At 37.9% G+C, this 144,179-nt stretch overlaps 2 protein-coding genes across 7 annotated transcripts; both read right to left on the bottom strand.

Moving 5' to 3' along the window:
* Positions 1 to 28,043: 28,043 nt before the first annotated feature.
* Positions 28,044 to 90,385, bottom strand: HSD17B4 (hydroxysteroid 17-beta dehydrogenase 4). 2 transcript variants are annotated; one of them, XM_038123811.1, is made up of 24 exons: positions 90,212 to 90,385; positions 87,338 to 87,391; positions 83,087 to 83,194; positions 82,513 to 82,572; positions 81,398 to 81,419; positions 81,255 to 81,301; positions 80,387 to 80,471; positions 78,284 to 78,471; positions 75,814 to 75,905; positions 75,190 to 75,214; positions 73,427 to 73,555; positions 67,603 to 67,709; positions 66,696 to 66,929; positions 66,207 to 66,258; positions 64,808 to 64,879; positions 63,218 to 63,321; positions 60,487 to 60,552; positions 49,894 to 49,963; positions 45,895 to 46,001; positions 45,490 to 45,576; positions 43,018 to 43,107; positions 40,721 to 40,859; positions 30,440 to 30,567; positions 28,044 to 28,466 (listed from the first exon to the last, which is right to left on the bottom strand). In XM_038123811.1, exons 1-24 carry the CDS (start codon positions 90,270 to 90,272, stop codon positions 28,377 to 28,379), a joined length of 2,217 nt encoding a protein of 738 aa, XP_037979739.1. In that variant the 5' UTR covers positions 90,273 to 90,385; the 3' UTR covers positions 28,044 to 28,376. The 2 variants fall into 2 exon arrangements, with proteins under 2 accessions (XP_037979739.1, XP_037979740.1); XM_038123812.1 differs by lacking the exon at positions 90,212 to 90,385 and adding an exon at positions 87,656 to 87,769.
* Positions 90,386 to 102,139: 11,754 nt separating this feature from the next.
* On the bottom strand, positions 102,140 to 135,388 carry TNFAIP8 (TNF alpha induced protein 8). Of its 5 annotated transcripts, XM_038125233.1 has the most exons (3): positions 121,979 to 125,504; positions 106,434 to 109,612; positions 102,140 to 104,042 (listed from the first exon to the last, which is right to left on the bottom strand). In XM_038125233.1, coding segments are annotated over exons 2-3 (567 nt in total). In that variant the 5' UTR covers positions 106,435 to 109,612; positions 121,979 to 125,504; the 3' UTR covers positions 102,140 to 103,476. The 5 variants fall into 5 exon arrangements, with proteins under 5 accessions (XP_037981161.1, XP_037981162.1, XP_037981163.1 ...); XM_038125234.1 differs by lacking the exons at positions 106,434 to 109,612; positions 121,979 to 125,504 and adding an exon at positions 134,688 to 135,388; XM_038125235.1 differs by lacking the exons at positions 106,434 to 109,612; positions 121,979 to 125,504 and adding an exon at positions 132,764 to 132,863.
* Between the last annotated feature and the right edge of the window lie 8,791 nt (positions 135,389 to 144,179).

Raw genomic sequence — 144,179 nt, 5'->3', positions numbered from 1 at the left:
CAGTGAAATGTTTTTTGACTAGAGGGGCTGAAAAAATAAAAGTCATCAGACAAACCAGAAGTCATACTGGAAGTTCTTAAGGAATTTTAATTATATGGGCTGATGTTATATGCCAAAATAGGAGGACTGACTTGTTTCAGTTTTCACATTTGTGCATGTGTAGAGAAACTTCATGAGAAAAGAAAAGAATAAGGCACAGGACATGTCAGCATAGACAGGTGGAGTAACTGAGGAAAGCAAGGAAAGGGTTCTGGTGCTGAATAATGGCTGACTTGAGACATGACAATAACTGAACTATTAATTGTTTCCTTGTGTTTGATTCCTACTTGTTTAAAGGCTCTCGACTATATTTATTTTTCTTTAAATGAATGGGGTTTCTTTTAAAACCTGAGTACATCAACAATTCCTCTTAGCCAAAATATTTGATCACATCTTCTGTGCTATGTGTGAGAGATTTTTAAGTTTTCTCTCCTCATCACCTTTAAGACCCTCTCTGGAACAAAGTGAAGGTCAAGTCACAGAAAACTGCATCTGACAAGCACTTTCCTAGCTTTCTGATGTCCGTAAACCAGAAGTAATGGTGTGAAGAATACAGAATAAAGTGCCAGTGCAGAAAGGACTATCTCTTCAGAGAGCAAAGCACCAGTCTGCAAGAGATTTCCAGAACTAACAAACCAGAAATAACACAGTGTAAGATTCCACATTTTCACATTTTCACAAATACAAAGTCTGAAATTACCCCATTACAGAAAAGAGTGCAATGTAACCCAAAGTAAAAAGGAAAAAATCTATTTTGGATATCACAGGTATTGACTCTATAACTCTGATGCAGAATATTTTAGGAATTTTACATACCATTTGGAAAATATATTGCAAATTTTCAACTGTTTACAGCAATTCAATATTTAAGTCAGATTTTCCTTAGATAGGCACAATGCACTACAAAATATTACACCAATGGATTGCATTTCATGACTACAAATTTCCAAGATTTCTGTGAAGTGCATTCTGTCATGACACAAAGAATTACTGCCAAGTAATTAAAGGCATCCAACCTACTTGATCTCCATTTTTTCACTCCCACAAAATTCAATAGATCTTACTCCTCAACAGAAGAGTTGGTTTGTGTACTGTGTCCTTCCTCACCGTGACCTTCTGTGCCCAGCATTTCTTGCAGGGAAAAGGGCTTGGACATTAACAGGCTGCGTAGCTTGGTCTGAGCTCCATAAACTGCAGCCAGTTTACCCTGTGGCACATGGTCTTTGTGGTCTATTTCCAGTCTTTCCTGCCAGTCTCCTTGCTCAAATCCCCTCCAACTTCTCAACACAGTTTGGGGTTTTTTTGTTAGCCTGCCTTTTCAACATGCAGTCATCACCCCAGTAAGCCCCAAAATGACTCCTTTACCTTTTTCTCCCTTTTCCTGCATCTTTCCCTCACTAGGAACTCCTACACCCTGCTGCTTATTTCCAACCATCTTTCTCCCACAAAACAGCATATACTTTTGCAGAAAATAACAGTGATGTGATACAAATAGCTTCCTCCTGGTCAGTATTTCCTTTTTAATAAAACCTGTTGGGTAGTCTTGCTAAAAAGCCCGAAGAAGCCTAAGTCAATAGTTCTTCACTATGTGAAAAAAAAATAGTCATTGAAATGTCAGTTTGATTTTCTGCAAGCTATAACCATGTCTAAGATTAAAAGCAGATGAGCCCTTGCAATCATGTTCACATGTTTTAACAAGACTGTTATTGCACAAAAAAAAATAAGACACTGACCTAAGCAACCCAAATTAAGCACTAAATCAGCATGATCTCAGTTTATCCAAACTTGTTCAGAACATTTTGAAAGATTTTTTGACAAAACGATTGCTTGACAAGTGCATTCTTCCAGCACATGTTGCCTGTTCTCCCACAAGCATCATGGTGTTACTTGCATTTTTGCATAACTTACAGGAGGACTGGTGTGGGTTTATGACTGATATAATCCTAATAGTGAAATCAGGTGATCTACTAATGTACAGACATTACATGAATAAACATGGAATAGCAGCCTGTGCCTCCCTCACACCAAAATGTGATGACCAAGTTTTGCCCACTATTGCACATTTTAATACAGCCAAACACAAACTAAATTAGTGGCAGGAACTGCTTGTGCCATTAAGCTAAACTCAGAACAGTTTTACAAGAATATAAGTCAATGTTGTTATTTTTCTAATTTACAGCTGTTTCTAGGCCAAAGTTGAAGCACCAGAAAGAAGAAACCCACAAGCATTTCTTGGAACTGTATGTAGGTTTTATTAGTACTTTGTATAGAACACGTATTTCTAATGTTTTCCCATGTCATCATATAACAAACATCTTACAATAAACATCAAGCAATAGTAAAAAGTCCACCAGAAACAAGTTCCAACTAAGGTGAGAGAAAAGCACAACCTCTAAAGATGAGATTCTATTTTGATTTTGTGCACTAAACATTTCTTGAAAGAAGACTGGTCGGAAAATGGGCTAATAGTAAAAGCCTTATCTAGGAAATGGAAATGGATTCAAGAGTGGAAGCAGGAAATGATCAAAGGAATTCACAATATACTGCTAAGAGGGAGCCAGAGGAAAAATTGTTCTTTTAAACAAATGCAAATAGTATCCCATTAATGGCTAGCCCTATTGTAATACTACAGCTCTATGCCATTGATGCAAATTGATCGTAGTGGTTTGAGCATCCTTCACAGGGCTCAGACAAAATAGCGTGGAAAATGAAGGGCAGTAAAAATGATAGAGTGATAATTCAAACCATCTGTGACTGAAGATGCATAAACAACACTAAAATGGCTTAAGAAACATCAGCTGCCAAGTAACTCTGAAGAAAAGAAAGAGGAGGAAAAACTTTAAAAATATGACATTGTCTTTCCTTGCTTCTCATTGTAGGGACTCAAATGCTCTGGATACAGCTGTACTTCTACAAGTCTGAGAACACACTGTGCTCTAAGGACCTGAGAAATGTCACTGAAGTCAAAACAGCAGATTCACTAACCTAGGTATTATTTAATCAGGAGGAAAAAAGAAAACCTGTAAGTCTGACACATGGTTGTTTTAAACCAATTCTCTCCAAATGCAAACACATCTTACCTTGTAATAACACACATACAAACTCATAGAATCATAGAATGGGTTGGGTTGAAAGAGGCACTAAAGATTATCAAGTTGCAGCCCTCAGGAATACCTGTCAACAGACCCGAGTGCTCAGAGCCCAGCCAGCCCAGCCTTCAACACTTCCAGGGATCGGGCTGACAAACTTCTCTGGGAAACCTGTTCCAGTTTCTCTCCAACCTCAGCGTAAATAATTTCTTCCCAAGAACTAATCTAAATGTGCTCTCTTTTAGTTTGAATCCATTCCCCCTCACGCTGTCACTACATGTCCATGTAAATTGTTCCTGTCTTGTAGGTTCCTTTCAGGTACTAAAACACCACAATTGGGTCACTCCGAAGCTTTCTCTTTTCCTTGCTGAATTAAAAAAAAAATTCTCTCAACCTTTCTTCATAAGAGAGGTGCTCCATCCTCCTAATGATCTTGGCATTCCTCCTCCCTATTCCTATCTCAGCCCATGAGTTTTTTGTCATATTTTTCTGCCCTTTGCTCTTGATGAGGGGGTAGGGACAAAATGGCTTGGTGGGAATCAGCAGCCAGTAAGGTCAATCCACCACAAAATATTCAATCCACTATTAGTCAGACCTTTATAAAACATTTAACATAACACCACAAAAAAATCCAAATTATAAACTAGAAGGCTACAAAACACAATAACAGAAGTTAAATGGATAAAAAAAAATAATTACAGCTCATAATCTCTCAGAGAAAAAAAACATCCTGTAGGAATGCCTCACCTTGGATTGCACGAAATCAGAGATTGTTTTTCTGCTGCTACAGAGAGCACAGCTACAGTCTGTATTTTACATTAGCCCAAACTGGAGCAATATTAAAGTGAAGTAAATATTTACAAAATGGGAAATCATATTGGGCAGTTGCAAATCCAAAGAGGACATAAGAATCACAGCTAGCAAAAAGCTGAACAGCAGCTCCCAGGTCAAGAGGATAGAGTGTAGGTCCTCTACCTGATTGCATAAACAGAGAAATTCTGAGGACTTCAATCACCCAGTATAAGCACTCTACAACTACATTCCAAGCCGGTGTCAATACTTTAGGATGAAGATGAAAGTTGGTAAATCAAAGGAAAATTGGAAAAATCCACCAAAAATAATAAATTTGTCATGCATTCTTTATGAGAAACTGCAGCATTTCAGTCTCCTTTATTCCTCAAACAGAAGGGTAAAATATTGTAAGTACCTAACACGACTTTAAAAATCTCCACATATCATAAGTAATGTAAACATAACATCATCAAGTGGATGGAAGCTGGAGCTGTTTAAAGTCAGTACAAAACTGCATTATAGGTCATAACAGATTTTTCCTGACCAGCCATTTGACATAAGGTCTTTTCCCCTAAAAACTGAATTCAAGTTCACAAAATAACTTTAGTCTACTACCGTTCAGACTAGATGATCACATTTTGCAAGGTCTCAGAGGCTGTAAATTTACAAAATTAACCATGTGTCAGTGTGGGTAGCTTTGACTTTTCAATATGCTAACATTTAAGATCCCCCAAAAAGTAGAATAATGTAGAATGAAGTGCTAAGAAAACAGCTATTTATTACAAGACTTTTCATACAACCTTTTCTCAAGGATGTTACATGCAGGCTTGACAAAATACATCTTCCAGTTTGGTTTTCTTACAGACAAATTTAACACAGACTTTCTCATCCTAAACGTGCTCCATTTTGTTTACTGTTCTTTCTCATTTTAAAGCATAAAAAACTCCAAAGCATAAAAAAACTTTGTCTCTAGAAAGAGGTTTATTAAAATTCCAGTGCAGAATATTGTACTTATTTTCTAGAATATTGTACTTATTTTCTTTTCTTTTTTTTTTCTCCCCTTCTGCAGTTATTGCCCCCTGAAAATAAGAACAGTTAGAGTGAGCACTTGAAGGTGAAAGTTTCTGGACCAGCAATATGCAGTGAGCAAAGACCTTGAAATGAGGGGGAAATGTGCCAGTTTCAGGCTGCTCTGAAAAAGGGGAGGGATGACCAAAACTCCTGAGGCTGCTAAGCTGCTGCTTGGCACCTCCTTGCTGCTCTGGCTGAACAGAATCTGGCACCAGCAAACTAACCAAAACACTGAAGCAGATAAAACACATGGAGTCATATGAAAAGAATGGCAATTTAACCAAATGCATCTTCAGATTCTGCCAAAGTATGAATAAGTCTTGTCTGACCAGCAAATACCTTCATTGATTCTTAAAGTAAGCTTGACAGAATAATAGTTTCTTTTATATGCTTTTAAATGTGTTTAAATTTACATCATGAGTATGTTTAATTTACATCATATTGGAGTGCAAGAAAATTATTACAGGAATCTAGTGATGGTCAAGCAGCCAAGTGAAAAACTAACTAACAACAACTCTCCCACAGTGAAAGGTAGTGTACAAAGCAAATCAGACTCTGCTTGGTCTCAGGAGCTGAAAAGAGAAACCTGATGGAAAAAAAAAGTAGCTGTAGGTCAGATTTTTCTGCTCAATTTAAACCATCTCCTAGAGTCTTCCTTGCAGTTTCTTAGATGGATGATCTTCAAAGCTCTGCAATGGCTTTAGAAGACAATATTTTCATGGGCAGCACAGCTTAAACAGATTTTTTTCCTGACTTCTTAGCTGATGGGGATATCATCAGGGTGTGATAATTATAATACCATTAAAACTAATAGTTTAACTTTGGTGAAGATATTTAAATGAGTGATAATATTCAGAAGCACTACTTACAAGATGAGACAGAGAATCAACACATAAAAGGCTGCTCAAGTTGGGCAAGGATACTGTTTTTAAAGGTAAGCCAGACTACAGATAGAGAAGGGGAACAAAAGGTGAAAACTTCAATCCTTTACAAGAAAGTGATTGCAGTAAATTTTTAAGACCCCCCCAAAGAACAAGAGCCCCACAAAAATATCTGGAAAGAGACCAAGTTTCATTTACAAGTCAATGAAGCCAAATTTTAAAAGGCAAAACAACAGGAAGCCCTACATGCTTAAAATACTTTCCATGGTTCAAGGTGGTTCTTCCCAAAGCAGTTGTCTCTGCCATCGATTTAAAGCTATACACACATCTGCTATTAAGCCCAATGAGTAACAGGCCACTGGGTTACAGTTGATTGATATTCTGCACTCTCTCCTGCAAAAACCCGATCTCCTCAGAAAAGATATCATTGACATTTAAAGTATTCACATACCATGGTATTTGCCAAGGTTTTAAACAGTAGTGAGTCTCAAATTCTGAGGAGTTGGCTTTTTTCTCATTGCCTGATTAGCATAGAGAGGAAAAGCCATATTCTGAGAATTTTTGATCACACTTAACATATTTCAGGCCTCACGTATTTTGCAAAGGAAACCTGATTGCTGTAGCATTGAAGTTCAGAGCTGCATCTTTCCCCTTCTGCACAGCAGTCTAAAGGGCAGATGTTGAGAAGCATTTCTCACCCTGGTATTTGGCTATCACATCTAAGACCTGGAATGGAGTCAGAGGTAAAGTTGGAAGACATTTTTCCTTCATGTGGCTTTGGACAGCTCTCCTGACAGAGGCAGGCAGTAGAAAGGTCAGATTTTTTTTTTTTTTCAACAGCATTGGCATTCAAAAAAGTATAGTCAGACATGGCTTTATTTTTCTTCAGTGGCTGTAAAGCTATTTCATGTAGCTTAGAAAGTATTTTCAAACTCTTTAAAAAGAGTTTTCAACACAGAGATCTCTTAAACTCCACAAAGAGTTATGCAGTATCGTAAAATGAAGCCTCATGAGAACTAAAGTCTTTAAATTGCAAATCTGTAATGTCCAGGACCAGAATAATCATCAATGGAAAACAGGCAGGGATGCAAAGCTGGCTTCCCTAGGTAGAGATGATGGGAGTTCCCAAACCATCTACTTTCTCCCAATTATATTTCTCCAAGCACAGTCCCACAGTGAGCGTTGATTACAGTCACAGCTGACAGTGAAGCAGCATGTCATGACAACACAGGTTTGATAGGGAAGGGAAAAGAGAGAGAAAACAGATGTGTTCTGTGTCCATGAATTTCTAGACTTTGCTATCAGAGGGGGATAGATTTCATGTTATGATATAACTAAAGCAATCATTATTTTTCTACAAACTACTCCTCAGAGCTTGATCATGCAATTCACCAGTTTTCCATTTTTTTCCCCATTGGGTTTTTCTATTTTTTAAACACTCATTTGATTCTAAACATCTTCAATCTTGCTTCTTGTTTACTTATTCTAATTACTTTATTTTGATTTATTCAAACAAAAGACTGTCATTACAGCCTAGACCTAGAAACAGCACTTTAAAATGCAGACTAAAATCAAACCAATTTACAACCTTCTAAATCTAAGGAGAGATTACATTTAATGTTCCCAGATAGTTATATAAGAATTTCAGAGAGTAACACTCTGAACATATAAACCTCCTGCTAATTTATAGTTCAGAACTGATCAAGAGAAAATTAAAACGTAAAGATTGTTTCTAGTTTACAATATTTTTTAAGTTCCACTGGATTTCCTCTCTTTCAGGTGTGACTTAACAGTATAGCATGTTCGTTTATAGGGAGTACAAGGACAGAGACATCTTGTGGCAACAAGACATTTGCAAACAAATGCACTTTTGTATACTGAAAATTCTCTTTCGATACATGAAATAAGCTGAATATACTACAACTTTTCAAAGTAATTTCAAAACAAAAACTTTAAAATTAAAATACCAAAATGCTTCTCTGATAAAAATGTTTCCTATTTTAAGGAACTGTTTGGAGGTTTAACTGACCAAAGCAACATTAAATTGCATTACTGTTGAAAGAAAAACTGTCAAAAAATACTCAGTTCTAATTTCAGTAAACACAAGCAGCTGCTATGAGTATAAACAACCTAGAAAAGAAATTTAACCAAACAAATACAAGCAAAATCATTGTCCCCTTACAGAGGAATACTGAAAAAACCTTCCAGTTATGGGGAAAATTAAATGGTGCATCCAAATTGCAAAAAGGAAAAGTCAGGACAGATGTCTCTTCCTGTGGTGGTGCCTAAAAAAGACATAAGATGTAATGGCTGGAAGTGACACAGGTATGTCAAGACTTCTCTCCTGTGGTCAGTCTCCATGCTGGACTTCTTTGATTCAGTTTCTTCACCTTAAAAAGAAAGATATTTCTTATCACTTCCATGAAACATTTGGAGTTTCTGTTGGAAGTCTTATCCTCTACTTTCAATACAAATGGGATCCAGAGCAATATGGAAAATACCTTGTCACTGTTGAGAGGCTTCAGAGCAAAAATGGCCACATTAAGAAAAGTATTATTGTTACTGATCCATGTCAATATTAAATGCACTAGAAATGGGAATGATTACAGCATATGTACATTTTCAGGAATCTAGATAAGTCTATCCTGTCCTTAAATAAATGCCATTGATCAATACTCTTTTAAAAAAGGAAAAAAAAAAAGTTAATTTTGAGGATTACAGAAAAATTTTTAAGCCCTACATAATATTGCCTAATGCTGCATGACTGAGGGGTCATGAGGTTCAGGGAGATTAAACACTTCAGCTATGACAACAGATCAAGGTCAGACACCAGCTTTGGAAGAACGCCTCACACCCCAAGCTGCAGCTTTAAACAGCAGCTGACACAGTCTTATATAGGCATATTATCCTTCAGTTTACCGGCATAAAAGCAGCCATGCATGAGATGCTAATCATTACAAACTACCATAAAAAAAGAGAGAACTCTCTCCAAAAATATTTGAAACAGATGTTGAGTGGAACATTAGATGTAGGTCTGTGTTGCTCTCTGGAATGTGAGAAAAACAAGTATGCTAGTATTTTCAAGTAGAGAACTAAATTCCTGCAAGTGGATTTACTTCACTGCTTCAGAACGAGATCTCTTGCATCATACCCAGTTAAAGAAGAACAGTTTTGGGTCTGAAATACTAAATGAGTTTGCAGTGACAATTGAGATTGCTACTAACTGACCTGGAAGACATCACAGGCTGTTTTGCCAGACGTCTAGAAAGTCAGACATTTATGGAAGAGAGAGCATTCAGTCCAGGAAGTGTGTTGCTCCTATTGCAATTATTTTTTGTTAGTATTATATCCTGTCTTCTGAAGACCAAAAATGTTGTCTTAATGCAGACTTCCAAAGATTTTAGAGGAGTGAGAGGGCAGATACAGACAAGATTACTCAGTTTTGTTTTCACAAATTTGTACAGCTATTTATAATGTTTAAAATACCGTTAAAAAATATTTGGTTCACCTTTAACCAGAATACAGGCACTTTTCATGTAAACAACTAGATAAATTAATCATTTTTACCAAATTACTAATCATAAGTACAGCTTCAAGTCAGAATACACAGAGTTTTTAAAATCAAATTTAATTTCCATCTTTTAAAAAGATGAAACTTTCTAAAGAGAAGGCAAGCATCCTGTCACCAACTTCAGGCTGTAAACTATGATAACAAGGAATAATGAAACATGAAAAAAAGTTCTGAGATCCCTTATTGAAGAGATAATTAGTAAGGAAGCAAAGCCAAATTAAATACTGCATTTGGCAACACAAGCAGCATTTTTGAAGTCATGCTTTCCTCTCTCACAATTGTTTTCAGCTAAACTACAGCCTTCACATTATTCGTAAACCAAAACAATCGTGCCTAGGAAAAATAATGAGTATGGAATAAGGAGGAAAATAAACTATTAATTAAGGGATTAGGGATGTCAAAAGTTCCTGAGGGCCACTGACTGCCATTGTTGTCCACAACAACCAAGGAAGCTAGAAAAATTCAAAATTTTTTCCAGGCAGCACTGCAGAGATAGCCAGTGACAATTGGCTCACCTGGCTTGTATCCAAGTAAACACAGTTTCACCTAAATGGGGTAAGAATAATGATGCTGCTGTTAGGGACAGAGACATTACAGACCTGTGAGTCTGAAAGTTCAGAATAAAGAATACAGTTCTTCAAGGGAGATAAAACAGTGACTAGTAACTCAGACATGTTGAGATGCTGTAAAAAATGATGGAATTGGGGTGTTCTGGCTTTGTACTTTCCTCATGCAGAGATAATTAAGGAGAGGAAACAAGCTCACCACTTTTTCAAGGCAACAGAATTATTTATTTGTGTAATAGAACACACAGTGTGCATGCTGGAACACAGTATAACTCAGATGAGATCCAGATGTGCACACCTGGACACAGGGGTACATGCATAGCCACTCAACCTTCATCATGGGGCGGTTGTGACCTGTAAGTGATTCCCTGAGGGCGTCTAGAGTGTGAAACAGTCTCTCACTCATCAAAATAATCAATTTCTTTCCCTTTAGGAAACAAAGCGGCTTCTTCAGGATGGTGGAAAGTGACCCAAAGAATAGAGATCCATTTACTTCTTTTTCAACCAGTGTCTTTGCACTCAAATTGTCCCGTGTCACCCAAGCATTTTGCCCCTCCACCTCTTAGAACTGTTGAATCTCTCTTTATATGTGAATCACATTCTAAATGACTGCGTCTCAGGTTAGCAGTCTCCTTCCTACACTTTCACCAGGAGAAATCCAGAGGGACTTAGCTCTTGCTTCTGCAAGAAGATTTAAGACTAGATGATCTGTGCTCTTTTACTACTCTCTTCACTCCAAAAGAAATAATATTCACAGTAACAGGCCAGCATATTTTTCAGTTCAGCAGGGAGAATAGCATTATGCTGTGAGAACCAGACTTACAGGATTCAGAAGAAAGTCAACTTAAAAGGCTGTTCAATCAGAATTGATTACATTTACATTTTACTGTAGATAAGAAAAACCTCCTTTTATGTAATGTCTCAGAAATAACTAAAACATAAGGGGAAAAAAAAACTGAAAGAGCATAATATGGTCATCCATACGCTTCTGCAATGTTAACCCAAAGTTAACCTTGGAAAGAGTATACAGGTCTGGAGCTGGACCTACACTGAAAGCAAGCTTTCCATTCTGCTACTTTTTGCTGTCAGAGATATACTAGTGAAAACAGAATATTTTAATTGAAAGTGCTACCATTATTCTGTGTCCTCGTCTTTCTTAAGCACACCTAATAAAATAATTGCAGGGATTTCTTGCAGGGGAAGGAAAAGAAATCTAAAATATTATTATGGACCTCAAAAGTGTACTAATTAGGTAAGTATTAATAGTGCTAATTCCCTCAAAACTGGAGATCAGTTCAGAAAAAATAAACCTCTAGCATTTCAACAAATGCATACATAGAACATCAGAGCACTGTCAAGACTGGTGCAAGTAAGGGAAAATGGAGGGGAAACAAGTTCAGGCAAGAGAGAAAAGCAGAACATTTGAAGAATAATAATAAGGTGGTTAAAATAAACAATGCTGACATGAAAAAAAATACTTTTCCCCAAATGTGCTCATTGCTATTGACCTTCAGGCAGTGCATTGATATTAAAAGTAATCTACCAATACCTCTTTCTCTTCAAGGCAGTATTTTATGATTTATGCACCTGCTGCAAATATTGTTTAATATATAATCACTTTGCTAAGCTTTTCATTAAAATACTATCCATTCAGGGTGGAATGACGTGATTCCTGTCACTAGGCATCATCTATCACATCGTCTGCAAATCTTTGACTACTGAAGTGCTACTCATTTAAAAATACAGCAAAAACTACAACTGTAAAAATTACCTGTCCCATTCTAAAAAGCATATTTTTTAAGAAATTGAAAGGATTTTTAAGACATTTAAAGCTCTTTTTTTTTCCCCAAGCATTTAAGTTGTTGGGCCATTCCCATTATCTAGCAACATTTAAGTACTAGTTTATATCACTCCAAATTCCTTTTTAAAGTGTTTTGTAATCTTCAACTGCTTAGCATGTCCTTCTGCTTTGTAAACAATTACCACAGTGGAGGTAATTCTTAAATATTTCTGACAGACAGAGCAGCAAAATGCCCACAAAATACACATCAAATTACAATCCCTCAATACATTGATTTAATTTTAAGTCGGGTAAATAAAGGGGATAAATGACTTAACTTTTCTCTATTCTTCTCTCAGAAACTGTTCACATTGTTATACATATACCACTGCCATAACTGCTACATGTTATACTTAATTTAATTTATATTTAATTTTCATAAACTATTGCACAGGACTACTAAAATAAATGCAGCTAATTCACAAGGCTTGAAATTCCATGAGTTATTCTAAATAATTTTTATGTTAATTTAACTTCAAGAGCAAAGGCCTGTGCCCTCAAGTATCCACACCTCCTGCTCCCAAATAAACAAAATAGAGACATTTTTGGACAGAACTAGTTTTAAGGATAGAAAGAGAAAGCAAATGACCATATCAAAAATTCCAACATGAAACAGGGGATGCCTTTATATCACTCTTTTTGATTACATTGGGTTTCACACAATCACACAATCCCCAGGTATGCACAGATGCTGCTGTAGTCATGGAAGTTCAGGTGTCTCTGCATCACAAGCCTGAGATCAAAAGCAACAGGACACACATGGAAAAGAACAAATGCTATAACAACACCTCGTATTTAGTCACAAGGTTTAGCTAGAGTAAGTCAAAAGCAGCAAGGTGGGATCACACAGACATGGAAAGCAAACAGACACAGAAAAAGCAAGCGGAGAGGAGATGGCAGGCCTGAGGAGAACATGTGTGTTGTCAACCACAGCTGCCAGCACCCTGCTGTGCTTCTCTGGGATGGAAAGGGCCAGTGTTTTTGAGCAGTGTTTATTCTCAGGGCAGGAGTCTGATCATAAATTTAGAGGCTTCTTAGACAGTCTATTTGCTCTCTGACTGTCTGAGCAAGTACAGTGCAGCTCACTTTGCTGATAGTGCATATCAATTAAAAACTGAATAATTTGCTATATAGTATTGCTAGTGCTGCATGAAATATTTCTAATTGATTCTAAATCAAAATATGTTGTCCGGGTTTACAAAAAAGCAACACTAGTACATTCAGCTTATTATTAAGCCACTCTGACCTGGAATTACTTTGAACTCACTGTGCTATCTTTAATTTAGAGAACAAAAATTGCCAACATTTTTGTCACCAAACTGCATTAAACTGAGCAATATTCAAAGAGCAATGTTCACAACATGACTAATGCTGATCTAGTCATATCTGTTGGGTTTACCTCAAATGTGTTGACAATTATATCAGCTCCCAGAGTCATTGTTAACCACTCTAGACATTGTTCAAGGTTTGTACAAATTACCTCAGGAGCAGTGTTGCTGGAATGTTTCACACCTGCTGCTCCCAAAGAAGCAATATTTCCCTCTCCATTGTTTAAAGATCAGAAGACTAAAAGAGACCTTTCATTCATCAGGTCAGCAGAAGGAAGCCCGGGACTTTTCCCCAAGAGAGTGATTCTACCAAAGGCTTCCTCCTTAATGGTCAACATCGAGGAAAACATTCAGAACAAACTTGAATAATTAAAATGTTATGACAAATAACACAAACAGTATAATGAAAACCAATCCCTTTTTCCCATTTTCAGACCTCCTAGCAAAACATGTTAGAACTGCCAGATGCCTAGTTGACTTTTCTGTCCTCCAAGCAGCAAATAGCAAGCATAGTCCAGTTATCAGGTGAAAGCCTTGTGTTAGTTTACAGATACATGAGTAGTATCTCAGATTCACATGCATTATAGCTGAATGGATTAAACTGCAGTTTTCACGTCAAGCAGGAGAGCAGACCAAACCACTCAGCTAATGCACATAAATCTCGTTGTCTCCACAGTCTTTAGAACAAGCCTTCATCAAAGCCAGGATAGCAACCACAGACTGGCAAAAACACACCAGGTTATCTTTGCCTGAGCTGTTGCAGGGGCCAGCAGGACTACAGAGGTCAGCACAGCCTGCATGGCCCACTGCTGTGCTGTGTCCTTCTGCTCCTAGCTGGAGGAGCAGGATCAACAGTGGCTAGCTCCGACACAGCCAGCACTGGGGGGGGCACTCTCCAGAGACGCTGCGGTATCCAGAGGGCGCCTAGCTGGAAAGGCTAGAGGCAGTGGCGGCAAGGAAAGGAAGAGAGAGACTCTGTCTGGGGGCACAGTCCAGGTTTTATTAACTCCAAGGGAGTCAACCCAGCAAAACCTCAAAGGATTGCAGGGGTTTATAAAGGGAGAGGAGAACTGGGGCGGAGCTAACCTAGAAGCCAATAGGAAAGCAGGGGGGTGTGGAAAGAGGAGTGACTGATGTGGGAACAAGCCAATGTATTTAACTGGAAGGAGGGACCCTGGCCTCCAAACCAATCACTCGATGGCAAAGACAGAAGGTTCCAGAAGAAAAAGAGAGGCCGCCGAGTGAGGGATAGGGAGTCAGGGAGGGATCAAGGGAGTGACTCAGCAATAATAGATGCTAACAGGGCAGGAGACAGGGAATTGGCACATCTCTGGGTAGGAAGGGAGAACCGAGACAGAACCAAAACAATGGGGGGAACACAGACCATACCACCAAGAACATTAATAATACACAGAACCAAACAATGCACCACAACAGCCCACTCTAAGTTCTGCTTCCCAGCAGCTCCCACACACCGCTCTGAAGTCCCTGGACATCCCTCTGCCAAGCAGGCCTGCAGATGTGGGAATGCCTGCAAAGCTAAAGCGGAAATATCGTCTTTCCACATGCCTAGTAGCCAAAAAGAAAAATGCAAAATAAAAGCTTGCTCTGAATGAAAGGTATTAAGAAATATAAGGAAGTCTGGCACAGCTAACACCATTTTTACTAACGTTCCCTCTGAGTATCAAATAGCCTTAAAATTTCATAGATATTTTCTACAAATTCCCAAACCTCAGTTTCACGGTTTCCCCCTCTCTAGCAAATGGACCAATCTGATTTCTTTTTATGACAAGGCTATACACTTAGAGGTGAGGGAAAGGTAATGGATGTGTATACCTAGAACTAGTAAAGACTTTTACACCATTTCCCACAGCATTCTCTGGAAGAAACTGGCTTCCCTTGGTGGGGGCAGGTTAAAAACTACCGAATGGATGGCCTGGCCCAGAGGGTAGTGGAGCTACATCCAGTTGGCAGATGGCCACTAGTGGTGTTCCCCAAGGCTCAGTGCTGGTACCAAGTCTCTTTAATGATCTTTATTGATGGCCTGGACATGTAGATTGAGTGTACCCTCAGCAAGTTCATAGATGATAACAAGTTGGGTGGGGGTGTTGATCTGCTGGAAATGAGTAAAGCCCTGCAAAAGGATCTGGACAGGCTGGAATGATCAACTGAAGCCAGCTGGATGAGATTGAACCCAAGCTGAAATGCGGAGTCCTGCACTGGGACTTGACAACATCATTTGGGGCTACAGGCTAGGGCAAGAGTGGCTGGAAAACTGCCCAGGGGAAAAGGATCTGAGAATTTTAGTTGCCAATCAGCAGGACATCAGTTAGCATATGCACAGGTGGCTAAGAAAGCCAATGGCATCTCTGTTTGTATCAGCAATAGTGTGGCCAGCAGGGCCAGGACAGTGACATTCTTCCTGCACTTGGCACTGGTGAGGTCACACCTTGAACTCTGTGTTGAGTTTCAAGTGCCACACAACAAGGAAAATATCAAGGTGCTGAAGCACCTGTCCAGAGAAGGGCGGTGGAGCTGGGGAAGGGTCTGGAGCACAAACCTCTCCACACTCTCTATACAAATATCTCAAACAAGGTTATAATGAGGTGAGGATCAGGGTCTTCCAAGCAGAAAGCAACAGTACAGAAGAAATGGCCTCAAGTTGCACTTGGGGAGGTTTAGACTGGATGGAAAATTTCTTCATCAAAATGCTTGTCAAGCTCTGGAACAGGCTGCCCAGAGAGGTGGCTGAGTCCTCATCCCTGGAGGTATTTAAAATTTGTGTTGGTGTGTCACTTAGAGGAATGTTTTAGTGGTGCAATGTTAGGTGTACAGGTGGACTTGATGATCTGTAAGGTGTTCTTCAAACTAAATGATTCTATGATTTTTTTCTTAGAAAAAATCCAAAAGCATTAATAAATGCTAAAAAAGAGTCACTAAAAATTGATTCATAATCCAGATCAATACGTTAAAAAACATTTCTAGTGGCTTCCAGATTTTTCACCAAATGAATGCAGAGACATTGGAAACACCTCACTGCATTTGAAAAGGATTAATTAATAAATTTAATTATTTTATATGGCCTAAGATTTGTTAAAAATTCTGCATTGAAAATCTATTATAGAAAATGTTTGAAATGACAGAGTAGAAAAGCATGCATAATACTGCAATAAAAATATGCCTGTCATATAAGGACTTCAAGGGCTTCTCATGGCTGCTTGGATTTTCACAGCAGTGAATCGTTTACTTTCTCCAAAACCAAAAGCAGAAGATTTTCCCTTTGCAGCTAACAGCTCTGACAGGTATAATTTAATCACACCGCCCAGCCGTGACACACAACAGAACAAATCTAACTATGTCCAGTGCAGAAATGTTCATCATGACCAGCCAGTGTTCAGGCTGAATAATACTTCAGATGAAAAATACAATTCCCTAATGGAACTATTTCAAATATGAAGAAGAAAGGCATTGTAAGAGAGCGTATAAATTTCTTGTCTTCTTACTCCTTCTGATAAGCACATTTTCTTTCAAGCAATGATGATGTCAAGCAATGTTAAAGTAATTTAACAGTTAACATAAAAGTAATGTTCTTTGAATCAAAGTTATGGCAAATATAACTGTTTCTTCATTCTCTGATATGGTCAGCAACGGGAACAGTAGTGCCTTTAGGAAATCTGAGTATAGCAAAACAGAGGATGATAATAGCACAGATATTGCTACCATAAAGCCACACAACAGTCTCAACTTGATGGTTTCCATTTGCTCAATACATAAGTCAATTAAATTGATTTTACTGGAGTCAGAGAATATTAACAATTGTCATGTTGGAAGAGTAGCACTGTGCAGATAGCACCAATAAGATGTGGCTGCACCTAGCAACTAAATCATCTCACAACAGCAAAAAACATCTCACAACAGCTTGCATTATTATATCCTCTTCTAGTTTGTTCTTAGGGTTTCATAATTTAATCAGATTTTTTATTTTTCTCTCCTTCTTAAAGCAAAATACTGTGTCAATACAGTTCTCTCTAAACAAAAACTTTCAATGACTTCAAAGTCATCAGTTTGTTTCTTAATCTCTAGCTTTTATCATGATGGGAGAAATCTATGATCAAAATACATCAGTGAGAAAAGCAATTATTCAAAAAATTACTTGCAGCTTCATAAGTCTGAGAATCACCAACCAGGATTTTACTCTGGAGATATCTCAAGAGGACAAAAAAAGTGCATAATTTTCCCTGTTACCAGAAAAAAATATCATTACAAGAGGGCAGAGTTAAATGTTGGCAACTACCTTCAGGACTTACTGGGATAGCTTCCTTGGGACAGGTGAAGCCCCAGATCACATGATTTGCAGTGTTCACCCTTGGAATAAAAGGAGCATACCTCAAGTTTTCCCAGTCAGGAGATAAAAGGGAAGCAAAAACCCGCTCCCTTGTGAAGGTCTAGACACTGTGGTATTTGGTACAGCAGGCCCTTACTAAGACATTCAAAATTTTGTAGCAGAAAGGATTGCTGCTATTAACAAAGCGTATTTCAAAAAGTGTAAGGTTACATGTTTGTTTGTTTTCAGAGTAAGATTACTCATTCCCTAGAGCAGCTTCTACTGTGGCCAGTTTAGTGCAATAAAATTACAGACTGGTTATCAGCAGATTTCTCTCATACATGCACTGAATCTTAGACAGAAGAAACCACATGTTTAAGAACACAAGTCAGAAATGCCATGGGCTTTGTAAAAGACATTTTATCTGTGAAAATGTTCCCTCTGATCACAAAACATATAAGTTGTGGTTACTGAAATTTTACCTAGAGCTAACAGGGATTTTTTTCTAAACCCAGCAAGGTACCAGCTCCAGTTTGATCAGATTATCTGAATTTTATTATCTTCTTGGGAATGCATATGGTCTTAGTGCACTGCTACTGTTCTCTGAAGTTCAATGAACAGTGACACAGGTTGTATTTCCTGCTGATACAGAAAAGAACTTCCTAAAATGCCAGTAAAATTTTCATAAAGTGAGCATGAGCAGTTTTTTTAACAATTTAACAATTTTTAACAATTGAAAAATTGAAGAAGAAAAAAATAATTAGTAGCTTCTTTGGTGAGAAACCGTCAAAATTGTTATTACCACCCAGACATGGCAACTGTGATACCAGAGAATCCAAGATTATATATGCATCAGAAAGAAATCTTGCAGCACTTCAGCATCAAGAAAAAATAGTCATCCTGACTAATACATGTAGATCCTTTCATGTCAATCTATCATTGAAATTACTCCTGAATTGTTAACAAATCAATCTTACCAACAATGTAGGTATCATCTTTGCTAAATAAACACTACATTTATATCTAACATGGGAATTTTCATTCTACCTCTTGCAGGAGATTTAATGCATTCACGTTATTAATGATTCATAAACTTTCCCTCCGATTTCACTCCTTCTGCTGCTGAAGATTCTCTTTTAAATTAGTTCTTCTGTGACAGATATCTATGCACCACTTTAAAGAGACATTTTTGCAGGGCACTGTCAGCACATTGAGAAAATATTTTAAATATTTAAGAGATTATTACTAATGCAACAAAGAACATCAGAGTAATAAATGAAGAAATACAGCATTGGATCCAAAGCCTATTTTTGCATTATTAGAAGCTCCAGTCCATGCATTCCCGATACTTTCAGATGGTCTAGACCCAGTTTTATTGAACTTACTGCATACCTTTAGTTTTAAAAAGACTGGAATTCTTACACACTTCTGGTCTCAGCACCTTTAGACCACAGGTCTCCTGAGGAAATGGGAAACGGAAAGATAAAGCAAACTCCCAGTTCTTTGCACAGTAGAGCAGAACTTCAGAAATTTAGTTTAAGAACCTGCTCCACTCATCTGTTACATGGCCATGAGCAAGTCAAGCAGCTTCCATGTACCAAACCTCGCTCTGATGAGTTTAAAAGTTGAGAAAATGGTGACTATGGCAACAATCCCAGCAGGAAGATAAATACGGGGCAAACACTGCCCAAGGAAAGTATTAGTACCAAATCAACACCTGAATCTCCATGGAAGAGCTTTATAAAAAGCTCTAATTAAAAAAAAAAAAAAAAAAAAAAAAAACACAAAAAAAAAAAACAACCTAGACATCACTCTTTTTTAAAGATCTCTGGAAACTAGATAATCAGAAAATGAAGGATACAAAATAACCATTTTAACCAGTAGTAGCTCCAACCTAGAAGAATAATACTGTAATTACTTCAAGTTAGGACGTATACACCTGGAACCTTTTTAATCTTAAACTTTTATCTCGCTGTATACGAACAAAACCGAAATTTCGCATTATCACAGAGAAATGTACTGGAGGAGAGCATTAATATTTGAGCCCCCCAAGGAAAGCTTTCTATCTGACTGTATTGTCAGAACGGAGTTAATGTTCACCTACAAATCTGTACATAGCATTCTATAGCAGTGCTCATGAGTTCTTTCTGTCTGGCTGGATTTTTAATTAAACAAAAATTTCCAAGGATCTTCTTATCAGAGCCTGCTCTTCTGGTTCTGTGCAATGATTGATTAGCATCCCTCCACTGTTACTTTGTAACAGTACTAGCAATCAATGAAGGCAATTATGCTTATAATAGAGTACACAGAGAAACACAAGATTTGATGACCCTTTAAAACTTCAATTATCCCAGTAGCTAAATAATATTGCTAAAACACTCCATCTATATTAATGATTTATACTGCTGGCCATTCCTACTGTGCTTAACCACTTGCTGCACTAATTAGACAAAGTTACCTAGAGTTTCTGGCTTTTCACACATTTTTGGCTAACAGAACATTGCCCTCACAGGTTTTTGGTGGGTAACAATTGTAGCATTGTGCCTGTCACTGTGTTTTCATCAGAACATTATTTCTTTTTTTAGCCATAAAGAATACCATGAAAGCAATATTGATATTCCAATTGCACAAGACACAAACACCATTTCTGGACTAGAAACACATTTTCCATCATCATTTTATTGTTAAGAAGTGGTTACACAGAAGGCAGCACTGAAATGTGTGTTCAGATGAAAGACCTGTGTCTACATTTGTGGTGGATTTTATGACATGGATCCCAAAAGTTTAGGCAATGTGTTTGATGCTTTCCATAAATCATGAAGCTGTGAGAACAACATACCAGAGGCACTTAATTTCATGCAGACAATACATCTGTGCCTGAAATAACTAAAACTTTGGCTTCATTTGCCTACCCTCCTTCTCTCCAGCTCCCTCCCCATGCCTTACATGCCCAGACGAGCTCCCAGATTGCCAAACAGATGAATCAGAATGGGTTTTAACTGGTAGCCTCAAGACTGCCATCTGAGATTATCAGGACAGTTTACATATATTTAAATACCACTCCAAGCATCAAACAAGGACTTGGCAGTTTCAACATGCAGGGTACACACAAAATTAGTGTATTAATTAATTCCAATCTACATAGCAATACCTGTTAATCAAATCAGAATTTCAAACTGTACACATTTGCATATTCCTTCATGACCACCAAAAAAGACATAAAAGTAGATTGTTTAAAGGTGCATTGCTGCTTGGAGTTAAAGAGTGATAATACACTGTTTTTGATGAGCAAACTAAGCCTTATATACAGCACTGAGTTTACTAATTACTGATAACACCCATGCCCATCTTTTTATCAGCCGAGTTTCACTAAATGCTAATTGCAGAACTGTCACCTGAGAAATTTAGAACTGATATTTCTCAAAGTGGTTTGTAGTGCCATGATGACTTCAGTTACTTGATACAACATTTGCCCTGGTTGAAAATAACCCTTAAAATGCATTTAAATGCAGGTAAGAAGTATTAGAAGAAAATGTGAGAAGTACTGTCTGCCCAAGGTCTTCTCTGGTAACAGAACCAAGGGGCCAGGAATCCCAAAAGTGGTTTGAGGACAGAATTTTCTTTAGTCCATTATCAGCCCTGTGCAAATTCACTAGAACTTACAATATTTTTTTGTATGCTTCTAGTTGCCCTTCATACAACAACTCTAAGTCAATCAAATCAGTGACTACACCATCAAAGTGCAGACTGCCTCTTTCAGGAATTTCTTAAAAATAAGTGAAAATAACATAATGTAGTATGCCTTTTGGTTGCCTCTGTCAATCACTTAGCAAGAGAGTGACAGAGTGCTCCATAAAATAGGCATGTTAAACCTCTTGGAGTAGAGAGCATAGAAAAGATGTTTAGAGACAAACTCTTTTCATGATGGCTAAATTTGTATGTAAAGCAAGCTTTGCACCTACCACCTAGAAGTGTTTCAAAATCCAAGACCCCACTGTGGATTTCATTTTTGGTGTCTTCTGAAAGAGCGAACTGTGTGGGAGTACTGTTAGCTTGATATGGGTTAAATGTCTGCATTTTCATCTACTTAAAATAGTATTCTATCAGCCCCCAAAAACAATGTTTTATGTAATTTTTATACTAGCTACAAAATCTCAGAAACCATGAAAGCTTCTGACAGACTTATGAAATTCTGAGAAGGTACTTAACAAAAATTACTGTCTAACTGGGTGTAGCAGTACATTTACTATTGCTTAGGAGCTTAGAGCTGAAATACACATAAATTGCATTACAATTGTGTGAGTCCAAAGCTGTTATAGCAGAACTGTTACATGAAGAGCTATGAAGATACATTACAGCCTCTGGTGTCTAAACCACTGTGAAAAATAATTTCCTTAGGTCTCCTAGACCTTTACTAGAAAGAGTCCCTGTGTGCTGCAGACTCTCTGTCTATCTTAGTAAGACTGTCTACTATGGTTACAGAAACTACCATAAATAAATGAAAATTCCTTCACTAATCATAGTCCTGCTAGGAAATAGCAAGAGGCCCTCATATGATCTCACACCATCAAGCATGAATTTGATTAACTGAGCACTTGTCCTCTGCTGAGTGGTTTCAGCAGCTCTTTTTGGAATACTGGAAAATTAAATAAAAGCATGCCATTCTGACTGTAAATTGGTATCTCCTTACAAAATAAGGTATTTTGATAATAAACAACACTGGCCTCAGATTCTCACAATGAAAACTACTGAAATTGCAAGCTCATTAAGTGGCCTGGAATTAATCAACACACTTGAAGTTGTAAAAGGCAGGCAGATACACATATCTTTTTTGAAAACAGAATAAAAAACCCCAAAATCTCACACTAACTTTGAATGACCACAAATGTTTTATTTTCCTCCAGATATGAGTAAGATCAGCTATCAGAATAATTTTCTAAAGCAAAACTGGACCTTAGTCAGTGTTGACCACTGGCAGCCTCAGAGATGGATGATTTCTGGGCATTCATTTAAGCCATCTCAATCAGTGTTGTGCATTGCAGACCACACAGGCAACATATCTCAACATTTTAAAGCCTTCTTTTTTTAATTCAGAAAAAGGAAAATGACAACTGGTTTTGTTCCTTTTTCCTCCTTCTTTTCTACATTTACAGTTTTGCTTGTTGCCCTTGGTCACATATGTAAAAATAAGACTGAAAAAATAATCAGAAATTCATTTCAAGCATCTTTTGAGCTAGGAGAGTTGTATTTTTCCTGATACAGTCCTCAGGTGGACTCATTTTGTCTTCATGAAAAAAGAAAACACCTAAAAACCCACGTGTTATTACATCCAGTCAGAAACTCTGCTACCTTTTATCATCATTTTCTAACAGGATTACAAGGCTCTCAGCACCAGAGCTATTATGAGCTCAGATAAGGTTACAGCAGATAACCACTGCATTCCCCATTGTTCATGAAAATCAGGCTGACATTCACGCAGCAGAAGGCTGAACTGTGCAGAGCACAGACCAGCTCTGGGCAGAAGAAAAGCAGACGATGGGGAGCTGGGAACAGAAAGGTCAGGCAGCTCCAAAAGCAGTCAGGCAGCTTCACAAGCCTCATGGTCTTCATCTCAGTGGAGAGACGGTGGATGAAGAACAGCACACAAAGAGCACAGTAAGAGGAAAAATACTTGCATACTGCTTAGAAATCTAACCTAGGCACATTGATTGAAAGAGACAGCAACTCAGTTTCTATTTTCTATGTGTACTTGCTGTCCTAATAATTTTGGAAACACTAACCAGATTGTAGACTTTTCAACTCTAGTATGAGCATAGTTCCTTTCTTATTCTTTGTAGATGTGTAGGAACAGGAAACCATTTGGTTAGAGAATGCAATGAAACCTCAACAACTCACTAAAATTGTTTTTTTAGCATTTACAGTAACACACTCTTTTTTGTGTGGGCTGCAGTTAGAAACAAAAACTGAGATAGGAACACAAATTTATGTCTACTTATTCTCTTTTGTTTACTTAGTTCACGGTAGTGCTGAAATCATAACTGTAAGACTTTTATGGCAGCTTCACTTGTAATGACATTGAGTGAGATCCAGATGAAATCTAGGTTACCACAATGGGCTCTTCTTTCCTGTTCCAAATCCAAATCCTCACAAACTACTGACTGCTACATTAACCTATGTTCATACTTCTGACATGCCTTCACAAGACAATTGGCAAAATGCCAGAAGAGCGCAGGCAGGAATATGGAAAGAGGAAGAACTGGTTAAAAAGAAATGACAAATTCTGTGCACCAACTTGCTGATATTTTTTAAAAACTATTTGATGACTGTATGATATTATATGCTTCTACAATTAGAAATTCGGAAACATTTAATCTTAACCTAGATGACATATTTATTCAAATGTGGATATTCTCAATTGTTCTTTCAGCTTATGTGATGCACATTTTTGATTCCAGTGGAAAAAAGGCACTTGACATCATCAGGGCAAATGTAGCATAGGGAAATATAAGGAAATTATTATTCTAAAATGGCTCTTAGAAAGATGCACATACCATTACACCATAAAATTCAGACAATTTCACATATTATTATAACTTGCTTGATTCTGTCTTTGAGACACAGTGACCTTTCAATATGTGATTTAAGTTAGCAGACAATGGGAAATTTGATAGTATTTACTGAGAGACACAAACAGAGCACCTCTCAGAGCTCAGCTTGCCTACTCACCTAAGATCTTATCATGCCAGTTTAGTGAACTGATTTTTAGACAGATTAAACATTTGAATTGTATCATGAGGGTAGTATTGAAGCCACATAAATGAAACCACATTCATAGTCTACTTTATTTTTCCTAATTGACTTCATATCTGCTGATGTCTGGTGCTGAAGAAACAGCCAACTGCCGGCCTGAAGGACAAAATTTCTTACTGCAGATGAATTGTGGAGAACTCATTCTCACGCTAGTAAGAAGATATTTGCACCAACTGAAGTAGAATTAAAAAAAAAATAGCAGGAATGTGGAGATATTAATATTTCCTTTTCTCCTGGCTTAAGCAAGTTCTTTGTTCATGCTAAGCAGCTGTGTTATGTGAAAACGAAGTCATCACCTTCTGAATGCTACTCTGCCCCCAGGTGTTGTGGAAGGAAACTGAAGACATAACTTCAGCATCATTAACCTCTGTTGCAGTATATTGCATTATATTAGAGAGTCTTTTCTTTTAAAACAAATATACTTAACTGTTTTAAAATGCCTGTTTATCCAACTTAGAATACTTTATTTATTATACCACTGAATCCTTCCGTTTCATAAAGCTTTTTATTAACAAAGTAACTCCTGAATGATAAAGAACCTTTTACAGGGAATGCTGTCCAATGAACCAGAATACAAACAATCATTAGGAGTGAGCTCTTCAAAGTGGGGGGTGGGAATAAGCCTTAGAGGAGACAACATCCAAGCTCCTCTGCCTGAAGTTGCTCAAGTATACCACTCTCACACATCTGTTCCTCCCCACTTTCACTCATTTTAATATTCTCTGAATATGAATGCACTTGTCAACTTTTAAAGAGCTGTTAACTGTAACTATTGATGGTAGCTGGAAGGTGTATTGAACTCAGCTGAAACAAATAATAAAGAACAATTCCTTCAACTAGGAAGCATAAAGTTTCCCCATCCGTTATTACTGCTCTCCTCCTTTAATTAGAAAACCCAAAAATGACTGAAGAGGACATATGTCAGTGGAATCACAATTTACTTTTTGGAGGATTGCAAGCCAGCAGGAACACGGTAATGAGTGTAAGGAGAAGGGAAAAGAGAAATAAAATGATACTATTCCATGTGTAGCAGTTACTCACTTATTCCAGAAAGATGAACAACTGAATTCTTATGTCAGTATCATGAAATCGGATGTCCAGACTTTACGTTCACATCCAGGCATCTCCTTTTTCACACTATTAATCAAAACAATGTAAGGGACATTCTTGGCAATTCAGGACAGACAATCTTCTGCTCTACATTAAAGAGATAATATGCACTGCTAAGAATCTTACTGCTACAATGCTTGCAAAAGCCTCCTTATTTTCTACTAAATTTTGTAGTCTCATTGAAGAGTTATCTGAGCTGTTTGGTAAACAAGTGTGGCTTTGAAATCCAAGGCACTCATTTCTGGCAAAAAAAGAATATTCAAAGAAGCAGCTACCCTGAAAGAAAAGGACGTTTCACTGTTGCATGTCTTTAGGACCTGCCACTGTGGAGGTATTTTTACAGGGTTATCACAAAAAAGGTCTCCAAACCCACTCCAGACAAAAGAGACATTGACAGGTTTGAATACACAATACCCTGGAACAGGAAGACTGTTTTAGATGAAAGTAGCTGACAATCATCCATGCTCGAACAACCACCTTCCAAACTGGCCAACATTTCTGTCCACGAATTCTCATAAAAATACTGAGTTTACTACTTGTTCTTGAGAATACTACTCCTAAAAGCCAGTAACCATAAACAGAAGGTTTCCAAGCACTAGGAAGAAAACAAAAGCCAAAACTTCCAAACCACATCACGTGTATTTTCTAAGTTATTAATTAGCATCAGCTAACTAGAACATTCTTAGGGTAAATACATTGGACTGGAAATAAAATCAACATGCCAAAATAATCAATAATGGCTACTGAGGCCATAAAACAGATGAAATAATTAAACACCTGAGTTACACTCCTAAAAAAAAGAGTCTATCACAATACTGAGAGGTGTGGTCAGGCCGCCTGGTATGGGAAGCAAAAGGAAGAACAGGACTTTCTGTTCCACTCAAGGTTAACATCTATGACCAATTCACTGTGTGGGAGAAAGCTGAAGTCAGAGTACTGCCCAGCTGAATCTATGCAGGGTAGAAATTGCAAGAGTAGCTATACATCTTTCATCCTCAACCAACACATACCAAGACATTTAGTAAAATTATGTTCTTTAGTAATCTCCAACCTGTTAAATTGCAACAGATTTCAGTATTACCAATTTCCCCCATCTGAATATTTTTGCTTCTCACTTAAATAGAGGAAAGGAAAAAACTGCTTAGTAACACTCTGTTCCTTCATTGTGAAGCAGTACTTTCAGATTTCAGACTATTTATGGGGTTGAGAAAAAAAAAAAAAAAAAACACCTGTTGAGAATTATCAAGACCATGTAACTTACAACAAATACCATATTCTTATATGGATGTATTGGTAATTGCTTTCCTCATCTCACAGTTAGTTACCCACAGTTCCTTTTTCCTTAATACACATAATTTTATGGCAATATATACAGATTTATGGGCAGGAAATATGTATATAAAAAATGGGAGTTTTGGTGTACCAGGTTCATGCATAAAACTACAAAGCTGAAATCAATCTTTTTTTCTCCTACAATTTCTTCAGAGAAACTACCAGAAGATACCTTTATCTATTTGACACAAACTTGCTTGATAAATAGAAGCTGGGAGTACAGGCAATTATTAAGCCGTATTATATACGAAAATGAGTGTTATGAAAAAAAGTAAATGGTAAGTGGTAAAAGGACATTTCTTCCATAATTTCTAATTGATGGCCTCTTTAAGATGGCAAACTTCTTATTTGTTCTGTTTCCCATCTATTCATGATGTTAGTTACATGAGATACTTGTTGACATACTTCATGTTTCTCCACCTGAACCAAAGCACATCTGATAGTACAGCTGTGAAGAAATTAATTTCTTGAGAATATGACTTAGTATTAGAACATGTACAATTTATTCTCAAACTGTCAAACTCATCTGCAGCCCCACAAGGTTCTTTAATGGCTACAGTCTGCTCACAAAGTCAGGGAATGGAAGTATCTTCCAGTTTGGGACAAAAAACAACCCAAAGAATTAAAAATTTCATCTTCTAAAAGATCCTCTGATCAAGAAGAAAAGCCTCAGATGGCCTGAATTCTTCCATCTCCAAAAAGTAACAGAACACGTCTGAAGGTGAAAAAAAGATAACTGAACATGCAAAATGTCGGTCACTTTGATGAAATCAAATTTCCCGGTGTTCATGTGACAATAAGTGATTAAGAGCATATGTTCTTTAGAAATACATATGGCTAAAAGTGCTAACTCAGTTCTGGCCATCGGTTCAAAATGAGGAATTCACTTCCATCCTTCCCTGCTGCCATGATGCCAGCCCTCATGAGAATGAATTTACATGAAGAACAGTTTGGCTCTAGTGATGGACTTTGGTGCAGTGTTGATGCCTCTCACATGAAAAAGCTTCTCCTAGACAATAAATGTTAACCACTTTGTGATTTACAAGAATAACATATGAAAATGGCTAATCAATATGGGTTTCAAAGTTCCAAGAGGTTTTTTCTGGTGCAGAAAAAAACCCCACATAATGACACCATGTAAATAAATGGAATTTACTTCCATCTTCCACTTATTTTGATACAATCATGACAGCTTGAGACAAAAACCATTAGTTTAAATAATAAACCAGATATACTCATAGAAGCTAAGTCTATCTAATGCAACATGAATGAAGACTGATAGACACATAAAAGGAGATATTAATGAAGTCTATTGGTTTAATTTTCTTCAGAATTAACATAGAAATATATGCTTCTTTATTAGAACTAAATACATTTTATTTAGATAAAGATGTACAATCAGAAAAGTATGATTCTCTACCATTGCTGAGAAACTAAAAAGGGACAATAATAACAGTTATTTTTATTTTGCAACTTCTCTCTACTGCAATTAAATCAGCTTATGTATTAGCAGTATAATGAATCAGTACATTGATGTTAAATAGCCTGCAAATCACTGGTTCTGAACTAATTGAGTTTCAATCTTCTGCAGTTCTTCACTGCTGTGGTAGATGATCAAGCAGTTCAGAGTTTGGCATAGTCTTTCAGGATCATTTCCAGTTTCTGGCTCAGCATGATGTTCCCCTTCACTTTTAGTTTACCAGAAAAGAATGCCTAAAAAAAAACCAGAAGGGAAAAACATGTATTCAACTGTCAACTGTTTACTCACAAACCAAAGAGTTGCTAGAACAAAAAAAGAAGCCAAAGAATAGTTGTTTAGCACTCAGGAGAAAGCCTTCAGTACACAATGCTTAATGGTTATCAGTTATTAAAAAAACCTGTTCAATTCTAATACCATCCAGAAGCAGATTTTTTTATCTATAGCGCAGACAAGGCCAACTCTGTCACCCATGGGAAAAAATTAAATAAAATAAATACAAAGCAACTTCAGTGGCCTCTGTTTCTTTTCCACACATAGCACAGAGCATACCTCCAACTGTAAGACAAATGCCTTCACAGAATCTGATGGCAAAATTTAAGCAGGGCACAAAAAATAAAGCTCCCAGCATCATCCCCTCACACTACAAATATCTATATATCACTATAAGAAATGAAAAAATGGAATGAAAAGGCTATATAATGAAAATTAAAGACCTAATGAAAATGTAAGCTACATACTCAAATTCATAACAAATACAAACATAAACTTGCACAATATATTACACACATATGCCAAAGAAATGCAATGGCTTTATACACAGCATGTTACAACAAACAGGAAATAAGCAAGATTTTGTTGCATTTGCGAAGTCATAAATCAATCAGTATTTTCACTTCAATGCTGGTATATTACATTTTTATTCTCCCTACTTCAAAGAGCTGTATACTTTGTTTCAATCTAGTTCATATTTTTTTAAAACTAGTTTTGCTTTGCAATGGCTTTGCAGTTTGAAAGCCCTTTGAAAGTTCCTTAAATGTTCTTTTGCATAGTTCCATTAGCTTGAAATACATTCAAATAAAGACTAGAGAGAGCCAGCACAAAAGAATTTAAATAGATACTTTGAGCTTCTTTAGATGGAAAACTTCACAGAAACTCAAAGGAAACACTAATGCCTAAACATAGGTGATGTTCCTGAATTGCAGTCACTATTCTTTAGCATTCTGATGATTACATATCAACATCTTGCTTGTTTATGCTTTATGCCTGCTGTATACAGAGGGTCACACAGGATTTTACTCATGTAGTATGTAAGACTTGTAAAAAGCATTCACCGTGATCATTAGTCTCCAATTTACAATCAAAGTCTCCAACAACTTCTGCGCGAGATCAAAGAAAAGGAGCTGTTTGATACATGATGAGCTTAATTAAAGTTTTCATTTGCTCAAGCTTTAATCGGTAAGCTGACATATTACATTTGTGACAGTTTAATTTACTTTTACACAAGGCATTTTTATTAAGAAAATTAGTCATTTTAAGCAGCTGATAACTGCAAGAAGCTAAAAGTGCAGACCCAGATTATAGACCTTCCTTAAATCTGTATTTCCCTGAAAAGTATCCTGGTTTTGGTAAATTTTGACCATCTATGTGCATTCATTGTCTTGACATTTCTCTGTGCTGCCCTACTAGCAATAAATCAGACCACTGCAACAAACATGAACTTCCTGCAACATGACAATCAAAACAGCCTGAATAATCAAACTGACAAACCTAAACTGGCAAATTGTATACTGTGAAGTACCAGGAAGTAAACAAACTCCTAACTTTGCACTGCCAGGCCTTATGTCACAGAATCACAGTACACTCTAAGTTGGAAGGGACCCGGAAAGATAATCTAGTCCAACTCCAAAGTGAATGGCCCTTACAGGTATTGAATCTACAACCTTGGTGTTATCAGGGCCCTGCTCTAGCCCTTTGTGGTTACCTTTGTCTTAAGATAATAAAAATGGCATAAATGCCCCCTCACGCTTTCTGGCTAATTCAGTATAAGGTACTGATGTGCTTATACCTCATCTGACCCTGGTCTCCACTGTCAAAACATCCCAGGGTTTAGGATTTCAGAATGCAAACAGTCATGAACTACAGCTTGATGTAAGGCAAATAATACATCTACATACAAGAGAGTATGTCTATGACACACAGGCTTTACCTTTTGGGGGTTGATCTTTTGTTGTACCACATCCATGAAATCCTCATCCGAGAGAGTGAAGGTAGTATCAGCGGAATTTCTGGCAGGTCCTTGATACACTGCTCCAGAGCCATTCTTTAAGTCAATTGCTAAGAAGCAAGAGCAATGACAGTTTAATTTCAAAATAAAGATAAAATTTTCAGGCTTAAGAGCAGTACTTTCCTAACCTATTATTATAAAGCATCCAATCTAAACTATCAGCTACTTGGAAAATAAATGGGGTATAATTCTTCTTCATCAATGAAAGAAAACAAAAAATTATTCCTGTACTGAAGAGGAGGGTGTTTACAGCAAGGACTTCAAAATTCTTACAGCGATGGTAAAATCTATTTTCAAATGACACTGAAGATGCACAAGGTATTAATTAGTGCACTTACAGCAAAAATGTTCAAGTTAGTAATAAAGCTCTAAAGTTCAAAACCAGCATCCTGTAGTCAGACAAGGCAAATGTAGTGGTGTTCAAACACACTGCCGCGTTTTCCCTGGTCTGTCCCCCAGGCAACAAAACACAGCCTATTCTGCTCCATGCAAGGAGTATTTAAAGCCTTGCCAATTATCTGTCTTTCTGTCCTGGAAAGACAAAAATTCCTCCAAGTGTCTGTAGCTTCAGAGTGTTCTTTTCCCACGCCAAATGACCTGCCAAAATAATCTACTACAAAGCTAACACCATCAGGTATTGTGTCATTTGTTTAGAAGAGTATTTTGACAGGATGTGCTCTGCTGAGTCATTCTCAGATTTTGCAAATTCCTGTCTTTCCTTTACACCTTTGCCTCTTGATCCATCACGCCCCCATCCCACACATCATTCATGTGGATATTCCCATAACAACATGGCACCTCTAATCACAGAATCATGGATGACAGTTGGTTGCTCTTCATGGACAAATTTTAAGGCCCATGCCTTAAAATGGAGCTTTATTTCTGCATAAGCTATCTTATCTGCCACTTTTTTCCAAATAATTTTTTGACAGGATAAGGGGAACTATAGAGACTGGGAGTAGCTTTAGTGTATTTAAATCTTTCATTTTCTGAAATCTGCTTTAAGCAATATTTATCCAGTTACAACAGAACTAGAAGGGGACTTAAGTATACAGCATTGCTCAGTGAGAAGTGACATACTGGATTATTATTTTCCAGTTGATTTTAAGGTAAATTATAAATCCTGATAGAGATTTAATGCATACCACTAACTTCAAACAATATGGGAAGAAATTAAAAAAGCACCAGAGCATAATAATTCAGATGAATCATCTGTACATTTGTGTTAGTGGGTAGGGGCTGCGTAACAACATCCCTGTGGCCCAAAACAGCTACTGTATGATTTAACATACCTGAGCCTTTAACATTGCTCCTGTAGGTTATGCAGGCACAGAGTATTATTAGGAAAACAAAAATCAAAAAATATCATTTACTGAATCATGAAATGCAAGCCACACACACCAACTAAAGTCTGAGAGTGGATACCAGCTTTCAGATTAAGTTAACCAGGCCTAATTGTCGAAGTGCTTTTAAAACACACCTCTACCCAAATGCTGCTAATGTTAAGCACCATACTAGTGTAGCCAAACTGCTCCCTTTGAGACAAACAGCAAGGTCAGCAAGTACTACAGATTAATTCACAAAACACAGACATGGTGTCTAGGATGCTTGCAGTTCCTAACAAACTGTTTTGAATTACTTCTGGACTTCAGGAATCCCTTTTCGTACTTCATTCTGCTGGCATTAATTTCTTTTCCTGTCCCTACCATTCCTACACTGCTCCAGAAGGAACCCAGATACTGAAAGCCTGACATATCATCTCCCAAGACACAACTTCTCCTTCTCCACTAAGTACTGGCTGATAAGAAATTTTAAAATACTTTATTGATAATACTGATCCATCTGTTTCACCAGTGTCAGGTTTAGATGACAAAAACAATTAAATAGGTGTAATGACTCAGAAAAGTTCTCACAATCAACCCTTAAGTTTTATTTTGAATATAGTACATAATTAACAGTTGTTACATTGTTGTACATTAAGATATTACTTAACATTATTATACTCCTTGTTCTCCTTCTCCATTTCCTAGCCAAATCCCAAGACCATCATTTACCATCAATACCTATAATAAACACTAACCTCTCAAAGTACAACCACACCTTTAACATTGCATAATCACGGCACCTATAATCAAGGTAAATCTTTAATGTTTACAGAATCACAGAATGATTAAGGCTGGAAAAGACCTACTACCTGAACAACTCGTACAGCAGTTTCTTGAACACTCCCAGGGATGGTGACTCCACCCTCCCTGTGAAGAAATTTCTCCTGATGTTCAACACGAACTTTGCATGCTGCAGTTAGCAGATATTTCTTCTTGTCGCTGGTTGTCCTGTCCCAGAAGCAGCAGGCAAAGCCAACCCCCACCTGGCTACAGCCTCCTTTCAGGCAGTCGTACAGAGCAGCAAGGTCTCCCCTGAGCCTCCTTTTCTCCAGGCTAAGCACCCCCAGCTCCCTGGGTACTGCTTCTCACAGGACTTGCACTCCAGACCCTTCCTCAGCTCCACTGCCCTTCTCTGGACTCACTTCCCCACCTCAAAGTCTTTCTTGTGAGGGGCCCAAAACTGGACACAGGACTCGACGTGCGCCAAGTAGGGGGACAGTCACTGCCCTGGTCCTGCTGGCCACACTATTGCTGATACAGGCCAGGATACCACTGGCCTTCTTGGCCACTTGTGCATACACTGGCTCATGTTCAGCCAGCTGACATCTAAAACCTCAGATATTTTCCACTGAGCAGCTTGCAGCTTTCCAGCCACTCTGCCCAGCCTGTGGCACTGCCTAGGATTGCTGACAACCTGCAGGTTGTCACCTGCATTGGTGACCCAATAGCAGGACTTGGCACTTGACCTTTGACCTTGCTGAACCTCATCCAACGGGCCTTGGATCCCTCATCCAATGGGCAGGGATCCCTGCCCAGATCCCTCTGCAGAGCTTTCCTACCTTCCAGCAGATCAACGCTTGCACCCAAACTGGTGTCATCTGTGAAGGGACTGGGGGGACACTCAACTTCCTCATCCAGATCAACAAGAGTGATATTAAAGATATTAAACAGGACTGGCCCCAATACTGAGCCTTGGGGAGCACCACTTGTGACTGGCTCCACCACTCACCAGGCCCAGCCACCCAGCCAGATTTTGACCCAGTAAAGATTATGACTGTCCAAGCTGTGGACTGCCAGCTTTCCCAGGAGAATCCTGTGGGACACAGTGATAAAGACTTTGCTGAGGTGAGTCACCTGGTCATAAAAAGAGACCAGGTTAGTCAAGCAGAACCTGCCTTTTCTACACCCATTACGGCTTTGATCCTGGCCCCTTGGTTCCCAGATGTGCTGAGTGATCGTAATCAAGATGGTCTGCTCCATAACCTTGCTGGGTACCAACTCCAGCTGATCACCTAAAATCCTTAATCCCACCTCAAGTTACTCATCACTAGTTACTAGAAATTCTAAGTCAAAAAATACAAGAAAAAAAAAAGAAAAAAAAATTTAAAAAATTTTTAAAAGAAGAAAAAGACTGATCTAGTGATACATTATTTTTCTAACAATGTCAAAAAAAGTTATTTCCCCTTCCTCTAGATTCTTTTTAAATAACATTAAGGTTTTTGATAAGGAAGAAAAAAAGGAAAAAAACCTAAGCAGCCACAAAAGCATAGCATTCTGACAGCAAAACTGTCTTTTCCACAAAAACAAGGAGAACAAACAATAGAATTATTGTTACTTGATCCATCCCTTTTCATAGGCTTCATCATAAATGAGTTGACCTCTCTAATGCAAGTAGTTAAATAAAAGAAGGTACCACTGTGGAGAAAGAGTGATCCAAAATATATCAGATATTAGTATTTAGAGGAGGAAAGTAACTCCCCACCTTATAAAGAATGAAAAACTACCACAAAAACTTGCAAATTCAATTTTTTTGCAGGGCAAAAAAATCAAACAGAAGGATTAGAAACATACACAATCCGCTTTCTTCCCTCCTGACCTACACCTAGGCTAGAATACTGAAAAGACAATTCAGACTAAACTAGAGCACTAACTTGTGAATAAATAAACTAGCAATGAAACAAATAAGGTGAATGCCAGACCAGGCTCCAAGCATCAGAGCAGAAAAATCCTAGCTTTCCAATGACCAGAGAGCGTGCCTTCGTGTCTGCCCTCTGGAATACATTCTGTTACACATCTGGCAGAAAAGTAGAATCAAGAAGTTCAAGTGAATAAAATGCTAGTTTTCCTTCAAATTTTTGCTTTTACTTTGATACATAAGTGTTATATTACAATAATTAAAAATCTACTAATTATTATCAGGTAAAAGAGGCTGTTGTCAGAGATAAAATAAAAATAGCAGAAAATTCACATATATAGGAGTCAAAACACTAGATAAAACAGTAGACAGTGACACTTTGTAGCAGGTTGTCAAAAACCTAAAAACCTAGTATTTGGGGTAAGAATTTTGTTAGACTTTGAAGAGTGCCTTACCCTTTCTAGGAGAAAAATATTAACAGTCAGACTTTTTTTTAGTTTGGTTTGGGTTTTATTCTGCTTTACAATGGGTAAGTAAGGGCAATACAAGACTCAATCACTAACCAAATAGAAACAAGTATTACCCAGTCTTCATTGCCTGAAGTCATATTGCATCATAAATTATTGAGCAATTTCACCTTAATTTATCAGCTGTTCACAACCAACTACATGTAACAATTTCTCCCCAGTTCTCGTAACAAAGTTTTATTCTTCTGAGATCTGGAAAGGAACAGAAATATTTCCTGCCTTCAGCACTAACTTCAGAAACATGAAGAAAAGCAAGAGATGGGCAAACTCTTCTGAGTACTGTTCTGGAATGCCATTAACTATCAGCCAACAGATCTCAACAGCATTACCTTTTCTCTATGGAAAGCAAAGTTAAAATGAAACCTTAACTCTAAAAATTTTTTAAAAATTAATATTTTATAATGCCTGAAAAAAAAGGGCTGTTGTTGTATAGCAATACATATGCAGGAGAGAGCAAAGCATGCTTTAGGTAGTGAAGCAAATTAGAAAAAGCTGGGGTGGGTTATTAATTAATGTTTTTGTTAAAAAGTGAAGGTGGTTTCAGTACCACTACACTTATTTCTGAGGTATTGATACTTGCTTTATCTCTTTTAAAAGGATTTTCAGCATCCTCTTGAATTAGAACAGTTTGTTTTTATACAGAAATACCACTAATTAAGGCCAGTTGTCAGGGATTACAGTTCAACATTGTTTACACAGCAGTTGAGCTGTCCAAAATTTCACATCCTGAGTCAATTGCTCTACACCTCTTCATGGCTTCACACAGAGAACTACATAGAAGGAAAGGCCACTGCTGGTTAAACAGACTAGTGTTATAATACTAGTGCCTCCATAAACATGTCTTTCTGTACCAACAAAAGCCACATTGATTTCACAAATTTCATTGACTTCTAAAAATCCTGGTTTACTGCAGAAAGTAGAGATCAGAATGCCACAGTTGCAGTTAAAACACTAGAAATAAATGTAAATATAGTAAAATAAAAGAACTTTTTGTTTCCTTAAAGTTTGGAAAATATCAGATTGATTGCATATACGGGAACAAATTTCACAGAATCAGAGAATCATTAAGGTTGGAAAAGATCTCTAAGATCACTGAGTCCAAGTTTTAACTGATTAATACCTTGACAACTAGACCATGGCACTGAGTGCCACACTCAGTTATTTCTTGACCACCTCAGGGATAGTGGCCCCAGCACCACCCTGGACAGCCCATTCTTTCCTCAAACAAATGTCCAACATCAGCATCCTATGACTGAGGTCCAATTTTGCTGGTCCTGTGATTTCTTACCTGGGAGAAGAGACTGACCCTCACTTGGCTACAACCTCTTTGCAGGGAGTTGTGGAGAGTGATAAGGTCCCCAGTGAGCTGCCTTTTCTCCAGGCTAAGCACCCCCAGCTCCCTCAGCTGCTCCTCACAGAACTTGTGCTCCAGACCCTTCCCCAGCTCCACTGCCCCTCTCTGAACACAATCCAGCACCTCAAAGTCTTTCCTGAACTGAGGGGCCCAGAAATGGACACAGCACTCGTGCTGCGGCTGCTGCCTTCCCTTATCTGCTTATTTCCCAGATCTGAAGAGGCTGAAGGACATTAGCAGAAGATGCTGGAGCTACAGTCATTGCGTAAGGAAGCAATGGGCTGTAGGGCTCAGATTGTTTCCAGCACTGTCAACAGCTGCACTCTTCACAAAAGCATAAAGCTGTGTAAAAGTGACAAGTCAAAAAATTAAAACACAAGACAGAACAAATACATATCAACGTAAATAAGAGAAAGAGGCCTATCAGGTAGCCCGAAAGAACCAGAAACACTGTTTGTAAAGGCCTAGGAGGCCCTTACAAAGAGAGGCCTAAAAAAAGATAGATTGTTAATTAATTAACATCAAGTTACAGCTTAAAACAAAAAACTCAGCCAAAATAATATTCCTCCTCATACACAAGCTGTTCCAGTGATAGCTTGTCAAGAATTTTGACCATACACTGAAATAGTATGCAATATTTAGCTATGTGAACCAAATTGTGAATCAATTGTAATGCCATATTTTCCTTTTTGTTTTCTTATATCTATGCACATTATGGGATTGACCCTCCAAAATGGCAATTTTACTTAGAAAAGACAGAAAGATAATTCAGAATTTATCTAATCTAGCAGCATAACATTTACATAAATGATTTAAAATTCTTGTACACAGAAAATCAACTAATAACCACCAGGCTGAATTTAAATGTACAGTAAAGAAGTGCAATTCTACTAATTGAGTTGAGTAACATTAAAAACTGAAGCACTTTTGAAAACCAGTCAAAATAGTGACACAGAAATAAATTCAAGCTATAGCAAAGGTAGCATTGTACTGTCATCTTCAGTTTTTAAAGCAAAAAATCAATTTGACAAAGACTAAAATTTCTAATTGTGTACGGAAGCTTACTTTACATTAACAACTTAAAAAGTCAAGCATTCAAGTGAGAAAATGGCATTGTCAGTGTTATATATTCTGAACTGACTATCATTGCTCATCTGCATTATAAAGGTCTTGCCGACGACCACACACAGACCTTGTGAAGATCACATAAAGTCAGAAATCTTTTAGATTATTGAGAATATTCTAACTGCAAGAAAGCTGTCTTCTTTGGCATGTAAACTCACAAACTACCATCTTCTTCTGCAGTTACCATGGAAAATGATCTGGTAAAGTATCTGGTAAAAGAGACACTTGAATACTGCTTATAAATCTCAAGTACTTGCCTCTGGGAGGTCTTTAACTTTATGGTTTTTTGGCTATATGTTTTTTAATGGCAGGAGAGTGTTTTCAAATATTCCCTAAATAAGAATTTCATCATGCAGATACATATATAGCTTGCCATTAAAAATAAGCCATTGGAGTTAAACAGACATCAACAATAGTAGGCTCTTTTTCCATGTAGGGACAAACAGTGAACAGTTGATACTACAGTTGTCATAACTCTTAAAATTCTGCTAGTGAGATTTTGTAACTATTTTCATATTGACAATGTGAAATTTTAATATTTAGATTATTTGTAGCAGTCTATTTAAGTACTAACCAACTCCTATTTTCTTCATCCAAAAAGTACTTGAAACCTTAAGGCACACAAAAATATTCATAAAACACAAACAAATACAGAAATAGGATGACACAAAGTTCTTTCAAAAAAAGTGATATACAAAGGAAGTACTAGCATACCAATACTCCCAAAAGGAAAAGTAAACAACATTTTCTACAGACACCGTGCTGGGTCACCTAGATATTTACCTTCAGCCTTATGTATTTACTACACTACAGAGACCACAGTAATTCATAAGCAACTGACCAAACAGTAAAAATTTTCACAGTAACTTTTCCAAACTTCTGGAAAAGTTTCATTTCAGCTCTTAATAGCAGTAAGCAGCAGGAAATGTTTAATATATTAGATTATCTCCTCCAGCCTCCATCCCACAGAGATCTTTAAGTTTTTTTTCCAAATGCAGATAATAGTACAGAAAATTTTCACTGCAACAGAAGCAGAGGGAACAAGACAAACAAAAGCAATGTCTATTTAATCCCTTTTAGCTAGAGACATATGAACAGGAAGAAAGCAGTACCTTCTTCCTACTGCTTCAGTAGGAGAAGCAGAACAGGACAAAAGGCTGACTATTGATTTATTCAAAGCAGGAGCACTCTCTTGATCTGAATGCAATAGCAAAAACATTCACCTGTTTCCTCTCTAATAAAATGTGATCTCATGAGGCAAGTAAGGGCACCGCTCAGGCCTAAATCTCCAAGCATGCTTGTTCTGCATTCAGCAATTTGCAGTTTCAGAACTTCCTGAGTGAGAAATTTTATTCCTATCTTGAAACACCCCTCAGCAGATTTTTCCTCCATTGACTTGTCTCTCTATGCTCTGGACATACATAATATTGAACTTAGGTGATCAATAAAGCAATTCCAAAGTTAAAGCCAATGATCAATCAACCTGAAATAGTTTTCTAGTTGTCATTATAAACATGACCATCACTCGTATCAAATTTAGTTACACATGAAACAATAAACAGGACTGATGTGGAGTACAGAGTGATTGCACAACAAACACAAGCTTCCACTTCAAGTATTCAGGAGTTTAACCAATGCACTTCTAATTATCACCTAAAAACATAAGCAAGAACACAAGTAGAACTTTGTAAGCCTTCTCTCAAAGTTCTAACCATGTCCATAATTTAAATTACTTCATGCAAAAATGGAAAATTGCAGACAATAGAAATGATTAAAAGCAGTAATGAATTTTAAGACAGAACATCTGAGTTGGATTATTCAGTATTTCCCTTGTCTCATTTTGATGTATACGCAATCAGCTTGCATAATCTCCACAGGTATTTTAATAACATTTATTAACTTCTATCCAAATGGAAATCACTCTTTATCCCTCAAAAACTGTTTAAAAAGTAAGGCAAGTAGAACACAACTATCCTGATCGATCTCTGCATAATATTTTTCCTGAAACTTAATAGCAGTCTTGCTGCTCAGAATCTCTACTGGTCAGCATTAGGAAAGGATTAAGTGAAATTATAGGCTTCTAAATTGCCCAACAATAGTTTTTAAAAAGTCACAGTGTACAGAACAAAACATAATACAGACCTGATCTGACCTACTGTGAGTCTCCCCGCTCAGCCTTTCAAAGAGCAGCCCCTTCACCTGCATCGTCCCCAAAACTCATTTGACTACATCCAACCACCGAGACCAAACAAAAAGAAGTCTAAGCAACAAGCTTGACCCATACTTTCATTTCCCCACAAAAAGGCCTGGAAGTTACAACCTCAGTAAGCTTTTTCCCCTTTGGAAAATCTTCACACTCCACCAATAAATCAGTAGACATGTCAACTAAAAAACCAAAAAAAAATTCCAAAGATAAAAATAATCTATCCAATTAATAAAAGAAGATTTGAGGTTGTTTTCAAAAATACATTATCTTTATAAAGAGAACAAAGGAGAATTTAAGAAGAAAAGGTTTTTGAGGAAGTAGCTTTCCCCCATCAGACCAATTCACATAATTCTATTATTCATTTAATAATAATTATTAAATTATTAAAAAGTTCTGCTGTGAGCCATTGCTATTACAGGTTTTAGTTTCTCATCATCAATCAGTCCCATGCTTAAATGATGGGAAATCATGATTATGCCTCCATTAAACCTTGATCTCAAAAAGTTTAAATGGAAACAAATTGGGCTACGTTTTCACTGAAGCGACAAGAACAATGCAGTAGAAATAATTACTTATTTGTTTTAGATCAGTTAGCATGTACATCACCAGCAGACTAATTACTGTAACACTCCTACTAGGCTAATTTAGCATGCTTTCCTAAGTGCAGTGGCAATCCAAGCTGGAAAACGTAAATAGAAATGTTGTGAAGTTCTAAAGGATGATGTAACCTTTGCCAATATCTAAACAGGCAAGTTACAGAAGTATGTTCCTTGAAAGATTAGTACTGCAAAGTTTATCTGACCTCCTTGTCATTTGTGCACCCAGAATGCATTCAGACCTGTAGGTCCCACTGCACATTCATCTACTACGCTATACTCAGTTCCAAGCTATCAGTTTAATTAGAATGATTACAATTAATCCCACTTCATAACAAAAATGCATTGGCGTATCACATAAACACTACAACTTACTCCACTGCATTGCTGTTTTTCCATCTTTAGTGATGTCCCACTGGAAGACAGCGTTTACTTTCTTTACCAATTCACTTCCCATCTCTTTTACACGACGACCAATTTCTTCAAACACAAGGTTACTCTGCAGCCCTTCAGCCTTAAAAAAAAAAAAAAAAAGTATGAAGAATTTAAAATTGAAACTTTGTTAAAAGGTACTGAATATATCACTTTCCAGCATGCAATGCTTCAACTATTTACATCAGAATTATATGCAATTGAGATTTTCTTCTACCGCAAAATAATCACCTCTAGCACCATCAGCCGTAAAGAGTACATTCAAGCAGAAAGCCTAATTTCAAATTTTCATTTAAAATTTTTTCAAATCTTGCTTTTATAGTTTTTGTCATTTATCATTACAATTTGAGACATGTTTTTTAATTAGTGCTCTAAGAGCTTCTAAATTGCCCTTTTTTTCCTTTGGAGGATAACCACTGCCACTTTTTCTGCAGTGAATGTTATGTTCATTTTCAGAACAAAAAAAAAATGTTTTTACCAGTACATTACTTTGATATGAAGGATGTTCAAAACAGACTGCACTATGAATACAGTTAAAACTCTGGTGCAGACAAAATTTAAAAATGGGATGAGCTACATTTACATTTCCAACTTTTCCAAGCACATTATTTTGCAAGCCTTTTACTGTCTTTCCTCTAACAAATATTTTTACTGGATAAAAAGGCTTCACTTTAGGGAAGCTATTTCAGTGACATTTTTTGTCAAACTGGAACTGGAGCAAAGAAAGTCTCAGAGCTTTAGTTGTTCGCTGTACCGACCTGTACAGCAAAACACAAGACCTGTACAGCAAAACACAAATCTCCTCGGGCTGCTATTTTGTCACCTCTTTGGTTAAGCCTAACATTTTCCATTATATTAAAGGGTTCCAAATGGCCTTCACTCAGTCAGGCTGGTTTACTCTGGTGGGTGTCTGACCCTGTCAGCAAATTTCTGCCAAAGCACCTTAATTTCTCAGAGTAAACTTAAAGAAGAACACCAGAACACCTGTTCTGCAAATTAAAAAAAAAAAAAAAAAAAAGAAAATCTGAGCAATTAAAAAAAGTTCTAATTGAGTTGAAGTTGAACTTCATTCAACAATTCAGAATGTCTCAGAAGATTAAACACAAGCAGCAAAAAGAAATAGGTTCCTGGATAAATCATAGAATCATAGGATGGCCTGAATTGGAATGAATCCTAAAGATAATCTAGTTCTAAACCCCTGGTGGCAGGGGCAGGGACATTTTTCACTAGACCAAGGTTCCTTCAAGCCCCATCCAGCTTGGCCTTCAACACTACCAGGGACAAAGCAGCCACAGCCTGCTGGCTTCCCTGGGAAACCTGTTCCAGTGCCTCACCAACCTCACAGTAAAGAATTTCTTGTAAAGATCTAATCTAAACCTATCCCCTTTTAGCTTGAATCCATTCCTCCTTATCCTGTCACTACACACTCTTGTGAAAAGCTCCCCTTTGTCTCCCTTTGGGTAATAAAAGGCCACAGCTAGGTCATCCTGAAGCTTTCTCTTTTCCAGGCTGAACAAACCAAATTTTCTTAGCCTTTTCTCATGGGAAGGGTAGTCAATTCCTCTAATTTTCTTGATATCCTACCTCTGGACTCACTCCAACAGGTCAACACCCTTCCTATGCTGGGGACCCCAGAGCTGGATGCAGTGTTCCATGTGGGGTCTCACCAGAGCAGAGCAGAGGGGCAGAATCCCCTCCCTCAACCTGATGGCCATGCTGCTTTGGATGCAGCCCAAGTATCACCCAATATTCTTCATTCTGTGATCAAAAGCTTTATATGAATGTCACTATCTCAGTATTTCATAAACTTCAAAGCATTAAAACGTCATTGTTTGCATGCAAGAATCAATGGGGGAAAAGGATAACAGTTTAGTTACACATCCAAATTATGTTAAATAATTTCTATTTTGAGCTATGCAAGTACTTAAAATGTGGCCTTCACTGGTACATGCCCTTCCTTGTTTTGTAACATACAGCACAATGCTTATCCTGAGAGACAATTAGCATCAAGCACATCAAACATCAGCATCCAGTGTAAACAACTGGAATTTTCCTCTCAAACAGACCAGTTAACAACTGTATCTTAAACAACGTACATGTTAACATCTCTGAACTCGTAATTCCTCTGAATACTGCAAATAAGATTGGTAAGAGATCTAAGTATTTTTCCTGAGTTTTTCACCAAAATAAAGCCTAACTATGCTTCTCTGAAAGTTAAGACTTCCATTGCTTCCACCTACCATCAGAGGCCCTCGAGCAGAAGACTTTTCCAAGGCTGGTACTATATCCACATATCCCCCTGCAATGGCAACTTCTCCAGTCTCCTTGATCTGTAGTGGAGGGAAAACACATTAAAGAGGTGATTTATTTGCAGAAAGTCACAAAAGACGGGCATCTAAGGAGTATCCCTGATATTTTAAAATCAGAGATGTAAAGAGAAAACATAAAAGTTACAGAGTGAAAAAAACCACCTCATAAACATGCCGAGTCTTGAGGCAAATTGTTATAATATGTTTTCCAAACAGCTCTTCAAGCAAAATTATTATTTTCCTCTGGAGAAATTGTACCAAAATACATTGCTGGTGTTCTGCTCACAAAACAGTTGAAAAACCTTATTTACCTTCAGTGTTACAAGTTGCTGTCAATATTTCTTCATAAATAGTTCTTAGAAAGACATTGTTCTAAAATGTTTTTCTTTGAGGTACATATTCAGTTGTCAAGAGTCCATTTAGACAATTTCACTATCTCCACATGCCTCATACTTCAACTTGCACTAGAAACAGCTTTTTAAGGATTGCAAACTAGCAGGATTACAAAAAGAATAATGAAAAATACTTGAATTCCTCCCAGTTTAATTTTTTGAAATAGTTACTTCAGACAAGAAAATGGGTTTCAATTTGGCATTTTCTCTTTGAGGGATGTGACAAACCCTACTGACTTATGGCAGCTAACAGAAGATAGGAAATTGATTCACTGATAATGCATATAGAGAGGTGTATGACAAATACCCAAAGTGGAGAAACATCAAGTATCACAGCCTAGTTTATTGCACTACATTAACTATTACTCAAATCATGCCTAACAGCTTGTCACCTGCTGCCACTGCACTTCAGACAATGCTGAAAATGGATTCAAACCACCCTCTCAAAGTTTTAAGTCCATCTGTAGTTTGATTTAATGAGAGTTCATTTCAGCACAAAGATGGATTTAGTTCATACAAATCCAACATGCAATAAGAAACAAAATTCTGCACACCTCATAACTGTTTAAGACAGTTTACTATAATCCTGTTAACCTTGTAATTTCTATCCAAAATCAGTTACCCAAAAGTTGTGGAAGAAAAACCCTTAGGAAATTTCACCAAAACTCCACATATTAGCAATTACTAAACCAAGCATAATTACAAATTTTGCCGTTAAACACAACAGAACAGCTAACCCGGCTTACAAATTTGGAAGGGCTAGGAAGCATATTATAAACTCTATTAAATAACATGGTATATGGAAACCATCAAAAGTAAACATATGAATTCTAGATTCTGTCAGGACTGGGTGATCGTACTTTTTAAATATAGCTACAGTAATTTTCAAAGCTCACTTGAGGCGCCAAACTACCTCATTGCTACCGGTAATTAGAAATGGAGATTTTGTACACATAGTCTCTACATTGTTACCATTCTGAAATTCTGTAGCTGATAACACCCATCCGGTCTGCAAACAAAATTTGCCTCCTTCAGTCAATATATATCCCAGAAAGCTGTATGAATACAGCATTCCTATGATGACTCTCCTTGTTTGATTTTGCCTGCCCAATCCCCCCTGCAGCTGCAACTACATGTGCTGCCCTACTCACTAACCAAGAGCTGGCCACATTTTTATGGAGATGAGGCTGCAAAACTTTGGCCAGCAAAGCAATGTAACTCTCACTGCATAAGCCAAAGCAAATATTGACAAATGACAGTATCAAATCATAGGTAAAGAAAGTGAAAATGTCATATGATGCTACATAAGTGACGACATTCACTTTTACTTTTTGCCCTTTACCTGGAGTTTTACGCTTCGTTCCCATTGAAGTTCCCTATGACGTGGAGACAACCATTACAGGATAGCTGCATAAAATGCTACTAGCAGGACCAAAGAAAATAGAATGCAAACCCAAATCTCATAAAAGTGTAAACTCTGTTTTACTGTAGTTACTATGTTCAACTGCTATGAAATTTCCATTTTTAGGAAGTTGCTCTGCATAGCTGAAGCTTAAATTTAACATAATCTAAACTAAATCTGCAGCACACTTACATGCATAAACTGTTAAGAGCCGATTAAGACAAATAAATGTTAAAAAAAAAGATGAACACACAAAGTTATGAGTAAATCCAGAAAACAAGTATACACTATGATGATCTGAGGATGACTGGTTTTTTATTAACTTTCATTTTCCCCAGTGGAAACACACAAAAAATGCACACACAATGAAAAGAGACCTCATTTAATACAAGGGTATTAAGTCCTGTCATTATAATGGTACTTCTATTAGAATCCTAGTGAAACCGTAAAGTAAGCCTATTTCATTCTATTTACTCAATTTCTTTACAAAGCCTTTGCCAATGGTGCGCTACTTAAGGAGTCATCTTTTCTTGCTCCCCCTCATATCCCCAGTCTTTTAACCAATACATCTTTCTCTGAAGCCCACAGTGAAAAGACCATTGTTCTGACCTTGGTCTGAAAATGGATTCTATTTCCTTCCTTCCACATTTCTGTTTGCAAAGTTTCCCCTGGATAGACTGGCTTCGCAAAGCGAACCTAAAAGCAAAAAAAGAAAAAAAAAGTGGGGTTGCAAAAAAGATTTTTCTGCTCTATGTAAATGCAAAGCTTAAACACATTGGCTCTACTGAAATGAAAAAAAGAGTAAAATTAAGTCAATTGTCAAAGTAGAAAGCCTAAATATTGAAGCAAACATACAAGACAGAGTATGCATGCAGCATAAAATGCATGCAGCTGATAGTAAAAGCAATTCTGGCAATTAAGATATCATGAAAGACTTCCCCCACTCTTAAGATTTCTTTTGGCACTAAAACAGAAAAATCCAGGAAATTTACTGCAAAGAATGAACTCACAGACCTTGATTGCCTTGAATCTGTTCACATCATTATTTGCAAACTGCTTCAAAATGTTCCTAGCAGCAAACCCAAAGGTGCATAGTCCATGAAGTATAGGCTTCTTAAATCCTATTTAAAGAGGTAAGATTTTAGCATTTTTAATACTAGGAACTAGAATGCAGCTTCTATTAAGAGCTATACCTTATTCACAGTATTTTCCTCCATTAGTGTTCTTAATCCTTTTTCTTTTTAACCTAATTTATCTCAACAAAAAAGTGTCCGTTACTATTTATGATTTCCTCTACTTTTGGGCAAAGGAAAGTGGTTGGTAACAAGATGCACTCAGCACTGCCTGTGCTCTGTGCAATTCAGAAGTAGAATTAGTCCCTGTCTATAGAGGTGACAAAATGAAAAATAAGGAGATTATCAGTTTTAGTATGCATGCATAGGCACACCAGACATGCAGTTAATGTAACTATGTACATTAAGCGTAAGAGATATTGTAATCATTAAAAAAGTGGCAATATTAAGATTATTTGATACTTCCTCTTTTGAATTCCTATTCATGATTGGCTAAAATTTCTAATACAATGTCTATTTAGGATTAATTTAGCTTTATTTAGAAATAAAAAAAAAGAGAAAGAAAACTTGCAGTGTTTTTCTGTTTTTCGTATACTGACATTTTTGTCAAGTTTCCTCAAACTCTTATACTTTGAAGCAGGAGCTCAACCTTGGTAGAGGATAAGCTTTATATCAGTGAAGCATTTTTTTCCACTACTGTCAAAATCTAACAAAATAAAGCTTTGACAACTGGCCTCAGATTTGCTAAAGTGCAACTCTTAAGTTATAAAGATGCTGCTTGTATATTCTGATTCCTTTAACAGGTTGTTCTGACCTGACAAGGCAGGTAAACAGTAACTGATCACATTTGCAACAGCCCATGGAATCCAGACAGAGCTGTCCAGCTTTGGCACTGAAACCAGTTGCTTTGCCCAGAACTTATATGCTACTCTTGTCTGCCAGAGTCTGTTTTTCTTGAGCTCTCAACAACTTCTCATTGCATCTACACAGCATAAAATGTTCTCTCAAGGGACGAATGCTGGAAGAAAACCCAAAAGCAAAACAAAACAAACAAAAAAAGAGGAGACAGGAGAAAGTCTAGCCAGCAGAGAAACAGAAGATTTAAAAGAAAAGAAACCACCATCAAAACAGAAATAAAAAAGCCACAAGGACACCATCCTAGCTTTGGCTGGGCTGTAATGAATTTTCTTCTCTAGTAGCTCGTACAGTGCTGTGCTCTGAATTTAGTGGGACAGTAATGCTGAAAATACACTGATCTTTCAGCTGTTGCTCAGCAGTGTCTAATATATGCCGAACACTCTTCCGTGACCTATGATCTGCCACCAAAGAGGCGGCAGAACCTCATGCTCAGGATATAAACTGGGGGAAGCTGGCCAGGAGCTTCTGATCATGGCTTGGGGATGGGTTGGGCATTGGTCAGCAGATGATAAGCAAATGTGTTGTGCACTTGTTTCTCTTGGGTTTTACTCTTCACATCTTCTCTGTCCTTTTATTATTTGTAGTAGTAGCAGCAGCATTAGTATTATTAATACAGTAGTTTACTTTGCTTCAGTTATTAAAATGTTCTTATAACAACCCACAAGTTTTACCTTTTTTTCTCTGCAACTCTACACTCCATCCCACCAGGAGTGGGGGAGGGAGAGGAAAGGAAAGTGAAGGGAAAAACAGGGAGGGGAGAGGTAAGGAATAAGTAAGTGGCTGTGTGGTAACTAGATGCAAGCTGAAGTTAAGCCATGGAAGATTCAATGCTGGGAAAGATGGGAATTATGAGACCAAAGGAAAGACAAGGCTAGCAGAACTATGGGCAGGAAAGAGAAATTTTGTCATATTATGTTAGAAGACATGACACAATGACAGATTTAAAGGAATATGAGTCTGTTTTCTCACTGTAAGTATTCCAGCCAGATCATTTTGTAATTTCGCTCCCACAAAATATTTGAGTATGTACACTTTTAATAGCACTCTATTTTGTATACAATGAGCACTGTTCTGAAAGCACAAAGTTACTATGCAGTCAGATTATGGCACTACTGTAACATGATCAGTTTTCAGTATCTCTCACTCAGAATGTTACAGTGACATCTAGCTCTTTAAAAACTCAGTTCAATTCACTATGCAAGAACCAGAAACCACCCACTCTATTCAGAACTCAAAAACAGCCAAATATACCCAATCCTATTTTTCCCAGTATTTTCTTTAGAAAACTAATGCATTCTCAAAGAAAAATTCCATTAGCTAAATTCTGTTACTTTGTATCTAGACTGAAACAAAATGAAAGTAAATATTGCTTTCTAGTATCTGGAAACACAAGATACAGGAATAAAGGCATAAGAATATAAACAGGTGTTTTTGTGTAGTTTATGTCTTCTGAAATACTACCCACAGGAAGTCTTAACAATAAGCCAGGAATGACCTGAATGCATTATGCTGAATGCTTGCTTCCCATACACACTGGTGAGAACCAGTAAAAGAGAGCATCCACAGAGATTGTTACATGACAAGAAGGTATGTGAATAGATCCGAAGGGAAAAAAACCATTTGCACACCTAGAAAAATAATTTGTAGACTATCTGTACAATCATGTCTTCTTTGACAGTACTTGCATTTAGTATAGGAAGGTATTTTGGAACTTTCATAGTTCCAAAATCCAGTATGGAAGTTTTATGTTGAGACACAATGATATCTTATCTACAGTATTAATTTCATTTTCCCTGTCTATGTGCCAGTGCTCTTTGTGTGAGTAGGTAGAAGACTTCTACTTCTCTTCTTTTGTTAGTATTTAAATTATTATCATTATTATTCCAAACACTGGATTTTCAATTATAAACATGTATTTTTCATCTCCATCATCATCATCATCATTAACAAACCAACATCATAAACAAATAGAATGCTTTAACAAACCAGGGAAATCTCTTCTTGGACTCTAGTATTTGACAATCATTACTTATGAACACAAATTTATACAAAATTATAGAAAACTGAGTTAACAAACCAATTAGTATGTATTTATGAAAGGTAATTTACAAAAGTATGTTTAGTGTGATCTGAACAAGGAAGCATAGCTCTGCTCTGTTTATCTTGATAAGAACACCATATAGTGATACTTGCATATTAAAAAGAAATTAATCAGGAAACTGCAGACTAATTATTACAGATTAGTAGTCTCACGTAATGTTTATGATGATACCATACATATTCAGGAAAATTTCCTAAGTAAATCAAATTGCTGCCTGCCCAGAGTATCAAACTATACAACTTACAAGGCCTGAAAATATGTCCAAAAAATAACTTTACAACATGATTTCAAGAAAACACCCTTTTTTATTAATTGCATCTCTTCAAGAATTAGTTAGCGCAGTCTCTGATCTGGTGCTTTGGCATGCAGAATTATGTAAATTCACAAGCTAATGAACTAGCAAGAGGTGTAGTTAAGCAATCTTATAGGAAAGAAGTCCTAACAAGCTCACTCTCTCCCGCCCTCCTGGATTTATTGGGATAGAGAAGACTACAGTGAAGAACAAAAAGTTCCACTGAATAATCTCACAATTATTCAAATGGAAAGAACTACATATTAGAGAATTTATGGGATTCTTTCAGCAACTTTGATAGTCAATTATTTCTGCTTATGAAACAGACATTGTAAAAACAGGATAGTGGCAATAAACAAGATCTAAAGGAAAATAAGCTTGAAAGTATGTTTCCATTTTAAGTAAAGTCCAAGCACCATTCCCCATTTCTACCTACAAGAAGCAATGCTTCAAACTGAAGTATCATGCAGAACTTTGAAGTTATTGAATTGATGACTCCAAGAACAGCTATAAAACAAGCACTGCTTTTTCTAGGTTGTTAAAGATGTACATCATGAAAAATAGATTAAAACTACATTTACATTATCCTTCATCCAAATATTAACACAATGGTATCCCCATCAGCTCACCTCCAAGAGCAGCAAAACTTGGATCCACATGTAAAGGATTCCAATCCCCACTCAGCCGATATAAGGCAGCCTGCAGAAACAGAGGAGTCAGAACAGCAGAAGTCACTCAAATTCATGACAGATTAAGAAATTTATCTATTTTACTAGTGCTTACATAATATACAACAAGGCATGTAAAATGGAAAATAATTATTACTGTTTTCTTGACAAATTTATCCACAGTGTAAAACAGAAGTATATATATGAATTTTTGGAATAACATACAAACACAGTATTATCACAACAGATTCATCTTACAGGGATCAGAAATGACCTTCCTTTTTTCCTTTTAAATTATGATATACTTCTCTCATAGCAGATTCATGGGTAGCTAATCCCAGTACCAAAACCAAACAATATCCCAAAGTAACACTCCAAGCTTTCTGGAAGACTTTTGCTTCATGTTAAATATTCTCTTTTGTAGCTAAAAAAGTAGAGAAACACAGATTTAGTGTGTTTTATATCCTATGAATGTGAATAAATCTGAGAAACTATGAAGAATATGGCTACTGTACTTCAGGTTTCTCTCCCTGTGTAGCTTTAGCGTTTTCATTATCAAATCTTGTATTTGCTGTACATGCAGAGCAGCCAGCAGTCCATATTATGAGAGATATCAAAAGCCAACCTGTGCATCTTTCTGAAATAAAACCTTTTTCTCAGGTCAACAGATTACAATGTAATCCAGTGATTAAATTATAGCAGTGCTCCCTAGTAAAAATTTTCCAGAAGTACAGTGAAAATCAGTACATTAACTAATGAAGATTCCAAGAATTTAGCTTAATTATGATGACATACACAAATTGAACACAGATTTAATTGAAAAAAGCTTTTAAACTGAAAACAAATTGTATTTTAGTCAAGCACATTACTGACCTTTAGAACACATTGTCAGTAAATTTTTTTTTCCCAGCATTTTGAACTAGAACAATAAAAAATGGTATATGTTTATTTGAATGAGGGTAAACTGTACTAAATTCTGTTTGGATGAAAGTAGATAGCAGATTTCTGAAAGAGAAGGATGAAAAAAAATATTCTCAAAAGGAAGAATTTTCCAATATATGCCTAACACTGTTTTTCTATCAAGTCTGAAGCAGACAGTGTAACTAGAAAGGCTCTGAACTCTTGTTATCATTTTAAACCATAATTCATCTGTTTTCTTTTTTAATCTGTTAATATTCTGGTCATTTCTCCACCTATCTACAGTTTTAACACTAAGCTCTACCTCTTATTTCTCATAGCAATTTTCATCGACACTGCAAGTGTTTTGAGCCTGAGTTAAGATGGAATGCAAAGACCTTGTCTCTGCTTTCTGTGAGAGCTGGAACCAGACACTAAAAACAACAAATAAACTGCACCATAGCATTAGCATGCAGATCTCAGAAAGGCAAACAGTAAGCTAATACCTCTCCGTGGCTGTTTATATATTTGTTTACTGTTTTTGAAACACTTTTCCTTTCAATAAAAAAAGACAACAGTGGATCTGGAATTTCTAACTGTAGTTTTATCTTTGTCAAAAATGTGTATTTATTATAATTTTTTTCAATGATGTTCTAATTAATCGTATAATTTATTGGGAAAATAATGAGGACTGGAAATTTAATACTAGTGTTAGACTGAAGTTCAGCTGGGTTTGTGTTCAGGATCCTGAAAAAGACCAGAGAGAGGGCAAATAATTTCCTGAATATGTAAAAGTTATAAAACGATGAAAGACATTTTTAGTGAGAGACAGACCCATACTGTCTTTTCACACAAGCAAATTTAAATCTGAAAATCTTAAGAGAATTTTTCAACAGAATTCTATGAAATAGAATTACTCAAGTTTTCTTTCAAAAGAGTCTGAAATCTAACAGCAAATTGCTACTGAAGAAAAATGTTTCCAGATACTAAATTATTAAATAATTGAGTGCCTTCACAGCTAAATTAAAATTCTAGGGTCTTACTGTCATTCTTCAATTGATTTGAATTTTTACAAAAGCTGTCAGGAGGCTGTTTTCACAAAAGAGCTGTTGCAATAAATTTTAATTCTAGCTAAATAACATTTAGTTGAAGTACTGAAAAATTCAATTTATGGATCATAAGAAAAAAAAGACAAATTTCTGTTTTAAGCCCAAATCTTAAATCTAGCTATGCAGCTGTTGCTTACTAAAACTGTAATAAGAACTAACCATTGATTTAGAGTGATAATAAGCACTACTTGGGAGACAATACTTGTACCAAATGGTTTTCAAATTTACTGTAGTAAAAAATACTTGCGCTTTGCTAACAAAATCAATGTAGCAGTTGGAAAACAACTGGGTTCAGAAAATTAAACGTGGTCAATGTATTTAACTAAAATTCTGACATATTAATCTGGCAAATAATACTTGTCTTTTTGTATATTCAATAACAGTGACACTGGTCACAGCTAGAAAAAAACACAGCCAGAACTGAATAAAACAGTTAAAGTAGGTTTTTTTCAGATTCAGTGCAGCCAAATCAGGTCTACCAACAAACTGCATTTACCACAATCTTTGGTAAATCTTCATTATATAAACTACAGTCAACATGAAAACAGAACTGCTTTAATGCCTTGTTGGCTCTACTTTCTATATTCCTCCAGTAAGGACATTTCATAAGTGACAGCATTCTGAGGTACAGGGGGAAAAAAGAAAATAAAAACCCAAGCAACCAACCAAAGATGCATCTGTGAGAGATTACAACAATCAACTGATGTAAAGCATTAGACTGAAGTCAGTCATAATATGATTAAATTGTTCTCCAATTAATAACACAAACTGTAAAGTCTCATTTCCTAACAATTTAGGAATTCTGACAGACCACAAAAGAGAAGGTGGTATCAAGCCTGTTGGTGCTTATTTTCCAGTCTTTCTGCAGACTGTCATAAAGGTCAGTGGTAAAGCTGACGAAAGAGGAAGCCAACTATCCACATATTTTCCCTTCTAACTGGGCAGAAAAATACCTCTACCCAAAAGCTTACCTTACCAAGTAAAGGTGTGTATATGTGAATACATGTATGTACAGACATGGGCATGTATTTATGTATGCTTTTACAGATTATTTAAGACAAAAAGTAGTCAAGCCATCTTGTGAAGAAAACATCCACAATCTCACCTGCAAGTGCCAATGGACTCTTATTCCCATTAAGAACAGTGAAAATTTCTGGTTGAAATGGCAGTGTTAATGTTTCAAGAACTTAAATTTAGCATAGTAATTAAGTAATCCACTGTACATAAAACTTCCCCGCTCCACACTATTCATGCATTTTCTGTTTGTCCATATCAAATGTTTTTCAAATTTAGTATCAACTTACATATTCTGACACAGGCTTCACATAACATTAGTCACTTTTCAGTAGCATGACAAATATGCAAGAAGCCTTTCCTTTAACAATGTCTCTCAATTAAAAAAAACCTACATTTTTGGGACCTTCAAATGGATTAAGAATTTTCACAGCCTTTACTAAGACATGTATAGACAAGGAGAGGAAACAAAGTTGGTAAGTATTATTGACCTGTAGAAGGAAATTGACTGCCAGACTCATCCCTTTTCTTTTATCACCTTAATACACAAAATCCAAGCCCTCAAATATTTGTCAAAATTGCCATGATTAAACAATTATATTCTGATCTTTCCAACAAGAATAAACACAAAGGACTCGGGGTTATATAAAACTTGACATTAATAACAAACTTTCAAAGTAATTACTATTACAAATACTTACTATACAATAGTTCTGGGAGTACCATTTCTGCATACTGAAACTTCTAAACAAATGACAGAAAGGTTATCAAGTCTTAGCAAAGACTTCACATCCCTTTGTTTGGTTTCTATCATCCTTTCTTGTTTAGTACTTTTTCAATTGTCATGCTGTCCATATTTGTGGATCTGCATAACATCATTTTCTCTATCACAAAACAAATTATTTATGCTATAAATAGAAAAAAAATCACCGAATCTCTCAGGAGGCTCTTTTCTGCTATTGCCTGAAATTCACTTAAATTTACACACCTTTAGGCAATGCTGTACCCTACAGTCTTTATAGAACAAGATATAAATTAGAATTTGTTCTACAACCATATTTTGATGGGAACTATGTCATACCTTTCCTGTTGCACAATGGCTTCTATTTCCTCCTGTTTGTTGCCCATGGTGCATGCATTGGTGTAGATGCACTTCAGTTGGGCTACTGATCCCACCACCGTTGTGGGTATGAAGACATATTTCCTACACTATGCTCTCAAGTGCTTCCATGTTTTCTAACACATCAATAACTCTTCTGTCTCCGACACACGGATTCCATCTCCACTGAGACATCTTCCCTCAAATACTGTCATGTTGCTCTCATGTTTGTCTCTAGTGAGCCTGGTTTTATCCCTTTCCTGCTTCAAATCTAGTTTAAAACTCATTTAATGAGCCCTGCTAAATCCTGCGCAAAGCTCTTTTACACTTTTGAGACAGGTGTACCCCATCTGTTGACAGCAGACCTGCTGTTGTGCAAACTGACCCATGATCAATAAAGCCAAAATTACTCCACTGACACTGGGCTCAGAGCCACCTATTGATCTGTTGGGTCTTCCTGTTTCTTCCTTCATCATTCCCTAAATTGTCTAAAAACACAAATATTTACATATCCTTAGGATTAAAACACCTATGAAGACTGCAAAATAAAAGATGGCTTTCCACAGGTAAGGATTCTCATTCAAACTACACAGAAGCTTGGAAGGGTCTTATCACACCATACGCAGGCATAAAGTAAAGCCTCATAATAATGGACCTACTGGCAACAGGCGGGAAACATTTCACAGTAGATTTTAGCTTAACAATTCATTAAGCATTCATTAAATGCTTCCCACGCTCCTCTTTCATTCCAAAAGTTCTTCTCAGTAAGTTTTTATTGTAAAATCCACTCTCTGACAACAAATTAGATTTCTGCATAATTGTTTTCACAACTGCTTCCAGTTACATTAGGAACTGTAATTTTAACTGAATTTGACACAGTGAAAAACTAAACTCAGGTAGCTGTGGTGTGAGCAGGACTGCAAGACGGAGAATGACTCAGGAAGGGAAGGTGACTCCCGGAGTCTTAATCACAGGATGCTGATAACACTACTTCAAACAGGACAGGGGCCAACTATTTTCTCCTCTTTCAGAGAAAACAAAAAGTAACTGTATGTTTGGAAAAATCCCTAAAACACTAAAACCCAGAAATTTCTTCATATCCTGTCAATCAATGCTAGATCTACAGCCGGAACAGAAGGCTTTACATAGTTTTTTTAGATTAGTCTAGGTATGATTAATTTAATCTCTCTCAGAATCTCTGAAGGAGTAAATAATCATATTCACTTATATAGTGCATATATGTATGTCTCTTTTTTATGCTGCTAACTGTATCACATCCAGAAAAATCACCATCTGATGCTGTATGCCACTCCTTTAACCACTCTTTGTACAATTACAATGCCACAAACATTTATAAACATTCTTGCTTTATAGATTAAAAACTACAAGGAGAAAAGGTTGTAACTGTCAAGCAGCAGAAACAAATGCCAGCTCTCCAATGGAAAATATGAAGCCCTAGCTTTTTTAAGCACCTCACATTTCTGATGTACAGTTTACAAGCACTGAACACAGCTTCTGTGGATTTCAATTTCAACCTGTGATGCTCAGACATCCTCCAGCTAGTTCTACTCCCAAATTCAATCTTTCAAATTCTATTGTCTAATCCTCTCCTCCTACCAGTCACCGATTAAAGAACACCCATGCCTCAGTGCTTCGGGGTATCTGGGTGACAGTGGCCCACAAAGTACAGAAAACCCATTGTCAAACAACTGCAGTTCCAACCAGTCTCAAACCATGAGATAATTTTCTTCTCATTACTCCTCAGAATGTTGCTTATTACAATAAATAACACAGGAAAACTGACTTCCTACAGTGTCTCAGTTGATGCCTACAGTTTTTTCCTTGATTGTGGAAGGAGTTCCAGATGAAGAGAGAAACAAACACACCATTCATGCCAGCATCACTGAAAACTGTATCATTAAATATTGCACACAAAGCAGATTAAGACTAAAAAAGCCACAACCTTTACTTGGAATTTTTATCTTTTTAGATATCTGTAACATTTAAAACACTTATCATAGTTTTCCAAATAAAAGCAACTTAAAAATGACAGGATATAAATAAGCTCCTTTAACTGACCAGTATTACGCTCAGCTTCATCAGCTCTAAAGAAGAATTTTAAAATTCTTGAAAGCAAGAATGGCCAAACTGCCTGACCCTGGAAGCCTCAGAGCAGATCTCAAACCATATGTTTGAGATCTCCAACCTGCATTGAAAAGTAGCTGTAGCAGAAATCTACATGTGATGGCTTAATGCCGCTGGCTGGGATACGGGGTGTACCCAGGAGCTGTATCAAAGCCGGATAGCATAGCTCTGAGGGGGGCTAATCAGCCCAAGCTCTGGCAGTGCCTTCAGCCTATGCCTTAGCAAGCCTTTAGTGATTTCAGCTCAGTGATTCTCAGCTCATGAGTGATTTCAGCTCTTTGGGCTTGCTAGGCTTGGCTGGGGCATGCAGCAGGCATTCGGAAGACCAGGAAAGAGAGGAGAGCGCTGTGTGAGGTTCCAAGACGATGTCTTTATTGGTCTTCTTCGTAGCTCTTCCACGGAGTGTCTCGAAGGGTCTCCGGGACAGCGGCTCCAACGAGCCGGGCAGAAACAGGGGTTTATATAGGGTTAGGGAGGATTGAGAATTGTCCAATGGTAAGGGTTAAAGGAAAGTGACCTATAGCCTTACAGAGAGATAAGCAAGGGTCCGAAAGCGGGAGAGAGGGGCTCCTTTTGTCCAGTCATCCTGACTCAGCATTCTGTCTCTGAACGCCAAGGCAGGTTCGCAGGGCCTGTGCCTGCTACAATGGCTCATATGACACTACATTGCAGAGTCTTAAAGGGTTCATGGTTGCATGTACCCAGCTGGTTCAAATGCATTACAGGCTGAGACACCATGTTTTTCCAAACCTGTCTAATTGTTCCTTTTTACTTTTTTGTCAGGCCTGTTTCTCCCTGCTGAAATAAGTAACAAGCACACAGAGTCAGAATCCAGAGTGGGAGAATGCTTTAGAGAAATACATGATACTGTTGAAAGCAAAGAGAATTTTTCTACTGGTAAATACTTTCTAAAATTAGCAGATGTTCTATTGAGATGAGCTGACATCAACAAAAACTGCAAACTCCACATACTACAGCTTTAGTTTTGCCATATTGCAAACAAAACAGGTAGCTTTCAGAAATAGGTGAAAGAAAACAGAGAACAGTAAAACTGAAATGACGTGGTCAAAAATTTCATCCTGTGCACTACTGTTATGCTGTTTATTTGTTGTCACTACACTGTGCATTCTGAATATTATTTCTGATACATGAAGATAGAGAACAATTTTTTGGAAGGAAACTTGTGGAACATCAAAACACTGAGTTTTTCCAAGAGCAAACAAATCATAGAAAGTCCACAACAAATTTAAGACACCTTGCTTCTTTCCTTCCTCAAAAGCGACTTGTATTAGTTAAGGTATTATCCACTTTAAATAAGCACTGCAGCTTACCTTGTGTATAGTCAGAAAATGAGTTCCCAAGAAATAAACACATTTAGGAAGAGAGTGAAAGCTATATCAAGATTCTCCAGAGATACAGGTCATTCCCTGCCTGTTAGTTTTCATTGCATTAGCAACTATTCAGCAAAATCAGTTTGACTGACTAATTTAAGCACCCAGTTTGAAAACTGTCAGGACAAAAGCTCTGTAACTACATTAAATATTCCCTATAGGGTTGAAATTGAATGATCCATTCCTTGCTAATGGCTAATAGTCAAACACCCTCTAGACATCTTGATCTTCTGTCAGGTCTATTTAATTCAAAAGACTTATGGCAGTGTGTCTAGTAAAGTGAAGTTCAGGTTACAAAAGGAGAAAAGCTAGAAAAATACCACCACACATGCACATCTCTACAGGGCAAGATGTAAAAATTGTCATCCAGTTCTTTGCAGAAAAATTCACAAATACAGAAGAAGCATTTTATGTCATTCTTCAGCAAGATGCAATTTTAAGCTTTAAAGGCTTTCAGAAGATCAGATACTTCTAAATTTTTGTAGCCACTTTTCCCTTTAAGCAGCTTACATCGTGGTACTGCAACTCATTCATAAGCACTGACTGGAATTTAAAGAACTTCTCAGAAATGGGTATAGATCTGAGAGGGATAAACATAGATTATACCTCTTGCTATTAGTCTCTGATACCACTAACCAAAAGGATTACTTTGTCCTGCCAACAGTCATATAGCACAAAGATTTGTCAAGGAACTCTAGGTGGCTGTACCCTCTCTTCTGCTGAACACATGGTGATGGGTGATGGGCAGAAACAGTTATTTAGCCCTCCATTCCCACTGTGCTCCTCACTAAGTAGTGCTTTATCTGGTCTCCAACATCCTCTTGGAAAAACCCCACTGCAGCAGAGTTAGAACTGAATAAACTTTCAAGGTAACCACAGTCATTATCTTCAGTGAAAGACAGGTGTGTAAATATTTCTAAATTATGCATGGAAGTCTATTTATCAGACAGTTTACTACACAATCATGATATGAAAAGGGAAAAAATGCTCATTATAAAGAGCAGTTTAGCCATGTAATTACGGTAACATAAACTATCACTGGACGTAAGCATAGTTTAAGTTAAATCAAATGCCATCTGCAAACTGACTCTTCCAGTCTGTTTTATACTCTGTACCAATTCAACGGTTGAATGGCACCAGTTATTTCTGCCAACACACTTCTCATTTAAATACTAACACATTCAGAAATTTTGAAGCAGTTTGTGCACCAGCTTCCATTTTTTAAAGAAGATTTCGGGCAGTTGTGTCATTCCACAGACACATAATTGTAAAATCTTGGTAAATGTAAAATATTTTCCAAGCTGCCCTTCCCATGAAAGTCTGTATCTGTACATAAAGTTCCGAAGTGCTACACATTCCTCCCTCCTGTACACACATCCTGTCATCATCACTGACACACAAATGATACTGAATAATTTGGTACAGAAGCCGTCTTGTGATTATCAAAGTCCACTGGCTGTGCCTTCGCTAACTTCTAACTCGAGAATAATTCTCTTTATATATCCACCTGTCAGAGTAGATCTTAAAAAAAAGCAAGTGAAGTGGCTACTCTCTGCTACTTCTTTTATTTCCAAGAATCAATTTTGCAATAGCAAGTTTCCCAACTACTGTGTTATAGTGTCATTACTATCTTTTATCTCATGAACTTCGAGCATTTTGTGCACAATAACAATTCTAGACATATGGGTTTAAGGCTCAGAAACTAAAACTACCATGTGAACAAGGCAATCATAAATACCATGTGAAAACTGATGAGCCTGGAATCAATTCCAATATAATCATGCAGTGGAGAATCTTTCCAACACTCAAAATAAATACTTTAAAATACTGAACCTTTAGAGAATCTGTATCTCATCTAATAAAGGGTCAGCTGCTAGAAAGCACCTTCCACCACATTTAGCCACCTGCCAGGAGAAAAGTACTCCTCACCATTCCCTGCTCCTTGCTCACCTTGCCAATTTTCAGTGAAGACTATTGAGAAGAATAAGACACCTGTACCTCCTAGACCAATGCTATGAATTTTAGGATGCAGCTAGTACATCAGTGACATAAACAAAAATGCTGATCTTGGCTCTCTTTCCCAGTTGAAGTGGGTAGGGCTATCTTGGACTTCAAGCACAAGAATCAGCTGGATGAGACTTAATTATTCCATATATAATCAGAGAGAGGCTAAGCAGACATTGCAATTAGCGCAGTTCAGCTAATGCTCAACATTTTAATTCCATCTTCCAAAGCTACACCCACCTGTCATGACTAAGCTGATTTTGGAAACAGCACTCCATATCCTAACGTTGGCAGCTCCAGATTTTCCTTTCTTGTTTGTCTGACACTTGCAGGTTTATCTTGAGAGGAGGTTGTATTTCTTTGCACAGGTTTCTGCCTGGGAAAAGCAGATGCCTGCGAACCAGTGGGAATGTGGACAAATAGAAACATATCTGGACAGTGTCTGTCAGTATTTCAGGTTTCCCTTGAATCCTCCTACTACACAAATTTAACTTTCTCAAAACTGTGACCCACAAGCAATTTTTTTTTTGGTCGCAATGTGTTTGTTTGCACCATGTGGTGTAAATTTCAGGAAGCCTGAACCTTCTTTTCAAAAGTGCAACAGAGTACAAAGATTTATCTCCTCCTTCTATACAAAATTTGTAATAAAGAATTATAAAATTTAATCAGTCTTAAGAATATTTTACATAGTACATTGAACACATTGTCATAAGCTAGAAGAAATTTTAGCTTTACACATACATACACACATATATATACACACACTTAAACATAAATAAGCAAGTATAAATACCTGAGGTATATCAGAAAACCTAAACTATTAGTTAACATCATTTAGCACTCCTTTCTCCAAACAAAACAAAGATTTCCACACCCAAAGAACATAAAGCTTTACCTGATCAGCTGTTGTAACATCAGAAATTACAGCATCAGGGGGTCTCTGGGGTGGGACTGCTGTTAACTAAAGCACAAGTTATGGCATTATTAGTATTTCACAGCAAAAATCTTTTATCCATACCTAATGCCAGAATATACCAGTTATGTATAAAAAGAAACAATATTAACCAAATTGATAAGCTTCCTCCTATCCTTTCTACATTTATGGACAAATAGAAAAAGATAGTCCAGAAAACATCACATATCAAGGTTAGCCCTACAAAGACAGTGATTCTGAGGCATCAGACCCTGCCTACAGTTACATGACTTACCTGATGTGTTTGATAACATTTCTTCAAAATTATCCAAAAAAGCCAAGCAAGAATTACTCACTCAGAAAAGAAATAGTTGTCTCACAGAATAGTAAAACGCTTTGGAACACATAAACAAAAATTAAGCTCTTAAAATAATACTTTTAAATGTACAATGAAGAACAAATTTACAAATTTATTTACTACCTCACCTGTGGACTCTGATTCATTACTTTTCACCTTTATGAGCTTCCAGCGCCTTTTTGTTTTACACTTTTTTCTTTTTTTTTTTTGCAATTACATACTGCATATTAAGCCCTACTTTACTGCAAAAAAGCTGTCCCTTGTGCAATCTACAGCTTCATAGCTCAGTTTCAAAGACATTAATCTTACCAGCAGACTGACAGAGAACATCTTAGATCATGACAAACATAAAGTAGACCATAACCAATTCAAGCTATTAAAGTAGCTGAAATAATTTTTTTCTCCTCTACTCCTTGTATTTTTAAAACAAACAAAAAGTCTAGAAAGAAACTAGCATAAGCTCTAAAGTGAAAGGAAGCAAATTGATTCTCACCTGTACCAAGTTCACATATCTTAATTTGTGTAAGGTCTTTACCAAAGGAGAGAGAAATAAAAAGAAACCAAGTGCTTTGTAGTTTCAAGTCTAAAAAAAGCAAAGGCTCTTCCTTCTTTATTAACACAGAGCAAGACCACTTCTTGGGTGGAACACTTGATAAGCACTCCTCTTGTCACTTCAGAGAATCACAGTGGACCTACACAATCAGCTTGATAACAAGAACATTTCCTAAACATGCTCTCAAAACAACCATGACTTGCCAATCTATCTTCAGCTCATTTAAAGAAACTCAGCTTGACCTACTGAGTCATTAAAACCAACCAACACGTGAATCAACAATCAACGAAACGTCTCTACCCACAGGTCAAGAAACCCGCAGCTCAAGAGGAGACACATGACGTACACAACACATGGCTCACCACAGACCCCAACTTGGAAATCTCTCCTCTTGACTTGCAATACAATTTTCAAATACAATAAAAATGTTAAGTGACAAAATGACAGACTACAACATATGTCTGCTCAGCTTAGGATTTCTTTGTGCACAGAGGGGCATGAAACGCTTTTTAATTGGGAAGGTCTGCAAGAAAAAAGCAGGAAAATCCACAACTAGAAAACTGGCCACTCACATGCCAATGCCTCTGTTGAAATTGCTCTATTTTTGTCTTACGGAGACTACATTTTAATCATGGGAAGGAGCTGCCTGAAGCAGGTATTCTTCAAATGTTAAAATGTAAAAATGCATATAACATTCTCACACTTCACTAAATAGAGTGAAGAAATTGCAGTTGCTTGAAGTGCAATATTTCACTAAGAAGTGCCAAAGCACTACACTGGACTCACTGACATCATCACAATAGGTTAGCCTTGAACCACAGGGTTTTTTATATGCACTGCTTATAAAATCTGATTGCAGAACAATTAAGGACAATTAAGGATTAAGAACAATTAAGACCCCAATACACTGCAACAATTTCCTGTGAATTTTTTTATACTACAGAGAAGCTCTTTAAAGCAGCAGGCATTTCAGTACCTGATTTCTGAAGTTAATATATCATAAAATTTTTATATAATTGATACAGGTTTAAGTAAAAAATCTGTAAGTTTACATCCAAAAATCCCAAAGAATATCAGCTACAGTATTTCAGATACATGAAACCTAGGCATTTCTTTATTAATGTTCAAAACCACGGAGCTTAACATACCGTCTCACTCAACTGTTTATTACTGTAGTGCCTCAGGGCTCTAGTTCACAATAACAACATGAAGTTACAGCTGACACTGCCCTCAAACACGGCACTGAAGGGGACAATGTCAGGTACCCAAATAGCTACCTCAAGCATTTTGACTTACACACTGTGTTCATGTGACAATGTTTGCTACTTGCTTACTCTCTGAAAACAGAAACGTTCAGCTCCAAACTGTAATGCCACTTCTCTCTTCCTCTTTATGCTTTCCAAGCCTCTTCCATACAAACATATAGATTTAGAAAGAGCTACACCTACAGGTCTTTTCTAGAAACTGCAAGCTCAACCCTAATACTGCTTTCCATTAGCATATTCTACCATTTCAAATATTTCAGTGTAGAAATACTTTGTCTGTGTAACATTTATCAATTCACTTTTCTTTCTAACTCTCAAAACAAAACCACTGGTTTCCCAAGACCTGAACAATACCTTTTCACTCAGGCTCTGCAGTGAACAGAAGTATTTAAATTCCATCAGAGTTTGCTCAGCCACACTGCTTAATGCTAGTTTATACTTCCTAGTTCATATAGCTAATATTTTTCTTGCAGTGCTGACAGAACTCTTTATGTGTTTGGTGTTTTTTTTTTTAAATATGGATATGTGTGAATTTACCTTGGCTTTTTCTGATGTTCGTTTTCCACCAAATCCTCCAGCTCCAACAAAAAACAAAGAGAACTGATTATAACACACGAGGTCCTTTCCACAATAGGTATTCACTGAAAGAAAAAGAGGAGGAAGGTTATATATTGTCTTCAATCTCCTTTTCCATACAACTAGCATGTGTTGTTACAAGAGACAAGTTCAGATGGAACTTGACAAAGCTCGTTTTAACAATTGACAGTGATCACACTTTCACACTGCACTGTTGCAAGTCACTTTCCTAGTAGGGAAGACTAATTATATGTTTCAAATAATATCATGAACTTTATCTATTTGAAAGCATTAAAATTTAAAAATGAGCTATCAAAATGGTGACAATATTCAAGGTGCTAAAACATTTGACAACACAGAACTGAAATTAGATTTATCTCAGCAACTCAGGCTGTAATAATTTATTTATCTAGAACTGTACTATAAAATATGATGTATTAAAAGCTAGTGAAACTACCCAGTGTGTTAAACAGATTATGAACTCAAACAAAAAGTGGTACTAGCACCTTGTATGAGAAGAGTTCCAGAGTTCAAGGTCACCTGCTTCTTCTTTTGAAGAAGTTAGACTTCTTACACTGAACTGAGATTCAACTTCCTACTGTGGTTCATAGCTATTTCACTCCTTTACACCTCAGACTGGAATACACAGAACTGTTTTGTTATTAATGTTAATTTCCAGTTCCAGAAGAAATTTAAAAACCAGAGACTCTGCTCATAAAAAGAACTTTTGCGTCTTGCAGGAATAAACAGACTTCATATTAGCCCAGGATAAAAACAAAACACAGCTATGAGGAATGGTCAGTAAAAAACCTTTCACAATTTTATCTGACCACTGAAGGAATAAAAGGTCAACAGTGTTTAGAGATTCAGTCTATAAACCTCCTCTTTCTGTCTAATTTCCCAAAGAACCTTGGCATAATCACATGTAATGAGAGTAAGATTCTGAAAATTCCAAATTATCAATTTCGGAGACATTCTCATCCTCTAACTTGGATTTAAAAGGAAGCAAATGGGTTTTGTTTAGAATAGAACAATGCAGACATATAAAAGGAATACAGGACATACTCTTAAAGACTGATGTTTTGCAGATGGGTCTACATAACATAATGATATGATTAACCTTTCCAAAACCACCCATAAAACACATGCAAACATGCAGACACCCACCCCTTCCTGTGGGGTGGAGGAATATAAACTGGTTACCTTCAGGCAGGAGAAAGTATTATTATTGTTAAGAACTTTGATCTGTTTGCATACTGCATTATTCTACCTACTCAGGAAGAAAGTGTTCTTATTGCAGTATGCTGACTACCCAAGAACAATTACACTTTGATCTGTTTGCATGGTGCACTGTTCCACCTACACAGGAAGAAAGTGTTTCTAATTCAGTAGGTCAACTGACCAAGAACAATTACACAGCCACCTCTCACTGAGATTTAATAAGCTAAAAGTCTTCTCCGTGAAAGGGCTGGCAGTTATTGGTATAGCTAGTTAAAAATGAAGCCTAATAAATATAACTGCACCCCCATCAAAAGCCATAAAATATTTTACCATCTATTAGCAAGACTGCTCCTGATCCTTTGTCCAGAATATCAGCAACAGTTGCAACTGATCTTAATTCTCCTGTAAGAATAGAACACGGACACATTGTAAGGTTTTGATTCAGGAACAAAGCCCACAGATCACTCTTTACACTTGCTTACTAACTATCTTTCTTACTAACCTCCTTACCTACTGCTATCATTGTTGCCATTGCTGTTGTTGTTGTTATCAACATCATCATAAGCATTGTAAAAGTCATATTAATTACAATTGTCCCAACTATAACAACAGTGTCTAGGAATCTTTGCAAATCTTGGTTTGAAGATCTGAGTGTTGTTTTGCTTGGGATATTTTTATAACTTCTGGGGGTTTTTTTAAATAGAATTTTGCTATAGTTCATGTATTCAGAGCTAAACACATCACTTTTTAGACTCAAACATATTGCAATCTTTAAAGATAGATCCAATAATTTAAGGATTGTCCACAGATTTCAGGAGGGCTAAGGTAACCACAGTCCTACAGAAGAGAAACTCAGCTCAGAGCCTGGGCACAGGGGTCTCTGAAATTTGTCATAAAGGTTACTGCTTTAGCGACACACATGTGTTTATAAATCAGCCTACAGAATGCAAAACCAAAAACCTTTACGAAGTCCTAGCAATCCACTACTAATCATCAGATTTCTTTGTATTAAATATAAGTTTCAGATAATTTTTTGTTTCAACAAAATTCTGCCATTTACTTGCAGCTTGCATTTTTTTTGCTACCATCTCAAAAACTTAATTTTCATAAACTACCAATGAGGAAATCCAGACACATGCATATCCTGAATTAATGTAACAAGTAACTCTCAGATACTGTAATCTGGGAAAACTCAGCCATCTCTAAAAAGAATTTGCTACTGCAGTAACTAATGCCTTGAGAATTCTAACAGGAAGAAAAGTAATTGTTATTAGCTTCCTCATTACTATGTTCTTTTTTTTTTTTTTTTTTTACATACATAGTTTAAATCTGATCCTCTTACAGGCACACAGACACAATCAATACTGAAAAATTCTTAGGTAAATATCCCAAAAGTTTCATGACATAACCTTATTGAAATATTTTCAAGTTTTGGTAGTTAGTACCAAATCAGATGAATAATCCACAGGTATGTAGTGTATTTGCTTATTGTATCAAAGATAATGCATACATTACTAAGTATACTGTAGAAAAGCAACACCTGATCTCAATAACACATTTTCAGAATTCCTTCAAGAACACAACAGGTTACCCCTCATTTCCCCCACTCCTAGTAAAAAGGATATGCAGTACTACAGCTTGAAACAAAGCTACCCTATTTCCATTTACAACATGGCTACAGGAACTGTTGTCAAAGTGAAAAACACATCAGCAACACACAAGGACTGACCTGAGGTTGGTAATGGTTTAAAAAGCTCCAGATATTGCTCTCCATGCAGCATCTATGTAAAGAAAGACAGTGCTGTAAAAACTATCAATAGATTGCTTCCTCCCCCAAGTCAATACACAGCTATTTTAGAAAGTGTCTATTTTAGAAAGTGTCCAGAGCAAGCAAATTAAAAAACCCCAAGTTTTATTATTTTGATTTTATAACTTCATACCCGAAATATTTTCAAATACAGTTTTAAGCTTTTATGGTTTTAAAAAAGTGTAGTGAACACAAAGTAAAACTGAATATCAAATTCATCATACATCTCATCATAGAAGATGCATTATACAAGTGAAGTAAATGAGTAATTTCTTCGGATGTAAGAATACAAACCACTGAATTTTTAATTTGTAAACAAAAGGAACTTAACAATATTACAAAAATACTAACTGAAGTCACCTTTCAGTTATATGACACACAAGCAAAATTAGCTACTTTAGTCTTCCATACCCTTGCAAGATCAATATTTAGTCCTGAAAGAGAAGGAACACCATCAAACATCGATGTCTGAGCAGGAATTACTCCAAAGCTGGGTAAACAGCAGAATTCTTCACTTCCTTCAAAGAGAAATTTTAGGTGGTCTGGATCCTTAGTTGACATTCCCACACCAAGTGCATACAGAATAGGCTCCAAGTGAGTGTATTTATACACGTTGGTACCCAATTTACGGCCAACAATGCTTGCCTGGAAATAAGAAGTCAGCATAAAATAAAAATCAAAACCAGTTAATATTGAACTTGCATTCTTTCTGTAATTCTTCTATCAAACCTGATGACTGAGGATTTTCTTTACAGTCACATGTACACATAAAGTGTGTACACCATAAAATATTAATGTATTCATTGCAATACAAGCAACCCAAATGCAAAACTTTATACCTTGCTTCAAGCAACCTACCTCAAGAATAAATGGTGTAATTTCATTCAGCTGCATTCTCAGCAGTGCATAAGATTTTTTCAAAAACAAACCACAACTGAAATAATTAATACCATAATAGGACTAAAATTAGGAATAATTATCTATAGAGAAGGAGCCAGAGCAAAATAACACTGCCCAACAACACCCAAGCTCTGTCGCTTTTCTGAATACCCTAATTAGAGATGCTCAACAGAACCTACAAGTGCTTAGATTCTGCATTATCCAGGCTATTCAGCCATAAGTTTTCCTACCATCAAGAGGAAAAATAGAAACTGGAGTCTGGAGATGTTTTTCATTGTGCTCCCTCATTTCACATTTTAAAGCCCATCTTTCTTTTTTGCAGACAGCAAGCCAGCGTACAAGCTGGGCAGCAACACTGGTCTCTCTACTCAAGGTTTTCACCCAGCTTTGAGTGCATCTGGTAGACAGATGTACTTACCGTGTCAACAGAAGAAGAGACCACTGATCCAGAGCTTGTTGAATTCATAGAAACATCCCCTTGAGATTCTATCTGACTTAGAGCATCACTTAACACACTTATGGACTCTAGAGAAAGGAGTTGAAAAAAACTCACTTTTAGATAACCAAACACGACACACTCCAGTAACAGACACAAAACACACATATCAATCAGCAAATGAGCCTGGTATTTCTCAGTTCACCTTTAAACACAGTAAATATACATCTGCAAATGGAGCACGGTGCTGCATTTTGCAAGTATCCACACAAAAGTAGAGGAAAAGTGATTTCTATACAGGTTTCCTCACTTCTGCACCCACCAGTCAATGACACATATCTCAATGTGTTAAGGAGAACTGTCTGAGAAACAAATATCTGAAAATTACTACTGATTCTCTTATGAGAATTATTTGCAATTCAAGTCACAGGTCTAATCTCCTGCTTGCTACCCTCTTTCCTGAATAAAACAGATAGAAAAGCAAATAAGTCTGAGACTGAACAATGACAAAATTATAAATGAGATGATGCGTGGCTGAATGCAGCTATGGTCACGGCAGGCCATCAAGAACAACTTGTTCCTTGAAGCTTAATAGGGCTAAAATCAATATTAAAAGATTAGAAAGAATCAAACAAAAGGTGATGAGAATCTCGCAAAGAAAAATAAAAATGTGTTTAAATCAGGGAAATGCACAATCATTTCTTAACGACCTTAACACAGAGTCACTCCCCTCCACTTCAAAACCCCTGTGCCCATACTGACTTGCACTGCTGCTTGCTTTAAGTCAATGTTGCTCTATCACACAGCACTACTCTAGACAGCCTGCAAGGCAAACTGCATGCTCTCTTGCAGAATTCTGTTCTCCTAAAGTATCTTGATTACCAGTCTCACTGCCAGAATCATCATAACATTTGTCTGTGGCCTGAATCTTGTGAAGAAAAAGAACATCTAAGAAACAAACATATGTTGTCACCTCTTTTTCCAAAGACAAGCTTCCTCTTTGGATACAAGGTCTGTCACAATATGACATGAGGTTATGACACTTACATAATGTGAAAATGTGCAAAACAAGATTTCTAATTTGTAAGAAGCTTTTAAAAGGTAATCTCTTTTATCTCTTTGTTAGTTCATTAAATGAATAAAAGAAAAGTAATACAGAGCTATTGGAAGAAGTAACAGACTGTTTCTACTCTTTCTGCGTGAACAGAAGGAAGCTTTCACATTGCTTTAAAATCTTCACAGGAGAATACAGGTTTGACCTCCAAGCAAACCTGAATATTTCCTCAACTTAGCATGGCCACAAACTACTTACATGCAGGAATATAAAGATCACTTTTAATGGTGAGACTTAAAGATTAACAACATGCATTTTTGACAAAATTATTTGTCATAATTAAGATCAACAGTTTAAAGGTAACCTATAAATTAATAATGGTGCAGAATACTACAATCTCCTCTTCAAGGAGTCTTTCTTCCAGGATGTATGATGTGAGTGGACTATAGAATCGGTGACCTGGCTAGTGTCCGGCTGAACATAAGGAGATCACAGAGTCATAGAATAGTCTGGGTTGGAAGGACCCAGACTTAAAGGTCAGCTAGTCCAACTCTGCAATGATCAGATACATCTTCAACTCGATCAGGAAGCTCAGAGCTCCATCACACCTGACATTGAATGTTTACAGGATGTCACATCTACTACCTGTCTATGAAAAACCTGTTCCAGTGTTTAACCATCCCATGTAAAAAACTTCCTCTTTACAGCTCACCTAAATCAAGCCTTAGTTTTAAGCCACCACCTCTCATCCTATTGCAACAGGCCCTGCCAAAAAGTTAAGTACTGAAAGAGTACAAAAAGGTGTCACTGAAGTCTCCTCTTCTCCAGACTGAGGAAACCCAACTCTCTCTGCCTTTCCCTTTAGAAGAGGAGTTCCATCATTTTTATGGCCCTCCTCTAGTCTTGCTCCAGAGCTGGTCTGTCTTTCCTGGGTTGAAGATTGCAGAGCTGGATGTTGTACTCCAAGTGGAGAGGAGACCTCTGGGGGGCAGAATCAACTCCCACAACCTACTGGACATGTTTCTTTTGATGCACCCTGGGATACAACTGACTTTTCAGGCTGAAAGCGCACATTGCCAGCTTTTGTCCAACTTTTCCTCCACCAGCAACTCCAAGTTGTTCCTGACACCTTCATCCTGTATTGACACTGAAGCTTACCCCAGCCTAGGTGTAACACCTTGCACTTGGCATTGTTGAAGCTCATGAAGCTCCCATGGGCTCACTCATGCTTGTCCGGGTCCCCCTGGATGACATACCACACTCCTCAGCTCGGTGCACCCTCAGCAAGTTTGCAGAGGGTGTACTCAATCTCTTATCCATGTCATCAATTAAGCTATTACACAGTACTGTTCACTATACAGGTCATTGAGGAACACCTTTCATTACTGATCGCCATGAGGACATTGAGACATTGACCATCCAACCAACACCTCCTCCACTGAACAACTCATCTGTCACATCCATATCTCAACAATTTAGACAAATGTTATGGGGGGAATGTGTCAAAGGCCTTACACAAGTTCAGACAGATCATATTCACAGGCCTTCCCTTACTCATTAATGAAGTCACTCCATCACAGAAGACCATTGGGTTGGTCAGACAGGATTCACCCTTGGTGAATCTGTACTGCGTGTCTCAAATCACCTTCCTGTTCTCCATGACCTTCCCACGCACAGAGTTGAGGCTCACAGGATGGTAATTCGCAACTTACTTTCTAACTTTTTTTTTAAGAACAAAGAAATACACAATTTTACCAAGGGGTATAATTTTGTCAGAAACAAACCCAGTAGGAAACTTTTTCATTAACACAGTTATCTAATTATTGGTATAGGGGTATTTTTTACATTGCTGGACTATCAGTGAACTCTAAAACCTTAAGCATTCACCACCTCAGAACAGTCTGCTATTGTACAGCAAATCATTAGCAGACAAAAGGAAAAGACTAAGCTGGAGAACAAAGATTGAAAATAGTCACAACAAAGGGCATCTCCTTCCAGAAGTATTAATTTTCCAATAAGGGGACATTGCATATGAACCATACCCCTTAACAACAGAGGAAACACCACAAGTGTTTAAACTTTTTAAATACATATAAGGAAAGCTGACACTGAAGCTGGAACACTTCTCTACTTATGCAAATTCTTCATATACACACGAAATATGCATACATAAACACACACCTTCAATGTGTTTTACATTAATTTGCTCAATGTCAGACATAAGCTTTTAAGATGTGCCAAAAGTCAAAAAATAAGAACACTCAAGTTATTTTCTTTACATAATAATGTAAATAGATAGCTTCTAAAGAGAATTAAAAAGACACAAAAATTTCTAAGAGCCAATTACAGACCTTTAGCTCACATTTTCACAGCTGAAGAGAAGCTTGAGACAGAGTGCCTCACCCACGTCATAGACACAATAAATTCTGCTTCCCTAGATAAAGAACAATTACACTAACTTGTGCAAGAGATACTAAGAATGCTGTGTACAGTATACAGGATGGAAGACAGGAATGGCTGTCCTCTGCCTCTACCACAACACAGTCTGGTTCCCTTTCCACAATAGGAAGAATTGGACAATGACACAAGAGTAAGTAGTACACAAGAGTACACGAGAGTAAGTAGGTGGGAGTCGCACCAACATGCAGTGCATGGTGCAACTGTGACCTACTGCACCCTGGACCACACAATCAGAAGCTTCTGCATCACACTTAATTTGGTCTTCCTGCTTTATGTACAGAATACAAGCCTCTCTTATCAGTATTACTAAAACAAGAACTAAGATTAGCATGTCAGATTACAGGGTTTTCTACTACATTAAAAGCAAATGCTTTATCTCATTCCTCTTCGGGGTTTTTTTCCAACTGCACCTAATGCTCAGCACACAAATGCTCTCCACAACATCATATTACTCAAATTAAGGAAATCTGCAGGGAGAGTTTTAACTTGCAGATGTTAAGTATTGTACCTTTTAATCTTTACTGCAAGAAGTCTAATTAGTTTCCTTTATTTCACAGTCAAATACCTTCAAGCAATAAAGAGAATTTGACAGCAGAAGAAACTTCAAATAGAATAAAAATTCTATTCAGCGAACAAGAATTTTCCTTGTTATGCTGATTCTCACAAATATACAATACTAGAACTAATGGACAAGTTTTTATTCAGTATCTGTGGTTTGATGGCACTGGAAGGAAAAAGTTGTATCTTGACTAAGTCCATAACAGAAACTAAGCCATGGAAGATCCATGCCGATGTAACATTTTTCATTTCCTGACTGCAGAAACCTGCCATATTGTATTGTAAACACCTTTACTTGAAGTTTAAAACCTTCTTCAGTTTTTCCTCCCCATAACATCAACTGGCAGATGTGAAATACCATATACAATGTTGAAGTAACTTTGAAAAGAAATCCCTATCTACAACACTTTTCTGTTAGCAACCTATAAAAGTAACACAGTTTATATGACAGGTCCTAGAACAGATCAGAAGTGATAAAACTGGAATTATATTGTTATAAATACCATTCCATAGCAGAACAGAGAACATGCATAAACTTGGATACATTTGGATACAGGATACCTGTAAGCCAAAGATCAGTAAGGTGACCTAGAACTACTGTTTGGATGGTTACATTCCCCAGTGTGCCAAGACGTGAGGGAAAGGACAAAGTGTGTACTCTGCTGGTTCTAGTAAAGCCATCTAAAAGTCTTTCCTTAAGGTTTTTAACAAAATATCCTAATGGATTTTGGAACCAATGGCTTAAACATCTACTGTGCATTTAAGTATCTTTGAAATTCAAGTGACACTGTATATATGGATGCCTTTTTCCCTCCTGCCCTGCACTCTTAAATGCTGGCAAGGAACAAGAAAAGTAAACAAAGCATTGAAAGAGAAAATCATTTCGGTCACCAGCCAAGGGGGTGATGTGACCCAAGAAGATAAGGCACAGTAAGAACTTTTTTGCCATGATATATCCCACTACTTAACCAGAGCATTTTGGTGGTGAAATGTTGATCAAAAACCAAGATTCCAGGACTGCAAATACAATTTCTCTATTACACTATGCTGTCTGCATGTGGGTGCAATCAAATAAAACACTGTCATCAGTTTGACTCTAATGCTTACAATGACCATGATGTCACTGCTCTAGAAACTGTTAAGATAAATCATGTCTTAATGCTATAGGTAAGAACATAGCAGTTGCTTTAGAAAGATCTGACCATACTGAAACAGTAAATGATTAATGTAACATATTTACAAGAAAATTCATTAGTGCTGTAGATTTTGAAGTTTGAGCAAATGTTTGAAAGAAATCATTCCCTTCTAAGCTTTGCTTACCCAAGCTATCCACATACACAGAACCAAAGCATAGTTTGGATTGGAAGGGACCTTCAGAGGTCAGCTAGTCCTGGCCTCCATCAACTTCCGGGTAGGGACATCTTCAAGTAAATCAGTTTGTCGAGAGCCCTGTCTTACCAGACCTTGCGTCTTTCCAGGCATAGGGAATCCACCACCCCTCTGGGCAACTTATGCCAGTGTGTCACCACCCTCACTGTAAAAATCGTCCCTCTTATATCTAATATAAACTGATAGTCTTTTAGCTTAAAACCATTATCCCTTGTCCTATTGCAGCAGTATACATTTGTCCCATCTTTCCCGTATTTCTCAGAGGCCTCCATAAAGTACTGAAAGGCCTCCCAAAAACATTCTCTTCCCCAGGCTGAATGGCCCCAACTTAAAAGTCTCCCTTACCTTGAATGGTTCTGGGTTTGCTGGCATTATCAAAGTCACACACCTTCTCCCATTTATCTCTCACTGCTTCAGGTGTCATTGGCTGATTCCTTCCCCTGACAATGGCACCCAAGGATCGCTCCCAGCGCACTAATGGGAAACATCAGCCAGAGAGTTCCAGTAACAAACAGAGAAGCTTTTCATTTCTTTAGACAACTTTCCTCTAGGCCACTACCTTCATGATGGTACAATAAGGGAAACATCTTAGGTGCTCCAATGTAACTCATCAGTATAACTACTAGCTGAACTAAAAGGGTTCACTGCTTTAACTAGCATTTTAGAAAGGGAATAGCACTACTTTTAAGCTTCACTGAAGCTGTAACAGACTTTTTACTCTCTAAAAATACTAGGTTTAGGATTCTGTCTACTGAAAAGTTGTAGCTAGTATTCATCTACAGACTCTCTTCTGACAGGACTTTGACTACTACTGCTTAGGTAATCTTCTGAAAGCATAGAAAACTACAGGGAAAAAGTGAAAACTATTTGTTAGCTGTAAAAGAAACTTCATTCCAGTAGCCAGCACCTCTAAATGGTCTCTGAAGTTGTATTTCAATACTGTAATCTGAGAGAAACTGGTAAGGCCAATGTGAATTAGTTCCATTAGGATACAGGCATGGATTACTTGGATTGTAATTCAAATACTTAACCAGTTATGTTGGGTTTGCCATTAATTAGCAAAAGGCAATGAATAAGGCCATACTGGTACTTCATTAACAATCTGGTTTCATTTCAGTTAACTTCAACAATAACCATTATAATGATGAAAAATGGTATTTTCTCTTGATCAAAGTGCAGATTTTCAGCTGTATTAAAACTTAACTGCTCGTAAAGGGCAGCAAGACATTTTGTGCTACTACCCTGCTTCTTTTAATGTTTGCCACACCTCTCAGAAACACTATTCCACTTACACAGAACACTTGCAGTTAGCTAGAAATGTACAAAATGGTTATCAAGATGGAAAAAAAAATTAAAAGTAAGCAGAATGACTTCCTGAATTAACAGCCCTACTTCCAATCCTCTGATGACACTCATGTAGGCTGAAAAGTTGTGCAGATCATGAAAAAAGTGCTTGTACTAGGTTCAATGGATTTGGGAAAAAAGTCAAGGTATCACACACTGAATATTTTTTCTTCTCATAAGTCCTCAGTTATCACCTGCAAGTTTTCCTTAAATTAGTATTTATGTTAGTTATTGGAGTCACTAAGGAAAATACATGGGTAGCATAGCTACTGGTTATTTAAGAAGACTAATTGCCTTAGCATGCCTACACACTAGTATTTTAATAGAAGCATAAGTAATAGTGGAAAGTAATTAAAAAAGATTAAATTAGAAATGAAAAACATGCCTGTTTATCAGCATGTGATACTTTATATAATGAAAAATTAAAGTTATCAACAAAAGACAGCAACATATACTTAGCACCACAAATTCTACTTCAAATTATGCCCAGGATCCAAGAGTTGAAGTTAGTTAGGCAGATTTTCATTTACTGTTAGTTCAAAAGCATAACAATGCACAAACCTAAGTTACCAGTTTTTCCCATATGAAGTTGAAGTTTTGACTTTTACCAAATATAAGCAGTTTTCTCAGAACCCTAGGCTTTTATTCATCTTCTTGACTGAGTAAAAAACGTCTTGAGCATACAGGTTAAGTCTAAAGAAAATTTGCACAGTCTTGATGTCAATTCCAAAAACAAGATCAATCCTCCAACATAAAGTACTTACATTTTCCAATCCACCCAGCTCCCACCTGCCAAGAAAAAAATAATATCATCAGCTTAGGACATGCTACAAAGCAAAGCTTTTGTAATGTTGGGAAACAAAACTATACTCCAGAAAAAACTCAATATATTAAGAATTTCTGAACTACTGCTGGTTGTATTTAACAGTTTAGTCAAGCACCTGAATGTGATCAACCTAAAACAGTTTTCATCTAATATATGAGTTAGCAGTTGGATGCCAATACCTATAATGAATATCATAATTAAGTAATTACTCCTTCCTGCAAGCTACTTTCTATGTTAAAATGATTTTCAGAACAAAAATGTCTTTCGAATTTTGGTATCTTTTCAACCTTAAAACCGTACAATAAGAACTACAACAATCAAATTGGTAGCATTTTGAGCACAGACCAGAACTTGGCTAAGCTGCTACTGCCTGAAGTACTTGTCGAATACTGCACAACTAGATCAATATTTCTTCTGTCTATGCTGAGTATGTAGTTCACACATGGTCACTCAGTTTCAGCAAAAGGTTTAAGGCTGGGCAAGATAAAACAAACAACTGATATTGGGGGAAAGAGCAAAGGGAGGGAAGGAGGGAGAAGAAAGGAAAAATAAAAAAAATTACCTCAAACAGACTGCCATTTTCAGCACAGCTCTCGTGGCAAAGCCAAACTACTAAAGGAGCAACATATTCTGGTTTGAAAGCATCGACCAGATCTAGAGCAAATCGGAGTGGGGAATCATGAAATAGAAATACTCTACAGTTTCACCAAATTATTTAATCTAATACCCTCTTATGAACAGCAGAACCAGGAGAATTTTATTAATAGTGTTCTGTCATGGAAAGAAAGGACCAAGTAAATGAAACATTTGAAGATTCAATAAATGCAAACATCTAGTGAGATACATATATGCTGCCTAAGCCCATGACATGGCTTCTCAGCCAGAGATGAAAGTCTGTTTAACTGTTGGGAACACTGCTACATGCAGACTGCAAAGCCAGATAACCTTTCTAAATTTCCACCTGACAGGCAGCCTGAAACAAGGGCAAGACAGCTATACATAATCCTGACGGAAATGTACCAGAGCAATTTTTCTTTTAGTATGCTAGTCAAGTATATAGACATGACATTATGAAAATAATCGCAGTGGCTGATTGTTTAAGAATTATATCATTTGAAAATACTGATTTTTCCAAACAATACAGAGAATTATCACCCTGCTAAATTTACATATCAATCCTATTTTGGGATTTTCATTGACATCTAGCACAACAGAAAGCTATCTGAAAATTGAGACATTGTCATGGAACAGTGTGGTTGTCCAGGCAGCTCTTATCACATATTCTATCCACTGTCTGAATATTAAGATTGCTTAATTTCCTTTTTCAGTTTTTAGAATATTATTCTTTCAACAGCAGTAGATATATAGCTGTTCCTCAGCTAAAGGTCATCAAGCATTTTCAACTATAGCCAGATTTTCTCAGATGAAGAGCTAGGAAAGCTTATCATTACAAGTACTTCTTTAATAGCAAAACTAAGGTACACAGAAGTTCATTTTTAGAAGTTCCATAAAGTAGAAGAAAGTTGAATTCCATTTAATATGGCATATTGTAAGCACACAGCAAACCCTTTAGGCTTTTCCAAAGTATTCTACTTTATGCCACACATAATTTAGTCTCAAAATCTAGCCCTATACTACTATCATTAATGCCTGTAATCCATTTTAAAATAATTTAAAAATAGATACTAGAAGTTTAAAAAAAAACCAACCACACAAAAGATGCAAACTGCATTTAAGAGTTCTAGCAAGAACAAGAATATGTGGGTGAAGTTGAACATATATAACAACGTATGGCAATGATAAAGCATAGGTGCCTGCAGGTATCTGAAGACAAATAGGAAAGTCCTGACTAAGATTAACAAGGATAATTTGATGACCTCTGAAAACATTTTTAAGTTGTGGTGTTCAAATCTTTCAGGAGTATTTGAAAAACTGGATAGGGATGGAGTGAACAAGACAAGAAATAAATCATCAGAGCTGTACGTATCTTACAGAGAGATCAAAGGATCTCACTCTTCTTAAAATGATTAAGAAAGAAAATCCTGAGGTATTTTTTATCAGCCTATGCAGATTAAATATCTTCAGAACTTTCCAGCTACTGTAATCCATTTTACATTGCGTGCTTCATGAGTTTAGATCATCTATAAAAAATTCCAATTAATCACTGGAACTTACAACTTACAAGACTGCTAGAGTCATGACCACCTGGATTATTTAGATCTAAACCAGGCTACTTCAGTCAAACAAAATCAAGCATTCAATCTGTGCATAACATACAAAATGTATTACTCTCCAATACCCTATCAGTCTGACGAATGTGATGATTTCCTTGGCTTTGAAATCTGCCCATCATAAGGGAAAAGGTCAGGAGTGAAATGAAATAGGCTGATTCTAGAAGATTTTCTGAGAGCAATTTACTTTAACAGACCTTTTTATTTTTTTTCAAAATTATTTTTCTTTCTTCTGGTCATTTGCCAAAGTAATTAGTCTATTTATCCTAAATTTACACTTACACACACTTACTCTGTTAAACACCTGTTCAAACTTTGAAAGATTAGTAGCTGTGCAATAAAGAAAAATTAACAACTCAGTTCCCTATTATGTCCTGCTGATCATGGAACCACTAAGTACACACATGACATGTTGTGCAAAAACCCAGTACTTTGCCATTAGGCAATACTGTAACAAGTGCAGACACCTTATGCACATACTTGATGTCACATGTGATGAAACAAACAAGCCTTTCCACTAGTGTAGGAGGATCTTGGAAGAGATTACAATTAAAGAGCCTTGCTACATGAAATTGCTTTTGCAAATGAGAAAATTTGCTTCATATCTTGTGGCAGAAAGTAAGAATTCCTCACAACAGACAAAGCAAATAAGTTAACAGCTCAAAGACAAAAAGATAGTAGGAAAAATGAACTGGTAGTACAATGAAGTGTGAAGAACTTGTATTTTTTAAGAGGCAAGAAAGTTTGTTGTGCTTCAATTCACTGAAAAATACCAGTACATGTAGACCTTAAGTTATTCACCTTGTGGCATGACGGTCTGGGTCAGCCTGGATCCAGCAGTAGGAGCAATTGTGTTGCAGTGGATGTTATACTTCCGCCCTTCAATTGCAATTGTGTTTGCAAGACCCAAAAGGCCAAGTTTTGCAGCACTGTAGTTTGCCTGACCAAAGTTTCCATATATTCCAGCAGCTGAGGATGTCATAATTATTCTTAGGGGAGAAGAGAGGAAAAAAAACTAAATTATTTCTTCAAGTATAAGAGAAGTATAATGAGAAGTAAAATAGAAGAAGCCCTTTTCTTCCCTCAACCCCTCCCTCTCTCCCTCCCTCCTACTGACAGCACAGGGAAACAGGGCATGATGGTTTGGTCAGTTTTCACCAAGATTTTCTTTTCTGGAAGAGGAGTCCATCCCCTGTGAGGCCATGGGGTCCCACCCACAGGAGACAGCTCTCCCTGAAATTCTTCAGCATGGGTCCACTCTCACAAGCAGCTATACCACAGCTGCTGCAGATGCGAGTCCCTCCCACGTGCAGACAGTCTTCCCAAAACTGCCGCAACATGGGTCACTACTTTTCCATGGGGTGCAGTTCTCCAAGGTCAGGCTCCAGCCTGGAACAAGAGCCCTCTCTTTCCACTGGGTCTGCCACTGGATCACAGTCTCCTCCAGGCATCTACCTGCTCTGGCATGGGCACCTCCTTCATGAGCTGTGGGTGATCTCTGCATCCCCCATGGATCCCCATGGGCTGCAGGGGCACAACTGCTTCCCCACAGCTTGCAGAGGAATCTCAGCTCTGGTGCCTGGCGCACCTCCTGCCCCTCCTTCTCCACTGACCTTGGTGTCTCCATGCTGTTTCCCTCACATGTTTTCATCTCCTCCTCTTCTCTGGGCAGAAAAGACTGTGTGTCCTTTTGTTTTGATTTTCTTCTCAAATCTGTTATCACAGAGGTATTACCATCACCTCTAACTGGGCCAGCCTTGGCCAGCAGCATGCCCATGTTCAGAACCACCAGTGATTGGCTCTTCTGGACACAGTGGAAGCTTCCAGCAGCTTCTCACAGAAGCCACTTCTGTGATTCCCCCACTACCAAAAACTAGGCCATGCAAAACCAGCACAAAAAGCCTTATCAGATTCTGTTGAAATATACTTTTAAACACATGGCATAACATAACGGGATCAACATATATTTCACTTTATATATCTGCCTCACTACCAATAATCTAAGTAAAGAGAAATGTAACAAGTAGTGGTTCAATATGATGAAGAAAAGCTGCAAACTACGTAAAGCAGATGGCACATCCGTAAATTGCAGAAGCACTCACTACCACTGTTATCTGAGCAAATACAGTAAAGGAGACAAGGGAAGCTATCCTAAATGAATGCAACTCTAGAATTAAACTGTTTTTGAAGAAGTAATTTAATTTTCAACTCCTATACTTAAGACTTTGGCTATCCTCACTTCCCTGGGTGAGAATGAATGTTATTTAAGTCACAGGATGAGAACACAGTTTTCAACACATGGGTATGGTTAAGATTAATATAATTGGTGCTTTGATAAGGTTTTTGATAAAATCACAAAAATGGGAAAAAAAATCTGATTTCACTGCAGGTTTTGAGTTAACAGTAATAAATACCAAAAACAGACTAAGAACACTCCCATAACTTTTAAGACAAGGACATTTGACCAAAGAAAACTCATGACAAACAAAGAAAACTCATGACAACCAAACACCAAACAAAAAAATCCATGGCCTATGAGCAGAATTGCATGTACCAGTCATTCAAATAAGAAGGAGCAGAACAAGAGTCCCTCAAACTTGCAGTAACATAGAAGTAACAAACATTTCTAACCAGCCATCATTAATTGAAAAGGTATTTTTACATAGTTACAACTTCTGTTTGGGACAGTCAGAAAAATATGTTTAAATATTGGAAAAAAAACCTTTCAACATTTGGCTGAGGAAGTGGAGAGGAGGGATCAGAACTGTAAAGACATTTTCACTGATTTTGCTTCAACCCTGACAAAGTGAAAGAAAAGAATGCAAGATTCCTCCTTCACTCTTTGGGCATGCATCAGTCTGTTATACCCTACTGAAATATGCAATACAGAACACACATTTTTACCTGCCAAATTTCTGATTTTTCATATGATTCCATGCAGCTCGGGTGACCAGGAACGATCCCCTCAAATGAATTCTGTGAATTATATCTAGGAACAAATTAACATCAATTTAGTAATTGCAGGACTTGTCTCTCAGCTTGAAATGCATCATATTTCTTCTTCATGACAACAAGGCACTCCCTTCACACTGTTTTTTTGTTGGGGCTTTCTTGTTTTGTTTTGTTTTTTGGCATTTTTTTTGTCTTGACAGACCGTTTTTCAGTACTTGCCTGAACATACACAGATTACGAAGGGGCTGCCCACATATACCACCTCTTGGATGGGCCTCTCCTATACAGAATTCAAAAGCATTCAAAATTCCTGCACTTAAACTGACTCAGACAAGAAGTACAGAAGACAGATTGTCTTTGTAAAGTCTCCTCCACTGACTTATCAACATCTACCATCTCAACGAAGGTTTTGCTTTTTCTTCTGTCCCTTGGCACAACAGTTTGCTTTCCTCTCTGCCTGCTTTCCTCTCTGGGTCTTTTAAACCTGTTTAGTATTCAGCCACCCAGTGCTGGCACTAGGATTGCTGCGCTCACAAAAACTATTATTGTATGCAATTCACATGGCTTTTTTTCTTATTGCATTTGGCAACCAGGAGTGGGAAGAAAAGCTCTTCTCTTCCCCTTCGGAACTTCATACACCTACAATGCTTTGCAGCACAGATCTGGTTTGCACACTGAACATAAGCAGCTTTCCACTAAGCTTGCAGGGCAAAAGGTAAGCCTTCCCTGTCTTCTCCTTCTTCTTGCTCCTGTGGGAGGGATGTACATGTCACCTCTCACACAGAAAGAACATTCTGAAGTAATTTTAAAATCAACTCACCCCAATCTTCATCACTTATCCGAACAAAGGAACGGTCTCTCAGGATCCTAAAATGCAATATTAGGAAAACAAAACAAACGGAAGATCGACATTTGTTTAAACAAAAGGGACATCCCACACTCAAACAGGACAGGTATACTCACCCAGCATTGTTTATAACAATATCTGAAATAAAAAAAAAAGGTAACTAATTCAGTACACTGATACAATACAAGCTTGTTTCTATTTTTCTCCCACTTCCAAATATATATAGATAAGAACACTGGACATATACAACATATTACATATATTCTGTAGCTCCTTGTCCTGATTAATGAATTCTACGCTTGTACAAAAAATTACAAAATAATACTTCAGGACAGGCAAGTCTCAACCCTCAATGGGACAGAGACTGAAAGGCAAGCACAGCTGTGAAGTGCTGGCTACCTAGGAATCCAACACCTGCAGGATGCAGCTATCCTGTACAGTTTTGAAGCCCACTTTGAATTTCAGAATGTCCCAGTTATGCAGTTTATGCCACCACCTTTGTTGCAGAAGCCCAAATGATAATTAGAGGAACTACAGAGTCTCAAAGCTGATAAAGTGACCTGGGTCATAACAATTTCTTCTCAGATATTTAATTTGGCTCCTGTTGACATTGTTTATGTGTACTTTAAGCCATTTAACCCTGAGTTAAACTCACCAAGTGGTTTCAAACAATGGAAATCACATGGTTAAACAGAACTTTAATTGTTAGATAAAGTACCTTAGGATTTTCTTCTTTTAATTTCTGTTAATGTATGTTGACCTTATGTAAGCAGAAGAGCTTAAAAAACATGAAATGTTGCTTTCAGCAACATTATTTATGCTAATTCTATGCAGCCAGTTATACTACCTCACAGACTTCATGCTTTGTGACAGAAATTGTTAACCATCATTGAAGTTCCAAAATTCTGAAGGGCGGGAAAATACAAATCATACACTAAGCTTTAAACTTCTGCTAAAACCACAAAAAGAAAAAAAAACAAAACAAAACAAAGAAAACCAACCAAAAAAACCACAAAAAAACAAACAAACAAACAAAAAAAAAACCAAACAGAAAAGTTGATAATTAAAAGCTGAAAGCCAGCCCCTTATTCAGATTTCACTGACTACAGGCATCAAGGGTTGGTGAGTATTACTGTGGTCAGAATATATTTGATACACATGTTGTTAATTGCACTGCTTATAATGGCTTTGCACTTGCAAACAAGTTTCAACATGAATTAAGCAACTATACCTATCCTCCCAAAAGCCTCAAGGGCTGTCTTCACAAGCTTTTCACCATCTTCCACGGAATCTGTAAGAAATAAGTACAAACTCTCAAATAAAATTAACTGGATACACTGCACTTCCAGGATATTAACAACTAATTCCACAGAGCTAAGAAAAATAAATTATGTACAGCCTCAGTGAAAACTAAATTCAAATCCAGTCATTATCTGCATTGGGCCTGAAGCAAATCCCACACAGCAAATCTAAATGGCACATTTGCGATTGCAGGAAAAGCACAAAGCAAAGCAAGCAAACACTATCCATTCCCACTTAGCCTCTGAAAACTGTGGATGAATGGCTGCTTAATACTTCAATGTTAAAAAATTAGATAAAAGAGATGGGCAAATCTTAATTAAAAGAGGCAATTAATGCACCTGCTTTTAGCATGTCTCCCCAATCCACATGATATCACACCTGTTTAACGTATATGTTAATGGTAAGCTGTCAGTAATCTTTCACTAAGCAGCATCAACTTTTCATTTAACATGTCCACTATTCCTACAGATAAAGCATTACACTCATCTGGAAAAATAACATACCATAATTGGGTACTGCTTTCCCTCCTTTTGCTCTGATTTCATCGACAACTTTGTCAGCAGCTGAGGAGCTTTTGCCATATCCCTTAAAATCACCTCCAAGATCATTCACTGTGCATGACAAAAAAACGAAATTTTTGTTGTTAACACTCAGACTTCATGGTCTGTCCTTGCCTCATTATCACACTGGAGGTTATAAGGAGTATTAATAAAGCCTGCTGCATCTGATCTTACTGAGAACCACAGATGACAAAAGAGAAATAGTAGTACATATAACCTTTTTCTTAAAAGCATGCAACTTACATTATCCCTTTTTTAAATAACATGGAAAACAGAACCTTTTTCCACCCCTCCACCATGAATTCAACTTGCTTGCCCTGCCCAGGCTACCTCTGTAATTGTGTTGTAGTTCAGAAATAAAGACCTAGATTACACCCCAATCATAGGCAATTTATTCCAATCTCTAACTATTGCATGAACTGTAAGCAAGACTGGCAAGACTTTGTTCCTGTTAATAGAGTAGCTAAACTGTTACTAGCCAACACCACCACAGAAGAGATACAGTGGTCTGAACTAAGTGAGAAGCGCCTGCTCTGGAGCTTCAGAGCCTGTGGGGTAAGAGGCCCACCTGACACACACAGCTGTTCCAGGCTGCTCTCCGCACTGGGGCATGCGTCACTAATGGCAGCTGGAACGTACTGTTGCCACACTCTGCTGCACTCCTGCACATCCTGCAGCTTCACAGAACTACCAGCGGAACAAAAACACTCCCAAAAAATCCCATAAAAACATTGTATTTGGACAAAGAATTTAAAAAAAAATTAAGAAGTTGTTTAAATGTGTTCAAAATGGAACTGTAAAAAAGCCAGAATTGACTGAATTTACCTGCAACACTAGTATTCTGCTAAACAGTCTTTTGCTAAGGTAAATTCCAGCTTTCTGCCTTCTAACTTCTAGCCTCAAGAAGCCAGAGACAGTGAAATCCACAAAATACGCAGAATATTCTTGCTGGTCTTGATGAAAAACAGCAATGCCAAGTCTGTTGTATCATGACAAAATGAAATAGACCATTTTGTGCTTTTTTTTAACTCTCCATGTAAACAGGAACACAGCTCACAGGACACACCACAAAATCACTCTGTATTATCCAGATCAAGAAGCCTCATCTGGAATCCTATATTCAGCTTTGTGTGCAGCACTTCAAGAGAAATGTAGAAACACGGCAGAAAATTTGTGAGTAAATAAAAATGCCAAAATACAGAAGAAGTGAGCATCAAAAGAGGAGGGACATGTCAAAAAAAAAAAAAAAAAACAAACAGAAAAAACAACCAAGAATAAACAAACCAAACCAAACACAAAAAGTGCCCAGCCTTAAGCAGGAAATACAAATACCTTAACACTGATGCAAAAAATGAAGGAGAAAAAAAATCTCCAAGCTAACAGATCAATATCTAACAATCCAAACATGCAGCCAACACAATTCAAGTGAAAAGAATCAAGTAAAAATTCAAAGTGCAGTGATGTGTTAGGATAGGCACAAGCAGACTGCCCAGTCTGCAAATCCATGGTATTAAAGGAAAGTGAATCAGGAACAACACCTGGGAAAGAAGAGTGAACAATCTGGGTGGTAAACATATACAAACCATTCAGCCCTGTTAAGACCTTACAACTCTCTACCATAGACAAGTTCATATATGCTTATCCCACAGTTCAACAGTAATTTGCTGAAAAAAACCTAATTAAATATTTGGTAAAATTTTCAGAGGTGCTAAAGTACCTTAGGCTGAGCACAGGCACTAATGGAGTTGAAGCAAAAATGAGTATGCAAGAAAGAGTTGAGCTATTATAGGCTTTAAAAATAGCCATGTGCATGATAGTACAATGAAAAAAAAAAAAAAACCAAACCTAACAACAAAATAGAGAAATAACATTATTTCAAGCCCAAGCTTTACATCATGCAATTTTCAGTTGAAATCACACAGTCGAAAATAGCCAAAGACTGTAGCGGTTGTGGCAGAGCATAGCTATAGTCTGAACCTTGGAGAAGAATTCCTCTAAGGCTATGAGTGTGTCACAGCAGAGTAGCAGAAGCAAATCTGAAGGGTGAAACAGCTGGTGCAGAGCACCTGACGTCTACAGCACAAGTTTTTTAAACAGTAAGCCAGCTGATTTCTTGTGGTATTCTGGTGTTACAAACGAAACACACATGAACAATGTGTGCTGATAGATTGCATCTTCTAGTCTGTTTTTTAAAGGACTCATGCAATTCAATACCATTTCACTATGCAAACAAAAATACAAATAAAATACATATAAGGAGAGATGTTTCAAAAGCATGACTCTAACTGAAACTAAAACAGCAACACAAGAGCCCTCAGATAGACCAGAAGAAACAGTAGGTCTGGAGATGACACAGGATGCAAGACAAAAGCAAATCATCCCTTCTTCCTGCTTTCAACTTTTCCAGATGAGATGCATGAAGAATAACAAAAAACAGTGGTAGCAGGTAGCCTTACGGTGATGAGAACAGAGTTTTCCACCTAGGCTGATCTTGTCAATTTAACCATACCAACAGCAACTCACTCAACAGAGATGCAGGACTGGACAAAGGTGTCACGATGGGGCCTACAGTTATTCTTGCAACTACTCAAAATATTCCTCCAGAGTATTTAATCACTGTTCTTACAACATACCTTCATTTCCATAACTTATAAAAGGGAACTTGTCTTAAAGAGACAAGGCAGATATGAGCCTCATATCTGCTTGAGTTTTAAAAAACTAAATACTTATGCAAGTAGTTTCTCAACTCTTTGAAGCCAGAACTGTAAGAGAACAAGAGAAACAAATACAAGCATGTAGAGTAATACTGCCAGACAAACTGAAGTGAGATGAAGTTTCCAAAAAGAAACAAGAAGTTGCCCTTAGAGTCAATTCTTAACCTACTGTTTAGTTATTACACAATAAGGCCAAGAGATAAAGGAGCATTAGCTGTGGTCAGGCAACAGAATACATTTTCTTTCAGATCATTCTGGAAAGTAAGACCATCAACACTACAAAGAGTCAATACAAAATATTTGGACTGCTTTAGTGACATAATTTCTGCTAAATAAGAACTCAATGTGAATTATTCACGTCCATGGTAAATACAGCAAGTATCAAAGATGGCAATTAACAGAAAACAAAATAAGAAAAAACAACCCAGATTGTTTTTAAGTTGTCTACACACATACTCATTTTTACTCAATGAAGTAAACCCAAACAATTTTCATGAAATTTTGTAAACTGAGATCAGCATTGTTATTAGAAAACTACAAACAAAAACCATGAGCAAGGTCTTGTCCATAATCTCTTCAAGCATTTAATCTTGCTTATCATTAACAGTACCTGTACAAACTCATAGGCAGCAAAATCATAAAATCACAGAATCGTTTAGGTTGTAAACATTTGTGATTTTAAGTCCAACCATTAACCTAACACTGCCAAGTCCAGGAGTAAACCATGTCCCTAAGTGCCACATCTACACATCTTTTAAATACTTCCAGGGGTAGTCACTCAGCCACTTCCCTGGCCTGTTCCAGTGCCTGACAACTCTTTGAGTGAGCAGATTTTTCCTAAGAGCCAATCTAAAAATGGCAATGCTGACTGCCAATGAGTACTCAAAATACAACTTAACCTTCAGGATTGCCTTGTGATACAGCATTTTTCACAACTAAATATGCCCTGCTAAGGTTCAACTAAGGAACTAAAAAAAACCACCAGAAAAAAACCACTATCCGTTACTGATAGCTCTTTGGCACTGACACCGATACCAGACAGCTCTTCTGCCCCAAGAGCTGTAGAAAGAAACAATGCTACTGAGTTACATTTCAGTGACATCTCTCTTGGGAGAAAGCACTAAATGACGACATATTCACATATTCAAATGGTCATATTGGAAGCTTTTGAGCAGAATTTTCCTAAGACAACTCTCTGGCCACAGACTGCAGTAAAGACTTGTATGCATGGATGAAAGTTAAATCTAGGGAATGATCTGACTCAAACTGGCTTTCCAGCAAAGGTAAGCCCTTGGACAAACTTGGGCAACTTGTTTCATAAGAAAATAAAGCTTAGAGGCAAAATTAAACAGCAAAAGATAAGACAGAAAACCATTAAATAACAAAGGTTACTGTCAAAAAGGGCATGGACTGTCGAATGCAAGCTATGTGAAAAGGCAAAGGTTACTGTCTAGATCAAGTCAGTTAAGATAAAACTTACCAACTACTGAAGCTCCTCTTTCAGCAAAAGCCAGAGCATATGCTCTGCCCAAACCTAGTTTAAAAAAAAAAAAAAAAGAAAAAGTTAAAAACAAGAGTGAATTTGTTTCCTGCATCACAATTCAGACAAAAGCCACACAAAAAAGAATCACATCAAGAAAAATGCACCAATTCAACACAAACACATTGCAGGCTCAAAGTAAAACATTATTTCCCCCACAAGCTCAAAATGTTTCATAAGAACAAAATATAAAAGTAAACAAACAGATAAATAGAAAGTAAAACTTCTAGGCAAGAGAAAAAACCAAACCATGCTTACTCTTTGTTATCGGATTCAACCAAAGCATCTGGGAAAGCCGTATGCTGCTGAGTTTGTGCTTGTGATAGAAAAATATATTTGAAAGGAAGAACCTTTAAGGTCCTATGGTAACCCTGAAGAAGGAGGGGATGTTTCAAGTTAATTAATTACACACTAAGTGAATGAGATACTTTCCTAGTTAAAGTTAAGATTTGAAAAAGAAACTGAACAAAATTTAACTGTGACTGAAGATACATTGACAAAATCATTTGGATACAAAGGAATGCCTAATACTTCAGTTAACCAAACAGACACATAGTTTGCCTATCCTAAGAGAAGACAGGCATTTCTGCATTACAAACAAAAGCAAGGGTCCTGAACCTTCACTCTGGCTTACATTCTAGTTGTGTTTGGCATTCATTGCAATAAATGATTTACAGATATACTATCCACTGTACCAACAAAAGTTGTTTGGATTAATGGCACTGATCCTTTTTTTATTAATTTCAAAAAAAAATGGAGACTGGAATGATCAAAAAATCATCAGTCAGAAGAAAGTTTTTCAGAATACAAACAATACCTCTTTGCACCTCACTTGGACATTCAAAGCCACTTCTCAAAAAGAAAAAAGGGGGAAAAAATAAGAACCGTATATACTGGTTTTAAGCACATTAATTTCACAGCAATACATTGAAAATTTCCTTAAGACTCCCTTAGGTCTCTGCAACAGAGAGTTTCACATGTGAGGTGCATATACACCTGCTGCCCATGTAACCCAAGTCCAAGAAAACCCTTTTTTGTTTTGTTTTGAAAAGCCACTGAGAAGTGCATAACTGAGAAGTGCTCACCTTCTCAACTGCTAAGCAAGGATTGAACATCTGAGAATCAAAAGCAACCTTACAAAAAACAAGACAGGTTGAATAAACAATGTCCAACAGTAATTCAGAGAGGATCTGCTCAAAGTGAAAAGAAACACTTTTCAGATATGTGTGTATGTGAAAACAGGTATCACTTTGACACAAATTAGTGATTCAGATGTCTAAATAAATTCCCAGCTCTGATCTGTTCAGCAGCATCCAAAAAATCAACGCTGACAAACAATGCTATTAGTAATGCAATCTAACTACAGTGATGTAAATTAAATAAAAGCAAAATGAGAACTAATCTGTAAATAACCTCCCTTAATCTTGGCTTAAATTTAATCAACACTTACTAAAAAGCTGTTGTGAAATAAAACATAATAAAAACAAGAGGAATTTTTGCTATTGACAAACCGTTTTCAAGCAGTCTAACCCTAGGAGTACAAGGGTCACTGTACACACACTTATGTCATACAACTTTAACTCAGTGCAATACTTTTTAGAAGCTTTGTTATTGCCACAGTGACCTTGTTTTGCTATTATGAAACGTCTCAACCTGTTCTTCAGTGAAACTTACTATATAGGGAAAAGGGCACAAATATAGATCTGGTTAAAGCAGAAAAGCGCTATTAAAAAACCTGGTCTCAATTATGATCAAGTTGGTCACTTTCAGGTGACGCACATGGACTGTTCAGTGCTTTCCAAAACATCTTCTTCACAAGACATCACTTAATCTAGGGCCCCAAAATTACTCCTCTGGCTATGTGCAGCACTACAAAATAAGAGCAAAACTCCACTGTGGGGAGGGCAGAACCTTTCCAGAGTATGGCTAAACAAGTTTCCTAAAGAGCTCATCACAAACACAAACTTTGCCTCTCACTCATCCACACTGACAGCCCATATTTTTGCTCAACCACCAGAGCAGGCAAAGGTCAAAGCATGGACGCAAAGAAAAAAAAATAATCAAAGGGGGAAGAAACAAACTACAAAAAAAGCCCAACCAACCAACCAACCCCATGCCATAACAACAAATACAAAAACATTTCCTGGCAAAACCAAGCATTCCACGGCAGACCACGTTCCCCGGAGGAATCAAGCCTGCAGACCACCAACAGCGCAGGCCAGCCCTGCTGCTGGCAGAGATCTCTCCCTCCCGCTCCCACCCGCCTGCAGGCCGGCTCCCGGGAGCAAGGCGGGACGGGAAGGCAGCAGCAGGTGGGCGGCTGCCTTCGGCAGCACCGATGGCACGCGTGAAAGCCCTGCTGCAGCAGCACTGTGCAAGCCACACGGGTCACACGCCAGAGACGCTACATCCGAGGCTCAGGTGGAAGGAATTAGGATACCAGGAGAGCGCTTGAAGGAGGACATCCACTGCTGAGAGTGGATGTGTGTTTAAACAACAGAAATCCCAGACGTTCGGAGGGGTTCCCAACGCGCACAATGCGGGCCGGCCGAAGACGGCAGCAGCAGGCAGGGCCCTGACCCTGCACAGCGTTGGCACGGCCAGGGACAGCACGCACAGCACCTCTCCCGCAGCCCCGCTTCTCTCCTCTGGGGAAACAACCGCTTTTTCCCCCCCGCGAAGCCGGACCGGCCAACCCCGGGGCACTTGCCGCGACCGCGGGCAGCGGCGGCTCCGCGGAGCCCGCACCGGCCGGGCTTCCCCCGAGCAGTTCTGCTGACTCCCGCGGGTGCGGAAACCCCGGCCGCCGCTCACCTCCTCCGGCGCCTGTCACCAGCACCACCCGCCCGTCGAACCTCAGCCCCGCCGCTGCCATCGCCCCGCTTCGCTTCGCTCCGCTCCGCGCCGCCCGGCCCCGGCCTCACTGCCCGGCCCCGACCCGAGCGCCCGGCCCCGGCCCGCCCGCGGGAGGGACAACACGGGGCGGGGAGTGCGCCCGCACCGCGCATGCGCTAGCAGCGCCGCCCGCTGGGAACTGTAGTGTGTGATGGGATGGGCAGAGGAAGGGGAAAGGAAGGAATGGGGCGGGGAAAGGAAGGGGTGGGGAATGGAGGGGTGGGAACGAGTGGATTGGAAGGAAAGAGGAAGGAGCGCGGGAGGAGGAGTTGTGCGGAAGAAGGGAAGAGATATGATGGGATGGCATGAGGAGAGGGAAGGAAAGGAGGAAGAGGAAGAGATGGGGAAAGGAAGGGAAGAGGATGAGCAGGGGAAAATGATAGGGAAGATGTCTGCTAACGTCTTTACAAACAATTTGATGCGCGGAAGTATGGGTGTTTATGACTTTGAGATCGGTCTTAATGTCGCTATTAACGTCAAGCTGCAGGTTTGTTGCAGAGCCCAGGCAGCTTGACTCCTGAAATAGACATGGGTCTGCACAAGCTTGTGTTTCTGAACTTGGGGGTAAAATGCCAGGTTCAAGGAGGGATATGTGCTAGGTGGTTCAGGAAGGCTGTACCTTCTTAGTACCTCAGGCGATGGGGAAGGGAAGAGGACAACATGCGACCTGGAGTTTTACAATAAAAGGGGGCTGCACCCTTCAAAACCTCGAGACATAAAATCCTGCAGGCGTGTGTCGGGGTGAACTCTATCCCTTTATTTGAATAAAGTTGCAGGACTCTTCTGTCTCCTTCATGGACACTGGATTTTCATAGTGTGATTTTCCATGCAAAAGGAAGGGATGGGGAATGGAGGAGAGGGAAGGGAGAAGGAGATGAGGGGAAGGGTTGAGGGAGGGGAAAGGCAGGGATGGGGAAGAATAAAGGGAGAGGAAGGGACGGGAAAGGGAAAGGAATGGGTGGGGAAGGGATCTGGAACAGAGGGGAGGGAGGGAGATAGGGAAGACAAGGGGAGAGGAAGGGATGAGAAGGGTAAGGAAGGGATGCAAGGAGGGGCTCAGGATGGGGGCAGTATGGCCTGCCTCAGCCCTGCCTGGCCCTGCTTTCCCAGGCTGGCTGCTGTGAAAGATGGGAAGGAGCGGGCTGTCCTGTCCTGTCCGCATGCCCAACAAGGCCATTGCCCGGCTGGATTGCGATACCAGGCTACCGTGGCGTAAGACATCATGCCTCTAAAGTTAATCTACCGTTACTTCTTTAGTAACTGTAATAGTAATCTTGTTCGTGGTGTGCAATTTTTCTCTCCCTCTATTTCCCAATGGAAACACTGCTTTGAGCCTTGGGAACTCTGTATTGAGCAGTGAAGTGCAATACATGGCCCTTTCTTTGCCCCGCAGATTTTGGCTGCCCGTGTGTGGAGGGCAGTGCTGGGTGCAGGCACCCAGGGCCTGCAGGCATTCCCAGGCCCAGCACAGCATTCCCACTGGATCCAAAGGACCCACCGCCAGGCACGGCTCAGATCCTCAGAAAGCTTGCTGGTGGTGCCTCTGGGAACATGTCCAAGAAAATATAAAACACATTTTGCAGCAATTGTGGAAGAGCGGGGAAGCTGAGGGAGAAAGAGCCCTGTGGACACCCAGGCCAGTGAAGGAGTGAGAGCAGGTGGTCCAGCTCCAGATTTCCTGCAGCCTGTAGAGAAGACACCTCATGGAGGGTCACACTGGAACAGGTTTGCTGGCAGGACTTGTGACCCCTGTGGGAGACTGGAGCAGCCTGTTCCTGAAGGAATGCAGGCTATGGGAGGGACCCATACTGGAGCAGGTCATGAAGAGCTGCAGCCTGTGGGAGTGACCCCATGGTGAAGCAAAGGAGAACGGAGTGAGGCACAAAGAGTAGCAGAGTGCGTTGTGTTTAGTTGAACCAGCCAGTGGGTTAAGTACGACTATACAAACTTCATCATTATATTATTGCAGGTGTTGTGTGAGACAATGTTATTCAGAATGTAATTGTTCTGGCATTTCATAGGGCCAATGCTTAAATCTAGGGGCTCAGGGAATAGAGGACTGTGTAAGGAATACACAGAATTATTTTTTGGGGAAATCATCTATATATTCCCTCTGCACAGATTAACTTTTATTCAGTATTAACCTTTCTTGTAAACTTTGGATTATTTCTGGAGCTAATAGAAAGAAAAAATGCTTTTGCTGCCTGGTTATCTTCTTGGCTGTAAATGCCTTACTGTCTACACTAAAGAAAGGTGATAGTTTCCTGAGCAACAGCTATTTGGAGACTTTCAAAATAGCATAAATTATAATTTCTGACCTCAAATAATTTGTAGCGTTCATTCCTTTAGAAACAGTAGCAACAGAGACTAGTGGTCTATGGTTTTATAGCACAGTTCGGCTTGCAGGAGTTTGAAAGCTTGAACTGCAACTTACACTGTGGGCACTAGAGCGAGCCCGTGCTAAGGTGAGACTGCCCTAAGTGCCCACACTCATAGTACCCCCCACAGGGAAACTACTGGAAACCACAGGGGAAAAAAAAAACATTTCTGAAGGCAGCCAAGGGAAACTGCATCAGATAAATAACCTACAATCAGTCACAAGTTTTAAGTGTGGGGAATTATTCTTGACTATGCACAGAAACAACCCATTGCACTTGAGATGTTTTAGTCTGTCACAGCACTAAATACCCTCAGAACTAATTAAACTTTGGAAGTTTGTCCATGTCATCTGAGTGAAGCTCAATAGAAGAGCGAATTGCCCAGCAGTGAGAGGCCCGGTGCAACTGGGTGTGTTTTGCAAAGAGAACATCGCTGATTGTGGTTTGGCTGTGCTGTGCTTGGCAGCAGGAGGAGGCTCTTTCCTGGGGGGGAGGAGGGCAGAGTGAGTCAGATTGCTATTGCCCTTCCTGAGGAAGTAACAGATTGAGCCCTTAACATCTGTGAGCTTTGGTTCAGCCTCAACACTCAACGTTTTGTTTATTGTTGCTACAGTGTGGGATTAGGCTCCCACCTGGGAAAAGAAAGGGAAGTCTCCAGGATGCTGTGAGAGCAGCATCTAGTAAAGACTGGAAATACCTACAAGGACTGAGTGGTCATCCTTTTGGTACCAATTTTATTTGCATAATCCCCTATGTAACCGTATTAATCTAGAGTAGCTCAGATCCATGGGCAGTTCTATAAACAAGGCCTAAGAAAACCAGGTACATTTTCAGTGCTGATTCTGTCCACCACCAGATCTTTCATTATTTTGAACAAGCCATTTCAGCTCTAGTCTTTCACATTCCATAGTCTTCCATCTCCTGTTTTTTTTTTAATAGATGATGGGCTATTCAAGAATGGGACTTACTCTTGAATTTGCCTAGAAGTAGGTGGTTACATGGGCCAAATAAAACCAGTCCCTGAGGTATTTCCATAGCAGAATTTGTTGTTCAGATACCAAATAAACAGGCCTTGTTAACAAGTCAGGAACTTTTACAGCTATCTTATTTTTGTGCATAGAGTGGGATTAGAATCAAGGGAGAGCTCACACTTGAATACAATTAAGAGTTTCCTCAACAGATTGGTGTTTTTTCCTGTAGAACACAAAATAAAGCACACTGGGGAGACAGTACATCGCTTCTCTATTTTATGTTTTTAAAGTTAAACTTGTCTGTCTTAAAAAGATGCAATATACAAAGAACCACTCTGGATGGAAAAGTGTTTGATTGGTTCCTTTAGCAGTCAAAAGAGCTTAGCTCCAAAAGTCATACAGCTATCAGAAAATACCTTTATTAGTCTGAAAAAAGCTATGATGGGACTGCGGCTGCTTACCAAATTGATGTGATGGTAGATGGAAACATGAGCAGAGTAGGTGTCAAGCCACAAACCAAGATCAGGTGCCATAGTGAGTTTTCAGTGATTGAGCCATAGTCCGAGAATAATAGCAGGACATCCACATTCCAAACACAGCCAGACAGGGTTTAACAAAATAAGTCAATTCAAAAAGGAGGAACAAAATTGCTTTGTCTCTTGGTGAGCAGTGTGAACTAGCATATAGTTATCACTAACATTTATGCTGACATTTCAGACATTTTTCACTAGGAAAAAACCACACAGTACCTGGTAATACTGAATGTGATGATGTTTCTTTCCTTTTATGCTTCCATGCCTAGAGCAGGTAAGTTCTTTTCACTTACAGTAAATTTTCCTGCTGTGCACTGAAACTGGTGTAAGTGCTAACATCTTTTGGCTAACAGGTTAGATAACTTGGTTTGGCCGTTTTTTCTTTTACAAGTCTTTTGTAAACTAGGGGCTTGCACTATGGGCTCCCACAATTGTGAGTACCGTGGGACCTGTAATCCCATTGGAAATGGTGTCTACTGTCTGCTGCTGGAGATGGCGATCACCTTGGAAACTTTAATTCAGGGGGAGTAAAAGAATTGACTGACTTGCTTTTACTCTTTTTTTTTTTTACACTATTTTTTAACATTGCTAAAAGATCTTTTTGGATTATAAAGATAATTTTCAAGTACTTTTATTTGCTTGCTAAATGGTTTTGCTCATGAAGATTTGCAGAGGCCTATTCACTGGGAACAAAGACTTCTCTACAAACATGATTGAAGAGGAAGATATTTCCTGCCATGACTAGGAACTAGATACGGAATCCATGTTAAAAACTGTAGCACTTTTCACTGAATACTGCAAAAGTACAGCCTCCAACAGATGGTGCCTCCCAACAGCCTTAGTGCTCTAAAAGTCCCTGGGTTTGTGAACACAGATTTTTTTTGCTGTGACTAAAGATGCGTTGCTTGGAGCCAGGTCATCCTCTCCATTTCCCCTCTCCCTCTCTGCAGCCATTCTCTGGCTGCCAGTGCAGAGAGGTCATTGATGGGTCTCAGGCCCTGAGCTGGTCACATGTTTATCTCACAGAAACCAACTGCATGGCCCAGCTCACCATAGTAATTACCCCCTCAGTAAAAGTTTTTAGATAAAACTACTTAGAACCCCCCGGCCCCCGAGAAATTCTTCATAGCTTGAATGTAATATTTCCATTGATTCCTTTCATCTGCAGTATATCAGCATATAGTAGTATTTCCATTCTAGCTTCCATTCTCTTGTCTTCTTTTATTTTTCTGTGAGCCTGCGGCAATTAGTAAGTGTGGATTTTTTGCCATTTAATCTGTTGTTTGTCACCTTCAGAACCTGAAAAGCAGCTTTCCTGATGAGATGTTGAGGAGCAGCCTACTGTGTAGTAAACAGTGCACACATTCTTATGCACCAACTGCAAATGTAAATGCAAACATTTTTATAGCTGTTGTCAACAACGCACATCATAGGAGGTCTCATATCCCTGTTTTGGCAAGAAACATTAATTTTGGCATTTGTTGCACATACCACTCAATTAAGTGGAAAATTCAAGCAGGGGGTACAAGCAGAGCGCTATGGAAGCTCTCCATTTGATTCCATCAGAGACTTGGGATTTAAGGGAGACCGAAGCTCTAGGTCAGTCAGGGCTCGGTGGACTGCTGAGCAGGTATGAAGAGACACAGTAGTAGAACAAACTTTTGAAGCAGAAACTTTTTGAAAGCCTGTGCACATCTGCAGCTTTGAAAATGCATCCTGTGGTGACAAGTTAGGGAGGTGCCAGCAAAAGGTTATGGTGTTACTCCCATAACACAGCCACACTATTTCATCCTAAATGATTCTTCATGAAAAATCCATTAAATTGATTCCCTTGAAGGGGGGAAAAAATAAAAGAAAAAAAAAAAGAAAAAAAGGCAGCAAAACCCCACAAGGACTAAAAACGAGAACTAAAACAGGAAGTAGAAAGACTGGCAAATAACGATATGTCACATCCTGTGGAAATCAGGTGTGTATTTGCACTATCAAGTTACAAGTAAACAGATTCTGCAGATGAGTTGCATCTTTAATGAATAGATGGAAGACGTGAAATGCTTCCTAAGAAAACTGATTTGGTCCACTTGCTTCCTGAATTAACAGCCATACTGAGATTTAGAACAGCTAAAAATTCCAAGAGGTTGTGCTCATAGAATAAATCCAGGCATCTCTTTCAATGAACACAAATTATTGCAAAAAGGTAACTTACAAAAGGTAAGTTACTTTTAAATTGTGCCTTCTAAAATGGCCTTTCAAGCTGCCACCAAGGGCATTTTACAGTTCTTAGTCCCAATTTTACAGAAGTTTTCTCTGTGCACAAGATACATTCATTTCCCCTAGATTAACAGCAGAGTTCCAGTTGTGTCTCAGAAATACCCACTCTGCCAGCTTCTACCCCAACCATCCCAAGAATGCAAATGAAAGCAAAACACCACAGGTTTAAATAGTCTGTATTCCACGGTGAGAATTCCTCCCTAAATTAAGTAAGAACAATTTTAGTCAAGAATACATGAAGTATGGAATAGCCTTCCATCTAGAAGCAAGACGGAGAACAGTCAACTAGCTAACAACATAAACACCTTGTACTCCTCTTCAGCACTTGCTCTTCTAATCAGAAATGAGGTGGGAAGTCAAAATACCCCACCCAAGGTTCTCCCAGCTCCAAAGAGTAACAAAGACTAGTTTTCTTTGATACTGTTTTCTAAAGGGCCTCATTCCCTGTTTCCACATTTTGTAGCATGAGCCCCTCAATTGTAGTTTTGGGGTAAACTATAGATTACAGTGTCATAGGATACTGGAACTGTAGGATTAAATATATTGTCTTAGACAGAGTCAAATGCCTGTGCTTACAGCAGGCAGCAGTCCTTATCACAGTGTGGATGGCAAAGAAAACTTAATGAGATCTTTGTCTCATCACAGCCCTTCCTTCCAGAAAAGTGCTGAGCTTTTCTTTCCACATTTCCCTAATAGTTTCTCATATGATAGCACAGCAAATGTACCTTTGGGAGTGTCCATACCACTGAAATCAAGTTAGGCAGCCTGTAACTGAGACAGCTTTTTGGTTGGGCAAAGAGACTCACTTTAGTTCCAAGGATGAGATAATTTTTCCATTGCTGAATTATCAAGATCCTTGAGATACAGAACCAGCTCTCTTGAAAGGAGCTGGTCTCATGTCATGTCCCTGGACCCATGCACTTATTCCCCCCCTGGCTCAAAGCCTTGTGGGGTAATATAAGCCAGTTGGCCTCAGCTGCTTTTACTTCTGCAACCTCTTAGTAGGCCTAGCAGATCCTGCACAGTTGTGACTCTCCACAAAAATAAAACTGAGCCCCTAATGAGCAAAGCAAAAAAACACAGTATCTCCATTCCAGTCAGTGAAGTAAGCTGCAAGCATCAGCTCAGTGATTCTGGAATGGGGAAAGGCTGCTCTTTCATGTCACAGAAACCCTTAATTAACTGTAGGCTATCAACAGCCAGGGGACTTCTCAGAACCCTAGCCAAGCCCAGCTACTGAAATAGATTCCCCAAATAAAACAGTACATCCTGCTCAAGAAAGCCAAGTAGTTTTTCAACACTATTCGGTAATGGAGCATAACTAGTGCATTTGTATTCCCACACAAGAGAAAAAGGGTTGTTGGTATGTGGGCCCTACTTGAGCTGATTTATCTCATCTATGCCACCATACTCACTGTATTAGAAAAACCTCACACAACTTAAATCTAACAATATTTTTCATCCACCATTAGCTGCAGCTTGGCCAGAAAAATCAACAATAAATGAATTCTGAAGAAATGTACTTCAAAATGTCCCACAAATGTCTTGCCAAATGAAGAGCATTAGGGTGCCACGAGGTGCCAGCGGAAACTGTAGAACAACTGTGTGAAAAGCAAACAATTTTTCTTTAGAATTACCTGAATTGATGGAAAGCCTCAGAAATATACCCACTAAGAAACCAAAACACCTAATGAAAAAAACCCATGGTATCTAGAAAGCATGATATGATGCACAAGGCCAGCTGCTGTTTTGTTTTTGCTCATATTTATGTGCACAATAAAACACATTTTAAACCCAAATATGTAATGCAAACTGAAATAGGAATTAATTTGTCATAAAGCCAAGGAAAAGCTTCAGTGTTAAGATGTTTAGAGTAGACAGTGGAAGGCCTTACATGTAAAAGTAATTTAAATCTAAATCACAGTAACTGTAGGAAGCTCTGCCTTTGTCCTCCACCTACCAAACTAAGACTTTCCCACAGGGAAGAACAACAAATAGCAAATAAGTTTTGATTGCTTGGGAAAGCTGGGCAAGCAAAGTACCTTCTTAATTACATTATTCTTAATCACTAAAGTCTGGTTCTTTGTTTGATACTGTGTAATTATGGTACATCCCAAAGTTGTAAGATGCCTCTTTTCAATTTGCTCCCTAATAGAAAGAAATGCCATAAGGGATGTTTCTCCAGAAACTGGTGTTGTGCTAGCAATAGAAATTTACAGATGGTTACAAGATATACATCAGCACCTGTATTTCCCAAGCTCACAAGAAAAAGTGGGTATTGATTCAGAGGAGTGTCTTGCCCATAAATCTCAACATGAAAATCGGAAAACAGAACTCTAAGTAATAAAACTGAGTACTAAGAAAAGAGAGGTCACTTCAGCAATTTGTAGTTTAAACATTAAGAAAATTTGATTTGTTACACAGACTGAGCACTATTGTAATTGTGAAAGAAAGCTTTTTGACATAGTGTGTATGGAGATATCATTCCTTTGTTTTTATAGACATAAAAAGAAATCACATATTAACCTATAATATTTCATACTATATATGAATTACAAAGCCGCAATATAATGTCAACTGCAGTATGCAAAATTCAGCATGAAAATATTAAAATAGTAAAATGGATAATTATTTCAAAACTTCTTTAAAATGCAAGTTTTCTTGTTCTGTTGGGTTTTGCTTTTTTTTTTTCACAAACTGGAAATAACTACATTACTAAGTCTAAACTTTCTGAGTAATAGTCACAGCTTTGCACAGCAATTTGGTTTTAAGATAAATAGGAAACTTCCCCACACAGAAGATGTTTCATTTATGTGAAATGCATATTACAGAACTTTTCTAGACAATTATAATCTCTTTTGACAGTTGTTTTATCCAGAGCACAGATGTTTGCCACTTGACCATGAATGCTGGCTGACCTGCCTAGATCTCCATAAAAAGTAGTTGTAACAAAGCTTTTCTGCAAATGGTTATGCAAACAGGAATCTTCATCTTATGTATATGAAATAATATGTTCAAAAGCATTTCTGGGAAAAAAAAATATATATTCAAAGTACATGTACTGAAAATCACACTGATGAGAGTATAGATTATAGCCAAAAGAGAATTAACAGCTAAATCAGTATGTAGAGTATTCTTTCAGAGATCAAATTACATTGCCAGTGCAACACCCCCCCCAAAAAAACCCCAAAAAAACCCCCCAAAAAACCCCCAAAAAAAGATAAAAAGAAAAAAAAAAGAAAAAAAAAAACAAACAAGCAAACCAACAAATCAGGAAAGTGGTGTTTATTTGTGGTTTTTCATTAAGTAAAGCAGGTAATATAGCCTATTAACCCTTCTCCTTAGATTACCATGTAATGTAATCCTGGGGTGAAAACAGTAAAAAAGGAGTTGACTTGTCTTTTAAGTGTCAGCTGCTCAGAATGGCAGCAAAAGGCAAAGGAAAGCTGTGGTAGGTGATCACTGGACAGCCAATGCTCATTGTAGAGAGACCATCCGAGCCCATGTAACGAACAACTTAAAATCCTATTCTTAACACTATCCCCTCTACAATGAAGTGGGCTAGATCCCTCTCTGCTAGACCCTGAAAATGAGCACACTCTGTTCCCTTGAAGAGCTACATGCAGAATTGCAGTACACCTTTAAATAGTCACATTATAGCCATTACAATTAGAAGGGGCTGGAAAGTTACTGAAGCCAATTGCCATCACAATCAGTTCCCTGTTTTCTTGGGAAAATGTAGTCTCACTAGGGAGAGATATGAGAAAGCAACTGGCCATCTCCTCACTCTATTGTTTTACAAGAATTTATGGGTGGGGTTGAATCTTTTTTTAGAGGAAACATGATTTAGGGAAAAAAAACAAAACAAAACCACAAATCACTCCACATCAGTTGCTGAAAGCTTCCAGATTCCTTATGATCTCTGTACCTCCTAAATGGAGATAAATCTCAAGAGAACTCAAGGCCAAGAATAAGGCTTGTAATTTACCCAATTGTGTCTTTTTGTTTGTCTGTGCACACAAGCATAATTAAGGAGTGGACAAAAGCCAAAAGCCCACACACAATGGCCCTGATAACCTCCCTATATTTTGTTTTCGTTGTATGGATGAAATCATGTTTGTTTACATCTTGTAAAATGTATCCAAGGTCTGACTCAGCACTTTTTCAATGCCTCTATAAGGCTATAAAATTAGTTTCAAGTTCCAGAACTTCAGCATGTATTTTGATGGCATTAAGCTTTACATATTAACTAAGCATCACCTGAGGTACTGAGATTTAAATGCCCATTGTAAAATGAATCTATGATGACTGGATTTTAATGTATTAATAATTATTACCCTATTAAAACACAGCATTATCAATTTTGCAATACTAAATTACGGGATTATGCTACCCATAGTTAAACAGGGAGACTGTAACCTTTTTTACAATCTTGACTATGTCAAGTTTCTGCTAGAGGGTCAATGCCTTCATACAAGTGTACTACAGGCAAAAATGCTGTCAGTTTATTTCTGAATTTTCATAATTAAAGCCACTATTTATGTATGCTGCAGGAAAAAAAAATAACTGCAAAAGTATTTAGCCTGAGTGCTATGTCAGAAGAACATGGTAGGTGTTTGGAAACCAAACACAATTGGTTTCTTTCATTATTATGGAACTCACTTTTTTGTAATTCAAAATGAATGCCAGACAAGAACCATTGTCACAGCATCTCAGAAGAATGTAACTCAATTGTGAGCTAAATGTATGTTCTCTTAGCTATAAAATTTTCATGCTTATAATCAGATCTCAATGGGCAATTTTCACTTTTTCTAACAAGTAAATGGCCAGACAGTGCAGCTCAGTAGGAAGGTCCTGGGCACTGAAAATGTACATGGCTCATATACATGTAATTAATTGTTAATTACTGATGTGCAACGATTATTCAGCATTTTTTCCCCAGAGAAAATTCAAATTTCAGCAATCAAAATATTCTGGTTCATGGCCAAAGATAATCTTCTGTGCTTTACACAGCATACACATGTAATACACCTGGTTCTAAACAAGGTGCTGTCTCCTCCTTTCAGTAACTGTTACCATTTGTTACAAACTAGGCTATTTTGGGAGAATCCGGACATAATTTAAAAACAGGATTTGTAAATAAAACTGTTTTAACTTCTAAAGTTCCTTTTTATTCTCACCCCAGGAGGAAGAATTGGTATTTCTAGGCAGGAAGATAAAATAAATACACCAGAAACTAAACTCTTTACAATTTGTGCAATTTTTCTCCGCGATTTTGCATCCCTATACATAACTTCTGATGGACAGAACACACTGTATTTACTGTTTAGGCAAAGCATAGCAAAAGATCTTACATAATACTCCTTCAGATGTCAACCTAATAAGTTACCTCTTGGCAAATTCTGGTGTACTGTCCTTTCATCAGTTCCCAGCTGTTTGCAGACAAGTAGTGCATCAATCTTCTCTCTCTGCTGAACACCAATGGCTTCCCTAAAATGAATTCACATTTTGAACACAGTTCTCTGTCAAGGTTTCCAGGAATATTGAGAGCCTAATGACCAACCTAACATCAATAAAACTTAAACTTCTCTCTTAAAAACCACAAATAATGCTGAAATCGTATGTCAGATGCTGCAATGCTTTTGTTGCTGGCACAATTTAGAATTTAAAATATAAGGGAAAAAAAAAGACAAGAGAAGTTTGGAGTGCAAATATTCTTTGGTTTACTCATTAAAACAAAAGGACACAGCAAACAGCAAAAACACTGGCAATTAAATAAATGGCAAATTCTTTATATGCTTCCTAACAAAAAGTCTTTGGCTGTTTGAAATGTATTAACTTCATGCTTTTAAGTACATTACAGTGTCTAGAAAGTCACATTTTTTATCCCCAATGTCAAGGCAGAGAGAAGATGAGGAAGAAGAAGAAGGATAAAAGGTAGGAAGAAAAGAAGAAAAAAATTTATTTAAAATTCCATTTTCCATTAAATAGTATATAACACAATGATAACATTAATTTCTGTTTCTGCTTTCATTGTACACAAAGCAAATTGGCTTTTATTTATTTATCAACTTAGCAATTTATTTATCAACTTTGGTGAATTCACATCATCATACACATCAGACTATCATATCAGATATACCGACTCACATCTTTTCGAAAAGAATTGTGACCCTTCCAAACCAAATGATTGATTCTATGATTCTACTAGCAGAATTCTAAAAATCTTTAGGAACTGCACAGAGAAGTCACTGTGTTTTATCTTATCAAGGCAGAGTTAAAATTCTGTACCACAAGCAGTTTCTTGGGAATAGTCTTCCCCAGTTCGGCTATTTTCCTATAGCTTATTCCTCAGATAATCCCCATGTAGTCAAAGGAAGCAAGCACCTGTGCAGGTCTATAAGGATCTCTACTTGGATCTCTTCCTGCCTTGCAGACAGGAAGTTTTCACCTCTGAGCTGGAGATGCACAAGCCTGCTGTTAAGACTATGTGACAGCATCACTGATTTTACTTAAAACTCAATGATTCATAATGGCAACACTAGGAAGCTGTTATCTGTGCAGAGAGCATAAAAGACTATAACTGAATCAAATATGTCTATTTTATAAGTAAATGAAAGAAATTACAGAGTGTACCATCACCGTGATAGTCTGTTACCAACATTACTGGATTCTGATAGTTTAGAATTAATTCTGTAAATCTATGAAAGATGCAGATTGTCTGACAGCATATTGTTTTGGTCTGTATATCTATCTTGCAAGACTCTTACTCTACTTGAGTCATTCTGTTCGATTGTCTTTATCAAGCTGTTTCCATAGGCAAAGCACAGTAAAAAAAGTCATGTGCAATTTTCATTCCAGATAGACTGTGAATAGCAACAGATAGCACATAGTAAGAAATCAATTAATAGAGATATTCAGGAAAGATTTGTCATAATGTAAAAAAACCTCTTTGCATGCTCCCTTATTCCTTCATAAATCAACAGTGTTCCATCTACAAATAACTCATAGGCAGTTACCTCTAGTACAAGTACTTATATGTTGCCCTCATCTAGCATTTTGTTGACCCCATCACAAAGTTTCTGCAAATGAATTTTATAAGGTCCAAAGGGATTGTACAAGGCAGCCAAAAATTCACAATCAGAGAAGTGATCAAACACATTGTTGATGCGTCCGTGTGACTTCGCAGTTAGGTGACGCTGAATGATTTCATGGAGCAGCTCTCTACATTCATTCAAGAGTTTGGACAAAAAGTTCCTGTCAAAGGTATAATCCACCTGATGGAAACTGACCACGGTCTTAGCCAACTGATGAACCTTCTTCTTGAATTTCTCCATCAGTGCTATTTCATCCTGATTAAATTGGTTGTTCCTGTAAAGAATTGCCAATTTGAGGACTATTTTAATGAGGTTTTTGATGATCTTCTCTGCTTCTTTTTTATTTTGTGTATATTCCTTCGTTACTCTGTAAAGCTCATCTAAAACATCACTGCTTGTATCATCGATCAAAGTAGTTGCTATTGATTTGGACACCATTTTTCCAAGGATCTTCTTCTGGGCCTGAATGGCCAGACTTTTGGAGTTGAAGACATCTGTGGCCACTAGGAGAAGAAAAAAGTGTGCCGTCAGTACTTTTAACAGACAGTCTCTGGACAGTTGAGGAATACTTATGCATTCACAATAGTCTTACTAAGTGCCACAAAAATAACGCAACATAGTTGCAGAAAAAAACCCGTATTTAAATCCCTAAAACTCTCTTTTCTTTAGGTTTACATTCTTTCAGACAGTTTTACTTTTGAGAAAATACCAACTGAACTTGCTCAGAAATGGTTCAGAAGATGTCTCTATATATGGATTGACAAAATTTCAAATAGAGGCAATAAAACTGCTCTGTTTGATCAGATGACTCACAAATCTAATCTGATTCTCACATTCATAATGAAATCTGAAACCAGGATTATTTCAATGTCATGACAAATAACCACTGCTACTCAAATAAAGATAATAATTCAGTGAAGCAACCATTATAAAGCCTGTCCTGCTTAGCATTTTACATGATCAGTGAATGCAAACACAACACATTAATTTTTTTAAGATATCTATTTTATACATATCTATAGATATCCATGCAGAAATACAAAAGAAAGACAAAATACCATGGTAAGCAAACAACACCGAGATTCTCTCTGGATGGAATCTGAAGACAATGGTTCTCAGAAGAAAAGCAAGTACAGAATAACATTTCTGTGTCCTGTATTTTATGCAGTAAAAGCAAGACATTTACTTTCTAGGGATTGTCATAACAATTGTGAGCATAACCTTTTAAAAGTATCTTTTTGTGACCAATGAAGTAGATCCTAGACTGACCACATTTCCACTTCTAAAATTATGTTTGATTGCACTAATACACCCAATGACTGGTTTGCACTGTTGTTCAAAAGAACAAAAAGTTCCTGTTAAAAGACCCCAAACAATCCTTCAGAAACTTGACTTGTGAAATGTTATCACTTGTTCTGTTGTCAGCAACAATTTTTTGACACTGCCTTGGCAGCACTCTCTCCATTAAGACAGATGTAAGTTGGTATTTTCAGGTAGAATTGTCTGGGAAATGGCTGCCTTTGTGCTGCAGCTCTCCTGGAGTCTCAGACAGGGGGAAGGAAGACTACATCTGTTTATACTTACTATACATATGAAAGGTTTGCTTAGCAAACACAGGGACTAGAAATATTTTCTTTTTTCTTTTAATGAAAACATCAACTCTGCAGATGTCAGTCAGTAAATCCCTGAATTTAGAAAAGGTTTCCTCTTAACTGCTGGTATGTGGGCAGCTGGGTGTGTTCAGATGCAGGGTGCCTCCGGGGTTCCAGCAAATAGAAGAAACTTGTCCTTCAGGACATGAAACACAAATCTGTATTTTTAATTCAAGAGTATGTTTGAGAAACTTAATAACAAGCTCCCTTTTTATTATCCCATAAACCTTCAAGCACGTTTGTTAGTTACAACTTTCAGTGCATATCAGTATTTTGTTTTGAAGCATGAAGTGTCTGAGCACATTTTAAAAATGTTTACTACAAGAGGACACTTGAAAACCAAAGAACCCCTTGTTAACTATCTTGGGCAAAGCACTCAAGATCACAAGACAGACACACTTCTCAACCACAAAGATACAGGAAGACATTAAAGATGCTGAGCAGTCATTTTGACCTGAAAATATTTGATCTTCTTTCTTTCTGTGTTTTTAAAGCTAAAACTGCAACAGCTACTATTAAAGTAAAACTAATCCATGTTTTCCAAAGGGTGGTCAAATAGTAGAACTCAACAGCCAATGCTTTACAAAGATCTACAGATGAATGATTTCTTTCTCTTCCAAAACAGCAATATCAAGTGTTATTTCATAACTTTTATTAGTTAAAGTCTTATTAATGCTTATGAGGTCTCCTTGATGACACTCCACATAGATATGGATGTTCCTACTAATAGCAGTTACTGTTAGGCAGTATGCTAAATATTTTACAGTTTTTCAACAAAAAAACCCTCTTATATGACATAATTTTACATTTTATAAAGTACAACTCAACATGTAGTTACCTTTGCTAACCAAAACAGGAACTGCTCCATTCCAAAAGCTGCTGAACTCTTAAGGTATTTTCTTAGTATCTGTCCAAGTTTTGGGGCTATCCAGCATGCCTTATTTTCCATCTACTTTGCTATAAGTACACAGAAGTTAGTTTCATTTTCCCTGTGCTCTTACATGGGTTCTAATTTAATTGCTAAATATGTAAAATTCATACTTCAGTACTTCAACCAATCCAAAAAAGGAACTTCCTAACTCTTTGTAGTTTATAATCAGAATTTTTCCTGCTTGCCAATGACAGAAAGACTAAAAATTTATTTCACAGTTTGAATAAAACTCAGTTTAAGCAGTAAGAGTACAGAACTTCTTCAGAATGAACACACATACTTCCTTAAATAACAGTAAAGCTATTACTTACTTGTTCATCTAATGTAATTGCAGTTTTTACTGCTGACAGCAGAAAGAGAAGCAAAACACCCAAGCTGAAGACTGGTCTGTGGCGTATTTATTCTGGTAAATGCAGCACACACTTTATTGTGTGCTTTGAAACATTGTCAGAAGCTATCACAGAGAGAATACGGGGTTTTCCTCCTCACTGTAAGGGCAGCTCTTCTCAGCTACCTTTCTCTCCTGCCTGCAGTGCTTCATTTTGCTTTGGCACCTCAAAATGCAAGAATACATCTCAGTGGTTTCACTTCCTTGAAGAGAGAGCTGAAAGGAAATTGCAGCGCCGAGCAAGCAGTGCAACACTGAGGGCTGTTCCTGCCAACTGACAACTGGAACAATTCACAGACAGGGAGGGAAAAGAAAGGTCCTGTGACTCGAGAGGACAGGTGACGTGTCAAGAAGAGGTTTTAAAACATTAACCTGGTATCTGCAAGTGGAGATGCTCATCAGTGTATCAGAGGTGCCTGACTCAGGTTGTGCTGAGGAGGGCAGCGCTCCCAATGCTAGGGCTGCCAGGCATCCCATTTCAAACTTTGGACTGCAATTTCAGACACCACCACCTGAAAATGCACCTTTATACAACTACTTAGGGATGACTGTATGTAGACACATTTTGAAAGTGATTGCAATAGCTGGCCTGGATGTCTGACCACACCATATGTGTTGACAGGTTATATCCTTAGAACTGCCACTTTAAACTGAAATAGTGTCATTTCTTTGGTGACCTGCTGGTAATCCCACTAATTTTAAGCATCTCACAGTTGGGTTTACCTCATGACTGCTATTTATAGCTCCAATTTCTTTCCTCTGCAGTTTTATACTTTACCTTTTAAAAGGTTATCATCAAAAATATGCCTTTGAAATCAATGAGATGTCATTTTCTGCACAAACTACTCAAATAAGCGTGATTATATGCAGTAAAGCCATGCCTCCACAGAGGAAGGTAGTCCAAGAGGAAAGGCTCTCAGAAGAAATCCTGCTTCCATTACTTTGAAATTCACAGGATCAATCTTGGGAAAAATGCAGACATCTCTAAAATCTCCTAATTTATTATTTAAACAAGAAAACAAGGTACAAGAGACTGCCTCCTGTGAAAGCTGTTGAGCTTAGTAATTATGAAACTTCTTTATTTTCATAGCCAAGCACACAGTATATGTGTTTAACATGGTATTTTGTGTATTAAAATTAATAAATACAGGACATATACAATGTCCAATGTTTATTCTGCATGTGTTTTTCCCAAAATATTTTAAAACTATATTTAAATATTTAAAAATATTTAAAACCATACAGAGGTTTTCCTTAAACTGTGGTGGAAGTGTAAACTTTTAGTGAAAATTTTAAATTGTGATTAATAGACTCTCAGGAGACTGCTATAAAAGTACAAGAAGGCTCACACTTATGGCTGCAATGATGACTTTTCCCTCACATGGAAGTTAGCAGACCTCTCTCTGTACTGTGGCAAATGACTATAACAGTATTACCACATACCCTATGTCTCAACTTTAGTTAAATTAAAAAAAAAAAAATGCAGTATTTGCAAAAAACCCAGCTTCTTTTCTTCCACAAGACAACAGTCTATGGTAGATTCAACATCACTTGCAGTTAAGTATATGCAACCTCATGTACATCAACAATGCATACTTGAGTCTCAGAGTATTTTTAAACTTCTCATTATGAAGAAGCAGAAAAAAAAAGCATCCAGCAAAAAAAAAAACTACAGCAAACCAACATAAATTCCATGGTCAAGTCAAGAGCTGAGCTTTCAGAGACTCACTGTGTTGACAGAATAGTCTCAAAAGAAGAGAAAATATGACTGTGAAACACTGCTTCCTAAGACCCAGTTCTCATTTTAGTGACTGGAACATCACGTGCTGCATGAGTTAAGACTCAAAAATGATGAGGGTTTTTGGGAACAAAAACATCAACATGGGCTTGAGAGGAAAGGGACAGCACTGACTGATGGCTTCAGGCAGCATTTAAAAGACTATCACATAGCATTGAGAAATGTAGGAATGGATTTCCTGCTGGGAATCCTGTGTGTGTTTGCTTCTCTACAGACTGTGTGTGAGAACTACAGCTAAAAGCCTGCACATGCCATACAAATTGCATGTTTAGTCAGACTCCTGTAGTGAAAGAGCACTGTTTCCCTGGAGGGAGGCAACTTGAAATCAAGTGGAATTAGTGTTATGCTCTCTGACTGTATGTGACCATGAGTCATGCACCTCCAAAATCATGAGATTGCCTAGATATGAAGGGATAAAAGAAGTACTGAATTTTTAATAATTTTTTTGCCTCCTGCTTTCTGGGTCTTCACAGGTCTACCCTTGTTTGTAGGAATGAAACAGGCCAGAAACATTAAAAAAAATAAATACAGAAGCATACAAATATATGAATTCACATATAAATACATTACTTCAGTAAGGTAAAGCTCCAATGGTGGTAAACTACAAGAGTTAGTACCAGTGAACAAACAAGTCCTGAGGTACAAAATAGGCAGAATAGTTATAAACCTGTTACCAGGGCTGTAACAATTTTCACAATGTACTTATTACATGACAATATGATTAAAAAACTTGAGTGGTAGGATATAGACTATGAAATCTTCAGTTATGAACAAGGTAAGTTGATTTTTCTATCTGCCAAATGATATATATAGCTTCTTCTTAATAACCATTTGAGTGAGTCACAGTTTCAAAAAGGTTTTCTAATGCTGTTTTCTTTTTTCTATTTTAAGAGTGTCAGTGCTTTGATTCTTATCTCTGTGCTTCAAAGTTTCCTGGGTGAAAGGTATGATGAAATCCTTACAATCCTTCCCAAAATTCTTCTAGAATTCCTTCTGAAAATAGCAGCTCCCAAACAGCCACTTCAGCATATTGGCCAGTCTCCACATTCACAAGCATTTGTTCACTTATTGGCTTTTCACAAGCTGATGAAAACTGAGGCTTGTATCAGACATGGAAGACCAGAAACACTCTGAGAGCTTTCACTCTTCAACCTCAGACACTGGGACTGCAACTTCACTGCTGGCTGAGGGCAGGAGTGGAAAGAGACCAGGAGAGCCACAGAGTTTATTGATAGAAGGACGTCAGCCGGACACATGGGTTGGGCAAGCACCATCAGGCAGTGGAAAACCCAGACAGCAAATGGCTAAGTGCAGAAGGGGGAATGAAAAAAAAAAACCCTCAAACAAGGGCCTTGTACAGTACTTGCTTCTTTCACATGCACCTCTACTTTTTTAATTCATGTACATGAGGTCCTTATTGGAAGATCAAATATTTTACTTGGCACCTTGTGTTTAAAAAGAGGGATTTATATATGAATACTGATTTAAACTAGAAAACAGTTTTAACTAAAATTTTCAATGCATACAAAGCATTCTTTCACGAGTAACATTTGCCTACAGTTCTAACAGGTAAATTGTGCTAAATTCTGTCTACCAACTGAGCATACAATGAGAATGTTAATTATTCCAGCAATGTGCACTAGTTCTAGCATTCACACTGGAAGACCTTCAAAAGGAAAAACACCCCATCTGAAGCCAAGCTTTATGCATGGCAAATATTGCGTGAGCAGTCTTACTGGATTTGGAAGTCAGCTATAAGGCTGCAAGTCACTCTGGAGCAATAGTTAATCGAGCAATTTCAGAAAAAAATATGGCTAATGAAGCATTCAGAATATGTCTGAGCTGCATAGTCATACTGAAAGTGAGCACATATTGATCTGCTGAAACATGGGAAAAATAAAAGAAAGCCAGCAAACACCATTTAGAATTGCTTCTTCTCACCCAATAAAATGCTCAGTAAGTCATTGCCAATATGTTTGCAAATCACATGTGATACTGTTATATGCTTCTGGATTTTGCTATTTAATTCTAACATTAGTGTATTAAAATGTGCAAAATTTTACAAACCACAAAAGATGATCCACATTCTAGCTGCAAAACCAAAACCAAACCAGTAAAAAAACCCAGAAAATGAAATACTTTTGTTGGTCAAGAGGTGAGAAGAAGTGCCAAAATGTACCTGAAGGTTAAGGCTGGGTAGAGTAGCAAGGAATTATGCTATTTCCAATAAGAATGTTGCAGAGTTTTGCAATCCCATGGGAGCAGTCAGTGCCAACAAGTTATTCTGGTTTTACATGCTTGTGCTTCCCACAACCAGCCTATGCATCACATGATACATATAATGTAGCTGATTTAGAAATTTTTAAAAGCCTCCTAAAAGCCATTTTCTGCAAAACCTCTGCATGTATTTTAATTAACTGCGTAGCTTTAAAAAGAAGGAAAAAAAATCAGATTAACTTCAGATGACTGCTCTCAGAATATTTCAGAATAGACTGGATATTAAACCAAGAAAATGACAGTCACACAGAGCAGTGTCATGAACTTCATTTGGTATTTCAGTTGTCTGCCACCATTTGTTGTCCTTGTTGGAATGTAACAACTGGTGCAGTGCTGTTAAATACACAGCCTGTATATTTCAGCTGTTGGTCTTTTCAGGGCTGTATCAGGTTCCCTGTATCTACCAAGTGTCTGAGCACAGTGAATAATAATGCTGACAAATCTTTTCACAGGAAATAAAGTGTATCTTATGTCATGCTTTCCAATCAATCAAATGCAATGCAGTACTCTATATTTTGCCTAGCCTTAGAAATACCTAGCAAACTGCAGCAAGGCAACAGCAAGCTCCCTAAGCCAAGTGGCATCCTAAATTTGAAATTTTAAAAAGTGGTATCTAATTGCTCTTACAACCATCCTGGCAAAAAAGAATGTTTTCTCACAAAAAATGAACCCCAAAACACTTAGCTGTAGGCATAGGAACTACATACATATAAAAAAAAAAAAAAAAAAAAAGAGTTCTGGCTTGAACACAGAAGGAAAACCTCAGAGGCCAGCAGCCCTGAAGAACTTTGAATCCACTGGATAAAATGAAATTGAATATGTTGCAAAAATACAATGAAATGGAAGGTCCAAACGAGATGCCAATCTGGCATGAGAGGGATAGGGAACTCAATAACAAGGCAAATGGCACAACCTGGCCATCGAAATGAAAAGGGCATGTATTTGAATCACATGTAAAGAAAGTCAAAGCAGAGGCTTCAGAGAGTTCAAATGGCACAGAAGTTTGTGAGGGATCTTATAATGCCTTTGAAATTAGTTAATGTTTTTCCTGTATTTCTAGTTCTGGCTCCCTGTTCTCCCTGTCAATCTGCAGCTACACTGTTTCTTACATAGAGGATGGGACTCCCTCAGTATCTGTCTTTCATTTTAATGTTTAAAGCAGGCTGGATTGCTACCATTAACTTTGTGTGTGCGCGTGTGTGTGTGCGTACATATATAGATATATATAACAAAACTAACTTCTGAGGCATTGAAGACTGCCACAGCTACAGGCCAGCTGTATAAAATCTAGTAGTGACACTCAGGGTTTCAGTTCTCAGGTGTCTGCTTGGTATATTCATTTGCAATATCAACATTGAAATGTAGATTATAAAGAATACATAAATTATCCCATCTAAGAATTTTACTTATCAGGTATCGGCTCTTCTTTAGTTCTTCAGGCCTAATACACTAGTGGCACCCTTCATCTCTTTCTCAGCTTTTAGTTTTTACTACCTTTTTTTTTTTTTTTTTTTACTAGAAGGGATAAATTTTATGGCATTCAATGCATGGCTGAATATGTGGTATGTCTGCCTTCCATACCACTCACTCATGGCAGCTTCCATGATTACTGTTGAAGACTACAACTGGTGACTGAAATGGTAATTTTCTCTGCACACCTAACACGTTTACTTTCCTATTTCACAAGGAGCAAAATAAACCAACCCCTAAATTTTAAGTTCTTTTCCCATTATTTAGTAGCTACAGCCTGTTTCCTCTGTATTCATACTCCCACAACCCTTATCCAAACATCTAGTCATGAAACAAAAGATTGAGTCTTTTTTCTTCTTCACTTCTCTTCTCCCTGTCAGCTCAGAACAGGCTCTCCAAGACCCAAGCACACAGATTATCTTCCATAGACTTTGCTTTGTCTCCTCTTTATTTCCACTAGTGCCACCCAAACCCACATTTAAAATATTTGATCTAACAACAGCAAAACTCTCAAACATAACTTGAGACTGTCAAAACACCAATCCACCTCCCCACATTTCTCATGAGCTTGGTTTTGCTTTCATTAATGTCCTAAAGTTCTAGTGGAATATAAAACATAAGAGAAAAACTAGGTCTTCAATATTGTAGCAACCTAAACTTCTTCTGTAAAACTGAATCTTTGGTTAAACATTATGTGTGACCCTGTCATTCTCTTTGACATCAGGAGGCAGTATTATTTGGATACAGAACTCTGTTATCTAGCAAAGCAGTAATAATCCTATTTCTTTTTAAAGGTCGCAAGTATATTTTACTGACTGAAAACTGGACAGCCTCCAGAGGTCCCTGTTCAACCTCAACTCTTCTGTGATTTGTTAAACCTGCATCTTCTTTGTAATTCTCTCCTTGGGGCAAAGCATATGAGACTTTACTGCACTGTTTTTTACAGCTGTTGACTGCTGCAGAATTTGACAATTTAGCTTCTTTACTTTGCATTGGCATCAAATGACATTTTCAACTAAGCAATGGACAGCACTGATCATGAAAAGGCATGAATATGAAAAGGCATACAATAGCAAGAAAGGTTGTTGCTATCTTGAGTTTTCCAAGATTATTACCCACAGTAAGAAGGAGGGAATGCAAATTTGAACCAGGAGAAGGAAAGCCTTCAAGTGGTGAATAGAAACACCATCAACCTAAATTTCAAATGTTTGCACTGAAATAAAAATGTCAATACTTTCTCTTTTCCTCACCATAATGTTGTCCTCTCCTCTCCAACTGCATGACATCAAGTAACAAGTCACAAAAAAGGGATCAATATTTAATTGCAAGTTACTGATTTTGATACCAACTGCTTGCTGCAAAGAGATGCGAGTTTAAACATACATCCAGGATGCAATGTCTTGCATCTCAGAATTTAAATCTCTAATTTCCAGCATTGAGGATGAGGCTGTGAGCTTGATGAGGACATCTCACTACACGACACCAGAGTCAAACTTTATTCCTACCCCTTCCTGAAGTATCTACCATTGTTTGCAGATGCTCAAATTTATGATTCATTGTTTCAAGTTCCTAAAGAAGTCTACATCACTATTTCTCAGTGAATGTTTTTAAAACAAATGTTTTTAAGTGAACAGTAACATCCATTCATTTTCTCATTTACAAGTAGGAAAAAACAGCCCTTGGAATCAGTAACTGAAATATTCACCAGAGTAATCTGCTTGCTTCCATTATTATTAAACCAAAATTTTATTCTTTCTAGAAATACAATTGTCTTTGTAGAATAGTTTTGCAAAGTGGACATAGCAAAAGCAGAACTATTCCTCATGAAAGCCTCAGGTTTTAAAACAATGGAGTTTCTGCATTTTTCAAAGGTTTCTCCACACCTCTTTGAAGTTAATTAAATGGATGCTTGTCTGTGCATGTACTCAGTCAGTTCTTTATTAATTGCTGTATGAATGTAAATATTTTGGGATAGGGACTTGAGGGTATCACATTCTTAGAGATCCACTAAAATCACAGGGCAACCAGCAATGCCTAGAGAAACTTGCAATTACTGGCCTTTATAGATACATAAAATCATATCAGAATATGTCCCTGGAATTTCAGGTTTCAAACCTTTCAAGGATAAACGCTCTCAAATAAATTAGGTGCTTATTCCCACTTTACTGTAATTTATTCTCATTACTGCAAACTGCCAGCAGGAACAAGACTATGCAGACACTGACAATTGTACATTATCTGTCAAACTGAAATGTAGGTTTTCCCTACTGCTATGCAAAACAGACTATCTGACCTTTCACTACTAATCTGCCTAGTTACAAATGCTGCTACCAAATTCTGCAAAAGGTAGGGAAAATTGAATTAGTTTATACAGTGTGTATCCAATCCTCTGCTGAAACAGTTCTGTGGGGAAGATTTTGAACGCCAAGTTCCCCAGACTGAATCCAACGTGCCACCCGGAGATGTGAGCCCTCTACTTCTCACTGCCTGCCAGCCAAGCAATAGAAATGAACTTACACACCAGAACTGGGACAGAGAATTAACTGATGAAACTGAGTCAAATCACCACCCAACCTGGGCAGAGAATCTTAGGGATAAGAACAAAATTTGTAAGAAAACATCCCGAAGTTTTGAATGTAGAATGAATATCTCAAAGAACAGGCCCGAGTTTCTCTCCTTCTCTCTCAAAGTAAGACTGTCTCCAAATGACCATGGGTTCAAGGCTTGTGCTTTTGCTGACACGATGGTTAAAACAACCAAGATTTTGGCAGCTGAATTTTATTGCTAATCCCACTGTGTATCCTGTTCTGTAGTCATGACAGAGATGCGTCCACAAAACAGGAAGTGTACACCTACCATTAAAAAAAACAAGCAACTCATCAAATATAATTATGCAAACCATGAAAACATGAACATCTGTAACTTTCAGATTTCCCACCATAAAAAAAAAAAACTTAGTGTAAATTTGTATAAGGCTATTGTTCAGATTAGTGCTACTCATTAATGCAGAACAGCCAATTTAAGCACTCAAATTTCTTACAAACTCATAAACAGCAATTGTTACTAGTAACAGTACTACTGCTGGATACTACTGGATCTATGAAGTATCTGACCAATATGCAAACATAAAAAATAATCTTAAAAATGACAAAAAATGAAATAATTTTTGCTTTAAAGCCATTATGAAATAGATTAAACTGTTTTAGCCTACTATTTCTATTGAGTATGGAGAAATGAAAACCAGAAATTGTTTCACGAAATTGCATAAAAACCTCTTTATGAAATGCTCTCCTCTTACCACATTTTGTAGTCTAACTGTAGCAAAAAATCAGCCCAGAAGTTTGAAATAACACCTGCAATATAGTTTTCATTTGCTTTACTTATTATTAGAGGGACACTAAATGACTGAGTGGAGAGGGAATGCATTTTGCTTCTCAAAAAGCAGCACTTAAGAACCCTTCTGAAACTGTAATATTTACTGGGAGGTTTGACCAAATCATAAATCAATACTGATAAAAGAAATGCTGTGTGTTTTTGGATAAAAACTGCAAATTACAATTAGTGTTTCAGCCTTACATGTTCCTTAAGCTACTCCTGGCTAATATATAACAAAACACTCATTATTCTTAGAAGCAATTAATTTAGCCTGTTACTAACTTGGAAGTAGTACTGGTAAAGAATACAGTTTTACCAAATGTACGTGCAAGGCCCTTCCCTTACCCAGGTATTTATTTTGATTCTGCAGAGATTCTCTGACTTTTGCTCCTGGTCTTCAACCTCTGTCTCATTTGTGGCAGTCTGTTGTTTGCGAAGTCTCCAATGAAAACAACCCAAAGGTGTAAGTATCACAATACAGCAAATGCTATAATCTCAGATAAATGAAAGGAAGACTTGGAAACTAAGTCTCCACTACAACAAACAATTTCAGAAGATGAAAAAGTTCTACTTGTAGAACTCGAAACCAAAGTACTTTTTTCCCTTATGTGGAATACTGTGAACAGTACAGGGCTCCCCAAAAAAAGGAGCTGGCAAATGGAAGCAGGTCCTAGAGGCTTGTCACCAGCATGGTTAGGGAGGTAGGGCACCTGATACCAAAGATGTGTTGAGAGTGCCAGGTTTGATCAAAATAACATTGGTCCTTACCAACACGTGTAATTTGTTACTGAATAGCTACAGAGTAGGCAGAGCAGGCTTTTTTGAGGATGCACAGCAAAAGAGAAGAGGGCAAAAGAGACATAAGCAGCATCAAGGGGAAGTCTCATTTGGAATGACATAGCAAGTGCTGCCAAACACTGAAGTACGAGAAATGTGGTTGCTAGAGAAGTGGCGGCATCACCACTCTCGAAGACAGTGTCAATGCAACTGGAAAAATCCTGAGCAACCTCATCTAACTTTGAGTTTAGATCCAACTTTAAAGCTGGCTCTGCCTTCAGTGAAAGGTTGTGCCCAGTGACCTCTAGAGACTCTCTAAAGCCTCAGTTAATCTACGATTCTCTCTATCAACCAGATAGCTCAAGGGACTGTATCTTATTTGAACCTAAGCATGTGAAACTTGCAATTCATTTTGGATTAAAAGATTTGATTGCGTAAGTATAATTATATTAATGGAATTTTCTCAAAGCAATCTAGCATTCAACCCTACAATCACAGCTAAATGATTAACCTGTTGAGTTTCAGTGATTCTCTGAAGTAATCTATCAGCTACAGCCCATGTTTATCCCATGGCCTGTGCTCATATTACCACCTAGCTTCCTCATCTGATCCAGCTGCACAGATTAATAAATACATGAGGTACAAAGTGTCCTGCAGAAAACAACTACTGCATATGGACTTCCAAATGTGTTATACAACAAAAAACCACCAGTTCAGCTAATTAAATTCTGAGCCTGTAGGAAAAGCAATCAGAGTGGCCATCTGATCCACTCACAAACAGGTTATCTCAAAGATGACCCCGATGTGGCCAGGAAAATAAAAACAACCATTCTTTAAGTTTTGAAGGGGAGAGGTGCAGAGCTTCTTATACAGTCCTATGGCTTAACAGCCTGAAGTCAGTGCTCCTACTGATAGATTCAAGGGCCCACATCTCAATGAAGCTGCAGCAGCTGTGCTACAAACCACGGCAGTTTTGTCCTCACAGATGTTTATTTCCTGCACCTTGCTTCATTAAATGTACTGTCGCCCAAACTACACTAAAAAAAAATCTACCAGTTCCAACTTGCCTGTGTACTGTACTCTTACTCCCCCAAAATTTCCCATTGCTTCCTCTTCATTAAGGTTTTCCTTTTGCCCTGATATTTGTACCTATGGCAATGCTTTCCTCATGCATACGCGATACAGTTTTACAGCACCTGGTTAGTAATAATTCTTTCTAAACTCTCACAAACTTATTTTCTTCTTTCCTGCTTTCCGTACTAGAAGGATACTTTTTTTTCCTATCACTCTGTCCTACTAATAATCCAATTAACTATAGAAGGGATTACACAAAAGGCCAAATTGTCAAGCATTGCTATGATTTACAAAGCTGTGCAAATGATATGCATAGCCAGCTATCTTTTCATTCTCTTCATCAACACTAAGAAAGTTATGTGTAAGATTAAAAAAAAAAAGTTCTCTAACTGAGTAATCAAGATCTCTAACATATCCACTGGGGCCAGATGATTCTTCCTGCTTCTGAGTTGAACTGTCCAGACTACTACAACAAAGGCCCCTGTTTCACTGTCCTTAATGTTTTATGAAGATTATTATCTTGACAAGGGAGGCTAAGCAAAGAGCAGGTGAAACAAAGGAAGTCCACATTTTTTAGTCTTTCAGGTGAGAGCAGAAGGTGATTCAAATCTGTGGGGTTAAGTACTAATTCCGTGCTCTACTTCTACAGTTTGGATTTCCCCATTCATTGTCATAAAACAAAAGCCGGTTCTAACAAACGCTAGTTTTGGAATTAGTGGGGTGGAGAATGATACTGAGTCCAACTGATGGAGCAGATGGAGTAAGTGGACTGTAGGAGCACAAGAACAGTTGATTTCTTGTCTAGAACAAAATTCTAGCTTGGAAAACATTCACACATGAGAGGTGACCGCAAAATGCCAAAGCAAATCCAGTACTACTTACAGGAGGGAATACCAACTTCTTGAAACAGTGACTGCTCTGTGATTTTATAACACCTGTGTTGTTCTGAGCTCTAAAAGGAACAGAACAGGTGAGCTCATTCTTCAGTAATCTCATTTGGATTAAAAAATTCTAATCATGTCTAAAAAAATCTCCAAGCACTTGTAGGAATGCTCTGATCTCTCTCTCTCTCTCTCCTGAGATGTGGTATTCAAAACTAAGTATGAAAAAGGTGAAATGCAGGCTCTCACTTGTGTCTGAGTTTGTTTCACAGGCTATGTATTACGTTCACTCTGATATCTGTTATTATTTTACTTTTCCTTTGAGATATTAGACTTCTCCCCTGTTATTTTTAAAATACACTGCATAAAACCTGTAGCATGAGGTTGAAGTTCTCTGGAGCTTTACATAAATTACTGTTTCCCTCTATCAAAGAAATGCATTCACATCAAAATAATCTTGATTGGTACTGCCATGTATTTTAAAATGTGCACTCATGATACATAATTTTAACACAACAGCGTTAATAATATTTCCTTAAGATCCCAAAAAGGAATTCAGTCAAATCAAAGCCTGAAACCATTTGGTATCTTCCATGGTAGGTGACATGCCACCAAGCAACATCAGAATGAAATTATGCCATGCAGTTAAATGCTATAGTCTTCTTATGGACTTTAACACACAATTTGTTTCATCTAGGGTGAAAGCAATGAAAACAAGAAAATGTGACAGGGTTATTTATATCATGACAGTTGTTGGAATCTGTAAATACAATACAGATTGATGCCATAAAAACACCTCCACATATTTACCACAGCATTGTGGGATACAAACAAACACAAAGATTGTTTTGAAGTTACTGAGCAGCATGGCAGGAGGGAAAAAACCCTGTTTCATGTTACCATTCTAATACAGGCCATGAAGATATAAAAGGCAGAAGCTGAAAACCCCACATACCCTATATCCAGCAATTAGTGTAATATATACCAGGGTAATGTCTGTCTTCTAGCAATGTCTTTCTAGTCTCTGTTCCTGTTAAAAAAAATAATTTCACTTGAGGTCAAATGCTCTACCTTTATTTTATTAATTACAAAAAGAAAATCTTTAGGTGGTAGCCATTCAAAATTTACCTTGATTTTGGGTTTCATTGTAACAGTGGATATAGTTCATTTTTATAGTAGTAAAGCCTACAATCTTGGACCTTGTTATGTAGATTTTTCTATCCACACTAAGTCTACTTTTATAGACATCCCAATGTTCTCAAATTACTGCAATTCTCTTGTATAAAGTAGCTGAAAGTGAAGTATTGCTCACTTCAGCATCAGATCATTGGCAGAACATACACAATGGTCAATATTATTACTGCACCCTCAACTCTCCTCTTCGCTGAGGCTGATCTTCCAACCCATGGGAGTCACACCTGGAAGCTGCAACTGAACTTCAGAACTCGTCACCTGGCCATTTGAGAACCTCTACATTAAGGAAAACAAAAAAAAATCTGCCTATGCTTACAAACACCATCAAACCAACATTTCTCATGTAGCCTTCTCCTCCTTTCACTTTTTAGTTTGTAGCAGATTAGCCACTATAACCTTCATCGCTAGTTTTGGCCTTGAAATGTACAGGATCTGGTAAAATACATGTTCTATAACTGTCCAAGTGTACCCTCTCCTCTTTCCATAATCAGGAGTTACCTCCTGATTCCCTTGGTGGACCCAGGAGTTACCTTCCCTTCCCTTAGTTTGTGGGTAAATCAGAATTTCTCTTTTAGAGTGACATTTAGTCTTGCACCTCAAGGAAAAATCAGCAATCTCTCCTTTGGTAAACCACTTAAAAACTATATACCTCAGTGTCAAAAGACTGAGACACACGTTCAGTTTGAATTTGTGAAGCATCCATTTTCTTTATGCAAAAAAACAGTTTCTTCATGAAACAGAGCTTGTTGAAGGACTCTGATTATTTTATGCTATATACACTGGATCACTACCAATACACAGGTATTTGACTGCATTTTTCAGTATTGTATGCTTCCATAAATGTTCAATCAGACTAGGCAAGTAGTGTGACAGCTGCAATTCTACATTTTTACCTGTTAATCCCAGTTTTTATTCACATACACACTTTCCTCATGCATTTTCGAAATTGTTCTTTTAAAGATGTGAATATATTACCAGGGATATGTTTATAGACTGACTGAAAAACCTCCTCAGTGACATCTGCACCTCATCTTCCCACAATGGTTGCTGTTTCATTTTCCATTCTAACACATTAAGAACAAAGAACAGCAAAACCCAAATATTCCCCAAGTTAAAAATAACTAATCAAAAAGCTACCCTTTTTTTTTTTTCTTTCTCAGACACCTGCTCCAAATGCTTTTTTTCAGCATGAAAATCCTGGCAACTCAAATTGTTTATGAAGAAATGTACAAAAAGGCAAATCTATTTGATTTTAAGAATCAGAGTCATCTAAGAAGGTAAGACATTTCTTCAAACAATAAAATTTACATTTCAAATACACCAAGCTTCATAAAACTGTCTGGAGCTTCCTGTATGAAATCAGGATCTTTCCTTCTATAGTATGGAAGAAGATCTCTCCTGCTGTAAAACTGAGGGACAATGTTCACATATTCTCTTTTTCAAAGTTTCTATAGAGAAATAATTTTTGCAGTTCTGCTTTTCAATAAATTTGTCCTATAGAATCTTCTTGAAAAAAAAAGAAAAAAAAAAAAGACAAGCTGCCTTTTGGTTCAGCTGTTCATTTGACAAGAAAAAACATATAAGGATTATTCTTATCAAAATAGAGGCTATTTGGCTACATTACTTCTACCAGCATTATTAGCATTAATTCTGATTCAGTGAAAGGAGACTTTTTTGCAAATCAACAAAATCTTCTTTTAAGCAAGTAAACAGATGCCCCTGGTAATGTTATATTCAAGTAAAGGAAGTTGTACAGACTGTGAGGGGAAAACCACCTGAAACATTCTGAAAAGTTCTTGTTTTCACCAAATACAAAATGCTTAGGTCGCCTTACTGCTTGCTTTTCTGTTGGGGCTTTTAAAGTTGTTTTTCTCAGCCATACTGGATCTCTGTATGTTTGAGTCCCCCCAAGGACTTTGTGTAACCATGAAACATCAATTCTATTCTAAGAAATCCACCACTGCCCTGTTCCCTCATGTATATAAATGCTCTTTTGTATATAGGCACTTTCAGGAAATTGCCCTCCTCCTCCCCCGCTTGCTCCCCACTGTCCGAATCCCTCTCACACCCCCCCTCCGGATCAACACCAGGGAATAATTGCATTTTTGTTGGAGCACTTCCAGCCCCTCCACACGTTCCAGTCCAGAAGCAACAGCACGCTGTTGCTTTGGCACTCTCCTCTGTTTTAACACACACACACACACACATACACACGAACACTCATCCGCAGGGAAGTAAGCAGCATCAACCTTATTCCCAAAATAATGATTTTCACTTCTCCCCATGCAACTTCCTCTTTTGCTGAAAAATGCAGTGTTTCCAAATTAATCTTCCTCTTTCGACATTTGACTAGCAATGTTTTGAAACACTGTTTCTTCCACTTATCTGTACTCCACATGCGAGTAAATTACCACTGCCGAGACAGACAGATACCCCTGGGTACCAGCACTTCGGTCACTTCATAGCATGCAAAATTGCCAGGACTTCCAACACTTTTGCAAAGGCCTTTTCCCCTCCCCTTTGAATACCCGAAAGCTGAAGAGAGCAGAAACTCTCCTCCCTGCTCAGAGAAGCAGTGTACGTACTTCCTCTCCTGCGAAAATAAAGAGTTTAGAACCGTACCTTCCTTGGGTTCGTCGGCTTCCGAACTCATGGCGTCAGGCAAGGCTCTGGGGACCAGATTAACGCTGACGTGCGCGCTGAGATGCAGCCGCAAGTCAACTTCTCTCCCTCTCCCTTTCTCTCTCTCTCTCAGAAGGAGAAGAAAAAAAAAAAAAAAGAGAGAGAGAGAGAGGGTTGGGGTTTTGAGGGGAAAAGTCTACGAATTCAGCAAATCACGACTAACCAAGTTGAAAAGGATCCCGCCCCTTTCTCAGCTGCACGCAGTGACTGTCTGAAAAAACAGCACCTTCAGAGAAACCCCGATTTTACTCGCCAGCTGTTGCCGTTTATGAATTTTATTCTCCCCAGTCTGTAGGAAGGGTGGAGTTTTCACTTGTTGCAGCTTGCCAACATGGTATGAGAAAGCAAGCAGGAGAGGCCAAAAAAACCCTGAGTGCAGAGCAGTGTCTGATTGCGGTGACTGACAATCATACTGGGGCTCCCTTAACTTGCAGGAAAATCTATTTGAGATCATTTTGCTTTTAAGCCTAAATTGTACATTTCAACACTGTTTGCTATCTGGAATTACTTCTGCAGCCTCCGTAATTACACTGACTAATACTGGATGACTTAATAGGTGCTTGAAGATGAGAAGTAGCAGCCTTCTTTCAGATAGTTTAAGCAAAATAATTTTCTTTCAGTTATGCTCAGTGCATGGTGCCATCTACCCTGAGACCAGCAATTCACCTTACATTCAAGGAAAAACTATCTGTATTCTTTGTGCTGTAGTTACCCCACACACACCCCAGAAAAGATCGATGTTTTTAACTACTACACGATACAGTTTTACAGCAAGAGATCAGGGTCTTTAGCAGCCACCTCCCGGTTTGCAATGTGTCACACATGCCTTCAGAGCAAAATCAGGGGGAATTACTTGGAAGCCTATTCTCAGTTACCACAGACTCCAGTAAAATCATTGACCTAGGGAACCATCTATCCCTGCTTATTCATTTAATGGATTTTTAGCACAATGAACATGACAAAACCTGGAAACATGACTACTCTAACAAAAGGAGAGGTATGGTCCCTCAAGTGCAGGCCTGACGGCACTTCCAGCTCCAACATGCAATCAAATTCCCCCCTACCTCTCTGTCTCACAGGGTTAAATGTGTGGGCTGAAGGGCTCTCAGGGTCTCCCGGAGGTAACACCATTAACAGCTATTAACAGTTAGCAAATATCTTACTGGAGTCAAGTAGAAGTAAGTGTATTTGTATTTCACGGTGAAGCCAGAAAGAGCCAGAGGTTTTAGCTGAGGCACTGAGGCACACAGGGAAAAAAAATAAACTGTTCAGATTGTAACATTCCCTTGTACTCGTTAAGGCTTGAACACTCACAAAGCGGGGAAGACCAGATGTAGGTAGGATCGCCTTGTAAGTAACAGATACAGCATGAATTCTTTACCTACAGCAAAGCCGCTCTGCGGACTGGGGTAAATAATACTTCAGAATGTTAGCACTTTTCTCCTATTTGCAGTTATTTTATTGTAAGGACTGTCCTTTGCCATGTACTACTCCCACACCTTGGAAAGACAGATTTCCTTTTATTTAAAGGCTTTTGGTAACACTGCCAATTTCTTGTTTTGCAATACACATAGCTCCATGGGTTCTTTAAAGATATTTCTTAAGAAGCAAGCTGTCTTCTGCAGGCCTTATCTCCTGTGGTGTACAGCACTGCATCCTTGAAAGCACAGAGAATGAAATTGAATATTACCCTAACTACATCACTGGAGTAGCTAAAGAAGCCACAGTTTAAAGATAAACAAAAAGAAAAAAAAATTAAAGTACTAGTTAAGGGTAATTAGGAGATTAAAATCAATCAAAAAACTTCACACAGAATAGACAAGGAACAGGAAGAAACATAAGGTTAGTCTAGAAGAACTGCAGTAGCTTCTGGGGTCCTTTAATCAAAGGAAGTGTTTTAGAGAAATAGGAATATAATCCAGCATCAAGATCCCTGCATTATCAGATTTACATATTAGATGGATGCCTTCTGTTATTTTAGACGACAGACAGACACAGAGAGATAATAAGACTTGTGATTAAATGTCAGCAAGTTCTGCAAATTAGGATTTCTCAAATCTCTCAGAAACTTTATACCTCACTGGACAGATAACAAAAATACAGTGATTTTATTTAGTTTCTTACATGCGAAATCAAAATCACATTTCCTCCCGCAGTCCTGTTACTCCTGCATACAGGGTCTCAATTCAGACTCGAGAAATTGGTTTTTTCTTTCATTTTGGTTGTTAGGCTTCCTAAAAGTACATGTACTGTCTGAAAAGACTCCAACCTGGCCAAAGACTGGTTAGGTGTGTAATTTTCTGCTCTCAGGTTAAGCAGGAACTTGTATTGGCCTACGATAATGGGACATTATCACCTGGGGGTGATGTTTTTCAGAGTCTGCACCCAGTCAACTTTAATTATTGTCCTTAGAAAGACAGTAAAAGTAATGGAATGAGGCAGGTTAAAATTAAGCAGAATCAGTGAAAAACACTAGAGCCCGGGTAACAGATGACACTACATCTACACGGAAGTGACATTTATCAAAGCATCCAGACTGACCTGGATCCCATGGTGAGTAAAAAGCCTGAAAACCCAAAAAAAATCCCTCTTTAATTGTAACTGTGCATGTGATTTGGAATAGGAATGACAAAAAAAAGAATGGCAAAAATTCCAGAAACATAATTAGTAGGTGCAGCTAAATTTCATAGGACAGCTTATCTTACAGAAAAGTACCTTCCTACAATGAAGGCCTAAAACTCGCCACACATTTGGACAGACATTGTTGTGCGGGGAATGCCAGAATTCCCACAAGAAAATGAAATCATGTGTGCAACACAAAAAAAAAAAAAAAAAAAAAAAAGAAGGGCTGACATACTTCAGTGGCGTAAAGCCTAAAAGCTTCAAAGATGGGCGAGACAAGGGGAGTAGTATGGTCCTTTCTACCCTTCTCTGCTGAAAAAACCAAAACTTTTGGTTTTACTTTGCAAAAAAAATTATCTTGTTTTGGTTTGGCTTGGCTTTTAACTCATCATCCGTAAATTGTCCTGACTTCTGCTAAAACCTAAGGGAGGGTCACCACAGCAAGGGCAGACTAGAGCCAGGCCCTGGCTTACTACAATAGTACATGGGGAATTGTGAAGGGATGGGTCAGCACATCCCCCGTCCAGCTCAAAACCCTGCTTATGTTTTGTGTCACAATCCATGCTGAGACGGCTCTCTTTACACAAGGATTTGTCCATTAGATACAGAAGTTGCAAATACAATGATGCATTTTGTAAGTATATAACAGAAATAACAAGCATCTTAGCAGAAAAAAAAAAAAGAAAAAAAGTGCTACAATTGCTTTCAAGAAGATTCTGAAATGTCAAAAAAAAGACTATAATATTTTGTTTACGAAAAAAAGAGGAAGCAGCACCACTACCAGAAAAGTGTCAGCAAGAAGCTTTCAAAAGGAGGTAGCTGCCATGGAAGCAAGTCTAAATCCTCTACTGTAAGAAGAGGATTTATGGGTACAGCCCTAGAACAGTTCTAGAGAGAAGAACATGGTAATGTCACACTTCAGACTTTACACATTCATGGGATTTTAAAAAAAAACTTCCAAACTTCCCCATATTTTGTTAACATAATTAAAGTTCTCTTGTGAATATCTTCTGCTCTTCCAGAATGTCACATTCAATGGATTGCAAACCTTTAAACAATGAAAAAATAAGATCTATGCCCAACTACAATTCCCTGACACAGATGATAGTCACCAGTTCTTCTCCTTAAGTCAATTATGTCTCTTTTACTGACTGTAACTTACTGAATTATTTGAAGCCACATGACAGACCATGATAGCAGCTGAGGAGATCTGGTTTTCCCATCACACTCCCAATTGTGAGGAAAAGGTGTACAAGTAAACATTGCAAGTGATATATGGAATAGAAGGGGCAAAAGAAAGAATGGCAAAAACTCTAAAAATAGAATCAGTAGACACAACAAAATTTTGTAGGGCAGATTCTGTTACAGAAAATAAAAGTAACTTCCTACAATGAAGAGCTTAAAACCCACCACACATTTGGACAGATAATGCTGCCGAGGGCTAGTCAGAATTCCTGGAGGAAAAATACAAGGAAACCTTTTGCCATTTCTGCTTTTAGCCTCAATAAGCTGTTGTACCTATTTATGACACTAGAAGTTTGGGTTAGCAGATTTTCAGCTTCTGAGGCTCTTCAATGTGTGTGGATTATGGATATATGACACAAGTTTTCAAACAGGATAAGGAGAACATCGGATACTATCCTGAATCACTCACATATATTAATTTTTTTTATGTATACAATTTTCAAAATGTACTGGGAAATTATGTGCCACACTATAATGCATTTCACCAATTCTTTGACTTTTTCTCAAATTAATGTTCTGAGAGGGAACAAGATGTAAGATTGTTATATGTAAGTCTACGACCTTCCAAGCAGAAAAAAGGGTATCAGGTCTGGTCTGCATACATGTATGGAATCTTCAAACAGGCTGACCTCTCATAAGGACAACCAGATGGTAACACAGTACCTCAGAAAAAAACATACAAATAATGTTATTTTTTCCCTCACAGAAATAAGAGGAAAATAGTTAAATTCAAGTCTGGAAGCCACACTGAGATATCATTAGGAAATTAACTGTAACAACTGTTTCTGCAAGTCATGCCTTAATAACTTGCAGATTTTCCCTGAAAGACCTTTTTATAGAAGTTACTGATTGAATAAGCAGGCAAAGACAGCACAGAGCAGCACAGAGCAGAGTGCCCTTGACTTGCTCCTTTGCTCCTTTCCCGTGTTCCTTCCAGTATCACTACAACCTTTTCCTCAGGCAGGCAGATCATAATTGCACTGAGTTTCAAGAAGCACAGATTTACAAAACAGGAAATATTTCTGTTTTCTAGCGCTTCTCTATTACTTCAGACTGGTAGGTGAGCTCTCAGAGCACTGAGATCTTGCAGCACAAAAGCAGGATATGTTGTCTCTTCCAGCACTGTCCGTATCCTCTCCCAGGATGCAGAAATCCACCTGCCAAGCTCTCAGGTGCCCAAGGGTGCAGCACTGACCTGCAATCTGTGCCTTCTGCTGATGCCACGCATAGGCACGAAGCTGCATGCAGACATCGTGTGTGCAGGATGGAGCATGGGGAGAGTATGGAAAGAGTGGTACAGGCACAGAAAAAAAAGTGAAGTTTCAGCTTTCTAGCTGAAACAAAGAATTGTATTATGCCCACTTTATCTAAGTTGTTCTGCTTTCAGTTATGCACTTAAACAGTTGTAAGCAGACCAAGCAAACCAGGCAAACCAAGAAGTAATTTTAAACTTATTTCCTAACACAGAGGTAAAGCAACACCATCATCTGTAGCTGTATTACTTCTACTATTGCAAAAGAAAGTGCAATATTCACTGTCCGTGAGGTGTGAACACAGCAAAACCAAATTCCAACTCCTACACAATTTAATTATTTGGGAGTTGGGTAAAAAAAAAAAAATCTTGATTAGCTGTGTGATTTTAATAGCACTGTTTATATAGCTCTGTAAATAAGAATATTAGGTACAATAGCCTATCTTTTGCTCTAACCAGACTTTACTTCTGTTTTATCTTCTACCATAAACAAGACATACATCAAGATAACCTAGACAGTACTTAGCTTACAAATAATGTCAAAAATAATGTTTTCAGCAATAGTCAGTGTTTCCATGTAACAGCACAATTCTAACATCTCAGTTACATATGATGCAGAATTTTAAACCAATTTTTCTACATGCACATAAACTATCAGGTAGTTTTTATCTTAGAAAAATTTGTTCCACTGAAAGACAGAGAAACAAAATAAAAGATTTGCAGGTTGAGCTATATCCAGATCTGAAAAATACGTGTACTCCTGGGTTTGGTGTGATCGTTGCTGCTTGTTATTCCCTTATCTCATTACTTCCTCTTTGCCCAGCAGACTTCAGACCAAGGCAGATGATCTGGTTTCGGCACTTGCTGAAACACATATAATACCCCCACCTGTTGGGGAAACCCATGAATGATACTCTAGCATGTGCTTCTGCCATGTGGTTAATAAATTATAGAAGTTAACAATTATAAACAAATTATAAAAACAAGTCATTGTCACCTGATAATCTTACTAGGGGATTGCTCAATGGCATGTGAACCATGCTTGGCATCCAGCACTTCATTCTATTCTTCTCCCCGCCCCATGCTACCTTCTCCTTTTTCTAGACCTTCCCGTTAAAACATCCATTCTCTACCTGCTACTGGTGTACTGAGGTCTAACTGTACTTTCATTTCCAAATGCTAAAAGCAAAATATGACAAATCTGGTGCTGAATGAGCCCACACAACACTGGTGGTGTGGCCCTTCAGAGTGAGCAAAATCTAGGGCTTCACCACAGAGTAATATGTACAAAAGTATGTCCTTTTGACAATGAACCAGATGAATGAGCAGTAGTATGCGGCAACAAAGGAATTCACAACAAGCCTACCAAGTGAAGGATAAGAAAAAGCAGCATGTGGGGGACAGATCCTGGATTCCATATGCATGCAGTAAAACTTCCCTAACAGACAGTCCTAACCTCAGCAACTCTCCCTGACAGAAAATGTATGGAGGGAGAGCAGGAAGATACATGCACAAAAGGCTCCATAAAGTTGAACCTGCTTTATACTGAACATAACTTTGCTACAACATTTGGAAGTCCCATCTCTGCAATACCCATGACCTCACTTATAAATACTCAGAGCTGACAGGAAGACAACATGATAGTAACCACCTTGCAAACTGTCACAACAGCGTGCAGTGTGCATCTTCCAAACTGCTGTCCTTGACACAAACATGCTGATATTTTAAGTTCCCAAATAATGACAAGAGTTGTTTTTAAATTATTGTGAAGATACACTCAAAAGTTCTGGTGGTTAAGAGCTGAGGAAACTCCTTCACTTAGCCTCAAAATGAAGCATTCTTCATAAATTTTAGCTGCATCTCCCATTAATTTTTGGATTGTCAGTCACAGCACACTCTCAGCACAGGCCTGATGGGATCGTGGCTTAGAGTGATCCCTACTATTCAACCTCACAATGTTTGTTACTTGTTACAGACAGCATATTGCCAGGGTACAAGACTGCTCTCAGCTCAGAAAGAGTTTCACTGGCTTATCTTTTTTCTTTTCAAAATCAGTCTGAAAATTCACACACAAAGCAACACTATGTCTTCTGAGATGTGAATTCTGATGTAATTCTGATTTCTTGTCCGTACATATCATGATGCCAGAACTCACTAATAAGAGGTCTTATTGTAGTCACATAGATATCGTGCACTGAGAGTGGCTAACTTATCCAGAAGTCAGCAGTTAGTGAAGACAAGTTTTCAGTGCATAAGAAAGCATAAAACAATTTCTCAAGAGCAAACATATCAAGTAACATTCAATGGCTTGGTTGTTATTGTCATAACTTGGCTTAGCCCCACATGGCAACTGATCTGCACAGAGCCACTCGCTCACTCCTACCCAGGGGCAGGCGAGAGAACTGGAAAGCCAGAAGTGAGAAACATCATGGGTTGAGATACACAGTTTAATAGGCAAAGCAAAAGCTGCACACACAAACAAAGCAGAACAATTCACCACTTCCCATGGGCAGGGAGGTGTTCAGCCATCTCCAAGACAACTGGGCTCCATCACAGGTAACAGTGACTTGGGAAGGCAAATGTTATCACCCTGAATGCCCCTCTCTTCCTTCCTCCTCCCCCAGCTTTATACGCTGGTCTGGAACATCCCTCTGGTCAGTTTGGGCCAGTTATCCTGGCTGTGTCCTCTCCCAACTTCTTGTACAGCCCCAAATCACTTGCTGGTGGGGTAGGGTGAGGAGCTGAAGAGGCCTTGGCCCTGTGCAGGAGGTAAGGAAAATACCCGTGTATTAATGCTGTTTCCAGCAGAAATCCAAAACATTGCCTCATACAAGGTACTGTGAAGAAAATAAACTCTATCACACCAAAACCAGCAGAGCTATCCACAAAGAGGAGATGTCATGGTAACAGGCCCCCAGCTGGAGTAATAATTGGTATAGACTCTATGTATTTATAGAATGTTGATGAATTTCTTTTATTAAGAAACTTACTGGTTTTTTATATCCTAGTTTGCTACAAGTGGACTTAACTGGTTTCTTACTTAAAACACTATCACCATTGGCTAACTAAGAAACCACCCTTTGGTAAATAAATTTCTAAAATGCATTTTACATGTTCACAATACCAGGTGTAGCAAGTTAAGATAAGAATTGTTTCTTATTCTTTCCTCTGATCTTCTTACAGCCTTTCCCAGAATGATGCTTGGGAAAGTTGTGTTTCTCTCTGTGGCCAGAGAGCTGCTGCCACAAGGAGGTAATCAGTGACAATTGCTGATGGTTTGGGAATTCATACCGGTTGCGGTGGAAGTTAAAAAGACTGTTTCTGAGGGCCTTGCACCAAATCGTGCAACATGTACTGACACTGGCTTATAGCACTGTTTCTTCAAATAGCAAACATTTCACTCACTATTTTCACTTTTTTTACGTGAACTTTTTTAAGGTCCTGTAACAGGACTACACACAAATTACTCCTGCCACAGTGCTATGCCAAGCAAAGAGCAGCACTGGAGACAATGAGACTGTGGCCTGCATGAACAGAGGTAGAAAAATGCAAATTTCTGGTCTGGTGAAGAGTACAGCAGATCAGAGCTAGTTTTATAGTTTGGTCACACAGGAAAATAAGCTTCCCAGCAGTAGTTTATGATATAATTCTAATGAGATATTTTTGTTACTACATGAAGTTGCAGCCTTTGCAAAAATAAAAGCAAGGCCTAAGAAATCTGAGGGGCAGAGCACCAGAAACACAGATTTAAAAAAAAATCCCTGCACTGAAAACAGAAATCACACCATAATGCCACAGTTTCCCCAGACAAGTAGAGGGAGTCAATGTGCTACACAGAACCTGCTGAGATCAGCACCAGAGGCCATGAGAAGAGACACTACACCAGATCTGCTCTCAGCACTACGAAGCGGTATTGCCGGCGGCCTGTGCATCAAAACACAGTGCTAGAACAATTTTAATTGGAAAGGGAAATTTTAATTACAAACAGGAAATCTAGTATCACATAGCCAAAACTCAAAAAGAACTCAAAAATAAGGTGCCTGAACTAGTGTTAAATACAGTACATTTTAAACACTGCTACTGGAGTGTATGGCAAATGGCTTTTTTTTTTCTTTTTCTTTTCTTTTTTTTTTTTTTTTAATGCTGAAAGAACACGAAACTAAAAATTATCTTAAAAAAAAAGGGAAAACACATGCGTCTCAGTTCAGGAGGGCGGTGTTCCAGTCCCAAGCACACAATCCAAGTGTTTTGCTAATGTGTAACAATCAAGCTATGCCCTTTTTCTCCAAGACATCAAAGACATTAGTCATGCAAACAGTCAAAATACCACTTGCATATCAAATGGAGATCTAGAAAAAATTTCAAATTAAAAAAACCTTTAAAAAATACCTACACGAATAATCTCCTTTTAGTACAAATTCAATTAAGAGATTAAAAGAGAGATTTAAATGGATATAGAACCTAAGCAGGATTTGCTCTTTAAAACTGAGTTTAGCTATAGTTTACATTTACAAGCCAGATGCACCTAATTATGAGGTATTCCTTCAAATAACCATATTGATTTCTGCTTGTTCCAAATTGGCTTTAAATCAGTTTATTATTTGTATAAAGCTTAGACTGAAGCCAGAAAGAATCTGGAGAAACACTTGCAAGAGATTTTTTGGTTTTGTTTTTGGTTCTTTTTTTTTTTTTTTTTTTTTTTTTTTTGCAAAATGTTTACTAAGACTATGTTGAACAAGTGCTGGAATTTCAATAGCCAAAGAAACTTAGGAACTCATAATTTATGCAAGACTTTCAGCACTTGCTTTCTCTGGTTTATGGTAACATTTTCATAACTAAATCGCACTTGAGAAAACAGCACTTCAGACTGGTCCAAGTGAGAGTGTCTGTCTACCAGAGCAGCACCATCTTCCTCTTCCTCCTCTCCATTTACCATGCCAGCATAGGCATATGGTGTCCATTTACAAGACATATATAGCTAACCTTTTTTTTTTTTTTTTTTTTTGGCTGGGAAAATTAAAACCACAAGTAGGTCTCCTTTATTATTTTAATATAAAATAAATTAACTACAGCTAAAATTAGGTATTTGTCTCAAAAAGAAGGTCTTGGATGATCTCTAATTTAGTTATAACCACTGAAAATCCATACCTTGCTAATTTTTTCTTCTATTAGGCAAGCTTACATTAGTGAGCAATGCTCAAGCAAATTTCATGTGTAAACTCTGGTTAGCATATTTCCACATTGCATTAAAAATTCAATATTGGACTTCTACTGATTGCTCTCAGTTCCAATTAAAAAAAACCAACAAACTAACAAAACACATCATAATTTTGCTGGACTCCAAATGAGTTTATTTCATAGAAGTATGTCTAACTTTTCAACAATTTTATCCACTTTACAGGAAACTCATACCTCAGCCCTTAGAATGCTTTAGCAACAATAACAACAGAATTTGCATACCACTTCAAAGGATTATTGCAAGACTTTCAGGAACTATTTCAAGTATTCAGTTAAAAAAAATGTGGATAACAAGATCTGAACAAGACTTCTTACTCTTGTTACTCAATATCTTGTTTACAGAAAGCTGAATTATGGCACATACTTACGATGATTTACTTGTTCAGGCAGATGGTCTGTCAGGGCTGTGCTTCTGCAATTCTTCCTAAAAGCTTAGGACTTAGTGTTTTTCCAAAATCTGAGACTCAGTATGGACAATAGCTACTATCTTTGTCCACTAGAAAATAAAGGGGACAAGAGAAAGAACAAGACTGCCATTGACTCTGCACACAAGGAAATGTGGCACATGGATCAGAAATCCCAGGTAACAAACTTCTGAGAGTTGTACAGAGGTCAGGTCTCTTAGAACAGATCCACCTGCTCCCCTCTGTGCATCCCACATCCATCTCACTTGGACATGTCAGCAATTGATGTAGGTCATGGAGCATTTGCTAGTGGTTTTGGCCAGTGCCACGAGGTGGCAACAGCATCCTGATTAAAAAAGAGCAGGGCTTCTTGAATGAGTTTTGCTGTCTAGAGAACAGAGCAGGAAAGCACTGGCTGAAATGTCAAGCGAGAGGCTTCCCATAGAGCCCTGCAATAGCATTTTATACTGAATCACACACAAAGGCTGCACTTGTGTTTCGTGCATGCTGGTAAGGCAAATCTGAAGGACTAAATGCTTCTGAAGCAGTGGACATCGCCTGAAATCCGTTGAACTGCACCAGGTAGCAGTACAAAATATCTATAATTTTTTCTCAATCCAAAGCCCAGATAGGTTTAAAAAAACTTAATTAGATCTAGAGGATAGCTACATTATAATGGCAATATAGCAGATGATGTAGTGGTAACAGCTTGGCTCCATGAATTTGAAACCACATTAAAATTTGAAGTATCAACTTCAAAGTATGGATACAATTGTGCTGCTCATGAGGCTCACCCCTTGTTCCCAGCTTCTGCCTGCAGTGACTTAGTTCAGACCTGCTCTGCCCTCTATGTTTTTCCCTTCCTTATACCGCCTTTCCAGAAATGGGATAGTGTAACCTTCCTTTCTTTCCCCTTGGAGGGGATGTGTTGAGTTACCTGTAACTCAACTTCACAGCTGCAAAATCAGTGTCAGCATTTCCTCTTATGGGACATGCAGGATTGTTTTGAATGCAGGGGTGGTGGATTATTGAGGGGCACTGTGTTGAATTAAAATGCCTATCATAAACCAGGAATGCCATGTATAAAGATTGCACATGCAACCTCAACTAGGTCTGAAAAACATTCCCAAGTATTAAGCTTTTCTTCGTCTTACCTCCATGAAAAGACAGTGTCTTGTTAATTTTGCAAGAATTCAGTTATTCAAAAGATGTTTTTCTTCTGAAAACTAGGAGCAATTCAAATGGTGGCAATTCAAATTTTAGGATGGTATACCTAAAATTAGGTAATAGTTATTTCTGTGTCCAAAGTAAAACTGCAGCTATCTGGGGCATCCCCCTTTAATATTGTTTTCCTATGCAGCTCATTTATAGTAACGGAGATGCCATCAGAAAAAATGAGGATATTCTAGTTTAATCAGTGTTGGGTAGAGGCAATTGCCTACCATGTTTTTAGATGGGTATGAAAACAAAAATTACTAAATCTACTCTACTTCCCGGCTGCCTTTGAGCATTTAATCCTAAATGTATGGCAAATGCATTTACATTCATTATGAAAAAAGATGAAGCAGGGACTGCCACCACTTAAAACATTCCCTTTACTCAAAACAATGCTATCTAAGCAAGTAAGATTTTCCCCAAAATCTTGATCTGTATTTTAAACTAATGCAGAGTTATCCAGTTCTTAATCTCTGTAAGTGAAATTGAAAAAGCAAATCTCCATCACCAAATACCAGACATGACACACTTGTCTTAACTGTGAAACTAAGAGAATAGTACTAAGGAACACATTAACTGAAAGCACTAAAATAACATCTATTAAGCACAAAGATCATATGTCCACTTGGCTATACAGTTGTTCAATTCAAACTGGATTTTTAAACACTCTTACTTGATCTCAGTGCAGTTGTCTGTGTGTAGAAAACAGTAGCAAGTCCAGTTGATGAATAGAAAAGCAGAGCTGAAATGTGGCATTATGAGGCCAGGCTACAAATATATTTGACTCAAAGCTAATGCAATGCCTTCCCAAAACAGATAATTTCAACATCTACATAACATAGCTTGTTTTTAACGTCAGGAAAAAGCCAGCAGGAACTTACCTGACAGTAAACAGTGAGCATATTTGGGCAACATAATATTAAGGTCATCATGTTTCCCCATTTCCTGAGAGTTTGCTTTCATAATCTTCTGTGGTTTTTACTCCACAGTTTATACTGCAAATGCAGACTGACCTTCAAGCTCGTGACCAATTCTTGACAGCTCTTCAATAGTCACCACACAAATAATCCAATTTTTCCTCAAAATTTCTCTGGAATTTAAACACAGCAGATTCCATATGCAGACACCTGGAAATCTAGAAGTATATCAGTCTATCAACCAACATGGATTGGGGATTAAGAAGTGAAAACCGCAAAAATCACAGGCATGACAAAATAAAAATAAGAGCAGTTTTGGCCCTAATGACTGCAAGAGAGAAACAAAAATTCCAATTTGTCATAGTGGGCTTCTGATATTTATTCCAATATTTATGAGAAAAAGGTGAAATACAAACATTTAATAGTAAATCAATGGGCAAATACTGGAAAAAAATAACTAGTACACTAAAATATGCAAGTATTTAGGACAAATAAAGAAATCTGTCTAAATATGAAAAGTCAAGAGAAAGAATGTCATTTTTAAAAAAATTACTGCTCAAAACTGGTATTTTGTGATGACTGATGACAAACACTGATGTATTGTCCTAGATTTTGAACTTGATACATTTTTTTATTTCTCTAGTTTTTAAGAAGCATGCAAGTACACTCATAATGAAATGTTGCATTTTAAAGTCATAAGGTGTAACAAATGTTAGCAGCCCCTGTATGACTCTGGGCAACACAGATTCTGCAGAGCCTTCACTGACCACGCACACATGGAGCACCTCAGGGTATGCACTGTCTATCTATTTCTTCCAGATCCTTTGAAATGTGGTATCTATGAACATTTATCCTTTGAAGAGTGTTGCACATGAATGCAAACTCTTTCTCTTAAATGTGGCCGTAAAATTCTTCGCAGAACTAGATGTACACAGGGCCAATGCACACAAGAACCATCAGAAACCACTCAGTCAAGCATGTTTGTGCAACAAAGATCTGAAAGAAAGTAACATATTTCATGACCACAGAGATTTATGCTCATCTTACCTGACCTCCAACTCAAATCTACTCATGCCTTCTTACCAATTGGTTTCTAAATGAAATCAAAACTGAACAGGGTTAGAAATGCTTGACATTGGCAGAAACTTGAAGTAAGAACAATTTTTATCACCTTAAAGCTATTTCTAACATAATTATATAAAGAAATAAACAAATCTCACAGATTATATTTACTCCAAATTAATGTATTAACAGTCTCCATTCACAGAAAGGTCTTGTTTCAGAAGTTCAGGATATGAATTTTTGGGGGAGCCAGGTACCACCTTTCCATGTGAAGGACATCTCTCTCTCCAGGCAGGAACTAGGACTCCATGCATGTCAGCTTCTACTGATCACCAGGAAGTCCTTGCCCAACCTACTGGTGGTTGTGAATCCCATGTAAACTGGTCAGCTCTTTTTGAGGGTGCTGACATCTGATCAAGGGCTGTGTGATGAAATCCCTTGGTAAGACAGCAGTGTTTTCCTCCCCAAATATTTTGAGGCAAAACTCTCATGTATAAAGCTACAGATTTTTCATTTCACCTCCTAGTGGTTTCATAGAGTAAAAACATTGTAACTACAAATGTCTGCTCTAAAATTGACTGCACAGGTAAGTTAATTATTCACAGGTGGTTTACACTAAAACTCAAACTAGATATAAATGTTATTTTGACTAAACAAGACAAATGAAACTGTATCTTTTGCATCTCAGCAGAACTACCAACACCAACAAATAAATACGATCTGTTTCTGCACGGAACCAGAGAGAAGCTGTTGATCAAAGCATCTGATACACCTCCAGGAAAGGAAAAAGGGTTAAGGTAAAGTCCAGGTAGTGACAAAACCCATTAACAGTTAATATCTGTGAAGGTATCCATAAGGGTCCTGTTTAACTGTTTTTATGATACCTGATACTCTCTTAAAATGAAATACGTTATTTCTATTTTTATGTATGTTTTAGTCATTACAAAGTTTTTGGGGACCAGTTTCATTACAGAAATTAAGTAATTTAGTTTTACGCCAAACACTTGAATATATTCAGTGCCCCATCACGAGCCTGTGCTATCTATCTGGTCTGCATAAACCCTGATTTACTATTAAATACGACAGCAGTATTAGACAACTGCCTACCTGGTTGGCTGTTCAGAAACAGTCCTAAGACATGCACATTTCATCTACAAAACAAAGTGCTTTCAAATGCCACTCTGCTGTATTCCTAAATGTTTATGTTATCAGTAACCAATATCTTGGTTGACAGAGATACTGTCTGCTCACATTTTGACTAAGTATGACTGGAACTGCAGGGGCAGACGTGCTCACATCTCCTCCCTCTAGGAGGACACAAGTAGTGGATTATGCTGCTGTATTCTTGGTTTCTTTACAACCTTTAAATATCAAAATCAGTTGACAGCACTTGAGGCAGAATGACAGAGGACAGTGAATACAGATATGGAATGCATCTGGAATTATCTGTAGTTATCAATAAATAGCCCTCACATCTCCTTCAGGTGAGTGGTCATTCATGCTCACACCCTTCTCCTACTCCAGAGGAAACAGGTTGCTCAGGGCTGCAGCCTTGAAAGACTCCTTAGCAAAAGACATCAATGCCTATCTAACGTGCCCCATGAAACACAATCACTGAACACAGGAAAATACTAAGGAACTCAACTGATGCCTGACAGGAAGACATGGGGTGGCATGTGTTGGCTACCCCTGTGTTTAAAACTGACAAGCACATTACATGGGGCTGAGAAACCCCCACATTAATGAGGCTGAAACATCAAGCTGAAAAGGGTAAGTATTGGGGAAGGGAAGCTGTCCCGGCATTCCCAGGACTTGTGAGTATTTTTGAAGATGAGGCAGAAATGCTCAGTAGGAACTCATACCTCAGACTGAGAAGGGGGGAAGGCACCCAGTTGTGGTGCTACGAATCCATGATACTGAAAAGCCATTACTTTTATTAAAAAAAAAAAAAAAAGTCAAAAAGAAAGGTAAGGCTTAGGAATACTCATCACAAGTTCTGTTATTTTTCCAACTTTTGTGCTGAGTCAATCACTAGCAGCCCAGATGTTTAACCAAACTGAGTTATCTTGTAAGACAACCTCCCAAAAGTCATTGACTTCCCTGTGAAGGATGAAGATCTCACAGTTCTGTTTATGTGATACATTATGATTGCTAATTGTCAACACTGAAGCATGACAGTTGTTCTTTCAGTTTTGAAAATGCTAGACATCCCTCCACATTGCATGGAACTGCTGTGCAGAGGTACACAGAAATGCTGTGCCTTAACTACCCAAATGTGCTGAGGAGCAGCTTCCACATAATCCAAATCTGGATGGGTCAATCCTTTACAAAACCTTGTCTTGCCTCGCAGCATCCAGAAAGAATTTAGAATTCTCAGAGCATCAATCCCAGCTGTTGTCAGGCACTTCTGATGCCTTGCATCATTTTATGTAGAACACGGTATGAGATACTATGTCAGCTGATGACATCACACACTCCACTATATCAAAAACATGAGAAGGGATGTTCATCATGATACAGCTGCAACGAAATGGAAATTGTACAATCTGTGTCCAAAAGCAGAGCAGAAGAAAAAAACCACATCCTTTTTGGCAGGAGTCCAAAGATGTGGTTAGATGCAGTTGGAGACAAAGACAGGAAGACAGTCTCTATAAGCAACAGCACTGCTTCCTTTCTGGAATATATGGATGAGTAGAACTGGTCATAACATTAAATAAGAGACACAGCATTTGCTAAATTCTGGATGAGCTTCCTTCAGAGACAGTACAGAAAATGAAGGGGAAATCCTCAAGGGCACTGCTCTACCCTTGCTGCTGTGACCCCAGCATCTCTTGTAGGGAAAATTCAAAACAAGGTGATCGTCTAAAAGAGTATAGGAGTCGGCTTAAATATTGTAATACTAGACAAAAGTTATTTGAAATACTAGCACTTAATAACTTGTTTTAATTTACAGTTGTTAAGGGACATAAAAATAGGAGTTATCTGCTTATATTGTACAAGTAAACATGAAATTAGAAAAAAAAAAGTTATAGTAATTTACAAGGCTATCAAAATATCTATTTTTGTTCATTTATGTCAATGGAAAAAAGAAATCCCTAAACAATCTCCTCTTCAAGAATCTCTTGAAGAAGAAAAAATCCTGAACAGTAAAATCTCACATCTATGTCTTCAGCACTCTGGTTCAGCAGATAATTAAATACAACTGTAATAGGGAAGAAAACCACAGCATCTGGGCTTCTGTGAATTGTTCTGTTTTGCTGAAGTATCTCTGTCACAACTAATGCTATTTTAAATCACCTTCGTATTGTGGATTTTAGAGAAGCAAAGAACTTCAGCAAAAACTCAGTATTCAGTCTAATCAGTGTAAGAAATACTATCATTTTAGCTTTCTCATCTATTTTGAAAAGGAGACTGAAGATCAGGGTTTAGCACTACCAGCTTTCCTCCCTTAGTTAATATTTCAAGTATGTTGAACCATCTCAGTCCTTCCTTCACATGTACTGACTGACTTTCTACTTGTACTGAAAAGCTATACAAAAACAATTAAACAACTGCTATGGAAGACTATTTTTTAAAATTCTGTATGTTTGCTAGTAGAAACACAAAAATACTTTGACATGCACACGTATGTCAGCTACACACGTACTTAGTGAGATGTTGATGGAGCAAAAGATTTTCCAATACACAACAGCCAATGCACACACATGTGGCTTGCAGATGCTACATTGGTCCTTCTCATATACATCCTGCAATGCAAACCTGCCCTGCTGACCCTGAGAGACACATATTCATAAGAGTTAACTACAAAATTATTCATTAGACACAACTATATAAACGGCTAAGATTAATGGAAAGATCCCTCAGTGTCTTGCATCTTTTGTTTTCCATACATCCATTGTACTTAGGCACTGCTGGGTCAAATTCCCCTGCACTGCAGGGTAAACCTCTCACTTCACTGTGACAAGAGGCACAATAAATGCCACACACTACAGTGGCCCAACACACACGTTACGGATCATAAGCCTTCAAGAAAGGCAATTTATTCAGGTATACAACTTAATGCTTGAGAAACAAAGCTAAGCTCTATCAAGTACTGAATGCTCAAAAAACCCCCTTACTTCGAAAACTGACATAGAGAGGATCAAACACCTTTCCATAAAATATCTCAGAATACAAACACACCACAAAATTCTCATAAAATTCTCATACAGTGATGATGATGATGACGACGATATGGATTTAAGTCTGAATAATTTATATCTGTAATTTAGGAAAACTTCAAAATAGCAAACAATAAGGGGAATGGAAGAAGTGAATAAGTGATCTGACCAACTACTACTGCCTCTTGGTTTACAGCAGCACTCCAGGTAATGGAATGCTTTTTAAAGAGAGGGTAAAGAAATGGAAACATTATTCAGAAATGGCTATCTCAAAAGGAGGTGACATGAAAACAACTTATTATCTTTTCCAATTCAGACATCATATAAAAAAAAAAGTATATTTATAGTGAACAACAGGTGACTATTAATTCCTAACTGGAGAAGGGAGTAGCTAAAGGAAAAATTATAGCATGGAGTATTGGAAGGGGAAATATCGGACTAAAAGAAGCCTTTTTCTACAATTTGGGTAAGGTGGAGCCTTTCAATGTATCTAAACAAAACTTTAGAAATAAAACTTGGCTCAAAAGAATGTGAGCATTTGTGAGGTGTCTCCCACAAAGCTGAGAGGTGTCCTGAATAAAGACAAAACACACGGGAAAAAAGGAACAAATCAGGGCAGGGTTTCAGTGAAATGGGCTACATACCAGTGTACCTAAGCACAAAGTCAGACTGAGAGATGTTCATAAACACAAACTTTTAAGCATTGCCTCCAAATGAAGTGGTTGCACAATTCCCAACCCTCAGACTTCTTATACCCACTCTGTCCCTTCCTTTCACCCAGTGTGAGAGGTCCCTATTGTAGAAAAAGCATCTGTTTAGCTTCACAACACATCAGATTGAAGAATTAATTCACAAAAAAAAAAAAAAAAAAAAAGGCTGCTGGGGGGAAAGTAAAAAAGGCTAACTGATCTCATGATTGAGTTCCTCATTCTGATGAACATGAAGGTTTCTGCTGACACAAGGAAGAAAACAATACAAGCATGGGAACAGGACAACATGACATTTTTGGCAGCAGAAGGGGTGTGAAATCAGTGCCAACTCACTTGAATCCTTCAGCAAAGAGGATATCAACCACTGGAAACAAAAGGAAAAAGACCTATGCCACAAGATCATGACAAATCAACCAATCTGTCACTGCTCCAAAAAAGATAAGACAACAGTAGTGAGACACACAAGACACTCATCTGCATACAAAGGATGATATAGACACTTGGTATGTGGCTAAACAATAAAGCACAGTTTCAACTCTTCTATAGAAATTCACTAAAGTCATAAAATGTGTGAGCTTAAGCATGCCTTGCTAAATTTTATCCTGTACCTAAAGTCATGCATCATAATCCTATAACCATTTAGAGACCACACAGGTAAAAAAATTGTTCTGGTCATCTCCTTCCTCTTCTGAGATTGAAAATTTATTATCTCACTGTATTTCCTTCAGTTATGCATCCCTTTACTGCAGCTACCTTTCCACTGGTATGTATCTGTCATGCATAATCCTGTGCTGCCTGGTTACACAGAGGGTCCTGCATTTGAAACAACACTCACAAAACACACTTTTAAAAAATTACTTCTGTTGTGTGCCCTGTTTCTCAGCCCAATTTCCCATTACCTTCAGTCAGGCATTACACACACTTGGTAACAGGGGACATTACTAGCCCTCAAACCCTTTTCCTAAGTGCACCACATTTGTTTCTCTCTACCCACCCTTCACCCAACCTTAAAGATTTTGACCATCTCAAGACCCAAATTCAGGTTACCAGGATAATGTCCCCAGCATGGATGTCCATTGCATCAGACTTGCCCATCAGCATTGGTGGCTGATCCCATTTATTTAATCAACCACCTCTTTCATTGCATGACACACAATTCTCATGGTGGAGAAGATAACTCCAAAACCACTCCCAAAATGCTCCCAGCACAATATTCACCCCACATCTTCCTTTGAGACCCACATACTCACAATCTCAACACCTACTGGTGCTTGAAACGCTGCATGTCTATTACAAACAAATGTCACTGAGCTTCTCTCCTTCTGGGTATTTATCTTATTAAACTGGGCTTTCTTCCTCCTCAGACCAACTCTAGATGAGCAGCTACCTCAGCAATGTGTGCTGAGAACAGTGCTTAACCTTCACCTGAAACAAGGATAACTTCAAGTCACCAGAGATTTTTCACCCTGGCTCTCACAAGCTCAAATGGCTGAATCCTGACTATTTTGCTAAGGAATTGTACAGTTTCTCACATGCAGAAAGGGAAGGAACCAAACACAAAGCATGTCCTTCTGCTTCAGTTTCCACTTCAGAGCTTTAACGGTGTACCAGGACCTTTCCAGGTCCTCCCAGGACCGTACAGCCCCACATGATCTTGAGCTCCAAATTCATCTGCTACACCATCACAAACACTGCTCAGAGCAGCTGCCACAGCTAAGCATGAAGAAAAACATGTCTCGCCACATGTTTGCTAATAATGTGCATAAGAATCTGCTAGTAATGCAGCCACGTGAGCCTACTTGTTGACGACTAGTCTTAGAACCTTAAAATCATTCAGGTTTTAAAAGATCAATGAGCCCAACCTCCTTCCAAGCTGTACCAGAAATGCTGCTACAATACAATAGTTAATGCCAGAGCGTGTGTATGCCTGTGGCAGCATGAAAATGCTTGGCAGAGGAGTCCACCTGTCTCTCTCTAGCAGGAACAGAAGAGAAATACCATAAGCAGTGATTCCAGCACAGACTCCACCTAGAGATGTTATTTATGACAGATGTGTATGTATGTATGCAAAGAAAATCATGTACTTGCCTGCACTGCTCAGGAGAGCAGGATTCAAACCAGAGGAATTGCAAAAGAGGAATGTAGTAGTCAAGGGCAGGGAGTGCACAGCAGGCAGAAGAGTTTGATATATTTCCTCTTTCAACCAGCATGCTCATCGGACAAGACCTCAGCCTATGAAAATACCCAGGGTCTGAATAGCAGGTCATGGAAAGAATTATTTTAACTCACAAGATGATATGAAAACATGTGAGAATAGACCAGCCACAAGACAAGTAAAACTCTACTGGAAGCCTCCAACACGGGAGCAAATCTCCCAGCTACCTCTGTAAAAAGTGAAAGTGCCTGTGCAGAGCTAAAATTAGATTTGACTACAACATGAGATGCCAGTGCTTGCTATATGGACCCCTGTGATTCAGAAGGCAGGCTTTTTCCAGCTATTATTCCTAAAGCACAGCCACCGCCTTTGGCCTAATAAAATTGGTATGAGTGTACACAGGACCAGGACAAAAGCTATAAAGCTCTTTCTTACAAACCTTATCTTATCAAAAAGAATTAGGGGATGTCTTAACTATTAAAGGTAAAAAATTCCATCAAGTGATTTCATGCTAGCAGCATAAACATTAGCAAAAAATATTTAGTGATTGTCCCTAGGTTGTAAGAGATGAAACACTAGAAAATATTTTCTATGAGTCAAAGTGAAGAGCATTTAATATTAGTTGAAGAACAGCAGTGAAATTTAGGTCCAGAACTGGACCTAATTAAAATTAAATTAAATTTAATTTAATTTAATTAAAACTGTACAGTCAGCAAAACCAGGAAAATTGCCCATAATGAGTTTGATTCTGATTAATTTGATATTATTAATATAATTTTTAAGTTAAAGTTCTCTAAATCCATTTTCCTACTCAAAATATAGAATCATTTAGTAAAGTCATACACACTTGTCAACTTGTCAAAAATTGTTAAAAATGTTAAAAATTATTTTAACTGGCTTAAAATATTATATATTTCATTTCTTTCAGGAAAGAAGCTTGAGAAGTGAGGGGGTTTCCTACAGGACCTATTTGAAAAACAATGAAAAGAGAAGAATCTGAATGAAAGCAGCTGATGGCTGCAGTATGAGAGCTGTTTCAGTCTGTGACTGAAAAGGCTTCTGCTGGTTTTAACATGCACTATCAAAAGCAGTCTCTCAACAGTTCTGATTCCTGGCTTCAAGCTCTCCAATAAGGAAAGAAGTATCAGTCACTGAGGGACT

The sequence above is a fragment of the Motacilla alba genome, chromosome Z (assembly GCF_015832195.1).
Source record: "Motacilla alba alba isolate MOTALB_02 chromosome Z, Motacilla_alba_V1.0_pri, whole genome shotgun sequence".
NCBI classification, from domain to species: domain Eukaryota; kingdom Metazoa; phylum Chordata; class Aves; order Passeriformes; family Motacillidae; genus Motacilla; species Motacilla alba.
The sequence above is the reverse complement of the archived record's forward strand: the minus strand, read 5'-3'. Positions and strand labels throughout refer to the sequence as shown.

What these genes read in the sequence shown, in the direction of transcription:
- TNFAIP8 (XM_038125232.1), bottom strand. Translation starts at nt 122,009, where the DNA reads ATGAGTTCGGAAGCCGACGAACCCAAGGAAG. An exon ending in AGCCGACGAACCCAAGGAAG is followed by an intron (nt 104,043 to 121,978) that starts GTACGGTTCTAA and finishes TTCTTCTCCTAG; the next exon opens with TGGCCACAGATGTCTTCAAC.
- HSD17B4 (XM_038123811.1), bottom strand. Translation starts at nt 90,272, where the DNA reads ATGGCAGCGGCGGGGCTGAGGTTCGACGGGCGGGTGGTGCTGGTGACA. An exon ending in TCTCTTCTTCTGTTGACACG is followed by an intron (nt 66,930 to 67,602) that starts GTAAGTACATCT and finishes TCTTATTTCCAG; the next exon opens with GCAAGCATTGTTGGCCGTAA. An exon ending in ACAGATTCAAGGCAATCAAG is followed by an intron (nt 45,577 to 45,894) that starts GTCTGTGAGTTC and finishes TTTTGCTTTTAG; the next exon opens with GTTCGCTTTGCGAAGCCAGT.